The sequence below is a fragment of the Erinaceus europaeus genome, chromosome 6 (assembly GCF_950295315.1).
Source record: "Erinaceus europaeus chromosome 6, mEriEur2.1, whole genome shotgun sequence".
NCBI lineage: Eukaryota > Metazoa > Chordata > Mammalia > Eulipotyphla > Erinaceidae > Erinaceus > Erinaceus europaeus.
The window spans coordinates 64,160,143-64,304,321 of NC_080167.1; positions in this window are offsets into that span (position 1 = coordinate 64,160,143).

Below are 144,179 nucleotides of genomic sequence, written 5' to 3' on the forward strand. Positions count from 1 at the left end.
CCAGACTTTCCACCTTCTGCACTCCACTCTGATTCTGGGTCCATACTCCCAGAGGGATAAAGAATGGGGAACCTATCAAGGGAGGGGATTGGATATGGAGCTCTGGGGGTGGGCATTGTGTGGAAATGTACCCCTCTTACCCTATGGTCTTGTCAATATTTCCATTTTATAAATAAAAAATAAATAAATTAAAAAAGAATAGGAACACTATGACAGGAGGGGATGGGATAGAGAACTCTGGTGGTGGGCACTGTGTGGAAATGTACCCTTCTTATCCTATGGCCTTGTCAATATTTCCATTTTATAAATAAAAATTATATTAAAAAGTCTGGGGTCTTGTGGTGGCCCACCCTATTAAGTGCACATGTTACCATGCACAAGGACTCTGGTTCGAGCTCCGGCTCCCCACCTGCAGGGGAGTGGTGAAGCAAGTACTGCAGGTGTCTCTGTGTCTGTCTGTCTGTCTGTTTCTCTCTCTCACCAGGCCACTGCTCAGTTCTGACTTATGGTGTACAGAGGATTGCACCTGGGACTTTGGAAGCTTTGGCATGAGAATCTCTTTGCATAACCATTATACTATTTCCCTGCCCCTTCCCTATCTCTCCATCTCTTCCCCTCCCTCAGTTTCTTTCTGTCTTATCAAATAAAGGAAAAGAAAAAAAAAAGAGAAAAAATGGATTTGTCATTAGGCTCTGAGCCCCAGTGATAACCCTGGTGGCAATTAAAAAAAAAAAAGACCGGTGCTGGGAGGATGTGTGTGAGTGGAAGCCAGGTATGCTATGGGCAGGAGGCTGAGTCCCACAGCAGCCACAGGGGCGTGGGGAGCAGACACTGGGCTCTCAGCTCATTATGCCCAGAACTGGCCGCTGGCACACACCCCGCCCTGTGAGCAGGCTCTGGAGGGCCACACACCCAGCACCCACAGCAGCACAGCCTGTCCACAGAAGTTTCAGGCAGGTGCTTGTGGGCACAGGTGGAAAAAAAGGCAATAATGGCACAGATAGGAGACTCAGGACCTGCTGAGTGGGGTGCTGAGCCAGACAAGGGGGCCTGCAGAGAGGTCTGGCACAGAGGAGGCACTGGATGGCAGGGATGGGCAGGGCGTGCAGTGGTCTGTCCCGTGTGCCCCATGTGTATGGGACCCAGGGCCATCTGGGCAGAGACTGGGTTGGGAGCCGGCTGGCCTTTGCCACCAGGGACAGAGCTGCCCTGCCTGCTTGGCTCCTCCCGCCTCATGGAGCTTCTCTTCCTACCCTGTCCCACGCTGGCCGTGAGGTCCCCAGCCACCTCACAAACCGCCTGTGCTTGTCTGGGGCAAAGAACCAGGAAGAACTGAGAAGAGCCAGGAAGAAAGGCTGAAGAGCTTATTTTGTGAGGACACAGGACCAAGGAGATGTTGGCCACAGTGTAATATTTCAGAGGGTCTTTTCCAGATCCATTTCCAAATCCCCTTCATCCTTTTTTTTTTTTTTTTTTGCCTCCAGGGTTATTGCTGGGGCTCGGTGCCTGTACCAGGAATCCACTGCTCCTGGAGGCTATTTTTCCCATTTTTGTTGCCCTTGTTGTTGTGCTTGTTGTAGTTGTTATTGTTGCCATAGCTGTTGTTGTTGGATAGGACAGAGAGAACTGGAGAGAGGAGGGGAAGACAGAGAGGAGGAGAGAAAGACAGACACCTGCTGATCTGCTTCACTGCCTGTGAAGCGACTCCCCTGCAGGTGAGGAGCTGGGGGCTCGAACCAGGATCCTGACGCTGACCCCTGCGCCCTTCATCCTTTTTAATACAGATGGAAACTAAAACCTAGGTCAGCGAGGTGTTGCTACACAGGCTCTCTAAACGAGCTTTCTTTAATTAACAGGCAGCTTCATTAAGTCACAACTCACATATACTATATTTTCTTTTTTCATATCTTCTTTTTAAATTTTTAAATATTTATTTTCCCTTTTGTTGCCCTTTTTATTGTCGTTGTAGTTATTATTGATGTTGTTAGATAGGACAGAGAGAAATGGAGAGAGCAGGGGAAGACAGAGAGGGGGAGAGAAAGACAGACACCTGCAGACCTGCTTCACCACCTATGAAGCGACTCCCCTGCAGGTGGGGGGCCAGGATCCTTTCTTGGTCCTTGTACTTTACACCACCTGCACTTAACCCACTGTGCTACCGCCCGACTCCCCGTATACTATATTTTCTTAGCCATTCCATTGCTCTGTTATTACCTTTGAGTTCCTGTGTATCAAATAATTTGTCCTGCTTTATATCTTACTACCTTTCAGCCACCACACGGCAGATGTTACTGATTCCATCCTGTCTTCTCTGGGCAGACGACCACACCAATGTATCCTGGAACCCCCACCTCTCTAGAGCCCTGCCCAACTAGGGAAAGACAGAGGCAGGTTGGGAGTATGGCTCAGCCTGTCAACGCCCACGTCTAGTAGAGAAGCAGTTACAGAAGGCAGACCTCCCACCTTCTGCACCCCATAATGCTTCTGGGTCCACACTCCCAGAGGAATAAAGAAAAGGGAAGTTTCCAAGAGAGGGGATTGGACATGGGATTCTGGTGGTGGGAACTGTACAGAAATGTTATCTTACAATCTTAATAATTATTAGACCACTTCTTCTAGCGTTTGCCCTTCTTCCGTAGCCAGTCAACAGGTCAGGTTGAAAGCTGTCAGGAGCTGGCTTTGAAAGTGACTGGGATCCATGTGGATTCAGTCGGCTAGGAAGGATTGTCAGTTTCCCCAATGAATGGGTACTCACGGGATGCACCACGAGAAGATCGATCCAATTAGACCACTGATAAAAAAATAATAAAAGAATCAGGTACAGCTGCCCGCATGAAGTGTACCTGAAGGGGGAGCACTTCTCTGCAAGGCAGAAGACGCTCTCTCCCCGGGTCTGTCCTGCAGCATCTACCTCTCTACACCCAGTGGTCAGTCAGGGGCCAAAACACTGTTGATGCAGTTCGCACAGCTCCATGCCACAGCGCTGTAGGCCCACACGCTGGACATGGGATGGGGACATGAGACAGGGACACGGCGTCTTAGCTCCCTGTGGCCAGTGCGTGTGACCGGTCCCCATGAGCAGAGGCCTCCCTGTCTCATGCTTACACACGTGGCCTGCAGGGGACTCTGTGGATGTTTTCTACCTGATGGGGGCTCTGCTCAGACCCGGAGTTGAGGGGTGCATAGGGGAGGGGCTGAGCCCTTAAGTGCCTGTGCTCTCCCCCACCCGGCCCAGAAACCCCCACTCTTCCTGGGCTCCAGGAAAGGCCCGCCTGGATTTCAGCAGCAGAGGGTGGAGCCTGCTCACTTGAAACACAAATCTTATTTTTCATTTGTCTTAGAGGAGGCAGCTAAAGACGACTATGAGAACTTTGTTAACTCCTTTGAGAGTCGCAAAGACACCTTGTATTTCTGATGAAAGAAACGTTTTTGGGAGGTGAGAAACTGTCACTGCACTTCTGAAGAGGAACTCTGGGAAAGTAAGCCTTTGGAAAGGAGGGAAGGAGAGAGGGAAAGACAGAGATGGCTGTGTGCAGAAGGCTCTGCTGGCGGGGGCGGGGGGCAGTCAGGTGAGCACCAGCAGGTAGGCATGGGCAGGTGAGGGCTCAGGGGCAGCGGGAGGACATTGGCATTGTGGACAGCGGGGCCTGGAGCTGGGGCTGCGGCATGGGAAGTAGGGAGGGTCCTCAAAGGAGAGGGAAACCAGAAGCCCCTTGCCCTCTGCTGCGCTGTGCTCACCCAGGACCCTTCCCAGAGGAGCCTGGGTTGCTGTCCCAGAGGAGGGATGCCCCACCTGCCATGGGCAGTCAGACTCCAGGGTCCTGCACTGTGAAAGCCTCACAAAACTCGTGTCTCTGACTTAGGGGTGGCCTCCAGGCTTGAGAAGGAGCCAGAAACAGTGTGATTGACAGGGCAGAAGACCCAGGTCCCCGGAAGGTGAGCGGTTATGGGCCTGCTTCCATGGAAACGCAGAGAAGGAGACAGGTGAGGGCTTAAAGACAGCCTTCCTTGTATAATTGCTTTCCTCTCCTCTGTCCCACCAGCGTTCCCATGGCAACCACACCAGAAGGACCACGGCCACACAGTTCCTGCTTGTGGTGGATCTGTGAGTGTGAGATGTGTCTGTGAGTGTGAGCAGAGCTGAGTGTGAAGGAGGTGGGCGTCTGCCCCTGCTGCCCGGTGCTGGGGGTGGGGCTGGGGGACTGGAAGTGCTGTCACAGAGGCTCTGAACATGAGCCTGCTGCAGTGTCCTGTTGTGGATTCTGAGTGTGTGGTGTGTGAGTGGACCAGGGTGCAGCAGTGAGCAGGTGTGTGGTGTGTGAGTGTGTGAGCAAGCCCATCTCAGCAGGCTGTTTGCAAAGAGAGCCCGCTGCCCTGCCCATGAAGAGCTGTCACCTGTCTGAATCCCAGAGGTGTTCTGTGCCTGGAGACCCCCAGAAAGCCCACCTAGGTCCACCTCAGCCACGCTCACAGTGACACAAACAAGCCAAGCCAGCAGGACCAGCTGCCCAGGCCAGGGCCCTGGTGCCAGCACCCAGCCCAGGCCACCTCCTTCTTCACTGCTGCTCTTCTCAGGGGAGCTGCCCCGTGATGCCAGCCACCCTCGGGGAAGCCGTCCCATCAGCGGAGCTGAGCTGGCTGTGACGGCACAGCCTCCAGTGTCCCCAAAGCCTCGGGGCTGGAAGTCCTCCCTCTCCACCTCCAAATATGACACGGAAGTGACTTAAATGAAAACATCGCTTCTGATTCTGCGGGGTGTCAGGGGATTTTCCTTGGGCTGGATGGAAGAGTCGGCCTCTCGTTTAGTAACAACAAAGATACACATCAAAGGCACGGTGGGACCTGTCTCTCCCCATTTATTCTGCCTTCCTATTCCTACACCCTATATTTCTTGTTTAACAAATTGTTCTTGATGCCACGTCTCCACAATAAGCCCATAAGCACAGCTGAAACACAATTTCCCGCTTGCGCCAGTCAGAACACATTAATCCTCGGGGCTTCCCTGGGACAACGCTATCTCCCGCAAGCAGGCCCTCGCTCCCCACCACCTGCGCGGGGAACAAGTCCTGGGCACTGCCTGTGAGAGCCGCACCCGGTCAGGGCCGAGCCCTTGGGAGCAGGCCCCTTGCACACTCCTGTGTATGGCACACTCACTGCCGGCTGAGACGGAGCGAGACCCCTCCAGCAACCCCTGAGTGCCAGCACCCACCGCCATCCTCACTCTGCAGCTTCACGCAAGAGCACATTCTCCTGACGGTCACAAGGTTTCTGTGAACACACGTGCGATGAGAAGGGGATGCTGGTGCCAGCTCTGTGCACAGGACAGGGGTAGGGGTGCACACACAGTGCAGGCATGTGCCCAGTGCCTGCACACACACACACACACACACACACACACACACACACACGGGGAAGCATATCTGCATGCAGGGGAGCGCTCCGCTCGCCTGTACAGTTAAGTACACAGGTGCAAAACTGTGAGTAAATGTGTCTGCAGACATCCCTGGGCCGCGTTTGGCTCTTTCCAAAGCTGACACCTTACAGAGGGCCCCGGCAGGTCAGGAGGTGGGTGTGAAGCCACACAGGAGCAAGGCTGAAGAAATCTTCTGGGTGCGTGAGGGCTGCATGCTTCCCGCCCATCAGGAATGGCGAGGGACTTGTGTTTAGTCAGCTGCCCTCTGAAGTCCTTACTCTTCTCAATCCCTTCCTCTCTCCCTCCCTTCCTTATTGAATAGAAATAGAGAAATTAAGAAGAGAGGGGGAAGATACAGAGGGAAAGAGACAGAGATACTGCAGCCCTACTTCACTACTTATGAAGTTATTCTCCTGCAGGTGGGGACCTGGGCCTTGAATCCAGGTCCTTGCTCACTGTTAAGCTCACACTCAAGTGTGCCACCACCTGGCCCCTTCTCAACTTCTTTCTAGAAGGATTTGGGGGTTGGGTGGTAGTGCACCTAGTTAAGCACACATATTGCTAAGTGTAAGGACCAGGGTTCGAACCCCTGCTCTTCACCTGCAGGGGGGAATGCTTCAGGAGTGGTGAAACAGGTCTGCAGGTATCTTTCCTATCTCTAGCTCTCAATTTTTCTGTCTTATCTAATAAAAAATTAGAAAGACTAAACACATAAAAGGAAAAAGGAGAAAAAAATGGCTGCTAGGAGTGGTGGATTTATACTGTTGACACTGAGCCCCAGAAATAACCCTGGTTGGAAAAAAAAATTGCATTCATTTCAACAGAGATGTAAGTGACAGGTGACATTGTGAGTTAAGGCTGTGATATGCTGATGTGATGTCCTGCAGCAGGACTGTGAGGGCAGCACACTGCACAGACCCTGGGGGAATGTCTGCTCCCAGAGTCCCAGAATGTGACCTGTCTCTGCCGTGATGCTCACGCAGCTCACACAGATAAGCCATGTGGCACTCCTGTCAGTAGATTCTGAAGTGCTGCCTCAGGACTTCTTTTTCTTCTTCTTTTTTTCTTTCCTTTTTTTTTTTTTTTTTTGCCTCCATCACTGGGGCTTGGTGCCTGCACTATGAATCCACTACTCCTGGAGACTATTCCCCCCCTTTTTTTTTTTTCTGTTGCCATTGTTGTTTATCATTGTTATTTCTGTCGTTGTTGTTGGAAAAGACAGAGAGGAATGGAGAGAGGAGGGGAAGACAGGGGGGAGATAAAGATAGACACCTGCAGACCTGCTTCACCGCTTGTGGAGCGACTCCCCCACCTCCCACAGGTGGGGAGCAGGGGCTTGAACTGGGATCCTTGTGCCTGTCCTTGAGCTTTGTACCATGTGTGCTTAACCCGCTGCACTACCACCCGGCCCCCTTCTCCTTCTTCTTAAGATTGATTTATTTATGAGGAAGAAATCTAGATAGATAGATAGATAGATAGATAGATAGATAGAGGATGTATCAGGCCATCACTCTGGCACTTATTATGCCAGGGATTGAACTTGGACCTCATGCTTGAGAGTCCAACATTTGATCCACTGTGTTGTCTCCCAGGTCGCTGAACTTCTGAGCCTTGCAGCGTCAGGGACTGGCACTCTGTCAGATCGCACTCTGTCATTTCACAAACATCTCATAAAAACTGCAGCAAAGGTGGGTGCGAGGAATCACATCATTGCAAGACTGGCCAGCTTCTCATGGGGCGCGAGCGCTTCCACACTACGATCGTCATCTCTGGCATTATGCTATTCCACTGCAGAATACTGTGCCCCAGTATGGTTCCGTAGCCCCCATGTCCACTCGGTCGATTCCAAATTATATTCCTCCATGAGGATAATTTCTGGAACCATCCGTTCCACCCCGGTTCCATGGCTGCCAGTTCTTAGCAACATCCCCCCGCCAGATATTCGTCGGGATGCGGCATCATCTAAGTTCATTTCTCACGTCTACGCTCGACCGGACCTGCCAATATACGTGGATATCTTCGCCCACCCTGTCCAACGCTTGACGTCTCGTCACCCAATCTGGTCCCCTACGCCTACACTGAACTTCTCTGTTCCAGACTCTTGGAAACAGAGTTGGCAGTCAGCTGAGGTAAAGAACAAACACCTCATCACAGACCCCTGCAAGCGTCAACCCGGCTTTGACCTGGCACGTTATGATCGGGCCCTCCTCAATCGCTATCGAACAGGCCATGGCCGGTGCGCCGCTATGTTCCATCGCTGGGGAGCCAGAGACGACCCGAACTGCCCCTGTGGCTACAGACAGACTATGACCCACATAGTCAACGACTGCCACCTCTCCAGATTCAAAGGAGGTCTTGAAACTTTACATCAGGCTCAACCTGACGCTGTTGACTGGCTACGGAAGAAGGGCAAACGCTAGAAGAAGAAGACTGGGGCTGGGGATTTGGCTTAGAGAAAAGGAAGGAAGGGGGCTGGGTGGTGGTACACCTGGTTGAGTGCACATGCTACAATGTGCAAGGACCTGGGTTCAAGCCCTCAGTCCTCACCTGTAGGGAGAAAGCTTCATGAGTGGTGAAGCAGGGCTGCAGGTGTCTCTCTGTGTCTCTCCCTTTCTTTCCCCTAGTCCTTTCAATTTCTGGCTGTTTCTATCCAACAAATAAATAAAGATAATTTAAAAAATTTTGAAAAAGGAAGGATGCCTTGTTCTGCTCATGGGAGGGGGGGTGGTGGGTTTAGTTTGCCCTTCCCTTCCCTTCCCTTCCCTCCCTTCCCTTTCCCTTCCCTTTTTTCCTCTAGTCACTGGGGCTTGGTGCCTACAAATTCACTGCTTCTGGCAGCTTTCTTTCTTTCTTTCTTTCTTTCTTTCTTTCTTTCTTTCCATTTGATAGGATAGAGAGAGATAACTGTAGATCTGTTTTAGTGTTTGTGAAGCATTTCCCCTTCAGGTAGGGAGCAGGGGCTTGAACCTGGGTCCTTACATGTATCCTGGTCCATGTGTGCTTAACTGGGTGCTCTACCACCCAGTCCCTGTTCTTTCCTTTCTTCCTCCTTCCTTCCCTTCCTTCCCCCCCTTTTTTAAAAAAAGTCTTGACAAGTTTATTTTCACAATACAAACAAAAATCACTTTTTTTTTGTCCCTCTTACTCCAAAAAAATTATTCTCTCTTTCATAGGAAAGGGGACCAGGTCTTCCTTGCCAGGTTACCAGAGTCACAGCACCATGATCTCCGCCCGGGGGAAGTAAACTAAGTAATAAAAACTGAAAGAAGTTCTTCTCTCTCCTTATCTGTCTAGTTGACTAATTCCTGGCCAAGCGGGCACTACCATGGGACAGGCAGGAGGTCTCATCACTGGGGACCCGGGCATCATTGGCATGTGTCCTCCCAGAGGTGGCCTCATCCCAGGAGCAGGTCCCCGCAGGAGAAGGAGGGCCCATCACTGGCAGCGTGGGAAGGTCCCCATGTGGGGTGCAGAGCAAGGAGGACCCAGGAGACTTGGAGGTGAGATCACAGCCATGCAGGAGGAAGAGCAGAGACTGGAGTAGGAGTGATTTTATTTATTTGTTTACTTATTTAACCTCTATCTCTTTTGCCTCCAGGGCTATTGCTGGAGCTTGGTGCCTGCACTTCAAATCCACTGCTCCTGGTGGCTTTTTTTTTTTTCTTTTTCTTTTATTGGATAGGACAGAGAGAAATTGAAAGGGGAGGTGAAGATAGAGGGAGAGAAAGACAGACACCTGCAGGCATGATTCACTGCTTGTGAAGAGACTCCCCCCATGAGTGGGGACCCTGGGGCTTGAACCCGGGTCCTTGTGCATAGTGCTATGTGCACCTAACTGGGTGTGCTGGCATCCAGCCCCCCCCCACCCCTGCCCCAGGGGGAATTGTACCTGGCTGAAATGCAGAGGTTGTCTTGCCAGCCAGGCTCAGAGCCTGCCCTTCCATCCATCCCTCACAACAATCTTTCACATTTTCTTTGTGTTTTCTGCCACTGCAGTGTCTTCTTCACAGACAGAGAGTTCATGGGTGACGCAATGAAGTTTAGGCACGTTGCTCCGAGGGCCGTCTTCATCTCCTAGTCCTGACCGTGACTGATTCGGGTCAGAGTCAGGTACACGGACGGTGCTGGGGCTAAACCAACGGCAGAGGTCCCAGTCCGCTGCACCCACAAAACTGAGGTCCGAGTCACAGGGCTGGTGCGGTGGGCAGGGCTGGGTCCTGCCTCGATTTCTCATCTGTTCTCCAGTGTGGACCTCTCTACCCTGGCGATGAGCTGGAGGGCTGCACCGGGTCGAGGGTGGGAACGCCCAGCGGAGGGGACCCTCTGTCTGGTTTTCTTTTCTTTTCTTTTCTTTCTTTCTTTCTTTCTTTCTCTCTCTCTCTTTCTTTCTTTCTTTCTCTTTTTTAAAAATTATTTATTTATTTATTCATGAGAAAGATAGGAGAGAAAAAGAACCAGACATCACTCTGGTACATGTGCTGCCGGAGACTGAACTCAGGACCTCATGCTTGAGTGTCCAATGCTTTATCCACTGTGCCACCTCCCGGACCAGTCTATCTGGTTTTCTAAGCCTGTGGACTGAAACAGCCCTCCTGGGGGCCATCCATTGAGTGGTGGGCTACACATCTGTTTATGCTCTTTTCGGCTTGGCGGGGCACCGGCCATGCCTGCCCTTCTGTGTCACTTCTGACGAAACGTGGCCTTGCCGTGGCCAGGTAGGGGCCCCCAAAGAACTCTAAATCAAGTGACTGTTGAGTCCAAACATGGGTGCCCGGCCAATGCCACCTCAGCACAAACTGTCCCTTCCCCCGCTGACCGTGCACCTCTCCTGGGCTTTGAAGTTCCTATTACCCTGGTGGAGCTGTGACTGGGGCATTATCACTGGGGCTTGGTGCCAGCACTACCAATCCACTGCTCCCAGAGACCAGTCACCGCCCCCCCACCCTTATTTTATTAGGCAGGACAGAGAAATTGAGAGGGGAGGGGGTGATAGAGAGGGAGAGAGAAAGACCCCTGCAGACCTGCTTCACTGCTCGTGAAGCTTCCGCCCTGCAGGTGGGGAGTAGGGGCTCAAACCTGGGTTCTTGTGTATGGTACTATGCACATTTAACCGGGTGTGCGCTCCACCTCCCCCCCCCCCCTGCAAGACTTTTAATGAAACAATGACCTGTTATAGCAAGTGGCTGGACAATGTCTTGCCAGGAGAGCCACATGGCGAAGCCAGGTTGCAGGAAGTGTCACTGGCACCTCCCACATGTGACCAGACACCTCCTGGCTGCTTCCTGCTTCCAACCAGGGCCCCCCTCCCTCGATGCCTGTTTGGACAAGGACCAGAGGCAGCTGACAGTTTCTGACACACAGTGTAGAATCTCTGACATTGTGACACCCAGCAGAGACAGACACAGTTCCGTGCCATCCCGAGGTGGCTCCAGAGATGCACTTGGGGTTGACGGAGGGGCTCAGAGGGGCGCAGAAGGCGCCCTTGGAAAACACCAACAGCCTTTGTAGGTGAAGACACACTTGCCTTAGGAAAGTCCCTGAGAGGCCAGGAAGACAACAAATGACTTTCATGCCTAAGGTTCTGAGGTCCCAGGTTCAGTCCCCAACACCACCCTCAACCAGAGCTGCATCTCTCTTTCATTAAAAAAAAAAAAATTAAGCCTCCCCCACCCCATCCGCCTACCCCATGCCCTACCACAGCTAGAAGCAGTACAGTTCCATGACCTTGCTTAGGTCTGAAAAGAGTTGGGATCTTTCTAGTACATCACAGCGGTTCGTCACAATCAACACTGCCACCACTGATGCCACTGTTCCTGACAATCAGACCCAGACTCCACTTGTTCTGGGGAAGCCAAGGTCTTGCTCCTTTGTTTAAATTATTTATTTATTTATTTATTTTTAAAATTTTATTTATTTATTCATTCCCTTTTGTTGCCTTTGTTGTTTTATTGTTGTAGTTATTGTTGTTGTTATTGCTGTCATTGTTGGATAGGACAGAGAGAAATGGAGAGAGGAGGGGAAGACAGAGAGGGGAGAGAGAGAGAGACACCTGCAGACCTGCTTCACCACCTGTGAAGAGACTCCCCTGCAGGTGGGGAGCCGGGGGCTCGAACCGGGATCCTTACGCCGTGCTTTGTGCTTCGCGTCACGTGTGCTTAACCCGCTGCGCTGCCGCCAGACTTCCCCCTTTTTTTATTTTTAAAGATTTATTACTTTACAAGAAAGAGCAGGAGAGAGAGAGAGGAAGAGAGACACATGCAGCCCTGCTCTACCTGTCATGAAGCTTCCCTCTCGCAGGTGGGGATCTGGGGTTCCTGCCCAAGGGGACGTGGTGCCACTGTGTGACCCCCAAAACATAGACTTTGCTGACACTCTCCAGCTGGCCTCTGGGTCACTGTCTCTGCAGGGCTGCTCTGAGAGTGACACCTGTGGGCCCCGGGCCCTCTCGGAGCACATGCTGGCTGTGCTGTGCACAGGGCTTCTCTGGTTCCCAGTGTGTCTGCTGGTTCTCACAGGCTCCACTATATGAGCCTCAGGCTGCCTACATGGGGGCCACTGGGCCTGGGTCCCCCCAACAGAAGCCCTGCAGGGACACTCCCCCCAATGCTAGAATGACTCCTGGGTCTTCTTCTGGGGCCACCCTCCATGCCTCTGAAGGCAGAGCACAGGGAGAAGTCACCTCATCCCCATAAATATGATGCCTCCCTGCAGGGCCTTGATGGGGCTGGGAGTCCAGGTTTGCTGCTGACAGGAGCCTTGAGGGTAAAGGGTGTGAACATCGGGGAGGCAGGTGAGGAGGCACCCCTCTCCTTCTGGGGAGCTGCAGACTGCACCCCATCCTGCCTGTGGGGACAGGGAGGGGGTGTGAATCAGAGGGTAGTCCCCAGGACCCAAGGCAGCAGCCCTAGCAGCCCTGCTGTGTGTTACCAGGAGCAGGGAGCCGTGGTCCTGTGAGGAATAGGACAGGAGCTGGTTCCCCACGTCTCTGTGACCCTGTCGCAGGAAGGACACACAAGTTCTCACTCACGTTCACACACTCACACACATGCTTATGTACACTTCACATAAACTCGAACGCACTCACATACACACACCCTTGGTCTCTCTGTAAACCATATGCCATCCTCCTCCTCCTCATCTTTTTTTTTTTTTTCATCATTATAATTTTAACCAGAGCATTCATTGCTAAGCTCTGGCTTTTGGCGGTGCTGGGGATTTCATGCCTCAGAGATGTCTGTTGTTTGTATAATGATTCTGTCATCTCCCCAGACCTTAAAAAGATTTATTGTATTTATTGCATATGAGAGTTTTATTTTTATTTACTTATTAACTTTTAATTTTTTATTACCTTTATTTACTTATTGGATAGAGAAAGTCAGAAATTGAGAGGGAAAGGGGAGCTAGGAAGAGAGACAGTCCTGCTTCAGCACTCACAAAGCTCCCCCCAACCCCCGCAGGTGGGAACTGGGGGTCCTTGTGTGCTCAAACAGGAGCACCACCACCTGGCCCACAAACTCTCATGGGGCTGTGGCAGAGCATCACTCTGGCACATGTGGCTCTGGGATCAAACCAGGAGCCTCAGGCCTGCAAGTCTGCAAGGAGCTGAGCCACTTCCTGCGGTGTTCTGCTCAGCGAAGTACCCCGGTTGTGTCTGGGGAGCGACTCGGCGAGGTTCCCCCACACCCTGATGGCCCACATCACAGATCTGTCAGGGTGAGGGTAAGGGCCCGGGAGCTTGAACCCACCATCTCCCACCTGTGTCAGCTCAGGTCGCTGGGAAGTCACCTTTGTGCGCACACCATGTCCCGCTCAGAGCTCTGAGTGTGTGACACTCTGGAGGAAAGGCAGTGCTCAGCGCGGTGTCACACTCCTTTTCCTTCCTTCCTTCCTTCCTTCCTTCCTTCCTTCCTTCCTTCCTTCCTTCCTTCCTTCCTTCCTTCCTTGTTGTATGCTTTACATTGGGTTGTTCTAGCTCTCCCCCGCCAAGAAAATTGGATCAGTCCTGCTAATTTTGCGGGCCCGCTTGGCCCCACCCCAAAGAACCCCGAGAAGGTTCCAGAGTTCCAGAGTTGGAGAGTTGCAGAGTTAGAGAGTGTTTGGCGCCGTCGCGGGGGAAAGAGGCAACAGAGTTCTGTTTGGTGATTAGTTTGTCTTAGTTTATAAATTGTTGTTCCTGAATAAAGAAATACAGCTTCCCTGCCCAGCCGTATGTCTCTGGTCATCTCTGTTACCCGCCCGTGAAGCTAGCCCGGCCAGCTGGAGCCTCCGAATTTTAACAACTCTTCCTTCCTTCCTTCCTTCCTTCCTTCCTTCCTTCCTTCCTTCCTTCCTTCTTTCCTTCCTTCCTCCCTCTCTCTCCCTCTCTCTCTTTCTTTCCTTTTTTTGCCTCCAGGTTATTGTTGGGGCTCAGTGCCTGCACTCCTGGAGGACATTTTCTTCCCATTGCTGTTGCTGTTATTGTTGGATAGGACAGAGAGAAATGGAGAAAGGAGGGGAAGACAGAGAGGGGAGAGAAACACAGACACCTGCAGACCTGCTTCACTGTTTGCGAAACAACCCCCCCACACACACACAGGTGGGGAGCTGGGGTCTCAAACTGGGATTCTCATGCCGGTCCTTGTGCTTCCCACTATGTGCACTTAACCCAGCTACTGTGCTACTGCCCAGGCCCCTGGTGATGCCTCTTGCCACAGCCTGACACCCTACTGGTCCCTGGTGATTGTTTTCTGTGTGCACAGGCCCACGGGCCCAGAGCCTGCACTGACTGGCCTTTGGGTAAATGGCACATGTGTCTGATGACACATCATGGATGATCCTGTGGGCTCCCCAGATGCTGCGAGGCTGCTGCCACATCACAGGGACACAGAGCTGCTGGTGGTGAAATCCCAAAGGAGCCCTAAGGTCCGAGTGGACAGGCCATGAAGTGAGTCTCAGTTACAATACGGCCGTGTCAAGGAGGCAGCCGAGGGTGAGACCCCTGTCCGCCCAACGGTTGTCCACGTGGGCATACCCTTCTAGAAGATGCCACGGTGACAGCAGTGGCCCTGCCTATGTGCATACTATTGAGGTGGAGGGACACTGCTCGGCAGCTAAACTGACGTGCTTCTGCCCATGTCTGGGAGAGTGGATGGCGCTTGTGGGGGTGTGGCCTCAGCAAGCCACCAAGTGTCCCTGACAGTCCAGGTCTCCATGGAGAAGGCAGATCGGGGCTCACACCCACGACAGGGAGCCAGGACACTCACTCACAGGCCTCCCTCAACCCAGGATGGTCCTGACCAGGGGTCCAGGGGATAGGCTTTGGGGGCCTCCTGGCATGGGGTGCTCCCAAGCTGGGACCTCCATGCTGAGAAGAACATAGAACACTCCCCCCCACCCCCCACCCCCGCATGTTCAGATTCAGCTGAGACCTGCAAAGACCCACAGTGGTGGACAGGGGGGCCGGGGGTAGGGGCCGTGCCAGTTAGGAGAGCTGCAGGGCCAAGTCTCCATGATGGTCCAGCGGGGCTGGTCCCAGGGGGTAGCCGGGCGGCAGGCACTGGTGGGGCGAGGCCCAGGCTTTCGGGCTGAACCTTCCAGCTGCTAGGTGGGTCTGGCTGCTCCAGTCAACGGCCCTTTGGGGTGACTGTCAGAAAGGGAGGGGATCCTGCCACCTTGAGGCTTCCTGTTAATTTTCCTTTCTTATGCAATCATCAAGACCACCGCAACTGGTGAATTTCTTTCAGTGCCCACCCCAACCCCGTAACTAATTCCGAGGCAAGAGTTCACACAGGATATTGCAAATGGTCTCACCCTGGGGCAGGCTTAAGGACGGGTTGAGACTGTTTTCTTTGCCGTTAGAGTTACAACTTGGCTAAATGTCACTTAGTCAAGAGGCTGGATTCTGCAGGATTTGCAGACGGGGCTGACTATTTGTCTTTAATAAATTCATTGACTCGCAGAAGAGGGATTAGATGTTTTGTTTGAGAAAAGGCTGTGTGAGCAGACTGCCGAGGTGCCATAGGCTTCTCACAGGGCCTGCAGACTCACAGCACGGGTGAGTGGAGGCTGGGATCCTTTGGACCCAGTGAAACAGCTGCAAATTCAAACCCGAGTCCTGGGCAGGGTCTTGAGTGGGGGTGGCGTGCTGGCTTGGCTGCTTATCCTGGAGTCACGGCTGGGCCTGTATCTCCCGCCCTGCCCTCTTAGAGTCCCAGACTCAGGTGCTGCTTCCAGTTTCCTCTGCCACCCAGAGCCCTGCCTGTAGACTGGCCCTTGGCTTGTGATTTTGTGGTGCTTGCAAGGGGACAGGGATGGGACCCGGGACACCTTGAGCTCGCCTGATGCCACAATAATCATTGCTAACCCTGACCTGTATTACCCTCCTTACCTATCTCACCGAAGTCTGTGCTTTTTCAATTATCTTTACTTATTAGACAGAGACAGTCAGAAACACCTTGGAACACTGCTTCACTACTTGCGAAGCTTTCCCCCTATAGGTGAGGTCCCGGGGGTTTGAACCTGGCTCCTTGAGCACTGTAACATGTGTGCTCAACCAGGTCCGTCACTGCACTGGCTCCTCAAATCTGTGCTGCAATGTGAAGAGTGTCTTTTGCCATACAATCATTAACAATCAAATATTGTTTTAGAAGGAACTCCATTCCAAGGTCCCCCCATTTACTTGATTTGGTCTTTGCTTGGGGGTGGGGTGGTATGGGGGGGAGCACTCACATCCTGGTGACTCCTCAGACATGCAGCACTGCCTCCCTCCTCAGCCGCCCCTTACCCCAATGTGACGGCATTCAGCCTCCCCTGTCCCACTGTCACTCGGGACCAAGCCTCCCCGGACGGCTCCCAGGAGACATGATGCTTGGTGCGTGCGGCAGCTCTGTGGAGGAAAGCAAACCAGAGCCACAGATGGCGGTGGGGGCACAGGCCACCTGTCAGCATCTGGTTGCTTTCAGCAGACAAAAGGCTTCGTTGTGTGGAGTGAGAACGGGGGCCCCATGCCCCTCCTGCACAAGGAGCCCAGGGGCTGGGACAAGGGGCAGCACTTGCATTACAGGCAGGGAAGGGGAACCCCCATTTGCCCCCTTGCTGGGCAGCCTTGGGTGTGTATCTTCCCAGTCTTGGCGGCTCTCATAGCTTCATCTATAATCTTCAGCTTCAACTGTCTGCCCCACGCGGTGCTCCCACAGAGCGGAAGGGCTTTCTGGTGACGCACAGCCGTGGGCAGGGTACAGTTAGGCCTGGTGATCATAGTTAGGGGTGACCTGCTGTGTGAGCACCCCCACAATCACCGGGCAGGCTGGCTGCAGACTTCAGCCTGGTGGATGGGGGGCCAAGGATGGCTCTAGGAGACAGAGGCCCCGGGTGGGGGAGCTGGGGGTCCTCACACTCTGGACACTCTGGGAAAAGGGGCCGCCTCTGCCTTGTGTGAGGGCAAATCATACTCTAGAAGCAGAGCGGCCAGGGGATCCAGCTCCTGTGCCTGGAGGCAGTGAGGGGAGAGAAAGGTACTTACCCTGGTTCATGGCTCTAAAAGCAGCGTGTGTGTGTGTGTGTGTGTGTGTGTGTGTGTGTGTGTGTGTGTGTGTGTGTGGTGTAACTCAGGGAACCCAGTTCATGTCCCGGGAAGCAGTGGAGTGGGGGGGACTGGGAGCCAAGGCTCCAGGGACTAAAGCTCATGGCTCTGCCCCTCTTTTTAAAAAAGCATTATTTATTGGGGGCTGGACTGTGGCACACCTGGTTAATTGCACATAGTACTATGCAGAAGCAACTGTGCAAGGACCTGGGTTCAAACTCCACCCACCCCACCCCTGCTTCCTGCCTGGAGCAGGGGCACTTCACAGGCAGTGAAGCAGGCCTGTAGGTGTTTATCTCTCTCTATCCCTTGCTAGCCTCTCAATTTCTCTCTGTCCCATTGAATACAATGGAAAAAAAAAAAGGAAAAAGTGGCTGCCAGGAGCAGTGGATTCATAGTGCTGGCGTGAAGCCCCAGCAATAACCCTGGAGAGGAAAAAAATCTATTCATTTGTGTCATCGGGTAGAGAGAAATTGAGAGGGGAGGGGGACATAGAGAGGGAGAGAAAGAGAGACACCTGCAGACTTGCTTCACTGCTTGTGAAGCCCCCCCCCCCTTGTAGGTGGGGACTGGGGGTTTGAACCCGGGTCCTTACGCATGGTACCATGTGCAATCTGCCAGGTATGCCACCACTCAGTCTCACTCTGTTCCTCGTTGGGGCCCCTGCTGCTGTCCCATACTTGGGCCTGTTTCTCTCTCACGGTGACGGCGTGCCATGGGGTTCTTACACATGAGTGAGATGCCCGCATCCCCTTGGCAGCAGCCACCCTTCTCCCTGTCAGGACTACACCCCTAGCATCCAGCCATGCCTTTGTCCCCGCCCCCCGCACTGAGGAGCTCGGGGTTCTATGGAGGTAGGCGGTCTGAGTGACTGTCTGGGGGCTCCTCCCTCACGGCTCTGCAGAAGCCTCCCTGCTCAGCTTTTCCAGTGCAGACCCTGTGGCCCCGTGTCCAATGCCTCCCCCCATCCCCAAGATTTTTTCAGCAGAGACCCAGGACCACTGTGTACTCAGACTCACACTCAGGGAGAAACACAGCCATCCCAGATGGTCTGTCCCCTCAGGCCAGGGCTCACCAACAGTGCTGACCACTCTCCCTGGAGAAACAGCTGTCCCTCCTAAGTCCCTCCCGTCAGAGCCATAGCTGTGAAGCATGCAGCAGGGGGCTCACCATCTCAACAGCCCACCAGGACCCCAAAGGTGAGGCCAGTGGGAAGAAATGAGAGAGGAGTCAGCCTAGGGACTTCCAGTCCCACCCCCCAGCTTGGAACCCATTCGAGGCTCTGCCCTGGACATCACCAGCTCTGACAACGTCTGGCAGTCCTGTCCCCACTCTATATTCACACAGTGACATGGCCTGTGACCTCACCAGTGCGGATGCTTCCGGAGGACCACTCGTGATGTCGGTCACAGAGTGAGCTCAACACTGCCCTGTGGCTTTGTTCCCTCTCCACGAGGCCCGGCCCCTCTGCTTCCTGTTCTCATGACAGTGCCATAGGTGTTTGGAAGGCCTCTGCCAGGTTGCTGCCTCCCCACTCTTCCATTACACAGCCCTGTCCTGAGCCAGACAAGCATTTTCTGAGTGATCTATGTTGTCTCTACCAGGTTCCCCCCCCATCACCCACCTCCTCATCCGCCCATTGTCCATATGTCAATCAATCCACTCACCCTTCCACTCCCGCCCTGTAGGAATTGAAATAGAAAAGACTCCCATTGTGGCTTTGGTTGGGTTTACACAAATGGGGAGTTGATTACATGGTGGTTATTTAGGGATAACAAAATAGACAATGGGGTAGAGATATGCTAGGTCGGGACCAGGAGCCCATAAGTTAGTTAACAGAGCCTGGCTCCACGTGTTCAGGCCTGGCGGCTTCCTGGGGAGGAAAGCAGGCACGGAGAGCACGCAGGAAATGAGACCGCAGCTGAGTTTGCAGGAACAGAGGGGATTTCCAGAATACTCGTTCTTAAATAAGTTCCCATGCACCCAGAATCCCATGTGGGACGTCAGCCATATGCTAATTACTTCTGCGTCCCATTAAAGCTAGTTATGTCCGTCAGCTGTATGCTAATTACATTCGTGTTCCAACACTCCCCCATCCATGCATTCATCCACCCATCCTTCCACCCACCCTCCCTCCATCCACCTTCTCATCCATCTACCCATCATCTGCCCATCTATCCATCCACCTACCCATCCATTATCCATCCATCCATCATCCATCTGTCCATCCATCCATCCATCCACCTGCCCATCCATCTGTCCATCCACCTATCATCTATCCATCCACCCACCTATCCATCCATCCATCCATCCATCCATCAACCCATTCATCAGTCTATCTATCTATCTATCTATCTATCTATCTATCTATCTATCTATCCATCTAACCACCCATCCACCCATCCATCCATTGACTTTTATTAAGCATCTCATTATTTTACCCAGCATCTGTTGTATTCTAACATGTGCACTCAACCACCACCATGTACACCACCACCCAGCCCCTTGTTTGTATTCTGATGCCTAAGAAATGTGGACATAGAAGACAGACAACAATCGTATTACTGATATTTTTGATGTGTCACAACCATCAAACCGCTATGCTGAATTCCTCTCTCCAACAAGTGGCGGCCCCCTTCCAGTGTGAAAGGCCAGAGTTGTCGCCTACAGCTCAGGGTCGGTGCCTTCTGAGCACATGCGTCTGCCGGGCAGTTCCTAGGGAGGGTGGGTGCTTGTGCCTCAGAGCAGGAGCTGACCTGGGCTCGCTCAGACCCTGTGCTCAGGCTGCTTCAGAGTTCCTAGTGCAGTAGCCTCTCGGACCTTCAGTCTTACCAGTGAAGACTTTTCCAGGTCAGTCTCCTCCTCATCTCCTGCCCCCCCATGAATCTTCAACCATTTTTTTTTGCATCCGTTTTTTTTGCGGCCTTTCAGGTGTATTTTTCAAGCATACTGGCATCACCATTTTGAGCTTTTGCCAAGTTCCTCAGATAAAACTGGATTACGCACGGGCTGGAGGGAAGCTGAGTTCTGTGCTCAAAGTCTAAGCGCTTGGGAGCGCAGGGTCTAATGAAAAATTTAATATCGCCCACTTCTTTCCCATAGTCTTTTTGTTTGGTTTGCCTGGGAATCTATTTCTGTGAGTATTTGCTGTAGGCCAGTGCTTCAGTTCTCAGAGCCTTTGATTAAGAGAATAAGACGGCGGCTTCTGGGGGGGGGGCAGGGACGGGCAGACTGCGTGTGCATATCTGTGTGTACTCGTGTCCATGTGTGATGAGCACATGTGCTCTCCAGGTGAAAGGCAGGGAAAGTCAGTGCCTCTGTGTCAAAAAGAATAAAGGAATGTGTCCGGCCTCAGGACGTATAATCTTGCTAGAATGAAACACACACACACACACACACACACACACACACACACACACACACACACACACGTACGTGTCAAATCCATGTATAAGCCTCAAGATTTAAAGATAATTTATATCCGCAGACACATAATGCTTTCTTTCTTTACGTGTCCATTTTCACACCTAGCTGGCAATTCAAGTCAGCATCCTTCAGTTTCGGTAATAAAATAATAATAACTTCACAATAAGGACAGAATTTTATAAGTCCTGACTTTCGCATTGGGGAGCCACTCCAGGAAGCAGTGTCTGTGTTAAGAGCTGTGAGAAAGGCAGTTCGCAGACTGGAATGATGCCTTTCTCTCACAGAGGTGGAATTTCAGGTTCTACCTGTAATGGGTACCTGACAGGTACATTCATGCTCACACAATCCACCCCCCCCCCACATCTGGAGCAGCCACAGCTGCACTGCAGGCTGCAACTGGCAAACAGGTCCACAACCCTTCTCTGCAGAAGTCTGATAGTTTCATGGGGGGTGGGGGGGTTGCTTATTTTACTTATTACAAATCTTTTTTTAAACTACTTTTCTTTTTTTTTTATTGTTGTAGTTATTATTATCATCGTTGGAGGATAGGACAGAGAGAAATGGAGGGGGAAGGGGAAGACAGAGAGGAGGAGAGAAAGATACCTGCTACACCACTTGCGAAGCGACTCCCCTGCAGGTGGGGAGCTGGGGGCTTGAACCGGGATCCTCACGCCGCTGGTCCTTGTGCTTTGTGCCACGTGCTCTTAACCTGTTGTGCTACCACCCGGCTCCCTAATTACAAATCTTTGTGCTCTATCACCATTTCAAATTTTCTTTGATGATTCCCAAAACAGTTTTCCTCTGTTTTGCATCATTTATCTGAATAATGAAAGTCTACAAGGGGCTGTGTGCACAGCCCCACGTCCCCAGTAAGCTCTGGGCAGGCCCTGGAATCCTTCCACATTGGGAGTTACTTAATATCAGCCTAGGGATCACACACACACAGAGGCCACAAGCTGCTTATTCTAGGAAACTAGCCAGGCAGGGCGAGCTTTTATAGACTCTGTCTGCTTGATCGATTTAAAAACAAACTCAAGGGGCTGGGTGGTGGCTGCACACCTAGTTGAGCACACACATTAACATGCACAAGGACCGGGGTTCAAATCTCCGGTCCCCACCTGCAAGGGGGAAGCTTCATGAGCAGTGAAGCAAGTGCTGCAGGTGTCTCTCTGTTTCCCTTTCTCTCTCCCTCTCCCTTCTCAGTTTCTGTTTGTTCTATCAAATAAAGAAAAAGAAGGAAACAATGGTTACTGAGAATGATAGATTTGTTGTGCAGGCACCGAGCCCCAGGAGTAACCCTGGTGACAACACACACACACACACACACACACACACACACACACACACACGATGATGAAATTTCAATTATCACCCAACTGCTGGATAAGTTGCTACTATAAGCAAGCCTCACACAACCCCCAGAGCACAGTGCTGGGTGCTTTCTTTTCTTCTTCCTGAGGACAGGAGTGGGCCCACTGACACCTGGAGGTCACATGGAAACCTAGGGGCGCAGAGGGCAGGAAATGGCAGACCCACAGCTTGGGGCACCTGAAAAAACGTCAGGCCACTTTAAATTTTAAATCCACCACACAAAAGAATTGGCGAAAACTAAACCCAGATCGACAAGGTCATGTGCCAGGCTGGGAAGATGGATGAAGCTTATCAACGGCTACTGTGCTGGCCTGGGGAAGCAGGTGGGGAAGCAGATGGGGCGGGGGCAGGGTCTAAGCATGTCCCCTGCACACCTGCTGGTGGGGGCGGGGCCCTCAGGCGGGGCAGGGGTGGGGTCTGAGCATGTCCCCTGAACACACCTGCTGGGGAGGTGGGGTCCTCAGGTGGGGCAGGGATGGGGTCTGAGCATGTCCCCTGAGCACACCTGCTGGGGGGGCGGGGTCCTTAGGTGGGGCAGGGATGGGGTCTGAGCATGTCCCCTGAACACACCTGCTGGGGAGGTGGGGTCCTCAGGTGGGGCAGGGATGGGGTCTGAGCATGTCCCCTGAGTACACCTGCTGGGTTGGGGGAGGCAGGGTCTGCAGACTGAAGAAAGGTGCATAGCTGGGTGCAGGGTGGATGGCAGCAGTGGGAGACCAGGAGACTGAGTCATGGGTGGGCCTCATGGGCTCTGACACTCAGAGATCCATCATCGGGGTGCACAGGCTAAAGTCACTGAGTACACAAGGCTGGCACTGAGCTGTACCCCACAAGCTGCAAGCCCCCTGAGCAAGGGGGCAAGTGCCTGGCTGAGAGTCTGTGGGGAACACATGTAATCATGGGCTACAAGTGACCACACACACACACACACACACACACACACACACACACACACATCTCCCCAGAAGGCCTGTGAAGCCTGAGCAGTGATCCCTGAGTCCCAGCCACATGTCCAGGATGCCGTCTGCGAGCTCTCCCCTCAGACTGCACTGCCTGGTCAGCAAGTGGACAGTGTGTCTTCCCGAGAAGGCGTGGTTCCCTTCACACAGCTGTCCTCAAGCTGCCATCTGCCACCCCTCTGTCCCCAGGGCCCCAGGAGAGCTGGGCCCAGCCCCACACCCAGTCCACAGGCACTGGCTGACCTGCTCCCCATGCTGCCTGCAGCCCCCCAAGCATCTCAGCTGAGAAGTGATACCTCGCCAGTTCTATGGTGAACAGGAGGTCAGAGCATGTTTCAAGTCCGAGCTCTCTTCCGAAGGACTGTGCGGTTTCCATCGGAGCCTGGGTTCCCACATCTCTGAGAAGCTCTCCCAGCCTGTGTCCTCTGTGCTGCTTTCACAGCCAGCACACCTTATCCCAGGCTGCAGACTTACATCAAACACTTCCCTGCCTGCAATGCCCAGGGCAATGTCCTTGAGCCAGTCCCCAAAGAGCTGACCATGGGGGTGGGTGCACACTCCAATAAGCTTGGAGTTCTTCCAGGACAATGTCTGTCTCCACCCCCTGCCCTGGGCTTCTTTTGATTTGTAAAAGAAGCCACCCACAGTGCAGTCAGGAGCCTCTCCTTAGCCTCTCTGCCTGGAAGCTTGGGCCAGGCACCCTCACCTGCTCCTTGTGCCTCGAGAAGAGGCCTCTGGCTGCTCATACACTCCTCCTGCGCTGCTCAGCTGCTCAGGGCACCGTGCCCTCTCGTCCTAAAGCCCCGTGGCCCCGCTTCTCCAGAGAGAGAAGGATTTGGCTGACCCTTGATTGGATGTTGGGATGCCCAGGGGAGATGGTGGTTAAGCCCAAGGTCCTTCCAGAGGAAGGCAGAAGGAGCTGTCAGCCGGGCACAGAGAGCTCAGGAGGAGGGTGCTGAGGACAGAATGTGGTCCCCATGGGGGTGGGCCCTCTGCTTTGCTGTGTGCACCCCCCTGGTGTGTTAGCTCCCCTTTGAGGGGGGCAAGGTGAGGGACTGGGGTGCTGCAGATGTGGGTGTGGACATGGGGTGAGGGAAGGACTGGCTGGAGGCAGGAGTGTCCAGCACAGCTGAGGCTGACCATCAGATGCTGACCCTCTGACACCTTAGACAGCTGATCAACGAGTGCTGACCGCTTGGCTCCATAGAGAGCTGACCAAGCATGACTGCCTGGGGCCTCCCAGAGGCGTCTCTCCTGTGTTCTTAGGCTCCAGAACATCTCTTAAAAACTGCAGCAAAGGTGGGCTCGAGGAATAACATCATTGCAAGACTGGCCAGCTCCTCATGGGGCGCCCGCTTCCACACTACGATCATCATCTCTGGCATTATGCTATTCCACTGCAGAATACTGTGCCCCAGTATGGTTCCGTAGCCACTTGGTCCATGTCCACTTGGTCGATTCCAAATTATATTCCTCCATGAGGATAATTTCTGGAACCATCCGTTCCACCCCGGTTCCATGGCTGCCAGTTCTTAGCAACATCACCCCGCCAGATATTCATCGGGATGCAGCATCATCTAAGTTCATTTCCCACGTCTACGCTCGACCGGACCTGCCAATATACGTGGATATCTTCGCCCACCCTGTCCAACGCTTGACGTCTCGTCACCCAATCTGGTCCCCTACGCCTACACTGAACTTCTTTGTTCCAGACTCTTGGAAACAGAGTTGGCAGTCAGCTGAGGTAAAGAACAAACACCTCATCACAGACCCCTGCAAGCGTCAACCCGGCTTTGACCTGGCATGTTATGATTGGGCCCTCCTCAATCGCTATCGAACAGGCCATGGCCAGTGCGCTGCTATGTTCCATCGCTGGGGAGCCAGAGACGACCCGAACTGCCCCTGCGGCTCCAGACAGACTATGACCCACATAGTCAACGACTGCCACCTCTCCAGATTCAAAGGAGGTCTCGAAACTTGACATCAGGCTCAACCTGACGCTGTTGACTGGCTACGGAAGAAGGGCAAACGCTAGAAGAAGAAGAAGGCTCCAGAGTCATGCTCGCTGCCCGTGTCTTTTGGAGGAGTCCCGATGTTGGAGGAAGGTTCTGAAGCTGGTCTTCAGTCAGCCTCACTAGGCACTGTGAGGTCACTCCCAAACTGTCCCTTCACAATCTGCAGGGACATGAGGGCCTGGGCTCCAGCAGACCATGGCAGTGCCCCATGCATGGCAATCTCTCCCACGTCCAGGTGTCCTGTGGGCATCTGGCCATGGCTGTGCGCTTTCTGCTCTCACAGCTGCCGGACTCTGCCTGCAGGAGTGTGGTCTGGGGAAGGGTGGCAGGTGAGTCTGTGGGAAGGTGAGAGTCTGTGGGCAGGTGAGTCTCTGGGCAGGCAAGAGTGTGGGCAGGTGAGCCTCCATGGTGAAGTGAGAGTCTATGGGCAGGTAGGGTGTGGGCAGGTGATTTCATGGGATCTCAGAGTTCGGGGCCCTGGGAATCACTGTGACTCTGGTTCCAGAGACTGAGCCACGGGATTGAGTTTCTAGGTGGAGAAGTCTGTATGTGTGTACCTCCAGGTTCCTCTTTCTTGGGGTGAGGACCCCACGCCAGCTGACAGGTGCACCCTGACACTCCCATTTCACCTGAGGACTCAGGTCTGTCCCCGGGGATGGTGACCAGGCATAGAGTGCCCTGACAGAGGGGCAGTGAGGGACATAGCCGGAGGAAGGATGACGGGTGACCCCGTGACCCATGGTTGGAGCTGCGCCCCCACAGCCCTGAAGACAGAGTTGGTCCTGAAAACAGGACGCATCTTCCTACTCCTTCCTTCACTGCCTGCAGCTCTGTATGTCTGTGGGATGTGGGGATGCTCCCCAAAGGGACAGCTGGCCCCTCCTGACCCACATGGAGGTGAGGCCCCAGAGCGGGTGAGGCAGTGGCTGACACCACAGTGCCCCCAGCCCCCTGATCCGTCCTCTGCTTTATGCTGGCACTTTATGAAGTGCTTCTGCCAATGACTGCTTGGCGTCGCAAAGTAATTCTAGCCTGTCATAGTTGTCTTTGGGAATTGTAACAAATTACAGTGATTTATAACATCAAACCCCCTCTTCTTCCCTTCGACGGCTGTCGCTGAAGGCAGAGCTGGGCTGTGGTTTGTCCTGTGTGACGGTGATGGCAGCCTGTCTCTCTCATCTCCCACACGACTCCTCACACTGTCATGGGGGCTGCACGAGGTTCTGGAGCGACTCTTTCACCTCCTGAGGAGCTGGGACTGGCCCCCGGGCTGTGTCCCCAACATTGTCGTCACCAGCAGACCCACGTGTTGTCAGGGCACAGAGCTATGGCACCACTGTCCCCATCCCTGGGAAGCAAGTCCCTGACTGTCCGTCCACACTGGTACACGCTCAGTAACTTGTAGTGGGCTGTGTCCCAGCACTAGCCCCACCTGGTCATCCTGTAAACACTAGTTAACTCGTAGTAGGTTACATCCCAGCACCGGTCCCACCTGGTCACACTAGTAAGCACTCACTAGCTAGTACTGGGAGGTGTCCCAGCACTGACTCTACCAAGCTGCCTTTAATACTAGTGCCCACACCTGAACCTGATGCCCAAGTTGTAGGTGTCAGACCCATGTGCTGTGTGAGACATCTCCAGGCCACTGTCACCTCCACTGCTGGGAGGAAGGGGAGGAGGGAGGGGACGGCAGGGGCCGGTGTCTGGTGTCTCGCTGGAGCATGGGCGCTGCGGTTCCACTCTCTGTGAGGGTGGCCTGTCACTCTCCTTTCTGTCAATGTCGCCTCTGTTTACGGGGCTGGATCAAACACACTTTTCGTGATGAGTGGGGAGTGTCAAAATGAGCCACATCCAGAGTGGTGACAAAAGAAATCATTTCAATAAAATTACATAATGTAAAACAAGTCATGGAAACAGCCACATTAAACATGATTTGCATGCAGCACAGCACTGCGCGACTTTTGACACTCGGCACAGAGGTATTGGGTCTGAGGGAACGGCGGTGAGAAAGCAATTTGCAGGGTTTCAGTTCCTTTAGTTGGTTTGAAAGCAGTGATAATTTTTGGTAGCTGACAAGTGAACAAAAAGCAATAATTGAACAGTACCATTTCATCCAGAAGGCAGACTGGTAATTAGAGGTGTAGCAGACAGTTTGGATTTTATCTCCACGGCAGCAGCTCCGACTTCGACTTTTCAAAAAGCTGAGAACCAGACCGGGGCCCTTCTGCTTGGCAGGAACACAGCACAAGGCTGTGTGGAGCCCAGAAGCTCAGAAGCACAGAGTCAGGGACATCGGGGTGTGGCCCAGGGGCTCTGGGCAGACCCCAAGCAACCTGTGGCTGCCCTGGGACGTGTCCCCAATATCTGGGGACAGAAGCCCAGCAGGGCTGCAGCTGGGGCCCACGCCTGCAGCTCACATCTGCTCTGTGGTCAGGAGCTGGGTGCTGAACAGGGTTAGGATTTGGGTTCGGGCCCACCTGCACAGGTGTAGCACCCCTCCCCAGCAACATGAGCCAGGCACTCAGCTCCGAAAAACTGGTTCTTGGGGTCCTTGCTCCTATGCTCTCGTGCAGGGGCTCAGTGCTCCACAACATGAGAGAGAGAGACATGAGAGGACACCCTCCCAGCTGGGCCTCAGAAAACACAGAGCCCTTGCCAGAAATGCCTTTCTCAGCAGCACTGCAGACAAGCCAGCCTGCTGGTGCTTCCTCCTGGGAGCGCTGAGCGGGTATAGCTCAGACACTGCTCAGACACTGCCCTCATCCAGCCATCTCCACTGGGCCTGGGGTCTCGGTCCTGCCACCCTCCACAGATGCCACTGGAAGACCCAGGGGTGTCAGAAGGGAAGATGCTTTGCTCCCCACCAGCTGGAGGAGTGGCTGAGGGGACAGTTCCCTGCAGCCTGATGAGGCTGGTGGCCCACAAGACATGTCCCGTCTCATCCCTCTGTCCTATGAGAGAGCTGGAGGGACCCATGGCCAAAGGAGCACAAGCAGGCCCAGCTCACTCAGAGGGTCCTGGTGTCCTTCATGGAGAGGACTGTCCTTAGCCAGCATGCTAGGCCCTTTCTGGTGGCAGGGCGTGTGTGTGTGTGTGTGTGTGTGTGTGTGTGTGTGTGTGTGTGTGTGTGTAGGGAGTGAGGGGCAGGGCACTAAGCCCTGTGCAGTCTCATTTTTTCACAGCTGGCTCCCAGAGAGACCCTGCAGCATGGAAACACCCACTCCCCTTGCACCACCTCACACTGCCCACCCACCCCCGCTTAGCTCATCGAGGGCTGGGGGCTGAGGAGGCCAGGCTCAGGCCACCAAAGTGTTGGCAGGATACAGGAACACTGTCTCCATGGGCTTGGAATCACCGTGTTGCAGCTGGTCCTCGGGCCTTCCCCGACCAACAGACACAGGTGGCTGGCAGGGCAGGCTCGGTGTAAATGTGGGGCGCGAGCAAGACCTCTCCTTCTCCCTGTCTCTTCTCACCTTGCTCCCTCTCCCTGTCTCTTCTCTCCTTGCTCCCTCTCCCTGTCTTCCTGTTTCTCCCTCTCTCTCTGCCTTTATCCTTTTTTCTCTCCCCTTTGTCACACTCCTTTTCTATTTCTCCCTCTTCCTAGTACTTCCCCTCTGTTTTTGTTCAACCTCTCTGTCTCTCCCCTTTTTTTTCTCTGTCTCTCTCCCCAAAACAGATCTGAGAGGCCTGCTCCCCCTGCCACATACACACCCACTCCTCTTTCCGTGGGCCTGGCTCCAGGCTCTTTGCCTGCCTTCTGCCTCCTCTTGCCCCTCGTGGAGGTTACTCCCTGTGGCTTTGTTCTCCTGACTTTGCTGGAGTGAGGCTGGCGGTGACCGCAGCGCTGGCCCAGGCACAGCCCCTTTGCTGAGAAAGCCGATATTCTGAGGGTGTGCAGTAGCTACACCGATCCCGCTGGCTTGGAGCCCTGCCCGGCTCCACACAGAAAAACAGCGGAGACCTGCAGCTGATGAGTTTGTGGAGATCAGTGCCTCAGCCTGAGCAGGGCCGGCGGCATAGACGGGTCCTCACAGCGAGCCCTCTTGGGGTCCTTGTCACCAGCTGTACTGGCTGGTCCAATGACTTAGTGGATCTGGTTTCAGAGTCCTGAGCGTGGGCGGGGAGCTTTGGGGAACAGATGGCATTGCCTGACAGGTGAGATTCCATCTGTGCAACCCTCATACCTCACCTGTGTACCTCTATGCCTCACCTGGGGATCCACACTTCACCTGGGCACCCCACACCTCACCTGTGTACCCATATGCCTCACCTGGGCATCCACATTTCACCTGGGCACCCCACACCTCACCTGTGTACCCCTATGCCTCACCTGGGCATCCACACTTCACTTGGGCACCCCATACCTCACCTGTGTACCCCTATGCCTCATCTGGGCATCCACACTTCACCTGAGCACCCCACACCTCACCTGTGTACCCCTATGCCTCACCTGGGCATCCACACTTCACCTGGGCACCCCACACCTCACCTGTGTACCCATATGCCTCACCTGGGTACCCCATACTTCACCTGGGCACCCCATACCTCACCTGTGTACCCCTATGCCACACCTGGGTAACCCATACTTCACCTGGGTATCTCTATACTTCACCAGTGAGCCCCCATATCTCACCTGTGCACTCACCAGTGAACATTCCATATCCATCTGTGCACACACTCGTGCACCCCCACCCCCACCCCCACTCCCACAGACCCCCTCAAGTAGCACATGAAAGGGGTCCCCAGGGACACGGCAGGCCCACTCTGGAATGCTCCGGCATTCCACAGGACAGGAGGGGGACACAGCACCTTGTTGATTTTCCTTTGTTGTCAGAAGCACCCCCCCCTTCCCACCCCGTGAGCCCACCTCAGCCCACACAGACACCAAGGGGCAGGGGACCCTGAGCTGGCTGCTTTGTCTCTGCCATGGCCTCTCTCATAAGCTGCCATCTGGGAGCCAGAAGTTGCTCAGTTTCAGCTGCTGCTAACTGTTTCCCCAAGCTGCAAGGGAGCTACTCGGACACAGCGCAGACTCCCGGCCCTGTGGTTTCAGGCACTGGCTTCCCCTCTGCACCCGTGGGCCCTGGGCCAGACCCTGGTGGGGGGCAGTGAGGAGGGTCTCACTGGGGCGGGGCAAAGGGACAGGCCACTCACCGGCCTTTTGAGAAGCCACATGGCCCAGAACATTCTGGCCCCTCTGACTCCTCACGGCTGAGGCAGGGTAGTGGCCCAGGAATGAGGAAGGCATCAGTGCAGGGCTGGTGCTGGTGTACACTGGGGGTCCCCCATCCCAGCCAGAACTGGGTCCTCACTGCCATCGCCAGAAACACTTGACCATCTACCTGGAGCTCCACACAGGGCCCAGGAGAACCTCAGCCATGCCAACACCTGTGCCCTCTGTCCCTAAAAGGAAGCAACTGTCCACACAGGTGTCATCTCCACCTGTCCCCTCCTGGGACCTTGTCACCACCAAGAGCCATTTTCTGAGAAGTACTGCCTGGCTGCTTGGCCCAGGACTCTGTCCCCATATCCTTCCATGTCACCCATCAGGCTGACCTCTTTCTCTCCTGGACTGCCAGTAACTCCAGGGTCCCCGTCACCTGCTCCCCCACTGACCACAGGACAGTCCCCCTCTAGCCCTGCACCAGTAGCCAGTGACCTCAGCCATGTCATCTACCTGCCACTATCCTGAGACCTGTGTTTCCAGGAGTTTCCTGTGAGTCTGGCATCTGCCCATCTGTGGGCTTCTCCTCCTCTGGCTCTGGGACCCCTCATGGATCCCCTACTAGAATGCCTCCCTCTCCCCCTTCCTGTACCTGAGGGTCTCAGTATTCTCACTGGCAAAAATGCCCTCCTGGTCCCCTGGCTGGTCCTGGATGGCATCTCCTGTCCCCATGCCTCACTGGGCAGCTGACCCTCCATGGCTGGGAATGTACCCCAGCTCCCTCCTGAATGGGCATGGGTGTGGTGCAAGGCCCCTGGGCCCCTCTGCTCCAGGACCCACTGTCACACGTGAGCTGGCAAGTCTACCTGGGGAGAAGCCCAGGGCAGCAGGGAGGTGCCACCTCCTGGGCATGGAGTCACTCTGGCCTCCCTGTGTGTCTGCTGGCGGTGCTTTGACTCACCCCTGGCTTCTGTGACTGTACCGGGTAACTCCTGCCCTACATCAACCCCACAGTGGGGACTCAGGAGAGGGAAGGAAACCGAGCCTTGTCCCCTTGAGCTCTCTGCTAGCTGACTCTACTGTTTGCTGGTGCCCGCAGTGAGTAGGGCTGCTGGGACCCCGGCTCCATGCTGCTTTGGACAGACGGCTGACAGGCTCTGTGGCTGGCTGGCCTGGGCATGGAACAATGCTGGTGACTGGTATTTCTCCCCTAGGTAGAGAGCAGCCAAGTCCACCGAGACCAAGGTCTGGGTCACTGTACTGTGCCACGTCTGCTGGTCAGATTCTCCCCCACAGGCCAATGTGTGGACTGTCAGGGACAGCCCTGTCCACAGGGCCAGCGTGGTCTTTGCCTGGGACAGTGGCTGAGCATAGGATCTGCATGAGAGGCCACAGGTTCGGGCCCCAGTACAGCCGACAGAGCTGAGCAGTGCTCTGGCATTAAAACACACCTAAGAAGCCAGTGCTGCTTTGTTCAGAGTCCCACCTGCTCTTCGTCCAGCATCCATGTCACCCACAGACGGGCAACCCAAGAGTCCACACAGGATCCTGACATCTTGATCTTTGGAGTCATTCATTCATGAGTCCTCTTCTCCACAAGCACCATTGTATGAGGCCATCCCGCTAAACGGGAGATCCTAATTCAGGTAAGTTTTTATTTTACTATACTACTTAAAATTAATTAATTATTGGATAGCTCAGAGAGATATTGAGAGGGGAAGGGGTGATAGAGAGGGAGAGAGACAGAGAGACACCACCAGACCTGCCTCTCCACTTGTGAGGCTTTCCCCCTGCAGGTGGGGACCAGGGGCTTGAACCTGCATCCTTGTGCACTGTGATGTGTGTGCTTAATCACGTCTGGCCCCTCAAGTAAGTTTTTATGAAGACAAGCCATGACTGTGAGTGACTTAAAGCAGGGATAAAGTCACACCCAGAGATGCTGACACAGAGAACCCTCCTTCTGGAGAGAAGACACACTCTGAACAAGGGAGGGCCTGGCCCCCCGCAGACACGAGACCTGCAGCTCACTGTTGGGTGAGCGAACCTGACAGCGCCAGTCTGGGCCATGGAGTCGAAAGTCACAGCTTCTCCTAAACTGATGGGCTAGAGGGCGGGAACTTCTGGCCAGGCCTGTCCATGCCTCTCTGCACAGGCTCCAGCCTGGCCAGAGAGATGGACAGAGAGGGACAGAGCCAGGGAGACATTCACAGAGAGATAGTGATGGAGAGAGAGATAAGAGAAGAGAGACACAGCCAGTCCCTAACAACCAGGCACACCAGAAACAGGTGCGGTCTGTTTGTCCGTCTCTGACTTTACCCTTTAGCCCTGCTCCAGGGAGGCTGCCCAGGAAGCCAGTATTTTCACCTCAGCACCTGTCTCCTACTTAGCCAGAGTCGGCTCCATTTCCTGTATCTGCAAATCAGCTGAGGATTTAATTGCCTATAAATCTGATCATTTTCCCCTCGGCTCTCCACAGACACGCAATTTTTCTCCAATATCAATTCCCCCCACCCCCCTTAAAATGAGCAGTTGCTGGCTTTATAAGATGTCACACTCTGGACTTTCTCATAAATGACTTTCTGGAAGAATGACAGACTTGGGGGCCTTTGCTTAGTTCTACCTTGCCTTGGGATGTTGGCAATTACTATTTAAGTCACAAAGGGAGCTAAGGATCGTGCAGGGTGTCCCTCACCGCTCCCTCCCTGGGGTCCCACTGTGGGGACAAGGGTCTGTGCTGTGTGGGGCAGGGGGTTTGCAGCATCATGGGCTGCCCTGCCTCACGCAGGTGGCCCTCGCTTCCTGCAAGTTCCCCTGTGTCACTGCACTTGATGCAGCCTCCACGGGCTCTTTTGTCATCTGTACTGGACAGGGAAGCCGGCTGAGGGAGGGAAACCCCAAGACCACCTTTCTAGAGGGAGGGAGAACATTCATGGACAGGCCCTCAGGACGGTGCCCTTGGGTCTGACTCGTGGGACTGTCCCACCACCAGTGGCTAAAGGTCAGTGACTGCAGACAGTGGGGAAGACAGTGACATCAGATGCAGAGGATGGAGGGTGTCCATGTGCCAGTTGGGGGCGGGGGAGAGTGTGGAGTCTGCTACTGCCTGGGGCCTCACTGCCCCCCTCGGCTGGCTGTTAGCCGAGTCAGGGTCATTGGCTTCCCAGGCTGGGTGGATGACGGCAAGACTGTGAAAAGCAGTACTGCCCTGTCCCCAAAGGAACCTCATGCAAGGAGGGGGCTGTGTGAGCAGAGTTCTGCTGCTCTGTTTCTTAGAAATGGACACTTCTGGACAGGGAAACCTCATTACGGTTATTCAAAAGACTCCTGCCTGAGGCTCTGAGGTCCCAGGTTCAATCCCCAGCACCACCATAAACTAGAGCTGAACTGGGCCGTGGGCCCTATCTATCTATCTATCTATCTATCTATCTATCTATCTATCTATCTATCTATCTATGTATCATCTTCACCCTTGTACCTTTCTCATTAAAATAAAGATAGAAATAGGCTGGGGGTATGATTTGTCCTGCCAATGCTCAGGTCTAGCAGAGAAGCAATTACAGAAGCCAGACCTTCCACCTTCTGCACCCTAAAAAGAATTTTGGTCCATACTCCCAGAAGGGGAGAAATAATAGGAGAAGATGACCAGAGGGCTCTGAACTTCAATTCCATCAGGATCCAGAGAGAGGAAAGGAAGGACATTTGGAAGTAATAACAGTGTAAGTGTGACTTAGGAAGAGAAGGCAGGACCACACACACACACACACACACACACACACATACACACACACACACACACACACACACACAAATGGGCAAATATATATATGCATAGTTAAAAGAAATCATAGTCAACCCTTATCTGTGACCTTGGGAGAACTATTTCAGTTTCCAATAGAGGGAATGGGACACAGAACTCTGGTGGTGGGAACAGTGTGGAATTAAACCCATGTTATTTCATAGTTTTGTAAATCAATATTAAATCACTAATAAAAAAAGAGAATAAATTATTTTTTAAAAAACCCAAACTCTTCTGCTGCCTGGGAGCTTCTATGAGCGAGTCGGCTCAGGTCCCCACTATGGCCCATGGCTCAGAGCCACACGCAGGGCTCGGTGCCAACATGGCGTCCCATGGCACCACAGCCCTGTCACCTGGGCCACTGGGTTGCCCTTGACAGTACCTGCCAGCGGCCATAGCCCCACTCACAGGTGCTTCTCCCTCCCTGTGCTGTCACCACTGACCTTCACCTAGTCACTGTCACTGCCACCCTCACCCAGTCACTGTCACCCAATCACTATCACCCTCACCCAGTCTCTGTCACTGCTGTCCCTCACCCAGTCACTTCCTCTGGGGGATGCAGTACTCATCTGGGGGGCTCCTCAGGTGCTGGGGAGGGCGTCCCTTCCTGGCAGGGGCCCTGACACCTTTTGGGCCTTTCTCCTCAAGTGGAAGTGGAATGGGTTTTGCCCTCCACCCCGCCCCCGTGTGTCCCTGGCCCCCACTAGATAGATCTCTCCACTAGATCTGGGTGATTGTGACTGAAACACAGGGACCGTGCTTTAGATCTGGGTGATCGTGACAAACACCCCTGTGGCGCTAAGCAGGAGGAGCTGTGCTGCCGGCAGGTGTGAACCTGGTCTGCCGGGGGCCGAGGGTGCACAGGCTGCCTCACTGTGTGCTCACTAGCGTGCTCACACAGTATGCAGGTGGAGCACAGTGTCATGTGGTGTGTGTGTGTGTGGGGGGGCAGAGCTGCCTTGCTTGGGTTGTCACCCACACCCGTACTAGTACGTCTCTGCACTCTGGATGCATTCATCTCCCTAAAGAGAAACAGAGTCTGTGAAAGTGGACACGGCCCCGGGGAGACCCAGGTCTCCAGTTTCGAGCAGTTTGCTTTACCCTCCGTCTAAAGTGTTGCTGGCACTCGGGCTTCTCCTGTTCACACACCCGCTGTACCCAGCTCCCTCCACAGTGTTCTTGGCCTCAAGGAATGACAGTTTCTGCTGTGAGGACCCTGGTGCCAACCCCCCCAAAATGGGAGCTGAGTGTTACTTTGGCTAAATTTATGAGCTTTCCTCCTGGGAAGTATGGCAGCAGGCCGGATCCCCACACAGTCAAGGCTGGTACATGCAGGCATGTGAGCTCATGTGCTCCTGCGACAGTCTACTTGCAAGAGGAGCTGGGACCCTGTGTGTGCAGGTGCAGGGAAGGCACCGAGGTGTCTGTCCTGTCCTTTGTCAACAGCTGGGACAAGTGCTTTCATTCCTAAGCATCATGGGAACGGGAGCCAATCTTGGGAGTCCATCAGGACGACCAGACTCCAGGATGCTCAGGGACTCAGGAATGACAGGACTCTCCCAGAAGATGGGGCACCAGGGATGACAGGACTCCCCATGGGTGGGGTCAGGTCACCATCACCAGGGTCTGGGCTGGAGCCACGGCGAGGGGCCTGCTCACTCACACCCAGGATGGGCGGCCTGGAGAGGTGAAAATTCCTCATAGCTCTGGGGCTGTGTGTCCCATATCAGGGTCCCTGCAACTTGAGGGTCCTGGCAGGGGCCCCTTCCTGCAGCATCTTCTCACTACCTGCTGAGAGGCAAGGGCTCTCTCTGGTCACCTGTAAACTGCTCAGGTGTGCACAGGTGACTCAGGAGGGCAGAGGAAGGCCACCTGACTGTTAACTGAGGTGAAGAGCCCTTGACACTGTGGTGGCAGTGATCCTGGTGCTGTGGTGACAGGGCTCTGGGGGTTGTCCTTGGGGAGGGAGCAGCTTTGCTGGCCACAGGGATGGGGGCAGCTTTTGAGTCTGCTGGTGGGTGTGATGGGCTCTCTGCAGACATGGCATTCAAGAGCTCTCACTTCTAGGAGGTGACACTGGCTGTGACCATGTTTCCATAGTGTTTTTTTCCACCAGCCAGCCAGGCCCTGCCCACAGGGAGACACCAGACCCAAGTGTGGGGAATAGTGAGTCACCTTGAGCCCAGTTTGGTGGGGCTGGAATTACACCAGAGGCAAGAAAGCTTTCCTGGTTGTCCTTCAGCTTAATGCACTTGTCAGACTCCTGTCTCGGGACATCACTGCGGTCCAAGGACAGGGAAGGGGAGTGAGAGGGAGGGAGGGAGAAAGTGGGAGGGAAGGAGGGAGGGAGGGTCCGGGAAGGCCAGTGCAACTCAGAACAGGACTGAGATAGCTAGGGATGCCTGGAGAACACAGGGAGATGTCTTGTCTGCACAGCCAAGAGGAGTTGCCCCACTCTCGCCCAGCCTGGCACTACAGCTCAAGGGCTGGTCCTGGCAGCCCTGTCACCACAGCGCCAGGATCACTCTGCCACCCTCCACTCAGACAGAAGCAGAGATGCCTGGGGACTGGGGCTCAGAAAGGGATGGAGGGCACCAGCAGAGAGCAGAGCAGAAGGCGGCATAGGTGTGGGCATGGGCGTGGTGCCCTCCTCCCTGTCTTCTGGCCCCTCTGTGCCTGAGCGGGCAGACCTGTGTCCCGCCAGCGATCCTCAGGTCTTAGACTGAGGGTTGGTGGGTAACCAAGGGGCTGTCACAGGCTCTGCTTGTTTCTCCTGGCTGACAAATCTGATTACTATAGAGTACAAAGCTATTAAAAACGTGACCTTTCTGTTTTGTCGTATCTTGGCAAAAAGCCAGGTAATAACTTTGTTTGACTTGGTTAGTGTGATGGAGTGTTTATTCAGATGGAAATAAAATGACTTTTCTTCACTGTAAATTATACCTTGAAGTCGAAGTGTCCATCACGGTGCAAGATGCAGACACGTCCGCTCAGGCCTGAGCGCCGTTGTGGCCTGCGGGTTGGGGTGAGTGGGGGAAGAGCGGCCCCTGCCCAGCCCCCATCCAGGAGACACACACTTCCCACAGACGTCACCACCTGAGAGCAGGGGAGGCAGAGCTATTGATTCAGGACAAGTGAAAGTGGACCATGCTCTGCCACCAGCTGGTCCAAACGAGGCCTCACTGAGGCCTTCAACACTGAGTGAACAGTGTCCCCACTTTGAGCCACACTCTCCACAGAAACCTTTACTGTCATAGTCACAGGGGCTGCTGGGGCTCCTGGGGGGGGGAGCAGGTGTAGGTTTGCTGGGTCCCCTTTGGGTGTTCTAGCAGGAACAAAGTGTCTCTGTGGGGTGTCCTGGAAGACCGTGTGGAATGCCTTTTCCCCTGACTGGAATAGTGCAGGTGTGCTCCTTGTTGCTGCTGTACATCCCCACCCCACCCCCTACCGCTGAGACAGGCTGGGCACAGCCAACGCTGTCCCCCAGCTCTGTTCCCAGCATTGTCCCCAGCTCCATCACCTAACAGCTATCCAGACTGTCCCCAGCTCCTTTCCTTGTCCTCAGCGGTGGCACTCTCAGCTCTGAGAACCTGTCCACCTCCAGGAAGGCCACCTTATACCCCTCCTTGGAGACCCTGTCCCAGGGAGGGGTGTCCTCTTAGCCCTACCCTGCACCCAGCACTGAGCTCGGAGGCAGAGCCTGCCCTTCCCTGGGGTGGGGCTCAGGTCTGAGAACTGGGGCCCCACTGTCACCCCACAGAGGCTCCCCCACCCCACCCCACTACACCCACATTTCTGGGTAGTATGAGGGGGTGTGGGCTACAGGAAGTTCTCCAGAGAAGATCCCAGGTCCTTCAGCAGGAGCCAGAGCCGCTTCGTCTATACCACGGCCGAGATGAGGGAGCAGGTCTCAACGGGGAGACAAGGGCTCCTGCATGGGACAGGGACAAGCAGGTCCACTCTCCTGTGTCCCCTGGATCTGAAGATGGTCACTGGCAGCAGAGAATATATGCTTTGAAAAATATGCAATTATTACTTACTGGATAAAGACATAGGGAAGGAAGGGGGAGGTAGAGAAGAGAGGGAGGGAGAGTGAGTGAGCTGTGGCACCGCTTGTAAAGATCCCCCCCCTGCAAGTGGGGATGAGAGGCTTGAACCCAGGTCCTTACACATGGTAACATGTGTGCTCAATTGGGTGTACCACTGCCAGGCCCTTGAGCACATATTAGAAGAATCATTACAGGGCAGACACTCTGCCAGACCATAAAAATGCCACTAGGGGGAGTCAGGCAGTAGCGCAGCAGGTTAAGGCACGTGGTACAAAGCAAAAGGACTGGAGTAATGATCCCTGTTTGAGCCCCCCCCCCCCCCGCTCCCCACCTGCAGGGGGAGTCACTTCACAGGCAGTAAAGCAGGTGTGCAGGTGTCTGTCTTTCTCTCCCTTTCTCTGTTTTCCCCTCTTCTCTTCATTTCCATCTGTCCTATCCAACAATGATGACATCAATAACAACAACAACAATAACCACAACAATAAAACAACAAGGGCAGCAAAAAGGGAAAATGAATAAAAAAAGTAAATATTAAAAAAATGCCACTAGGTTTCTAGGACTGAAATCATGTAGAGTGTGTTTTTTGACTACAATACAATTAAATGAGAAATATTAAGAAATAAATCTAGGAAGTCCTTAGAGATTTAAAAGTTAATTCACTTCTAAATATGCCATGGACCAATGAAGAAATCACAAAAGGAAAAAGATGGGACATTCGGAACTCAATGAAAAGCAAAAGTATCATATAGCAACACATGTGGGGTGCAGTTAAGCCTGTACTTAAGGACAATTCTTAGCTTTAAAATGCCTTGATTAGGAAGCACAAGGGACTCAAATTAATCATGGAAACTGGCAACTAAGAAAAGCGGGAAATCAGAGCCAAATAAATTAAAGTAAAATTGAATACAAATGAGCACAATGAAAAAGAAAAGAAAAAAAAACTAGTATAGCCCCGGCTCCCCACCAGCAGGGGAGTCACTTCACAGGCAGTGAAGCAGGTCTGTAGGTGTCTGTCTTTCTCTTCCCCTCTCTGTCTCCTCTTCCTCTCTCCATTTCTCTCTGTCCTATCCAACAACGATGACATCAATAACAACAATGATAATTACAACAATAAAACAAGGGCAACAAAAGGGAATAAATATTTAAAAAAACAGGGCATTAAAAAAAACTAGTATAGCCACAGACCCTTTGGAATATAAAATATGCCTACTAGCTATCTACAAAACGGAGACCCCCTCCCAACTCTTCATCTGCACTATTCCAGCCTTTAGGTTCATGATTGGTCAACAGTTTGTTTGGCTTTGTATGTTAACTCTCTTTTCAGCCACCAGGTTCCAGATGCTACCATGATGCCAACTGGACTTTCCTGGGCAGACAACCCCACCAATGTGTCCTGGAGCTCTGATTCCCCAGAACCCTACCCCACTAGGGAAAGAGAGAGGCAGGTTGGGAGTACGGATTGACCTGCCAATGCCCATGTTCAGCGGGGAAGCAATTACAGAAGCCAGACCTTCCACCTTCTGCACACCAAAATGAATGACCTTGGGTCATGTTCCTGGAGGGTTAAAGAATAGGAAAGCTATCAGGGGAGGGATGGGATACAGAGTTCTGGTGGTGGGAATTGTGTAGAGTTGTACCCCTCTTATTCTACAGTTTTGTCAGTGTTTCCTTTTTATAAATAAAAAAAAACAGAAAAGGAAAAAGAAAGTGTGTATATCAACTGTTGGGGGGAGCTTTTTCTGTCTACCGCACTAGACCTGAGGGGAAAGCAAGCTCCCCCAGTGATAATGCTTCTTTGTACATACAAAGGGATTCAGCATGACAACAAGGATGAAAATTACAAGAGTACAGAGGCAAGAACACAGATTGAAACTTAATCCCAAACTGCATTCTGCCTGAAGCCTTCCTTACCTCTGAGCTTCTCACTAATGTGAGCACACATAATTTCCACACTAAGTCCCAAAAGGAAAAATGAAATTCCCAAGTTTTTCGGTAGATGGGTTAACATAAAAAGACTAAAGCCACAAAGTAGAGAATCTTGGAAGAAAGAGGAAAACCACCAACCTCCAGAAATTAAAAGGATCTTAAGGCAGAGGGACAGCTGTCTGTATGTCCCCAAATGAGACCGTTTAGAAGTGGGGGAGATTCCTGAACACACACGTATTTAAAAAAAAAAGGAAGAAAGACACTGAGTAAACTGGTCACACACAAACAACAAAATTCAATAATTAAAAGGATATCCACAAAGGAAATTCCAGGTCCAGACAGTATTGTGGGCCAACTTAAAAAAAAACACATTAAAAATTGTTATTTTGTAGAAAGAAGAATAAATTGAGAGAGAAGGGGAGATAGAGAAAGAGAGAAATACCTGCATCCCTCTTTTTCCCACTTGCTAAGTTTCTCCCACCTGTAGGTGGGAAGTGGGGCCTTAAACCTGGGTCCTTGTGCACTGAAATGTGTGTGTGCTTTACCAGGTGTGCCACCACCCAGCCCCACGGATCAACTTTTAAACACTGAAGGGAGCAGCAAGAGCAACCTTTCCCCCTTTTATAGAAGCAGAGGAGGGCAGATGGCCCCAGCTCCCACATAGGTCCCAGCATTGGACTGACAGCCAGCACAGAGACATGAGACCAGAGAAGATTGTAGTTTGTTTGGGGCTCTGGATGCTACTTACATTACATTACAAAATCCTCAGCTACTTACGACCATAGCCCCCACATCTGGCACTGTGCACTGAGCGTGTGCGTGCAAACCAAGCGGGGCTTCTGCAAGATGACAGCCAGTTACTGTGGCGAAGTGAGGGGCCACAACAGAGGGTCGTCAGAATAAACTCGGGAAACATAGCTAACATATTCCGATGACCATTTTTGACTGGATCTCTCAGCTTCATAACGAGCAGTGGGGACTCCCTCCCTTGGGACAAGGGCACATATGCACACCGTGCTCAGAGTCGGAGTCACAAGTGGTCACAACAACTGAGAGCTTTTCCAAGATCAGGAGCAAGGAACGGTCCCACTTTCCCTGGCTGCTTCAGTACAGCACTGCTGGCTCCAGCTAGTGTGACGGCAAACAAACAGATGAGGGAAAGCATCTGACACGAACAGCAAGAAAACTATTTGGGGAGTCGGGCGGTAGCGCAGCAGGTTAAGCGCACTTGGCGCCAAGCGCAAGGACCGACATAGGGATCCCAGTTCGAGCCCTTGGCTCCCCGTCTGCAGGGGAGTCGCTTCACAGGCAGTGAAGCAGGTCTGCAGGTGTCTATCTTTCTCTCCTCCTCTCTGTCTCCCCCCCCCATTTCTTTCTGTCCTATCCAACAACAATGACATCAATAACAACAATAATAACTACAGCAATAAAACAAGGGCAACAAAAGGAAATAAATAAAAAAATTAAAAAAAAAGAAAACTCTATTTGTAGGTGATACCCTCTTCTACTTAGAAAATCTGATGGACCCAAGAGAAAAGGGACTGTGAGTTATTTTAGCAGGGATATATAGGATGAACGATTAGTATAATCATAGCAAGGACTTTTTTATTTTTAAAATAGACTAGTAACAAACAATACAGACATAAGAAAATGATCCCATTCACAACAGTATCAAAAGATAATAAGGAGTAAATTTAGCAAAGAAGCTCAAGTCTTTACTGGAAGCCAAACATTACTGAGACAAATTAAAGAAAATCTATATGAATTCCATATTTGTGAACCCAAAGACTTGGCAAAGACTAGGAGATAACGACAGGCTTCCATGCTCCAGGTTCTAGGTCCCAGATTCAATCTCTAGCACCCACATAAGCCAGAGTTATAGCAAAAAGCCCGTAACCATCAAGAAACTCTCAGTGAGTGTCAAAATAGTGATTATTCCACACTGATCTAGGAAATCTGTGTCAAAGCCTGGGGACATCTCCCCACCTCCCCCACAAACACAAAATGACAAACACAAGCTGATCTTAAAGGGTATATGGAAATATGAAGTACCTAGTAGCCAGAACAACTTTGCAGAATAAGAATAAAGTTGGATAACTTGCATGGTTTCATTTTGAGAAACTTACTACCTAGGCACAGTAATTTAGACCAATTGAATAGAAGTCAGAGTTCAGACTTAAATACTTAACATTTATTATAAAGGTATTTTTTTCTTTAAAAAATATTCCTTCACTTATTAACAAGGGGAGAGGAGAACCAGAGCACCAGTCTGGGATTGAAGTGGGATCCTCATGTCCACAAGTCTGGGGCTCTAGCCATTGTACAACCTCCAGGGTTACTAGGAAACAAGTGGTTACAAAGATGCTGAGACAACTCAGTGAGTACAGGAGGCTTTTCAATAAATGTTTCTAGGACAGTTGTATGGTTACATGTAAAGAAAAGTACTCAGACCTCTACATGCGCACACACACACACACACACACACACACACACACACACACACACACATACTGTTCACTTGAAATGCTTAAGGGAGTCATTGCTCAAAGAGAATAGTTTCAGAGACAAACCTTTAGCAGAAAGTTTAGGAAAGAAATCCTCACTAGTTTAAACGTGGCAAAGAATTGAAAGTAATGCTTAGCCTCCTCTCCAAAGGGAGGCTGGGTCAGCCGACTCTGCCACTCTTGTAAGACTGGCTCTGAAATGAGTGTGGCCTAGAATGTTCCAGCTGTGACCATGGACTGAGAGCTCAGACTGACAAGGACTCAGAGGTTACCCGGGCTCCTGTGCTATCAACAGACATGGGCCCTGGGTCAGGTTGATGGGGGCAAACCTTTAATTATATTTACATATTTTCTTCAAGTTTGGGAGCTAATCTGCCCTAATTCAATGTTCTAGCCCTATTCTCAACATTGATTACAACTTCCCAGACAATGTATATATATATATATTTTAACCAGAGCACTGTTCAGCTCTGGCTTATGGTGGTGCGGGGGATTGAACCCGGGACTTTGGAACTTCAGGCATGAGAGCCTCTTTGCATAACCATTATGCTATCTACCCTACACCCCCCCCCCCCCAGACAATATTTTTTAGCCCACATCCATGTTAAAGCTCAAGCTCAGGCAAAAAACACTAAAGTCATGGGCCCTTAAGGACATACCCAAAATAGAATTCCTAGCTTCTTATCACCCTAAACCCCCTACTCTCACTGCTTTATTTCTATTTTCTGGTTCTTATTTATTAAGCATTTTGTCCTGCCTCATAATTTACTGCCTTTCAGACACCAAGTTGCAGATGCTGCTATGATTACATCCTGACTTCCCTGGGCAGATGACCTCACTAATGTGTCTGGAACCTCAGTTCTCCAGAGCCCTGACACACTAGGGGAAGATAGAAAGAGGCTGGGGGCATGGATCACCCTGTCAATGCCCATGTCCAGTGGAAAAGCAATTACAGAAGCCAGAATTTCCACTTTATGCACCCCATAAAGACCTTGGGTCCATACTCCCAGAGAGGGATAAATGTTAGGGGAAGACGACCAGATTGCTCAGAAACCAATTCCATCAGGACCTGGAAAGAGAAGAGGAATAAAGGAAAGACATTCAGAAGTAGTAACAGGTGGAGGTGGGTGTGCCTTAAAATGGAAGAGTGGGCAGGAACATGGAAAAAGACGGGTAAATATATATATAATAGTCAACTGGTTTCTGTGGCCTTAGGAGAACCACTGCAGTTTCCAATGGAGGGACACAGAAATCTGGTGGTGGGAACAGTGTGGAATTGTACCCATTCCCCCCCTTTTGTTGCCCTTGTTATTTAGTAATTTTGTATATCACTAATAAAAAAATTAAAAGAATATACTTTTCCCAGATTTGGGAGCTACTCTCTGCTCTGATCCAGCTTTGTAGTCCTATTTCCAACCCTGACACCATCTCCCCAGATAATACCTTTGGCCTACCTGAATGTTAGCTGTCAGGCTCAGGCAAAAATTAGTAAAGTGATGGGACCTTTGGAATATACTTAAAATAGACCTACTAAATTTTTCCAAAATGGAAACCCCAAATTTTCATCTGATATATTCTTGCCCTTAGGTTCCAGATTATTAAAAAATTTGTTCTTCTATATCTTTTTTTAAAATATATTTTTTAATTTGCTTCCAGGGTTATTGCTGGGGCTCAGTGCCTGCACCACGAATCCACTGCTCCTGGAGGCCATTTTTTTCCCTTTTGTTGCCTTTATTGTTTTTTAATGGTTATTGTGGTTATTATTATTGTTATTGATGTCGTTGTTGTTGGATAGGAAAGAGAGAAATGGAGAGAGGAGGGGGAGACAGAGAGGGGGAGAGAAAAACAGACACCTGCAGACCTGTTTCACTGCCTGTGAAGTGACTCCCCTACAGGTGGGGAGCCGGGGGCTAGAACCAGGATCCTTACGCTGGTCTATGTGCTTTGAGCCACGTGCACTTAACCCTCTGTGCTACTGCCCGACCCCCTTTTCTTTATATCTTTTTTTAAATATTTATTTTATTTATTTATTCCCTTTTGTTGCCCTTGTTGTTTTATTGTTGTAGTTATTATTGTTGTTGTCGTCGTTGTTGGATAGGACAGAGAGAAATGGAGACAGGAGGGGAAGACAGAGAGGGGGAGAGAAAGATAGACACCTGCAGACCTGCTTCACCGCCTGTGAAGCGACTCCCCTGCAGGTGGGGAGCCGGGGTTCAAACTGGGATCTTTATGCCGGTCCTTGTGCTTTGCGCCACCTGCGCTTAGCCCGCTGCGCTACAGCCCGACTCCCTTCTTTATATCTTTTTTTTTTTCCTTCTTTATATCTTAATGCTTTTTCAGACACCAAGTTGCAGATGTTACCATGACGCCAACCTGACTCCCCCTGGGCTGATGATCTCACTAATGCACCCTGGAACCCCATCTCTCCAGAGCCCTGCGCCACTGGGGAAAGATAGAAACAGGCTGGGGGGTATGGATCAACCTGCCAACGTCTATGTTCAACGGAGAAGCAAGTACAGAAAGAAGCCTGACTTTCACCTTCTGCACCCTATAATGATCCTGGGTCCATACTCCCAGAGAGATAAAGAATAGGAAAGCTTCCTGTGGGGGGGAGGGGATATAGAACTCTGGTGGTGGGAAATGGTGGAATTTTACGCCTTTTATCCTATGGTTTTGTCTATATTTTCTTTTTTATTTTATAAATTAAATTAAATTAAAAAAAAAAGAATTATTAGCTACAATACAGAAACACTTCCATAAAGGAAAAAGCTGGTGACTGGAGGACAGAACAATAAAAATGCGTATGATCTTCAACAGTCAGGCACCAAGGAGGAGATTCAGGAAACACTTGTTATGTTCATTAGTAGAAACAATGGGACCACGAGAGAAAGGCCACGCCCACTGGGAATAGGCCCTGCCCACTAAGAGCAGGTCACACCCATGAATAAGTGAAGCCAAAGGCAGGCCTGGAGGTGAGGGCTGCCAGGCATCTAAAATGTCCAGCGGTTTTGGGAACAGGCTATACGTACACTTGCTACGTGCCACCAGGGCCCAGCAAGCTGCGTGCATGCAGGCAGGAGAAGGACTCGAACACAGTCACACTAGTGTGGAGGAAGGTCTATGTCCCAGTGACCAGTGAAAACAATGGGGTCAGCACAGCAGCCAGGACTGACGGCACCCTGACCTTTTGATCACACTTGGGGTCCCTAATATGTGGAGTGCGAGAGGCAGAAGCTGACACACCTTGCTTATAGAGATTCTCATTGTCCAAGGGGACAGAGACTGACAGGACCCCACTAGGGGTGTGTGTGTGTGTGTGTGTGTGTGTATGAGAGAGAGAGAGACAGAGAGAGAGACAGAGAGAGAGAAGAGAGAGAGAGAGAAGAGAGAGAGAGAGAGAGAGAGAGAGAGAGAGAGAGAGAGAGAGGATGAGCTTCCTGTGGTGACAGGAACGTTCTGAAATCACCTCCACACATCACCCCATATCACGGAGCTCACACTCAGCATGGGCGCCAGGTCACTGGTGAGCAAGTCACAGCCTGGAGCCTTGGAACATACACAAGTGACAGGGATCCGGACCACCCTCAGCAAGGCTCTCAATAAGGCTTCTGGGACCCCCTTCCCACAGCCCACAGAGCCCGTGTTTCTGTCACCACAGAATCCTGTGCCTGTCACCAAGTCCCTCTCCCCCATGTGCAGAGCTGGTCCTGGGGTGGGGCTGGGGGTAATCCCTGGTCTTGCACCTCCCTGCTCTGTCAACACATCGAGACAACGCAACAGCTCCTTGAGTAGGTTGGAGCCCCCGCCTGGAACTGAGGACCAAGGACGTGCTTGGTGTCTGGGGTTGGGGGGCAGCTCCAGCTGTAGCCCATAATCACAGGCCCAGCGCATCTCCAGGAGGTCCTGACAACTCGCCACCACAGAAAAGCACCATGATTGACATGTTTTTTCAGGGACTGACACGTGTAACTCTTTATTAAAAAATTATTAAATAACTCCCTGGAATAAAAGGCGGCCGTGTAATTAATAGTTATGCTCCGAGTGACAGCGTAATTACTCAGCGCAGAGTGACTGACTCCCTTCTCAGTCCTCTGAGTCTCTGAAGGGAGAAGTGTTCTCTCGGAGAACACGTGAAAGCGAGAGCTCGGGACTGTGTCACAGCGGGTGATGCAGTGCTTCTCTAAGGTGAGAGACAGACGGACACCTCTCACCCAGGACACGCTGGGTAGTGTTTCCTGCTCCCCCTTCCCCTGACCTCTTTTTTTTTTTTTTTTTTAGTTTGGATATCACTAGTTTATTATAAAAGAGACATGGAAATTATTTACATGATGAAGGGTTTCAACTTCAGTGGAGTGAAGCAGCTTCATATGATGCCACTTTCCAAGAATATCGCCATCTTGAAATAAGAAATAATCCTTGTCATCTAGAAGCGCTTTGGTGCCTCCATATTCTGGCAGAAGAACTTTATCTCCAACTTTCACACTAACTGGTTGAATCTTTCCAGTCTTTCCTTTGGAGCCAGATCCGATGGCCATCACAGTCGCCTGCAACACCTCCCCCTGCGACTTCTCCGGAAGCATGATGCCTCCCTTGGTCACAGTTTCGGCCACGCTCTTCTCCACCAGGACCCGGTTGAAGAGGGGAAGGAACTTCCTGAACGCCTGGCCGGCCATGACTGCGACGCCACGGCGAGCTGCGCTCTCGAGCCCAAAGGAGAGAGCCGCAGCCCGGGCCAGACATGTGAAACTCTCTGACCTCTCTGACGGTGGGACTTGGATTGTTTCTGCTGCGCACATGTCTCTACAGAGGACTCAGCACAGGGACTGAGCTGAGGGCACAGCCCAGGAGGTTTCTGCACAGAGTTCTCCCCCTCCCACCCCCAAGTGTGCATGAAGCTCTGAGGCCAACCCACTCACGTCCCTGGGGGCCCCTGTGGAGAGGCCGTGTGCTAAGGACTGGCAGCCCCCACAACCCCAGGCAGCGGCTCTATCATCTCCTGGGTCTGCAGCCACTCCAGTAGCCTCATCACTCAGGCAGCTGCTTGGCCTTGCTGGGTCCCCAGAGAGGGCAGGCAGAGGCCTGGCGGCACTTGGGAAACTTAGGAAGAAGAGGAGCTCTCTCAGCCCACTTGCTGCTCCCCTCACATGCTGGGGGGTGGGAGCGGGGAGAGGTGTGAGGGAGCGAGCTAGCAGAGATCTCAGTGCTCCGTTAATCCTGGGTGGCGGGAAGTGGAGACGTCCCCACCGGCTGTGTTAATCATCAGCGACCCACTACTGCTCAGCCTGGGGAAGCTGGTAGTTGCTGTTGTGTGGCTCTAAGCAGTGTTTCCAAAACACACCAGGTGACACCCCCCCTCGCCCCCTGAGGTGGCACAGACAGGGACCCAACCTAGTCTGCAGAAGAAATGACACCCTGACATTTCAAAAGAGAATAGTTTGACTGTGCACTTCTCCCCAAGCAGCTGCAGGCAAGCAGGCCTTCAGCGCTCCACCGTGTGGAAGCCTTGGCCACACAGTCATTGGTCATCTGTGACTTGCATTGGATGCAGAATGCTTCTGCCTCCCAGGTAGCCCCTCTCCTGACTGACCAAGTATCCCTCTGGGACCCCCATGACATCTGCCCTTTCCTCTTCTCAGGATAGTGGGTGAGGGGTGGTCAGCCCTGTGCTCCTCCCCCAATCCAGGCAGAGAAAAGTTGTCCCTGGACAAAGGCTGCAGCTGTGTCTGCGGCTCCCCTGGGGTCAGCCAGCCACTGTCCTGTTCCAGGGCACCAAGTCAGAAGGTTCCAGAGCGTATGTCCAGAGAAACTATTGAAGAGTTGTCTGGAGTGGGGCTGGACGGGTTGGGGCAGATTGGTAGGTAAGAGTTTGGTGGGTGGAGGGGGGAGAGATGAGACAGGTGAAGATAGATATGTTTGATGTCTTTTTTAAAAAAAATAGTTATTTTATTTTAATGAGAGAAATACAGAGAGAGAGAAAGGAAGGAAGGAAGGAAGGAAAGAAGGGAAAAGAAAGATACCAGAGATAAAGATACTGAGAAAGATACTCAGCTCTGGTTTATGATGGTGCTGGGGACTGAACCTGGAACCTCAGAGCCTCAGGCATGAAAGTTTTCAGCAGAACCATCCTTCTGTCTCCCCAGCCCTTGATGCCTTTTTGATGACAATTTTGGGTAAAACTTGAGGCCCTGTGCCTGAGCCTACAGTACTTTTCTTCCTCTTCTGGCTACTACAACTAGGAAGTGCACTGGACTCACTTGTCTCCTTTCAGGGAGATGTGCAGCCTCATGAGATGCTTTCGAAAGTGTGAGAATCTGCTCAGATTCGTGTAGCTGCTATGGAAGTGTGCTGTGTCAGAGGAACGCTAAATAACAATTATTCTCTCACAATTATCACCTTCCTCTTCTGAAACTGCTGCCCCAGGTGTGGTGAAGGGGAGGTGATTATGCAGGGAAGATAGCCCACCAGTGCTCTGCAGGGGAAAGTGAGAGGCTGTCCAGAGTCAGACATCTCTTTGCTGCTAGCTGCTATCTAAGCTGCTGCCTGGTCCTCAGCGGAATTGACTGGGAGGCTAAGTGTGGAACTGCATGGAGCATGAAGAGTGGAGAGCTGCAGTCACTGAGACAGGGCCGCTGCCCCACGTACCTGTGGTCTCCACCTCAGACACGGCCACCATCCCACATAGAAGCTCTTCCTCTGGGCTCTCCGCTCCCCCAGGAGTCCTGACTACCTTTCCTCTGAGGTCTGAGGTCACCATCGCTCCAGCTAGAAAGATGTTTGGACGTGAGACTTCTTGTTGGTTGCAGCTACAGCATTTCTGCTAATCATTATCCTTACACATCTTTATAATTATTTCATTATTATTTTATTAGATAGAGGAGTAGAGGGTGAGGGAGATAGCATAAAGGTTATGCAAAGAACCCACAATGACCCTGGGTCCATGCTCCCAGAGGGATAGAGAATGGGAAAGCTATCGGGGGAGGGGGTGGGATATGGAGATTGGGCGGTGGGGATTGTAATAAAAAAAAAAAAAGGTTATGCAAAGAGACTCTCATGCCTGAGGCTCCAGAGTCCCAGGTTCAATCCCCCTGCACCACTATAAGCCAGAGATGAGCAGTATTCTGGCTATAAAAGGAAATAAATAGGTAAATAAATAAATAAATACATACATAAATAAGTTTGGGGGGAGATGATGTAATGGTTATGCAAAGAGACTCCTATGCCTGAGGTTCCAAGGTCCCGAAGTTCAATTCCCCCCACCATTATACAGAACTGAGCAGTGCTCTGGTAAAAAAAAGAAAAGGAAAAATATTATTAAAAAAAAGAGAAGGAGAGGAGAAGGAGGAGGAGGAGAAGAAGAGGTAGAATAGAGGCAGAGAGAGATAGAGAAAGAGAGAGGAGAGAGAGCAAGGCACCACAGCACTAAAGCTGCCTTCAGAAATGTGGCGGGGGCCAGGCTTGAACCCGAGTCATGTACATGGCAGTGTAGTGCACTACTCCACTGAGCCATTTTGCTGGCTCCCATAGGGCTCCCCTAATCACTCCAGGGCTCCATATGCAGCTCAGCCCATCCTTGGGTTTCTGGAGTATAGGCAGGGTGGGGGGATGGAGGCGTCTCATTGTCAAGGCGACTGCCTGCCTGCTGGGTCAGAGCAGCCTGGTGATAGAGGCCTCACTCCAAAAACCGGGCCAGCATGCTTCCACATACTGAGTCATCTGCATTTAAGCCCTGAACCTATAATCACAGAGCTCCCTGGATCTATAATCACAGAGCTCCCTGGATCTATAATCACAGAGCTCCCTGGATGTATAATCACAGAGCTCCCTGGATCTATAATCACAGAGCTCCCTGGATCTATAATCACAGAGTCCCTGGACCTCTAATCACAGAGTCCCTGGACCTATAATCACAGAGCCCCTGGACCTATATTCACAGAGCTCCCTGGATCTATAATCACAGAGCTCCCTGGATCTATAATCATAGTGTCCCTGGACCTATAATCACAGTGTCCCTGGATCTATAATCATAGAGCCCCCTGGATCTATAATCACAGAGCTCCCTGGATCTATCATCACAGAGCTCCCTGGATCTATAATCACAGAGCCCCCTGGACCTATAATCACAGTGTCCCTGGACCTATAATCACAGTGTCCCTGGACCTATAATCACAGAGCCCCCTGGACCTATAATCACAGAGCTCCCTGGATCTATCATCACAGACCAGACCCCCCCCCCCCCCGCCCCGATCTATAATCACAGAGCTCCCTGGATCTATAATCACAGAGTCCCACAGATCTGCAATCACACAGAGCTGCCTGAATCCTTGATCCCTTCCCAGGAGGCTGGTGCTCACATCCAGCCCTGCCATCCTGCTATAGCACACTCATCCAAGGGTGGAGAGGGCGTGTGGTGTGGCCGGGAAGGCAGCACAATGCTCCATGTGTTGGGGCAGAGGCCTCCCCCCAGCAGACAAAGCCTTGGAGGTTTGGGGGTCCTTAGGAGCTGGTGACATCGAGGCTGTTCCAGCATGGAGGACACTACACAACAGTGGAGCTCCTCTTCCGGCTCCCACCAGCTGCCACAGCCTCTACTGCGTCCCTGTGCAGCCACTGGCTCACACAGTGGATCGAGGTCACTCACCCCAGGACGGCACACAGAGATGCCCTCCTTCAGCCTACGGATGCCTCAGAATGCCACTAGCTTCTGAATTAACCATATGCCTTGATGGTTCCAGAAAAAGTGTCTGACCTCTCTCTCCACACTTCGAGTTTGGGACAAGAAGCTAATTCAGCATGCCTAAAGGACATGCATTTCAGAAACTTGATGTCAACCAGATCGCTCAGAACTGACACCGAAATGGCATTTAAGAGTGGTGATGAGTGTTGCTACCGCCATGCTGTGTACACCCCCCCACACATGTCCACGCCATCAGTGTTTTGCATGGGACCCTCTGAAATGCTACTCAGTGGTGGGAGGAAAGGTCTCCCGCCTTTGTGTGTCAGCTGAGAAGCACGTGTGCTAAAGCGACGTTTTCTCAGATGGCCAATGGCTGGCGGTGCATTTTGGCTGTGGAGGGCAGACAGTCTTTGTGAATGAGATCGTAGCAGACATCCCCACTGCCTCTCCTCATCTGGGGGAGAGCACAAGACCCTCACATTCATTCTAGCTGGAGTTAACGTACACTGTGAACCCAGAAATAGGTTGAACCTACGGGGGGGAAAATGACATTCTCTGCCTGCTGAGGGGTAAGAATCAACTTAAATTAAAAAAATATATTCAAAGAATCACAAGTGCATATTCAGAGGAAAGGGACCTGTGGTTAACATGGATGCCAGGGGTGGTGAGGGCTAACTCTAAACATGTTGGTCAGCACCTGTCTTAAAATAATTCTGTATACTTCTATGCTGAATATGGGCACCAGATCAAATAGATAGGGTTTATAGTTAATAGTAGTTATACGCTTTTCCCATATTTGGAAGCTACTCTCTTCTCTGATCCAGCTTTCTAGCCCCTTTTCCAGCCATGACATCATTTCCCCAGACAATAACTTAGGTCCACCTGCATATCAGATGTCAGGCTCAGGCAAAATCTAGTAGTCACAAGCCCTTTGAAATATACCTAAAATAGACCTACTAGCTATTTCCAAAATGGAGACCCCAAATCTTCATTTGCAATATTCCAGCCTTCAGGTTCACCGTTAGTCAACAATTTGTTTGTCTTTATATGTTAACTCTTTTTTCAGCCACCAGGTTCCAGATGCTACCATGATGCCAACCAGATTTCCCTGGGAAGACAACCCCACTAATGTGTCCTGCAGCCTGCCTCCCAAGAACTCTGCTCCACTAGGGAAAGAGAGAGACAGGCTGGGAGTATGGATCAACCTGCCAATGCCCATGTTCAGCGGGGAAGCAATTACAGAAGCCAGACCTTCCACCTTCTGCAGCCCATAATGACCCTGGGTCCATACTCCCAAAGGGTTAAAGAATAGGAAAGCTATCAGGGGAGGGGATGGGATACGGAGTTCTGGTGGTGGGAATTGTGTGGAATTGTGCCCCTCTTATCCTGTGGTCTTGTCAATGTTTCCATTTTATGAATAAAAATAAAAATGATAATTCTGTATAGTATTTCAGGGCAACTAATCTGCATCTGACATTGGTGAGGAATGGAATGGAATGCACTTTGGTCAAAGCAACACTACAAGATGGCCTTGCTCACACAGTGAGAGAGGAGAGAGAGAGAGAGAGAGAGAAAGAGAGAGAAAGACACTGCTCAGCTCTGGCTTGCAGTGGTGCCAGGGATTGAACGGGCAGCCTCTGTGGCCTCAGGCACTTCCTGCACTCTTACAGCAACTCTGCCTGGGCCTTGCCCACACCCTGCCCTGCATCCTGTGACCTGGGGTGACAGAGTTCATCTGGCCCAGGGTCAATGGGGCAGCCCAGCATCAGCTCTTGAACACGCAGGGTCCCTGGGATGCACGGCGTGATTTTGCAAAGGGCAGCGTCGGTCTGCATTTCTTTCTAGGACAGAGGAGCGACTGGGGGTTCTGGCGGAAAACCAGCCACAGTTAAAAGAGCAGCAGGAACTGCGTTTCATTAGCTCCTGGGAAGTTCTTGTCTCAGAGGGCACTTGCCTAATGTCCCTCTCATCTTTGTTTTCAAAGCGCTGCCAGGGAGAACTCTGGACTGAGTCCACCTGCGTCTCCTGCTAATTAATCAGCCCTCACACCCCAGCCAGCCAGCTAGGTGGCTTCTCTGAAGCCACTCATGCCCCACACTGCACGCAGCTCACCCCGGGGCATCTAGCATACATACCCTTACCTTTTGCAATATCAATGGCATTTTCAAAAGTAACTTGGACCTAAAGCTCCAACATCAGAATCAGAGTTTGCATGAGACCACAAACTCCTGAAGGAAACAGATTTTGCCTGCATTCTTTAAAAGCACTAGGAGCAACATGTGCCCCTGAGGAGGTTCTGGGAATCCAAGGACGTGGCCCTGAGGCCACTCGGAGCTCCATGTCCCCGTGGGAGATGCTTCTGGGTCAAAAGCTGAAGGTGGTCACCTATGTAGTTTGGCAAATCTAGCCATGGTTTTGTCTAATGTGATTAAGCATTTCCCAACTTTTATGTCTCAAATTATGTGTTACTGCTACCAGATCAGTTTATAAGAATAAACACTGGCCAGATGTGACTTATATGAAATACACAGAAATAAGAAGGAGACATCAGAGTTGCTTTATACCCATAATTGTGACTTCTCTTGGGGTTTTCCACATCTCAGATTAGCTCCTGGGAATCTCCCATCTCTCTCTCTCTTAACCTCTTTCTCTCCCTCTCCCTCCCCCCCCCCTCTCTCTCTCTCTCACACACACACACACACACACACACACACACACACACACACACACACACACATTTGACCCTTGTGTGGGGACCACAGGTCTCCTGTGAGGAGGAGCACAGCCCGAGCATCCTCCTCTAGCTTGGTCAGCACCGCCCTCAGGGCCCCTGATGGTTCATCCATCAACAGCACCAGCCAGGACTGGTCACCACTATGCACAGCCCAGAGCCTCAGGGGCTCTATCTCCCAGGGACCCCCTGGACACAGATCTCAGAACCTTCCTCCGTTTATAGATGAAGAAATGGAGGTACAGACCCTCCAGGAAGAGGTTGAAACCCTACACAGTACTGACCTTCTGCCAACTGTGCTTTCTCTCCTACCCCTGTGATCCTGTTGTCTGTCTGTCTGCCTGCCTATCTATCTATCTATCTATCTACCTACTTACCTACCTATCATTTTTCACCAGGGCTGTCCCTGGGACCCAGTATCTGCAAGAAGAACCCACCACTCTTGGTGGCCATTTTTAGCCTTCTTTTTTCTTTCTTTCTTTGATATGACAGAGAGGAAAGGGGAAGAGAGAAAGGGAGACATCTGCAGTACTTGTGTCACCTCTCCTGGAGCTTCTCCCTACAGGTGGGGAGTGGCTCCTCCACTCTAGGCCCTTGTGGTACCCCAGGCTAAGTGCACACGACACCAAGCACAAGAACCCGTGATACCATAATACCAGGCACAAGGGCTTAGTGTCAACTTTATACCCAAACCTGCAATGACACCTCACAGAGTGTGGACATGAGAGACTCAGGAGGGAGGCCTGGGGCAAAGGGGCAGTCAGAGCCAAGGACTCCTGCTGGGGGCAGCACTGGAAGCTCACATGGGGCTTCCTAAGGACAACCTGGCTCACTGCTCTCACCTCCAGAACCAGTCCGGCTCACCTGCCCTCACCTCCAGGACCAGTCCGGCTCACCTGCCCTCACCTCCAGAACCAGTCCGGCTCACCTGCCCTCACCTCCAGGACCAGCCCGGCTCACCTGCCCTCACTTCCTCCTCTTCTAACAGTTTTTGCTGAGCACAGGTGCTCTGCCAACTTAACTTGCCCCTTGAGATCTCAGCCTATAAGAAGGCCTGAGGCATCTAGGGAGACAGTGACAGCTGCCTGGGGTGGTGATGGTGGGGCATGGAGCTGCCCAGGGTGCAGGAGGCTTGGGACCCCCGGGGGACTCAAATGCTGGGCTGTGTCAGCAGTGGGCTAGGGTCCCCTTACATGGGAGATACCACCTTCATTATGTCCTTAGTGTGGGTGGAGGATAAAGGATGGAATTCCCCATATCAACCACAAAGAGCCGGGCATAAGTTTTAAATGCAGGAAGTCTTTCTCCAGGGCCTCTCTGCTTCCTCCCGGGCGGTGTGCCCGGCTGGCCGTCCTGATTTACTGTGGCCGAGCGGCACTCCATCAACGTCCCCTCGCCCGCCACCGCCTGTCCCCGGGCACCCCGCTTACAGAGGAAAATCATTCATTCGCTTGTATGTTACATGCAAAACAAACTATTTTTAGCCGCCGCCATCTATCACCTCGCCCGGCTCTCATGGCTGGGGACTCGGAGAAGGACAAGGGGGCGGGGTGCGTGCTGTCCCCGAAAAGCCAGCACTCAGCGCGGTGACACAGGTTATCATCGGCGGTGACAGAAATGCGCGGCTGCTCCGGCTGCTGTCACAGGCGCTTTGTCTTGTCCTGCCCAGCACAGCTCGGGGTGGACAGTCGGCGATAACGCCGCACAGGCAATTTTTCTTGTCTGCAGAGAGAGCTGCCGGCAGGCGGGCTGGGTGCGTGGAGGGCCGGGGGCCTCGGGAGTGACTTGGGGCAGGACTGACAGATTGTCTGGGCGGTGACCCCTCTCTCTCAGGTCCCAAGCGGGAAGTCTGGCTTTGCTTCCTGGCCTTTTGATGGTTACGTTTGTGATGGGAGAGTCGCTCTCCAGGAGGGAGGCTCTGTCATGCCGATTTCCACGGGAGCTTTAAAAATGCATGTGCTGTCTGTGTAGACGCTGGAGGAGAGAGTGAGTTCAGGATGCTGTCTGCTGCCCCTGCCTGAGCAGCACCTGGCCAACCCTGTAAAGGAGCCAGACATTGGGCTCCATATGCCCGGGGAGAACTGAACCCCCAAAGCCAGCAGCGGCTCCAGCTGGCTGTGAGGGTGCCGGCAGTGGTATGGACTCCTGCCCTCTGTCTTCAGGGGTCACTTGATGGGTATTAGGGGGGCATGAGGGGGAGAAGACACATGGGCAGGAAAGGCAGGCCCACTGCTGCTACTGGGGGCACAGACACAGTCAGTCACCTCAGAGCCTCCCACCTGCATTCCAGCAAGTGGGTAGCGTATCTTATGACTGAGCTCCCTGACCCAGTCTAGGGTGCTTGCAGCCAGACCTCAAACCTCCCTGGGATAGAGCGTGGGAGGACTGCCCGTGTGTCTTTGCTGTGCAGACAGGCACCCAGCCCAGGCCAGGCGGGCCAGGAACTCCCCATGGACCCCCACCCTGCCCTCCACATCAACCCTGAAACACCTTTCCCACCCCTTCCCCTCCACTTCCGTCAAAGCTCTTTCATTCACAGGTTCAGTAGATCACACCCACTTGCTGTGGGTGGGGAGGCCAGCTGCACCCCTGCAAGGGCTCATACCCGGGACCCCACCCCAATCTGTGAGGGGCTCACCCCCCACCCCTACATGGGCTCACCACCTGCTGGGCACCCCCATGCTCTCCCGTCAAGCTCTGGGAGGACACAGTGGAGTTGCCGAGCAGTCTGCGTGGGCCACCTGGCTTAACTCCTGTGCCCCTGGGGCGCAGGAGCAGACTAGCAGGGTCCTTGCCCGTCTCCTCTCTCTGCTCCCCAGCAGGACACAGCTCAGGGCAGGCTGTGGGCCTCTGGCATGTGGCACTGTGTCCCTGGTGTGTCTCTGCCTCCGTGCCTTCACCTCCCCTAGGTGAAGTGGCCTTGGACTCCACTGCACTAAGACCCCAGCCCCATACAATCTGCCCCCCTGTGCCCATGGTGAGCCTGGGTCCCACAGTGGCCACCCTGCCTGCAGGGGCTCCCATCTGCATGGAGGTGACTTCAGGGATGCGGGTAGCTGAGCCCCCTTGCTCTTGCTCTGCCGGAGGAACCCTCTTAGATGTACCCCTTGCCGCAGAGCAGGCTGTGTGTGGGCACCATGCAGGTGACAGATAGCTTCTCTGCTGGGCTCGGGGCCTTGCCAGTCTCTTCACAGACTCCAGATGGACCTCATTAAACTGCAAACCGGTGAGCAGGCTGATGGCTCCACTGGGGCCATGGGCCTGCTGCTAGCACCTGCAATCCTGGGGCCAGTCTGCATCCTGAGGGCCACCGATGACCCCAAGGGACACCTCCACCCTCAGCCTGCCCTCCCTGTGTCCCAAGCACCCCACCCCACCTGCAGAGGCACTGCCACCCTCAGCCTGCCCTGCGTGGGTGCCCCCACTGCCTTGTGCCCTCCTGTCCCTGCCCTGCCTGCCTTCTAGAAGCACCCCTGTAAGCAGAGGCTGTGGCCACAGCACACACAGAGGGATGGCTGCAGCGAGAGGTTCCCATAGAGGGAGGACTCCCACAGCAGAACCACTGGGTGCTGCACCAACCCCCGGGGGGTCAGAGTCACCCCCCTGGAGACGGCCAGGGCAGCAGGTGCAGTCACTCCCTCGATGGGGAGCGACACTTGCAGTCACAAAGGAGTGCAGGAAGTGGTGCCACCCTGCAGCACCTCAGAGGTGAGGGCTTGTATGGGGAACCTGACCCCCCAGCTTGGGGGCTCCCACCCCAGCGAACCCCCAGGGTGGGGGCCCAGGTATAAGAGGCCCATGCTGCACCTCCTTTGTGCTGCATTGCCTGTGGACCGAAACAGGCAGGATGGGATGAAAAGGGCTCAGGTGAAGATGGGGGACAGGCTGGGGTGGGGACGAGGGGAGTCACTGAGCCCCAGTCTCGGGGTGCACATAAAGTCTAGGGGTGAGGGAGGGCGGTAGTGCAGTGGGTAAAGCACAAGTAGCACAAAATGCAAGGGCGAGCGTAAGGATCCTGGTTCGAGCCCCCGGCTCCCCACCTGCTCCCCACCTGCAGGGGAGTCGCTTCATGGGCTGTGAAGCAGGTCTGCAGGTGTCTATCTTTCTTTCCCTCTCTGTCTTCCCCTTCTCTCTCCATTTCTCTCTGTCCTATCCAACAACAATGACAGCAACAACAACAATAGCAACAACAATGATAAACAACAAGGGCAAAAAAAGGGAAAAAAGTAGCTTCCAGGAGGAGTGGATTTGTAGTGCAGGCACCGAGCCCCAGCAATAACCCTGGAGGCAAAAAAAAAAAAAGCCTACGGGGGTGGTGGGTCCTGCTTGCCGGAGGCTTCAGCATCCGAGCTCACACAGAACACGCCCTGTGCCCCACCTGCCTCCTCCCTCTCCCAGGTCACCTCTCCCTCGGGCTGCTCTGCCCTGGCCTAGCATATGGGGCCCCCTTTTCCCTGCAGCCAGACCCTCCTGCCTCTCTGCCTGTGAGCACCAACTGGACTCGGCCTCCCTGGGGAGACGGGGGTGAGGAGGGGCAGATCTGGGAGGGACAGCCCAGGAGAGGGGAGTCTCACACCCATTGTAGCAAGAGTCTTCCCCTGCCTGCTCCCTGCATGGGTGTGACTTGGAGACCCCACCCTGTGTCCTCCCTGCTCTCCCAACACAGGAGGGGCTGTGGCCTGACCCCTGCTGTTCCGGGGTTGTGGGGCAGTGGTCTCTGTGCTCCAGCCAGCAGTGCCCCTAGAGACTTCCGCTGAGCAGAGGGTGTGGGGGTGGCATGGAGGGAGACAAAGGGGCTCTGAGGCCCCATTTTCATAAACTGTGAGCCAGAGGCTGGCAGGAAGGTGAGCCCAGAGCCCGGAGCCCGGTGTCACCCTGCAGTCTGCTATCTTGAGCTTGGTTCCTGAGGGCACAGGCTATTGCTGCCTTTATCCTGCTGGGCCCCAAATCAGTGTATCTGGCATCTCTCCCACATGTCTCTGCTATGTCACAGACGGTGCTGATGTGATGCTAGGAGGAGGGGGCAGCCACACTGGATGGAGGAGGGACACCTCTGCTAGTGGCCCCTGGGCCTTAACTGTGAGCCCATCTGGGCCTGACTGTGGCTTCTGGCTGTGCTGGGACTCCAGCTGCATGTGAGTTCGGAGCATCCACACTGACTGGCTGTCCAGGGCTCACATGTGCCCACCACATGGGTGTCAGTGGACATCCTGGGATGTGGCCAGAAGTGCCTTCATGTAGGTTACTGAGGCCTCGGCATGCTGTGTGACTCTCTGCAGGCCTCAGATGTAACTCTGTCACCACAAGTCCAGGGAGAGAGCCAGAGACAGAGGGAGAGACCAAGATAGGGGCCAAAGACTGCAAATGAGAACGAGGTTCTTCGAGGCAGAGCTGCTGGCAACCATCATAGGCGATGACATGGGGGGAGCATTTTCCCACCAGGCTGAGCCTGCGGGGGTGGGGAGAGGTGGCACCAGGGCTGCCCGGGCAGAGTGAAGCCAGACGTGCACAGCTCCCTGTTCTTCCTAAGCCCAGAGCGAGGATCTCAGGAATTCTGACAGAATCCCGGAGCCGCCGTCCAGTGCCCGTGGGGCCTCAGCTTCTTCAGATCTGGGTTTTGAAAAGCAGTGAAGGCAGAGGAGTGTCACTCTGCACAGTGTCTTGCTTCACACCCAAACTTGGACTTCAGGCCACCTGTACTTGCTGGCCTCAGATGGCTGAGGAGGGGGCCCTCTGCTGGCCATGGCTGCAGAGGGACAGTCCTCAGAAGTCCTGTGGGGACCCTGGGAGAATTTCAGAGAGTGTCCCTGATAGCTGGGCAGCCAGGTGACAAGGTGCTGGAGGGGAGGGAGATGGAAAGGCTGAAACCTTGGGGTAGTAGGGTTGCTCAGGGGAGGGTGGTGGAGGAGCTGAGACCCTGGGAGGTGGGTGGGTGGGTGCTAGGGGGAGGGGCTGAGTTCCTGGGACACCCAGATCATTTCTGCTTCTCTCCTTAGTGACGCTCTAGGCACATGGCCTGGGATGATACCCTGGATGGGTCTGCGGGGTCTCCAAGCCCTCTGTTCCAGGTGGCAGCTCCAGACCAGCCGGGAGCCCCCTGACCATCTCTGACACCACAGTGGGGGGTTTAGGAAGGTTCAGGGGACGCCCCTTGCATCTCATGATGCTGCTGATGCTCTCACCCTGCCACCCTGGGGAATCCCAGCTCTGTCAGAGGCATTACACGGCAGCAGAGTGGCTCTGCCTTGACTGATTTCCCCAACACGGCGGGTTCTGTTCAGCCGAACTCCCTCCAGTTGTGGTTAACACAAACACTGCACAGAGTAGGACATGTCAAATTAGCAGCTTTGCAATTCTCCTGTTAATTGTCAGCCTAATTAAAAAATTGCTAATTATAATGTTTATAACTTCAAATAACTGCTCAGCTATAAAGCACGGCCTGTCAGGTGTAAACAGGGGACCAGAGAAGAAATCGATCGGCATCTGTGAACCCACAAATGGTGGGGCCCCAACGTGCGAAGCGGACAGTCCCTGTGCTGGGAATCTGCCACAGGGAGATGAGAGAGAGAGAGAGAGAGAGAGTGTCAGAAGAAAGTGTCCAGGACTGGTGTTTGGGAGTGGGGTCTATTTCCCATAGCAGCCCCGGCTGCTCGGGCATGTGGCCTTAGGTCTGCCTCTCCACCAGGAGGGGAGGGAAAGAGAGCAGCCTGGCCTCATACTCACACAGGGTGGGGGGAGGGCACCCCAAGACCCTAATGACACGAATGAGGTTAGAGATGGGCCTGAGACTGGACAGCCTGCTCCTGACCCACTGGTACAGAGCCAGTGTAAAGGGCCTGAGGTCAAGAACAAGGGCATATCCCTCAGACATGGGGATGGCCGGCAGGAGGTATCCACACCCTGCAAACTGGGGTAACGGGGGCAGGACATGGTTTCCCGGGTCCTGTCCAGTGTAGCCTGAGGCCCAGTAGAGTGGCCAGGACGAGGGCTGCGAGCTGTAGTCTCAGATGATTGGCTCAGAACCCCCTTTCCTGGGGGAAGCTCCTCCCTGTGTTCCGGAGGAGTGACATTCACCCTCCTGTCTGTCCTTCCTGTCCCCAGACACACCTCTTCCACTCCAAGGACGACCCAAAGGTGCCGGAGAAGGCCCCCTCCACACGGCGTTCTCATCTGGCCCTGACCCTTGGCGGCTGCTGCGTTACCTGAGTGCCTGGCATGCGGAAGCCGCACACAGACACACACAGACATGGGGCGTCACGGACTCCAATTACTGTACCAGCATCTGAAAGTACCCGAGACTTCGAGAAGGCCAGTCTTGGCTGAAACCAGTTTACCAGATACTCTGCCAAGAAGAGATCATCTCACTGGAACCAACCAACCAACTGAAATGGACCAACCAACCAGAAAGGATCCACCAATTCAAGCCTATCAGCTAGTTGAGGCCCAGTAGAATCTGAGGTGATCCTTAGTGTAATATACTGAAACCACAGAGCATTTTGTTTTTTGGTTCTTGTAGAATGAAGATAAACATTAGCAAGTTAAGAAAAAAAAAACTGCTTTTTTTTTTTTCCATTTACAATAGACAGACACATTTGTGTGAGAAATTATTGGCATAGGTCGCCAGAAACAGAGTTTAATTTGAGACCATAGATTTGGTGATCTTGTCTCACTGGAAAGTCCAGGGTGATGAAGCAAGTATTAAATTAAATGCCATGTGCTAATTAATCAGGTACTGGATATGAGTCTGAGGCCAGTGTCTCCCACTCTGTTTTTTTTCCTTCAGGTAATCAGGACTGAAGATGTTTTATGAGGGTTATAAAACATGTGAACATTTCACTTAGCTATTTTTGAGAAGTGTACGGACATTCAAATCCAGCAAGTCTAAGTGGGACTCATATATCATACAGAGTAAGTAAAATTGCGCACCAAGTTACAAATGGGGCTCTCTGTAAACATCTTTGCTAATAAAAAACATTTCATTTTGTAGATAATACCGGAGATAGTCCCAGGGAAATAAATCACTCATTTATAAACAGCAATTGCTTAAAAGGAGCAAACTAAGCAATTTTCTGATCTCCACAGGAACCCGGAGGCCCTTGTTTTCGCAGCTGAATATTCAAAGGGTTATTTACCATAATTGGAAGGTGCTTGACAGTGTAAGTAGCCTTCACTTAGCAGGCTTCACAATGGTCCCGAAATTATTTGTTGCAAGCCCTTTAGATAAACATGCCAGAGGGCCGCCCAGTTGTCCTAAAAGCTGCTAATTAGAGGCATTTCTGGGCTCTATCTCGCCATCTCTGAGTGTGAAGACAGATCTGGTTTTCACTGTGGTAAAATCCTCTTCCTGAACCCCATAAACGCTGTCCTTGTGGTTCCACGAGCCTTCACAATAGCAGCCAGGAAGCCTGAAGACTGGCTGGACCTGAGGATGGCCGTGACCCCTCAAGGAGGTCTGGGAGCCATTCTAGGGGCTCCCTTGATGAAGGGACAGCACCTCTTCCTTGGTTCACTCCATCCCTGTGGCATGACTCCCTCTGTCTGGACCTGTTGGGACTCTGTGTGGGGACCGTCCTGAGCAAAGTCCTCTGGACTTCTCCTGGATTGTTGTTCCAGCAGGAGAACCCAGTCACGTGACCACAGCTCAAGCAGAAATCAGGGCTCGAGCACCTGTGTCACACCTCCACACTCTGGGTGGACACTCTGTGCTGGAGATACCCCCACCCCTTGTCCTCAGAGGCAGCTGCTGACATGTTGGTGACACGGGGAAAGGCTGCTACTCCATTCTTTCCTTATTAAATGTACAGCTCAAGACCTAAAATAGATTTCTTTGATTATTTCCACCCTAAGATCCTTATTCTCATCTGCTCTACTCCTACTTCTTGGTTCCTGTTCATCAATCATTTTGTCCTGCTTTGTATCTTTTTTTTTTTTTTTTTTTTACCCTTTGCCTCCAGGGTTATTGCTGGGGCTCAGTGCTTGCACTACAAATCCACTGCTCCTGGATTTGTTGCCTTTGTTGTTTATAGTCATTATTGTTGTTGTCACTGCTGTCATTGTTGTTGGATAGGACAGAGAGAAATCGAAAGAGGAAGGGAAGATAGAGAGGGGGAGAGAAATATAGATACCTGCAGACCTGCTTCACCACTTGTGAAGCAAACCTCCTGCAGGTGGGGAGCTGGGGGCTTGAACTGGGGTCTTTACACCAATCCTTGCACTTCACGCCATGTGTGCTTAACCTGCTGTGCTACAACCCGGTCTCCATGTCCTGCTTTATATCTTAATGATTTTCAGCCACCAAGTTGCAGATGCTACCATGACACCCATCTGACTTCCCTGGTCAGATGACCTCACCAATGTTTCCTGGAACCTCACTTCCCCAGAGCCTTACTCCACTAGGGAAAGACAGAAACAGGCTGGGGGTATGGATCTACCTGTAAACGCCCATATCCAGTGGAGAAGCAATTACAGAAGGCAGACATCCTACTTTCTGCACCCCATAAACAATTTTGGTCCATACTCCCAAAGGAGGAGAAATGATAGGGGAAGATTACCAGAGGACTTTGAATTCCAATTTCATCAGGACCCGGAGAGAGAGGAGGAAAAAAGGAAGGACATTCAAAAGTCGTAATAGGTGGAGGTGTGACTTGGAAGGGAAGGAGGGATCATGGAGAATAAAAGGGCAAATATATACAAATATAGACAGATACTTGTAGAAAGAGTAGTCAACCCATATCTTCAAAATCATATCTTCCAATCTTGGGAGAACTGCTGTAGCTTCCAGTGGAGGGGATGAGGACCCAGAACTCTGGTGGTGGGAATGATGTGGAATTATATCCCTGTTACCTTATAATTTTGTAAATCAATATAAAATCACTATTAAAATTAAACTACATAAACTCATATGTACAGTTCAGTTTAATATATTCATAGAATTGTGAGTCATCATTACAGTTTTATTACTCCCTGAAGAAACTCTATATCTATTAGTGAGTATTCACTCCCAGTTCTTCTCTGCCCCCGCCTCAGGAAAATGCTAATCTACTTTCTGTGACTATGAATTTGCCTATTCCAGGCATTTTGTATAAGGCACCACGTAATATCTGGTGCTTTGTAACTGATTCCTTCCACTTAGTGTGTATCGGCAAGGTTATTCCATATCCCGTGGCTGCAAGATATTTCCCTGGATGGACGCTACCTGCTTTATTTACACATCCATCAGTTGCTGATCTGGGTTGTTTCTACCTTGTGGCTACTATGAATGAAGTTGCTGTGAGCATTCATGTGTAAGATCTGATGCGGACCAGGTGTCTTCCTTCTTGGGCATATAAATAAGAGTGGAGCTTTTGGGTCACGAGGTAACGCTATCTAAAGAACTTCCAGTTTTAGTTTTCTTCCCAAAGTGGTATATGCCACTTTTCATTCTTTTTAAATATTATTTTTTATTAGTGATGAAAAATTATAAGATAACGGGTATAAAAATCTGCACCGTTCCCACCACCAGAGTTCAGTGTCCTCATTCCCTCCACTGGAAACTGCAATAGTTCTCCCAAGGTCACAGATGATGGCTGTTACTTGTCTTTCTGCCTGCCTGCCTGCCTGCCTGCCTGTCTGTCTGTCTGTCTGTCTGTCTGTCTGTCTGTCTGTCTGTCTGTCTGTCTATCTATCTATCTATCTATCTATCTATCTATCTATCTATCTATCTATCTATTTTGCCTATTCATTCTATAGTCCCACCTTCTATTCCTTTCTTAGTCACACCTACAGCTATTACTATTTCAGAATGTCCTTCCTTATCTTCTCTTCTCTTTCTGGGTCCTGATGGAACTGGGGTTCCCAGCCCTCTATGAATATGGACCAAAACTCTTTTTGGGGTGCAGAAGGTGAGAGTTCTGGTTTCTGTAATTGCTTCTCTGTTGGACATGGCAGGTCAATCCATACTCCTAAGGGCTGTCACTCTTGGGGTCTGAGCTCTCATGGGCTCCACAGGCAACAGGAAGGTACAGGGATGAGCCACTTGCCTTCTCCGTGGGTGGTTTGCTCATGCTGGTCTGGCCACTGGTGACTGTGGAGGTCAGCTGGCAGTGACCCCAGAAGACAATTTTTTTTAATGTGACTTTTCTTTTTTTCTTTTAAATATTTTTATTGATTAGTTTGAATAGAGACAGAGAGATATTGAGAGGGAAGGAAGGGGGATACAGAAAGGGAGAGAGACACCTGTGGCACTGCTTCACTGCTTGTGAAGCTTTCTCCCTATAGGTGGAGATCAGGGGCTTGAACTGGGGTCCTTGTGCACTGTAATGAGTGGCTCAACCAGCTGCACCACTTCCTGCCTCCAGAAGGCAAATTCTTGTTGCCATGCTCTGCAGTCCAGATTACGAGGGGAAGGCAAGCCCTCTAAGGTGTTAAGGCTGTCCACATACCAGCTCCCTGCGGGGCTGCTTTCTGGGGTTCACTGTCTCTCCTGCAAGACAAAGTGTTCTGTGGAAGATGTTTCTTTTGAGATGTACAGAGAAAGAGAAAGAGGGAGGGAGAGGGAGGGAGGAAGAGGGAGAGGGAGAGAGGGAGGGGTGGGGGAGGGGGGGAGGAAGAGGGAGAGAGGGAGGGAGGGAGAGAGAAGAGAGAGAGAGAGAGAGAGAGAGAGAGAGAGAGAGAGAGAGAGAGAGAGACTATAGCACTGAAGCTTCCTTCAATGCAGTGGGGTCCAGACTCAAACCCAGGTCACACCCATGGCATGGTGGTGTGCTATCCAGGTGAGCTATTCTGTTGACCAAGAAGATGCTGTCTCAAGCCTCTGTGCAGGGGCTGCTGGCATGTGGCAGCCCTGGCAGCTTGGAATGCAAGATCTGAGCTTCTCCCTGGAGGGAGACTTCATGACAGCCCGAGGCCTCGGACAACACATTCCAGGGGCACATATGGCTGGGGTCCATGGGTGCTCTCTCAAAGGACTTGGTGGCATTCCACCGTCCGAGATGGCATTTGTCAAAGAGGAGGTGGGGCCCAATATGAGGCTGCCTGGAGTCAGAGCCAGAGTTTATGCAACCTTACAGCAAGTGGTGACGTTTATGACTTGATAAACTGCACAGGAGGCGTTTGACCAAGACCTCTAGTGACTTGTGCCAAGCCCTCTGCCGAGCATGAAGAGCTCAAGGCAGGCTGGCTGGCTCCGATTTCTGTCTCATCCATACACCCCCAACACACACACACACACACACACACACACACACACACACACACACACACACACACACACACACAAAACAGCACCATTCTGTTCAAGAACCACCATCCCTTTCACCTAAGAGGCCAGTGACTCCCTCAGACCAGCACTGTGATACCAACCCGAGGAAGGCAAGCCATCAAGGTTCTGGAATGCTCTTGTTCTCCCTGTAAGGAGGGCAGAGACACAGGGCTCTGGGTGGAGGAGGGAGGGAGTGATGGGACTGGTTCTGAAGGTTTCTTTTCCTGCTGCAGCAGGGCATGAGGGGCTGTCCCCAGGACCATGACAGCAGGGCCAGCACACTCAGAAGTGTAGGGAGGAGGTCCCCCAGTGAACCAGATGCCACTGGGGGTGGGGTGACTAGAGCCAGGGAAACCTGCTCTGTCCCAAGGGACAGGAGGAAGCCCAGATCTCCACTTACCGGCAGAGCCCCCTCTGTTGTCTGTCCTACATTATGGAGCTGGCTCCTGACTCAGGTGGTTGAGGCCTTCCCAGTGCTTCCAGGACATGCCCTGGGACCCCCAGATCGTGCTTCTGTCCAGAAGGACTAACCACCTGCCCTGGGCTTACAGGACACTCCCCAGCCCCCCCCCCCGGACTGTTTGGCCTTGGGGGGTTTTCTGTACAAGCTCATGAAGCTTTATGGCGAGATGCTTGAAAGTGTACTTGGCAGTACCTTCAGAGATGACAGCTCATTTGTTTTAATGGTGCATCTCAGAATACAGGGCACCACATTTCTTGCTAAATGACCTGTGGTCTCCTTCTCTTCTTCACTTCAATAGCTTAGGAGTTTGTTGGGAGCAAAGCAGAAGGAGGCAGAGAGCTCTGGGGGATTATCGAAGACGTTCCCCAGGTCCTGCCTTCTCTACCATTCTGTGTTCCGTATTTTAAATGGTTACTGTTATTTAATTTAGATGACAAGCAGGCAACTGAAATGAAGTAGTGGTCACAGGAGAGCCACAGGGGAAGTCAGATGGGTTCTGTGAGCCCCAGAAGCCGGTGGGGGGGCAGGCTTGTGTGAGGCACATTCCCTTGAGAACAGAGTTGTGCGGACAGGGCGGCGGCCCTGGCTCTACCCCAGTTTCTGTGATGCTACGGGCTGGGGCCACACCTGGGAGAAGCACAGGCATCCAGGGCTTGTGGGTAGAGGCCATGGGCCGAGTTCTGTACACACCCACTTGCGGACCAGCATGTGGACACTGAGCTCTGTGGACCAGCACAAGGGCCATCGTAGCCATGAACTTCAAGCCATGCCCCACAGCCCCCAGGATGTCTCTTCTATCTGTTAAATGCATCACACCTAAGAGAGCTAAGAAGGGGATGTCTACACACAGTGGGTTCCTTGTCACCACCTGTCCTTTTACTATTTTCAATTAATTAATTAATTAATTAATGCCGCCAGGCTTCTCTCTGGGGCTTGGTTCCTATATGATAGACATACCTACTCTCAGTGGCCACCGCTCCCATTTATTTGATAGGACAGAGAGGAATTGCAAGAGGAGGAGGAGATTGAGAAGAAGAGAGACACAGAGACACCTGCAGGGCCATGACAGCAGGGCCAGCACCCTCGAAAGTGTAGGGAGAGGGGGTTTGAACCAGGGTCCCCTCCTGCAGGTGGGGGCTGGGGGCTTGAACCAGGGTCCTTGCACATTATAACATGTGCGCTCAGCCACGTGGACCACCACCCAGTCCCAACTGATAGAAAATTGAGGGGACCACATGGACACGTGTTGGGGTAGCTGAGAGATCTGTCCCTGAGGGCAGGAACTGGCTCTGTGCTATCGCTAACACAGCAGGCTGCTGGCTACCAAGAAACATAGCAGGCTACTCCACAGCATGAGAAGGTTGTCAGCTAAGAGGGCATTTTGGAAGTCTGAGGGGAGAGGAAGTCAGAAAGCATGGACTAGGAATGTAAGGGAGAGATATAGAGAAGATAACTCTTAAAATTTTTATTTGGTTAGACAGAGAGGGGGAGGGGGAGATCCAGAGGGAGAGAGACAGAAAGACACCTGCTGGAGTTGCTTCACCACGTGTGAAGCTTCCCCGCTGCAAGCTGGAGGGGGGGGGTGGCTCAAATTCTGGTTCCTGTGCATGGCTGCCTGTGTGCTTGGCCAGGGGTGCCCTCCTTGAGGTATCCTGAAGAGCAGCAGCCACAGGCCCGTCATTCCCCACCCCTGAGGACCTTCCACACCCTGCTCAGGCCCTGGGATGAACCCTCACTGGTCACTCCCAGGCGGGTACTCTCCCTCCACTTGGCAGAGACTGGCCGTGGCTGCAGGCAGGAGCAGCAGGTGACGGGCACACAAGAGCCCAGCGAGGGACACTGCAGCGCCACACCCACATTCAGGGACAGCACCCCTACCGTACTGGGCACTGGGCCACCTGGCTGCAGCAAGAGGCAGGACCTGAGTTCCCTTCCCATCCAGCCTTCCTCTGCCCCTGCAAATGCGGAGCCATGCAGAGCTGGGTGGGCAGCCTTGCTGCACCCCTCAGCCCCCCCCCCCACCTGGGAGATCCAGGTTCTACAGGTAAGGAGCTCAGGACTTTCCACCTGCTGTAGCTACTGGAACAGCTTCTCAGAGGCCAAACAGGGAGGCCTGTCATTCTCCTCCAGGAAAGCTCCAGGTACCTACAGACCCCGTTCTCCACAAGGCTATTCCCCATGCTGCTGGACCACCCTTTGTGTTCCAGAACTGTCCACCCATTCCTGCCCATCAGAGCCAGGGAGCCTGTGGGGGTGGGCGGTGGGGGGTGGCCCTCTGCGTCCTGCCCAGCTCCCGCAGGCCTGCCGCTCTGTTCCGCCTCCTGATCTGGGCCAGGTCAGACAGCATGTCCTGAGGTGCGTTCCTGGGGAGGTAGCTTTCATCAGCAAATGTGGGACACTGCAGCTTCATCTCCCCACGGGCCTGGGGAGTGGGGACACTAGGTTCTCCCCCCCCCCACCCCACAAGGCCCTTGGAGGAGGGTGGCCATGGTCTGGGGGGCGGTGGCCCAGCTGGTGCTGTCCCGCAGTATTATTGATGGCAGGCTGTCGTGGAGGTGTCCTGGTTTCTTTGATAGATGACCCGCATGCTGTTTCCAGAAGGCCCTGCGGCCGCCACTTGGCAGAGGATGTGGGCTCCCTGCCCCTCTGCCGTCAGACCCACCTTCTCCAGCAGACCTGGTGGGGCCTGTGCACATGTGGGAGGGGGTGGTGGAGGGGGTGCTGCGGCCTCAGTCTCGGGCCCTTGTCAGGTTTGGAGGGTGTCCTGATTGGGGGCTGACTTCTTCCAGGAGATAGAGACCCCAAACTGTTCCCCAGGGTGCAGGCTCACCTGTATTCAATCCAGGTGCTTTCCTGTCATATCCTCACTGCAGCCACTGAGGGAAGACTGCACTGGTCCTGAGCTCACTCTTCCCACATGTGGGGCCCCGGAACCAGAGAGCCCGTCACAGGTTCTGTGGTGTGTCCGTGTGCTGTTCGTGAGGACAGGTCTCAGCCAGGCAATGCTACCACTTAGTAGCCTCAAAACTTAGTAGGGGCTTTGCTGCACGGACAACTGAGCCACCCACCTGCTTGGCATTGGTTCTGTGGGGATCTTCTCTCTCACTTGCAACTGTTAGAAGTCAGGGCTCTCCCTAAAATGCCAGCGCACAGGACAGGGACCCCAGTGCTTGGCCCACTTACAGAACACAGGGACCCCAAGGCCTGACCTGTTCTCACAGGACAGGGACCCCAATACCTGGCCCACTTCAGGGCCCCCCACTTGCCTCTCCCATCATTTTTGATGGCTCATCACCTCTGCCTTCTGACCTGCATGTAATCCATATTGCAGACACACTAGTTGGTGTTCTGGTCATTTCTGGGGCACACGTCTCTGTGCCCTGCTTTCCTTTGGGCCTGCTTGGGCAGCCCTGCCCTCCCTCCACCTTGCGCACCATCCCTGTCCCCTCCTGCTCACTGCGGACCCTAGGGAAGGAAGCACTCACAGCGTGGCCACTGTGTGCTGACTTTAGGATCACACGCACATGTACATCCAAGGGCCCTTCTAGGCAAGGACCTCACAGGTGGGTCCCACCGTCCCTGAGGTGCTCTCTGCCAGCAGGACCAGCACTCCTAAGATCTCATGATGGCCCGGTGTCTGCTTATGGCCCAGGAGCCCGGACTTCACAGAGCTGGGAGGAGTGCATGCCTTCCCTGGCTGGAGGAGGATCTGTTCTGACTCCCAGAGCCTGTGGCTCCCTCCTGTTCAGGGAGGGCTGTCTGTGTCCCGTATGGGGACACACTTGGGGTTATGTCCAGCTCTGCAGTTCCCACAGTGGCCGCACAGCCCAGGCAGCACACACTCAGGGTGAGCCCTGCACACAGGCATGCTGTGAACGGGAGAGGCAGGGAGGGAGAGAAACTGGGGCGTGGAGGCACCAGCTGGGTCTCAGGAGCAGAGAAATGAGGTGAGACAAACACCACCGACACCAGGTGATGGATAGGCAGCCCAGGACTCCCCAGGGAGAGGCGGTGGCTGAATGGCTCTATTTTCAGGGATCCTGTAAGAGGCCGGGTCAGTGAGAGGAACAGTGATGCTCCAGTGCCCTGGGGCTTGTGCTGGTGTTTCTGTGTCATGATGCAATATTCACCCCCCCCCACAGGGGCCCCATCTAGGCTCCATAGACCACACCTACATGGATTATTCAACCTGAGACACACACTTGCAAATAGCACAGATGACACAAGGGCCCCACCTGTAGAATCCTAGGGTCTTTACTCGGAGTCATGCTGCCCTGAAGCCCGTGTGACTTTTGCAAAAAAAGACAAACACCCCCCCCCAAAAAAAAAAAAAACAACAACTTGCTATTGCCCTGGGGTCTCAGAGAAGACAGTGGATAAATAAAGCCTCTTCCTCAGCTGCTAAGTGCCTTAGGAAATTCATTTAAGTTCTTCCAGATCCTGTAAGAAAGTGTTTTCTGGGAGTCGGGTGGTAGCGCAGTGGGTTAAGCGCACGTGGTGCAGAGTGCAAATACCAGCGTAAGGATAGCCCCCGGCTCCACACCTGCAGGGGAGTCACTTCACAGGTGGTGAAGCAGGTCTGCTCTCTCCCTCTCTGTCTTCCCTTCCTCTCTCCATTTCTCTCTGTCCTATCCAACAACAATGACGACAACAACAATAATAACTACAACAATAAAACAACAAGGGCAACAAAAGAGAATAAACAAATAAATAAAAAATAAAATAAAAATAAAGTGTTTTCTAGACCTCAGAGTTTTGAGCTGAGACGGAGCTGGCACTGACACCTGCAGACGCGGCGCTTGATGCTGTAGCTCTCAGGGCGGAAACCCTGAGCAGAACACAGGGACAGCCACTGTGGGACACCTTCTTCAGCATATTTTTTCCTTTGGAAGTCACTGAAATGAGCTTGAGAGCAGCAGAACGTGGCCTCCCTCATGACCCTCATAAAGATTTTATATATTGACCCAGGGGAACAACAGATCTTTCACTCTTTAACCGCCTGGCCTATTTTATACATCTAAGCAGCTGTTTGATTTTCTTTTGTTTCTGACATGTTGGCATAGGTTAGGGTTTGGGAAATGACTAAGTGGGTTTCTCAAGCGGGCTAGGGGGCTCCTTCTGTGAGGCAACCAGCTCTGAGATGGGTGAGGCCAGGGAGAGGAGTGAGGAGAAAGGACCAAAGGGCAGGTGGCCATGATGGATTCTGAAGGACAGAGAACAGAGTCCACGGCGGGTGTCTGATCTGGGAGAGGCTTGAGGTTCCTCTCTCGGACAAGCGTCAGTAAACACTCATTTCCTTACTGAGCTGAACTCAACAAAGAGCACAGGGAGCTTGAGAAGAGACTGCTTTCTATTTTAACCAGGGTCTCCGGGCAGTGCCGTAGCCCTGTACGTCAGCGTTGCTTCAGCAAGCGCATCAGGGCCCTCCCAGACCACTGCGGCAGAATAGGGGCTTTCTGCCAGGCCACAGCCTCCCTGGACACTCACTGGGTCAGGTGGGGCTCAGTAAGGGTGAGGGCCATGCTCCCACCCTGGGGACCAGGACTAGTCACCTCAGATCCACTGTAGCAGGCTTCTGCTGGGGACCAAGGTACCCCAAAGATTCTTTCCCTAAGAACTAGGATACTTCAAACCAACTGGGTCAGGCTCCCATCCAAAGGACCAGGACAGGACACTCCCAAGCCCATTGGACCAGACTTCTATACTAGGTACCAGGAGTGAACACCTCCAAACCCACCGGCCTAGGGGACCAGGACACCCCTAAGCCCATTGGGCTGCCCTCCTGTCTGGTGAAGTAGGTCCAGTCACCCCAAACCTGACCTCTGTTCAGCCCTTGGGGGTCCCTTCTCCTGCTGCTATGTAGCAGAGCCTCTGTTGCAGTGCTTCTTCATACATGCAGTGACTGGACCTTCCTGCCTCTGCGAAACAAAAGCAGGGTCCACAGGGGCCAGAGAGGAGGCGGCTAATTGGAGGCCCCGTGGCTGGCCGCTCTGGTCAGCCACTCTGGTCAGCCGTGCTCCCACAGCCATGCCGGGAGTTAAGTGAAATGAATGGCTGGGTCATAAACCGGGTGGAATGAATCAATTGAGGCGAACAAAGGGGGACTGTGAGCGGGAAGCAGGCTCCTAACGGGTGTGTGTGTGGGGGGTTGGCGGCCAGGGAAGCAGAGCTGCCTTATGGGCAGCAAATGTGCCTGACACCAGAGACCAAAGGTCTGATGGTAGGCAGGCAACAAGAAACAAATCCCCCCACCCCCTCCTCACCCAGAACTATCACGTGGCCGGGGGTAGGGTGGGGGAGAAGCTCTCATACAGCTTCTTGTCTGTCTGTCCGTCTGGGCAGGTCCAGCTCATACTGCAGCCTGTGTGTTGGTGTTGCTGTGTCTGTCTGTCTGGAAAGGCCCAGTTCCTAGCAGTCCTCAGCCACAGCCCATCCACTGGCCTGTCTGGGTAGACCTGACCCCTGGCCATGGCCCATTTGTCTGTATGTCTATCTGTTGGCCATGGCCTGACTCCTTGCACAGCCGTCGTCTGTCTGTCTTCAGGTGGTGACAGAGCAGCTTGGTCAGATGGACTCTGGGGACCAGTCACACACTGGGCCCCGTGACAACAGTCCCACATCAGCTGCAGGAACTCAGACCACAGTGACCGACACACACCTCCTCAGCACCAGTGGGTGATGATCCAAAGCTACAGACGCACTCAACTTCCCACGGGCAGGTTGCAGTGGATCCACTTGATCACAGCTGAAAATGAGAGATGGCTTTCCACACCTACTTGTATCTTAGCGCCCAAGTCACTCCTGGAATTCCCTAGAGCCCCTACCCCACGCCCTGCCCTTGGGGCCCTGGGAGTGCTCGGTGGGGTCACACTCTCCAGAGTCTCATCACAGTGCTGGAATCACAAAACGGGGTTCTGTGCGCACACCCTAGCAGGCCGGGGGACTTTCAGAAGAATGATTTCGCACTGCTTCCTCCGACTGGGGAGCGTTCTGAGGTGTTGTTGCCGAGAAGCAGGAGGTGTGGGAGAGCTTGTTGTAGGTTCCCACCGCTGTGAAGAGTAAAAATTAATAAGCCAGGGCCCATCCTGAGGCGACCGGAGTGTGGATGTAAACACAAGGAAGAAGTGCAGGAGGTCAGCTGGAGGGGAGAGACGCAAAGGAACTGGGCAGCCCAGGAGGAGAAAAAAAAGACCGAGACGGCCCCTCCTGCAGCCCTGACCTGGCTCCATTTATAGTGAAAAGTTCATAGCAAAAAATAAAATGTGGGCTTAGGAGACAGCATAATGGCTGTGCAAATGACTTTCATGCCTAAAGGGCCAGAGATCCTGGGTTTAATCTCCAGCACCACCAGAAGCCAGAGCTGAGTGGGGCTCTGGTTCAGGAAGAGAAGAGAAAATGTGCATCTGCACACACTCCTTGTTCTCCTTGGTGCATGTACAAGACAGCGGAGTTATCAGTGTGAGGCACCCAGCTGATTATCAGAACAACATGCTGAAACTATTATTATTATCTTTTCAGATAGAAGACAAGAGACTGGGAGAAACACACACACACACACACACACACAGAAAGAGAGAGAGAGAGAGAGAGAAAAGCAAAGAGACACAACACAGCAGTGTACCATCGCTCATGAAAATTCTCTGTGGGTGCTCCCATGTGGTAGCTGGGGGCTCGAACCTGGCTCCTGGAGCCTGGTAAAGTGTGTGCTCCGCGCAGAGAGCTACCTCCGGGCCCCTGAATGGAGTTACTTAGGATTCTCTTTGTATAAGAACCTTTCTGTGAAGAAAGTATCTCGGTGTAAGTGTGTGTGTCTGTGTGTGTGTGTGTGTGTGGGGGAGGGTCAGGATGGAGCCCAGGCACTGCCCTGGGAAAGGGATCTGGGGCAGGAGAGCCAAGTGGTCAGACACAAATGATGGACAGGCCCCTGCCACCCAGGCAGGACGTGTCAACGTTGCTAGTGTGTGGAGTGCAGAGCTCCTGGGGGAGGGTGTTTGCTTGCCACTTGTGGTGTCTAGACAGACAGCGACGTGGAGACCAGATGGCATCTGCGCATACATGACGCTTCTCCTCACACCCACGGGTGTTTGAGTGAAACAGTGGTGCCTCACAAAGCCCACCCCTCGGCTGTACTGTCTGCCTGCTCACGTAGTTCACGAGTTGAAGAGGGGACACTAAGCCCTCAAACAGTAGCTGGAGAAGGTTCCAGTGAACAAGCCCCTGCTCTGTGCAGTTAGGGACGCCCAGACTGATCCCACAGTCCCCTGGCAGGACGGGCAGAGCTGAAGAGCACAAGATGGCCTGAGGCCTGGTTCTGACACCTTGTGTGGTGGAGACAGGCTGCTTTGGCTGTTAGCCGTTCAGAGTTCTGCTCCGGGGCAGGGCTCAAGTTGTCTGGGACAGCGGATCGAGGCTGATTCACAGCGAGAGGTGGGGGCCCAGGCCTTCCATGATTCGACTACATTCACAGACCTGCAGTGAAAAGACCTCCTTTTTAAAAATTTTTCTTTCTTTTCTTGTCAGCAAGATTAGTCCTGGGGCTTGGTGCCTACATGATGACTCCACCACTCCTGGTGGTCATTTCTTTTTTCTTTTTTTTTCATAGAGACAGAGATAAATAGGGAGAGTGGGAGATAGAAAAAGACACTTGCAGCACTGCTCCACTGCCCATCAAACACCCCTGGCAAGTGGGGCTTGGGGGCTTGAAGCCTCAACTGGGTGTTCCCTTTTTTTGTCGCCACCAGGATTACTGCTGGCACTAGGAATCCACTGCTCCTGGAGGCCATTTTTTCATTTCCTTTTTTTTTTATTTGATAAGACAGAGAGAAACTGAGAGGAGAAGACATATATATATATCTTGAGAGAGAGAGAGAGAGAGAGAGAGAGAGAGACATGCAGCCCTGCTTCACCCTTATGAAGGACCCCCTGTAGGCAGGGAGCGGGGGCTTGAACCTGGGTCCTCATGTATGGTAATGTATGCGCTCAACAGGGTGTGCCACTGTCTTTTTTTATTTCATATGCAGGGATGGTTCCTTGGGCCTCCAACATACAGTATATCAGAGGGACCTCCTAGGCTTTATTTTTAATTTTTTTATTCTTACGAGAGAGAAGGACAGTTGTCACAGCACTGCCATCCTATTCATGAAGCTCTCTAGGTACCACCCACGATGCTCCCATGTGGTGTTGGGGCTAGAACCCGGGGCTTCACATTGTGTGTTCTTCCTGCTGAGCCTCTTCTGGGGCCTATGAGGTGCAAAGCTTCCTTGGAGCTTGTGGGAAGTGTGACAGAGAGCAGGCAGGGCAGGAACCGACAGCCAGGCTCTGCTGTCTGGCACTGGCCTTTCCTGGGACTCCAGGTCTGTGATGTTTGGCTACTTGACTCAGGCTCCCACCTGAATTCCACTACACACAGGAAGGTGTGTCTGTGCTCCTCCCTACTCCTCAAAGAGTGGGAGCTGTGTTCTGTCAAGGATTCTGTAAGAACTTTCCAGGGGAGAGCTGGGCCTGGTCTCAGTGCCCAGCCGTCTGTGCTTGGCAGGAAGCAGGGTCAGACTCCCTCAGTCCCAAGAAAGCCATTGGCTCGGGGAAAAAAGCCTCATTTTCAGGGTGACTGGCTGGATGGCTGCAGCAAATTTTCTCGTTTCCAAGGTCCCCAGGGTCCTCAGAATGGGTGGGCTGCCCAGGGCAGGGATTGGCGAGGTGGGGCCCACTGAGTCTTTCGGTCTTGGGCACCAATCCTGGGACCCCTATGAGCTGGCCAGTCCCCACCCACTTGTGTGTGTGTGTGTGTGTGGGGGGGTCACCTGGCAGATGTGTCCTCATGGCCAGCACAGCGAGATGCTGGGAAGCAGTGCCTGGGCAAGCCATGTCCCAGGCGCCCTGGGCTGCCCCTCTCTCTCTCCTTGGTGCCACCCAGAGCGAAGGCCACTCTAGCAGAAGGTGTTAGGCCAAGCAGTCGTCCAGATACCTGTCCGAAGCAGGTGTGTCTGTCCTGTTCTCCATCAGTGATTCAGTAGAGGCCTCAGTCTGGGTCATTCTGGTGATAGAGGTCAGGCCTCTCAGAGGCTCTCAGAGGCTCCCGGCCAAGCTGCATCCCTGGGGACGTGTGTCAGGGGCCAACCAGGTGTCACCTCCAGTTCGTCTGGAGAGCAAGCTGCAGGTTGATTTTCTTGCCACCCCTTGTCCCCTCCAGCTGGGGCGAGGCTTTCTGGCCAAGATGGGCTGCCCGGTGGGCCTGTCCCGGCGTCCCCGTCCCGGCGTCCCCTGCCGCCTGTGCCGAGTTCTTTGCTGTCCGGTGCTCAGCCAGTCCTTAGCTTTCATTAGCGGTGCTCGAGTGGCTGCGCGACGCCCCATTTTCTCAGATGAAAGGCCAGCCTCCCGGCTCCATGGAGCAGCCGTCTCCTCTCAGGCCCCTGACACCACGCTTTTCATCTCCTCAGCTCTGCCTCTGCCTGGGGCCCAATTACTCAGACGCGCCCGACCCCAGAGCACCCCTGCTCTAAGCGGGCACATTCTGGGCACTGAGTGTGAGAGCAATCAGGGGTTTCGGGGGGGCAAGGGGTGGGAAGGGCAGCAGGAGGTTGGAAGGATGGCAGCAGAGGTCTCTCTCCACCAGGCCTGCTCCTCCCTGGGGGCCTGGGGGCCTGGGGCAGGCGTCCTTGGCACCACTGTGTGTGCACAATGAACTCCTGTGCTGTGGGGTCCATGTGGTGTCCTAGCAGTGGCTCAGCTCCTGTGGGTCTTCTGAGGGGTGTGGCTGCACTGAAGAGGGTCCCCAGGGGTGGGCTGAGTGGCTCCTCCCACACCCAAGGTCCGAGACTGGAGGAGCATTAAGCAGAGAGCACTAAGCAGAGCACTAAGCCAAGGCAGCATGGTCGGAAGACTAAGCAGAGACAGCACTGACCAAAGGGTTACACTGAGACAGCACTGGCTGGAGGACTAAGCAGACAGCACTGACCAGAGTACTGAGGAGAGAGCACTGGCTGGAGGACTAAGCAGACAGCACTGACCAAAGGATTAAACAGAGACAGCACTGGCTGGAGGACTAAGCAGACAGCACAGGCTGGAGGACTAAGCAGACAGCACTGGCCAGAGGACCAAGCAGTGACAGCACTGACCAGAGCTCTAAGTTGTCAGCACTGGCTGGTGGACTAAGTACCTCACACTCTATCCTCTTCCCTCCACACCCACACACACAGGAGGATGGGGCACCATTCCTGTTCCTTCAGCAGGTACCAGCCAGAGTCACCTTCTTCCTGTTGATCATGGCTTCTAGAGAGCTGCTCCCCTCAGACCCTGTTGGTTGACTTCAAGGCTCACATTTCCAGGCAACCTCACAGCCCGGCACCGGACATTACAGGCCTGCTCCCACAGGACCCCGGCAACACCCCATGACACCCCCACAGCTCTGTCTCACGGACAAGCGGAGGGGATGGAGACACGGCTGTGCACCATAGGCTCCTGGCCGCACATTCCCACCTTCTGGAATCTTCTTTCCGCAAGGTCGCTTTCCCTGATGGTGCCCCATCTTGGTGTGGGTGGCAATTTACTGCAGCCCTGCTGTCCTCGCTACATCTTGCTCTATTTTCTCACGTTCCTGCCTTTCACTCAGCCTCACAGACAGTTTTCTTCAGTCTTCAGAATATCCTGATTTGGGACAGGAATATGAGTACTTTATTAGAGCAGCATCTGACCCTGTCCAGGGCTTGGCCTGCTAAGCTGAGACCCCAGAGGCCCCTGCTGTGTCACCACGAAAGCAGGACAGCCACCAAGTACACAGAAGCAGCAGTGCAGTTGCTTTGACCCACTTTAGTTTTCCAAAAAGGACATTTCATCTTCTCCTTTGGTCAGAAACTCAATGGACAACTGGCTCAGAAGACGGTGCTGTTAGATCTTAGAGTAAAGCTCTGCTTTCTCCTGCTCTGTCTCTCCCATGGTGGAGACCAGGCCTGGTTCTCACCTGGGGGTGGGGTGGGGAACAGGAACTTTGAAAACTGAGCGACCTGAATTCCTCCCCAATGTGTACATGTTGAAGGTCCTCACAATTCTGCCGTTAGAGCCTGGAATGAGGTGTCTCTGGGAGAAAGGGCCTGGGGGCTTCCAGGGGCATGGCGGTGGGGGGGGGGGTGACGACTTTGTCTTTCCAGAGTAGATATTCAAATTGAACTCCACACCACCCAAAGCTTCTTAGAAAGCAGAAACTACATATACTTGGGGCAAACCTTCCCTTTAAAAAAAATAATTAACTAGTGATTTAATAATGACTAACAAGATTATAAGATAACAGGGGTACAATTCCATACAGTCCCCACTACCAGAGTTCCATGTCCCATCCCCTCCATCAGAAGCTTCCCTATTCTTTATCCCTCTGGGAGTATGAAATAAAATTCTGGGTGCAGAAAGTGGGAGTTCTTGCTTCTGTAACTACTTTTCTGCTGAACACGGGCACTGGCCCGGTTTGTTTCTCTCTTTCCCTAGTCGGGTAGAGCTCTAGAAAGGTGAGGTTCTAGGACACATTGGTGAGGTTGTCTGGGGCAGAACCTTTATATTAGTGGTAAAAGGCAGAACTGAGAGGAAATGAAGAGAAAGGAACTGGGTCTCCCAACCAGAGAGTGCAGAGCCATTAAGCAGAGGCCTTGGCTTGAGAAGAATGACACACACCACCCTTCCAGCTCCAGAGGATATGAGCAGTGTGGGCTCCACTCCTGGCCTCCAGGATGGGGCTTTAGAGCCTTTCAGAGGGTTCTCGAACACACACTCCTGAGGGACAGCTCCAGCACCTCCAAGGCTCTTGATGTCTCTTTGTCTTGTCTTATCCTGTTGTGTGTGTTAGGAACACTTGCCATGACATCCACCATCTTCACAGCGAGCTCACATGAACACACACTCCTGAGGGACAGCTCCAGCACCTCCAAGGCTCTTGATGTCTCTTTGTCTTGTCTTATCCTGTTGTGTGTGTTAGGAACACTTGCCATGACATCCACCATCTTCACAGCGAGCTCACATGCATAAAATCAGGTTGCTAAGTGCAGTCTGGATGCTGTTCAGAGTTCTGGACAGAAGATATAATGCTATCACCCGACAAATCTTGCCTCCGCCTCCCCACAGTCCCTGTTTACCTGGTGATCCTGTCTCTATGAGTGTGATAATTTTTTTATTCCTGGAATAAGTGACTGGTGGATTTCACTTGGTTTCCTCCAGGCTCATTTGTATTGTCAGAAACGGCAGGGCTTCCTCACTCATAAGGCTGGACAGTGATCCAGCCCGTTCTGTTTCCATGGCTTCCATGTTGTGGTGGCTGTGTGAGATGCTGTCATGCACCTGAGAATGCAGCTGTATCTAGTATCCTGACTTCATTTCTCTATCTGCCAATGACGAGACTCCATAGCTAGAAAATTACAAGATGACTGAAGTCACAGGATGCAAAGCCAGCACCTCAAGTCAGCTGTATTTCTATGCAGCAATATAAGATCATTAGAGAAGGAGTTAAAAAAAAGAATCCCATCCACAATATTAAAAAAAGAAACATTTAACACTGGAACCTATAAAACTTTGATGAAAGAAATACACTGAGATACAAATAAGTAGAAAAATGTACCATGTTCATGGACTGAAGAGTTATACCATGTTCATGGACTAGAAGAGTTACAGTCACTAAAATGCCCATACTGCCCCCCAAATAATACAGATCAGAAACTATTTCCATCAAGGTCTCCATAGAATTTTTTTATAGAAATAGAAAAATGTCAAAATTCATGTAAAACTATAAAAGACCTCTATGGAGCCAAATCAAATCTGAGGAAAAAGGACAAAACTTGAAGCACCATACTTTCAGATTTCAAAAATAAATTGTATAGCTATAGTTATTAAAGCAGTATGGAACTGGCATGGAGACACACATAGGCCAGTGCAACAGAACAGAGAACCCATAGGTAAACCCATGCACATGTAGCTATGGAGGTCTTTGATAGGGTGTCAACAAAACATAAAGGGGAAGACAGTCTTCTCAACACATGGAGAGTTAAGATATTCACAAGGAAAAGAATGAAGCTTATACCAAAACCACAGGGAAAAAAACGGTAAGACCCCCCCAAACAAATAAACAAACAAACAAACAAACAAGAAATGGAACTACACCAAACTCTTATGTACACAAAGGAAATCTTCATGAAAATGGAAAGGCCTCCTATAGCTTAGGAAAAGAGATTTGCAATCCATACATTGTACAAGTGACTGATTCCTAAATTATACAAGGGACACCTCTCACTCAAATAGCCTGACGTAGATAGAGGACTTGGAAGGCAAACAGATTCCCTCCAAAAGGTAAGAAAATGTAGAAAGTGCAACACTACAATGTCACCACATGGCTTGCGGAGTGACTCATCAAAAGTCATAAAAGATAATATGTGCTGGCGAGGAGGAGGTGGTCTCCAGGGAGCCTGTGAGTTGGTGGTGGGGCTGTAAGATGGTGCAGCCATCATGGAAAACGGAGTGGAGATTTCCCCCACAAAGTGTACCTGAAGGGAGGTTCCCCAGTATTTCAAGGAGGTGTTAGCTTTGAGGGCTACCTGGCATCATAAGAAAAGTTTACAGTCAAGTCAAGTCCTCCTTATAAAACTCCCTAGTTGTTGCTGTCCTGGGGATTCAGTAAGAGGATTACAGGAACATGTGTGGTTCAGAGTAACTCATGGGCAAACACGTTCTTTCTCCTTTCTTGTACAATCAATCACCTCTAGGTCCTGCATTGGGCATGTGGCATAGGATAAGATAAAACACAAGCAGAGAGGGCTAGGGAAGGAGCAGCGGGTGAAGCAGACTATTTTATGCCTGGAGGGGTGAAGCAGAGCTGTCCCAGGACCTGTGAACATGCTCACTTCCACCTGTCCAGCCCTGGTCTCTGACTGTCTGGCTATTGTGGGCGCTATAGTGCATTGGCTCAGCGGACGCCTACTGGCAAACTTGTCTCACTCATTGTGGATTGCCCAGCAGGTAAAGGTTCAGACTTTCCACAAATGACTACGATATGTACATCGAATGTAGCTGATTAATACCAAAAGATTGCTTTGACAATTTGCAAAGGGTTCCCTGCCCAGATGGAAGAAGGATGCTATTCAGTCATGTAAAATTGTAAACGTGTCTTCTCTGTGTCCTGCATGGCATGTCTTCCTCAAGACTAGGAAGAGGTCATCTGTTTCCTGGCAAGACCCCAGCTTCCAGGGTGATCAGCTCTCTGCTGGTGAGGAGTCCTACTGATTTGAATTCCACTAGGTGAGCAGGAAGGTGTCTGCCAGCTGTGTGCTCCTGACTGACACACTGAAGCTGTTCTCCATCTTTTTGCTTTTTCATACTCCCTTTACTTTGGCCAGAACTGTGATCTAAAGGAGCCACGTTTTGCTTCATTAGGTAGAATGACCCTCTGCACCTAGCTGGGGACATGCCCCCTCATCCCCTCGTCCCTGAGGGAGGAGTGGTTGGTTGGTTTTGACACAGAGGGGGGCAGGGAGGGTATCTGGGTGCTGTACACTCTTGATTTCTATCAGCGAGAGGGGACCACAGTGTCCCACTCTTAGCCTTCTCTCACCTCCACCAGACGATTACTTCAGCAGCTCAGCTGTGTTATGGAGACATTTCAGCATGAAATTTGTTTTTCCTCACTGAACTTTAAGCAGAATTTCGAGTGCCAAATCTCCAAAGCTGAGTGGGGCTATTAAGAGATAATTACTAATTATGCTAATTTGAGGAGTCGCTGCCATTTCCTCCCAGGTCATCTTCCCTGCGCACCCAGGAGGGTGGCCCCTCCCCAGTGTTGGTGGAGGATGCAGTGTCCTGACTCTCCACCACAGCTGGGACAGTGCCGGCCAGGAGGCCCTGGACAGTGTCCTTCTGTCTTTCAGGATGGACTGGCTGAGCTCTGTCCTGCAGCCTCAGGCCAACCGCATGTGTAGTCCTGTAAATACACTGGTTTCCACTGTCCTCTCCTCCCTCACCAGCTAAACTGGCTAGGCCCAGACCAATCGTGGCCCACTGGCTAAGTGAACCTGGGCCTCTTTCTCTCTCCTGACTCTCTGCTCAAAGGAAAGATGAGTGTCTGTGTCAGCACAAGGAGCTGTCCCTGGGGGAAGCAGAGGGCCTGCGGACACTTGAGCCTTCATGGGTAGAGGAGAGCTGTGTCTGACTGCTGAATTCTGGGGGATGCAGGGGCTCTGTGGCTACTTGAAGGAGACACAGTGGCCTGTGCTCAGTACTTCCTGCTCCTGGTGACCTTGGCCACTTGTCTGACCTCTGCTTGCTGCCACCTCCAGCCTTGCCCTGATGACCTTCGAGGAACACTGTGTGTATGGGGGTGTGAATCCTTGCTCCCTGCACAGTCTGTCCATGTGTTCTGACCACATGAAGAAGAGCAAGAGTGAGGCTGCCCACCTGTTCTTGAATGTTCCCACTGGTGGCCAGAGGCTGTGGGCTGTGTACATCAAGCCAGTGTCCAGGAGGACAAGTCCCTGCTCTGTGTCCCTTGCTCCCCCTCGGAAGTCAGTCCATAGTCTCAGTGGGTGCTCAGTCTGTGGCCGCGGGTAGACTTGGAGCCCTGGACCCTCTGGAGGGCTCCAGGCCCCAGAACAAATCCCCAGTATGCCTTCTGGCTGTGGGCAGATCTGGGGTCCCTGCTTCCTGCTCTTCTCTGGGGGGAGCTGGCCCTTGCAGTTGTCAACATGACAACTCAAAAACCAAATCTATTTCTCACACCAGCAGGGAACAAAAGAACAGCCCTGAACCCACCAGGAGCCACTCTGGAGTAGGGATATTTCTCCAAAGGAGACACAGAGAGGACACGTCCTGGGAAATAGGATCAGACTGCCTATGGACCCCTGATGGCATGAGCTTCCTGTGTGTGACACCATAGGATCCCAGCATGGAGTCTCCGCACTGGACAAGTCAGGGCTGGGGGGCAGGTGGGCACGGGAGAGGGCTAGGACTAGATGGCCCTCCTCAGCACTAAAGCTCTAGCTCTTGTCACAGATGTCAGCATGTTCCCTGACCATCTCTACGGCCTCTGGATGGGGGCTGTGAGCCTACTGTGACCTCATGGTGGCAGCAGGGTTGCACAGCTTCAGCTGAAGACATACAGTTCTGACGTGTCCAGAACATTCCACACATGGCCTCTTGGAACCAAAGACAAATCTGGGCTGTGAGTTCCTACCACCAAAAGACCCTAGGGAGGAACTCAGACCTGGGTAAATTTTATGGGTGTTTTATCACTCACTGCTATGCCAAAGGTTAGATTTTAATCCAAGATTTTCGAAGTGCCCATTAATTTACTTAAAATGTTCTTTTTTTCCCTAGTATGTGATCTTTTTTAGTTTTGTTCTTTTAAGTATTTTACATATGGGAGTCGGGTGGTAGCACAACGGGTTAAGCACACGTGGCACAAAGCACAAGGACTGGCCTAAGGATCCCGGTTCGAGCCCCCGGCTCCCCACCTGCAGGGGAGTCGCTTCACAGGCGGTGAAGCAGGTCTGCAGGTGTCTATCTTTCCCTCCCCCTCTCTGTCTTCCCCTTCTCTCTCCATTTCTCTCATTTCTCTCTGACCTATCCAACAATGACAGCATCAATAATAACTACAACAATAAGACAACAAGGGCAACAAAAGGGAATAAATAAATATTAAAAAACAAATATTAAATTTTTAAAAATATTTTATTTTCCCTTTTGTTACCCTTGTTTTTTATTATTGTTGTAATTGATGTTGTTGTTGGATAGGACAGACAGAAATAGAGAGAGGATTTTTACTTTTAATTGCTCAAAATATACTTGTTTAAAAACCTCTGCATTTTGTCTACCTATGACAAAATGAGTTTTGGGCTCAGGTCCCGATTGCGTGGCTCAGACGGGCACTGGGCTGTGTGTAGACAGAGCTCTCTGCCCTGTGAGCATCAGTGAGTGAGGAGGGCTCCTCCCCCATCGGGTTATGGTTGCGTGTGACCTGTTCTCCTGTCCCTGTGGCCTCCTCTCTCTCCATGCCCTATGGCACCAGCCACACAGCTCCCAGTGCAGCCCGGGTGCGTGAGGCCTGAGAAAAGGCTGTTGGAGAAATGGGGGAGCCTGTCTGCAACTGGTGGGGCAGCTGCTGCCCCAAAACCAGCCTCCACTGGCAGAGCAAGGCTGGTTCCTGCCCCACTTCTGGCACCTCCTACTTGGGTGACTTGAAAGGTGACCTCAGAGATCTGGGATATGCGGTGACTCCCAAGCATCCTGATGCAAAACCTGGCTTCTCTACGGTGGAGGGGGACTGGGCAGAGGAATAGCAGGCTGAAAGCAGTCCAGCACTCCCATGTGCCCTGATCTGAGTCTGTAGAGAAAAGGGCTCGCTCACTCTGCCTTGCGAGCATCTGGAATGAAAGTCACCAGTTTCCGGCACAAGAGCAACATCTAGGTGTCCTGTGGATGGACAGGGGCTGGTGAGGCCGAGAAGGTGAGGAGGTGCTCTGGAAGGTTCCAGGACTAGGCATAGGTCTAGCACCCCATGCCCTCCTCACTGCTGGCCTCTGGCATGCTTGGGTGTGCGTGCTCATGTGGGGCTAGCTCTCGGGATGTCTCTGAGGTTTTCTCCCGGCAGCCCAGGTGGCCTCATTTCCCAGGGATGTGGGGCAGAAATAGTGTTGGGGCAGAAATAGTGTTGGCACAGAGGAGTCCTGGGAGGGGCCAGGCTGCCAGGGGTGACTGGGAACTTCTGGATTCATGGGGCCCTGACCTGTGAACCATGTCCGCAGCCCAGGGTCCTCAGTCTCCCCCACTCTGCATGTAAACTCCACCAATAATGAGACTCCCTGTCACAGACTACATCAGACAGAAATAAAGCAAATGTCTCACACCCACAGTGACACGGCGGCCAGTGGGAGAAGGGAAAGAGGAGAGGGGAGTGTCACGGGGCTCGGTCTTCAGTGGAATTACGGTGACATTTCCCTCCATTCCTCCACTACGGGGCAGGTGGCTTGTGTCCTGCTGAGTTGGGAGGCTTCTGAGGGTGTGTGTTGGGGGGCCTGGCAGGTGAGCACCTTTGCGGAAAACCAGAGGCCTTGCAGCTCACTTGTAGTCAGCGTGGGGGGCTCAGCCCAGACAAAGACGGAAGAGGCCTGGCACAGAGCAAGAGCCACGCCGATGCCACCTGCTGGCCTCCCAGGGTAGAGGGTGTATGTGTCTGGAAAGTGCTCATAAGGCCCGTGGTGTCAGGCTGCTTGCCCTGCCGTGGCTCTGCAGTTGACGCCATCCACCTATCCGATACCCCGTGGCCTTGATGTCCGCCCGCTACCTGCCACTGATTGCACGTCTGGAGGGAAATGGCCATGGGGGTGGGGAGCAAACCTGAGCGCAGCCCACTTCCTCCAGGCAGCCCGGCAACCTGGCTGCCTGACCTCTGCCTGTGCACAGTGATTCCGGGAAACAGAGTGCAAAGGAGAGATGGGGGCGGACATTGGTGTAAGGGGGTGGGGCACACCACTCCTCTAATCCGGGTTCCTTCTGAGCTCTCGCACATGGGCCACCTCTGCAGAGAGGAACCCGGATTAGAGGAAGACAGGAGCCTGTCACTGGGTCAGGGTGTTTCTGCCTGTGGGGAGTGAGGGGAGGGACCATGCTGCACTGGCTGACCTGGCGCTGCTGTCTTCACACTGAGTGTGAGCTCTCTCTCTCTCTCTCTCTCTCTATCACTTGCTTGCTTTAAGCCACTCTGGCCAGGACTGACTTCTCTTGTAAGCCACCAGGCAGGGCTTGTCAGGTGCTCTGACAGAGATATGTCTCTGTAGAGGTCGCAGCGGCTGGGAGACCCTGGAGCCCGTGTGCAGGCCCTGGTTCTCCACAGCGCTGGGTTTGTGCTGGCTTAGACCCGCCTCACCCCCAATGCTCAGTCTAGAGTCCCCTCACCTCACTTTCGAAGTGATGGGGGGGTGAGGGTGGTCGTGAGGATCCTACCAGGCCTCAAGGGGCCTTCCTGCTTCTTTTCTGATGAATCTGACTCACCAGCCTACTGAAAGTAAAAGGGCACCCAGAGCAGGTGATTTGCTTATGGGAAACAAAACAAGTAGCCTAAGGGTAAGAGAGAAAATGAGACAGTTCAGTGGGCAGAGCACATTCCCTCACTGTGCTGGAGGCTCTGGGTTCAAGTCCTGGCACCCTAACTGCGGAGTCAGTGCAGCACAGCAATATGGGTTCAACTCTCAAAACAGGCCCTGGGGGTCCCGCTCTCTGGGTCTCAGAGTAGGGTGCAGGATGGGAGGGGGCCCAGTGTCCCAGGGGTGGTAGCCTGTGCTATGGTTTTGCTTGAGAAGTGACATTTGCAGTCAACACCGGACGGGCTCAGATGTCCCGTTTGGCTGCTCCGTACCCAAACTTGCATCCATAATCCACTTTTAATCCATTTGCTCAGTGAATTTAAAACGGAATCCATATGTTTACCCATGGCTTTAGTTTGACTTTGACTTTGAAGGCCGGCCTAGAAACTGAGCGGGCTGAGTCCCGGGAGTTGGAACACTGAGGTCACTGCTCATGCATGAAAGTGGACAGAGAACATCCTGTTACGCAAGCACACAGACACGTGGTGACAGACGGCTCTCAGTACGGGCCCTGACACGCAGTGGCCAGAGAGGGGCCCCCAGATCCGGTGAACTGAGAACCAAGATTTCACTAACATGCTGCTGGCTTTGTGGGCACTCAGGTGAGCACCCGCTTTTGGTCCCAGAGCCCCCAGCTCTCTGCTCAGCTGTCTGTGTGGGAACTGTATGTGCACTCACTCTCAGGAAATGTCTCCTAGTGAGAGAAAATCGTGTCCTGCCTGTCACAGGCCGTGTCCCACACCTTCCTGTTGCTCACTGCTGGGAACTCAGGGAGCGCTGCAATTGGAGAAGAGGCTCTACAGGTGTGGTGGCCCCAACGTGGGTGATGGTGGGCTGGTGGGCCTGTTCCCCCTGACTGTCCCAGCGAGAGATCAGGATGCGGGTGGCACAGAGGGGTGACCTGTGAGGACAGCAGATCCAGGAGATGGCCTGGGCTCAGGAGGAGCTGCTGTCTCAGCCCATCTGTGAGAGCAGTAAGGGAAGCCCCAGTGTGGATGACACCACCAGGCCTTTGAAGATGGGCCGAACAAACACATACAAGAGCCCCCTGAGGTCACTGCTGGTTACTTGGGTGTGACTCAGCTGGTTTCTCTCTCTCTCTCTCTCTCTCTCTCTCACACACACACACACACACACACACAGATGGACACACACACAGATGGACACACACACAGATGGACACACACACAGATGGACACACACACAGAGATGACACACACAGAGAGATGGACACACACACAGATGGACACACACACAGATGGACACACACACACACAGATGGATGTGTGTGCAGTCACACTCGTGACACAGACGAGGACTCATGCCAGAGCCCTTCTTCAGGAGGCCGAGGGGAGCTCCGAGGCTGGGTGCTCACGTGCACCCTGGTGCTGACTGCTAAGTGGTCCCGAGTGCCTGTCCTTGTGCTGGAGTCCCAGCGGGACGGCCTCACCCTGCACCAGGCATGGACTGTGCTCAGTGCCCCTGCTCTGCTGTGAGACCAGGCACCGGTACCTGGTGTCCATGGCTGTTCCTCCATCCAGGCCCAGATGGTCCCTGTGGAGCCAGAGCAGAGACACACTCACTGCCTCAGACGACGGTGCCCTGGGTAGGAGAGGAACCTTGGAACCATGGAGAGAAGTGTTCAGCCTGGCCACCCTGGGAGAGGATGCAGGAAAGAGCTGCTCACAGAACAGTGAGAGTGCTCACGGGGACAAAAGTGCAGGGTGTGACACAGGTGTGACCAGTGACAGGAAGGCCACATCTGTTTTTCCTCCCTGTGACCTGAGGCCAATAGTCACCACAGCTCACCCAAGGCCAGGAGGCCACCCAGCTGCACTGCTGACTGGGAGTTTTTTTTTTTTTTTTTTGGAGGGGGGTCTTTCTCTCTTCCCTGCCTCCCTAATGGCCCTGCTGAGCCATCCCCTGTTCACCTAGTTGGGGAGAGGTGGGGTGTGCCCCTCGCTTTGGCAGGGGTCCTGGAGGATCCTGATTCCCGGCTCTCGGGGAGTACAGTTCAGAACCCTGTCCGGCCTTGCCCTGTGTTCACTAAGCTGTTGGAGAAATGTCTGCTGAGTGAATGGTCTTCAAATTGCAGGGCACAGACCCACAGGCAGAGCAGAGGAGCCCTCTTGCCATGCCAATGTCTACTCTGGTCACCAGGACTCTAGCCATCACCACCACTCGTCCGCGGGAATAAGAGGGAGCCACACCACTGGTTTTGGGACCACAGAGACACCCATCACATCCCCTGCCTGAACCCCATGGACAGTCCTGCCCTCTCTGCGCTCAGCAGGTAAAGACACTGCAGATGCCCTACCTCCCAGTCTCCCATGAGACACATGGCCACTGCACGGCCCTCCCTGTACTACTCTGTCCTGGCTGTTTCTTCCAGCAATTCTTATATCAAAAACAAAAATCCATTCTTTCCCCAGTGGATTTTAATTGAGTAGCTATTATGATTAGATTTTGTGGAGGGAATAGCAACATTTGAACCTAGAGGATTTTAAATTGTAATGATTTAATTCTCATGTGGGCTTTCCATTCTGAAAGAGAAAAGAAACAGATGCATGTTGGGAGGACATATGATAATATTTTGCATGTAACTGAAAGGCTATCATTAAACCCAGCAGGTGCTGGGGTTGTGGTGGTTTACGTCCGTCTGGGGTTTCAGTTTTATGTCTGTGTGTCTGTGTCTGCATATTCATTCTAAAGGCAGAGAGGGGGACTATCATGTTAACTTTATGTGTGTGTGTGTGTGTGTGTGTGTGTGTTTTCTCTGGAGGTCAATGATTGCACGGGGATGAATGTCACACACAGCCCTTGCCTGAACATGTCAAACACATCAGAGCCCACACTGCAGAGCAGAGCTGGGTAGCCTGCCCCTTACTTTAAATCAAACACCCTGTCTGTTTGGGATAACACAGAGAACAAGGAAGATGAACTCAGCATAGGAAGAAAGATATTTGAAAGCTAGGGCAACCCCCGCCCCCCAAAAAAACACCTCCATTAAAATACCTCCCTACCACTGGTCTGGGTTCCTCCTTACTCTAGGACAGGAGAGGTCGTTTGTTTATCTGTGGCAAAGACAAAAAGATGTTTCACTTGTTCATGTGAATGGTGCACAGAGGGGAATTTAGCAACGTGACGCTTACTTTCCCTTTGCAACTACCAGGGGATGGATCCTCCGTGCCACCAGGTGTGACCGTGCATGGAGGGGCTGTCCCTGCAGCCAGTCCTGGAGCTGGACCCTCAGGGTCGCCCCAGAAGTGGGTTGGTGTGTTCCCACAGAGCTCTACACCCTCTGCTTCTCAGTACTTAATACTTCTGCACATGCTCCTTGGGTGGAGTCTGAGCCTGGCGTCCGTCGCCCCTCGATGAGCACACAGAGCCTGCTCTGGGCCACCCGGCAGGCAGGGCCACCCAGCAGGGTCACTGCACGGCTATCTGCAACCCCCATGCCTGTCACAGCAGCAGGAGAAAGCCCAGGCCCTCAGGTGACTTCCCTGAAAAGATGGAAGCCCCAGCTCTGAGACGGGTCCCCTCTCCTTGACTTCTAGGGTGCGGAGGAAGATGAGCTTCCTGGGTGGCAGTGGGGGGCTGTGCCCAGGCCCGGAGTCCTCACCCTGCTGACTCTGCTACTTCCCCACCCCCCAGGGGCGCTTCCTCAGCCGCTGCCTGTTGAGAGTTTTCCTGGACAGTGAACAGCTATCTTTGTTTTGTTTTTTTAAATGTATTTCTTCTCTAGGAAGAAAATGTGTATGTGGGTGGGGTGGCTTAGCTGGTTTAGCACACTTTACTCACAGACCTGGGTTCAAGCCCCTGTCCCCTACCTGCAGGGGGGAGGCTTCACAAGTGGTGAAGCAGGTCTGGAGGCCGGTCTCTCTCTCTCCCCTTCCTTTTCAATTTCTCTCTGTCTTATCAAATTAAGAAATAATAATAAAATGAAATCAGTCAGATTGTTACAAAAAGGGAATGTGCTGGTGGCCTTGTCTGCATTTTAGATGTGTGTCCTCTGACCTGATGTTCTAAGTGCTGGGGCCTGGACAGACCCCACCGAGCTCATGTCTCAGGTGTGCTCCTTCCGAGTGCTAGAGCATGGCGGGTGGCGGAGGAGCAGGCAGAGACATCCTCCTCAGGGCTCCTTACCTCTGTCCCTGCAAGTCCCCAGGGATGAAGCCTGCCCGAAGTGTCTGCCCCACAGTCCTGGGCCTCAACCCACCTATGCCTGCCACACATTCTTTCAGAACGGGCAGTCCCGGGGTCACCCAGCAAACACTAGTGCAGCATCTGGGAGGAAGAGGCCTGGTGTGTGTGTGGGGTAGGGGTGTGACCCAGCAGGCCTGGTGTGTGTGTGGGGTAGGGGTGTGACCCAGCAGGCCTGGTGTGTGTGGGGTAGGGGTGTGACCCAGCAGGCCTGGTGTGTGTGGGGTAGGGGTGTGACCCAGCAGGCCTGGTGTGTGTGGGGTAGGGGTGTGACCCAGCAGGCCTGGTGTGTGTGTGGGGTAGGGGTGTGACCCAGCAGGCCTGGTGTGTGTGGGGTAGGGGTGTGACCCAGCAGGCCTGGTGTGTGTGGTGTAGGGGTGTGACCCAGCAGACCTGATGGAGCAGAGCTCAGTTGAAGTTGCTGCTGCCACCATCACCCTTTAGCACAAGTAAGCTTTGGTGGGGGGGGGGGGGGTCGGTTCTCACTTTGAGGAAGAAGCTGTGTGTCTGCCAGGCTCTGCTGCCTAGGTGGACCTCCAGTTCCATGGGTGTGGACCTGAACCCCAGAGTCTGGGTCCCTGTGGGTTCATTCCAAGCTGGGGAGACATGTGCAAGAAGTGATGTCAGACACGACAGAAGGGGGAGGGAGTCCCCTCCCCACCATCAGCTCCAGGAACAGGGAGTGGAGATGCCACTCCACATGAAGGGAGCAGCACAGATGAACCAAAGCTCTGAAGTTCTCCAAGGCAGGGCTTTCGCCACGGGGGTCACTTTCTGCTGTGTGCAGACCCCCTACAACCAGGTGATGTCACTTGGGCAAGGCCCACTTCTTTGGGATCTGGGACCAGTTCTGGGAGACACCAGGCCTGTTTATTATCGACATGGTGAGACAGCAGCAGAAGCAGGAGGAAGCCTCATCCCTTTTGCAAATGCCTTCTCAGCTGACAGCTTTACAAAGCACTCACAGGGACAGGGACAGACCAGACCAGGCTTTAGCTAAGTGAGCAGGCACCCGCTGGAAAAACGGCGCTCTCCCCTCCTTTGTCTACACTGCAGGCTGCTCTCCTAAACTGTGTGATGTTGGCTGGACGCGGTGGCAGACTTCAGCCCCGGTGAATATTCATGCTGGACCGGGGAAACCAACCCGGCCCCACAGTTCTGATGCCCCCCCCTCCCCCATTCTCTAAGCAGCTCAGTGGAAACACCTCTGTCCTCAGATCTGTGTGACACTGCTTCCAAATGCCATCGCTGCGAATCCAGGAGCAATGGTCGTCAAGTCTAAATTTATATTATCTGAGCATTTAGCTCTTTCCCATCTTAAATATAAATGCTGTTTTTTTCCCTTCTTGTTCCCCCTTAAATATAAATACTTCATTTATTGGGCACTTTCTTAATCAAGCATAAAATGCCCTCTTTAATATAAATGCAAAATTTATATTGCCTATTTGCTATTTCTTGAGTTTAAAAGCACTTGGTGAGCATGGTGAGGATGATTTGAAGAAGATGAAGGTGAGTGAGTGAGTGAGTGAGTGAGTGAGTGAGCTCAAGCTGTATGACACACAGGACATTCACCAGCCAACTGTTTTTTTACTGGAAGCCAGATACTAATCATATTCATCCCCCGTCAATACAGTAATGAAATGGAACTGCTGTGCTGTCCTTCCTGCTCAATAGCCATAGCTAGAATAAAGATGACTGACTACTCACAGAGGACAGACAGCATCCAGACACACAGATGGACTCCCCTCTTCCAAACACTTAGTGCTCTTCAGAAAAAGTCTCCCCTCCTAGCCAGTGACCATGCTTACTTATTTTGGGGGGAAGCTTGTAGCTCTTCCACAAGGTGCAGCATCTGTTTCTGGGATGTTTGTTTTATGATGTTCTTCCTGGAAGGGATGCCCTTTCCCCCATTCCCCCAGTGCTGCAGGTGGAGACCTAGGCTCCTCACAGGCCCCATCTGCAATGCTGCTGCCTAAACACGCAGCCAAGAAGCCAGACCCGTAGCCTTGAGCCCATTCCCCCTGAAGGAAACAGGAAAGTAAATATGAAAATCAGTTGTGCAGTTCAGCCACCAGAGAGGGATGCTTTGCAAACAGGGTACAGTCACATACAAGCTAGTCTAGAATGCAGGGCTCCAAAACCTCCTGCACCCCTTTGATGGCCTTGGCGGCCTCACAGGGCACCCCTAGACTTCCTGGGGCTCAGGAATTAGAGGACACACTCCCCCTCCCATGCGCTCTCCTATTATTTGATAACGGTTCTCTCCAGTGAATCAGTGTGTCAGCAGCGAGGAACCAACTAGTCTTTCTGCGTAATAAGACTTAAACAGCCTGGAGTCCTGTGCTCCCGTGGAGGGCAAGCATTCAGTGGAGCAGGTGGGGTTGGATTGGATTCTCCAGCTGTACAGACCCTGTGGGAAGCAGGCTGGACCGTGGGTCTGCTGTCCTGCCAGTACTTGCCACGCACGAGGAAGGTGCCCGCACCCTGCGCCTGCCCGCGGGAGAGCAGGGCGCCCAGCAGCCCGGGTGCTCCCCAGCTCTGCGTAATTCACTCACTCTTTGTCCGAGTCTGAGATGGTGACGATGCTTTCCACGTGGAAACATACTGCTTCTAGACATTCTGTTGGCTGGTGATTAAAAAACCCTCGTCACCAACACACTTTCTGTTTAGAAAATTACATCGTCTTACATGAAGAAGACCAGAGTACTGGAATTATTTTTGGTTCCCGGAGTTGCTCAGAGCTGTGCATGGTAGCCACAACACAGACTGCACCCTGAAGCATTCTAGAAGGATAGGGCAGACATGACAGGGCTCAGCCGTGCAGCTGGGCTCACAGACAGCAGCATGTAACACCCATGCACACCCCATGACAAACACGTGTGTGTGTCCACATCGTACCCGCATGCACGGCTTTACACTGAAAGCCGTCAGGGGCAGAGGCTGGATCTCCCTGTTTCAGGAACACAGGAAAACACAAGCCCCTCACTCTGTGTCTCCTTCCAGGAGCCTCCTCTGAGACGGCACTCGGCAGTAGCCGAGTTGCCGCTGTTTAGACATGGAGACACGCGTCTCCTATCTTTATTCTAAACCCAGGTTCACTCATCACATCTAATGCCCTCGAAGCAATCTCAAATTACTGCTATTACACGGGTCACTAGAAGCCAGAGGTAGCGACACACATTTTAAAAAGAGAAAAGGAGAGAGCCCTCCACACGGACGTGGCGGGGAAGGCGTAGCCAATTTGATTTGATCTCTGGACTCAGCCTGTCCTGCTCCGTCTGTCGGAGGGCTTGGGGGGTGGGGAGGGGGCAGCCCCCAGGCCAGGGGGGCCCCTGCGGCACTGGGGGTGAACACAGGCTCTCCTCTACCCCCTCCTCACGCTGCCTCTGCTCTCTAAGGCTTGTTTCCTGGGTGCCTGGCCCTGCCATCTATCTGTTGCAGGCACTCACAGCCTCTGCCAACTTTCAGTTTGCATTTCCCACTGTGAGTGAGTCGCCTCCTGCACCTCCCCTGGTGTCCCGGCTCCCTTCCCTCCATGGCTCAGCTTGAGGGAGGTGCTTTGCCCACTGTCCCTTCTCCTCAGAGAGAGGTGTCAGGAGTGCTCTCCTGCCCTCACAGGGGATGTGGCACTGCCTCTCTGAGGTTCTCTAAACTTCCTCCCCTCTCCTCAGCACCCCGCCGGCTCTTGGAACCAGCCCTCCATCCGGACTGCCTCCCAGTTAACTGCCTAAGGGGTTTGTGAGGGCAGAGCCATTTCCCGGAAGCTCCAGTCACCTGGCACACAAGCATGGTGAGTCACATAGTGAAGACACTTCATTGACTACCTGCCTGTCATGCTACAGCACAAACAGCTTCTTGCAAGGAGACCACACTCACCAGAGCAACAGAAACAGACGGGCAGGAGGAAGGGTGAGATATTTTAATAATCACAAGCACACCTACGAGACTCCTCGTACCATTGCCTCTAAGGGATCCTGATGGTTCAGAGAACACGGGGGTCAGGGTTTTAATGGTTCATTTTGATTTTTTGGTTGTTTGGATGAGGGCTGCCTCCTTCTCTACCAGGTTGAGCTGGTACAAGTTAAGAAGAAGAAAAAAACCTTAGGTCTGTATTATTTTGGGTAAACAAAGGCCCTTGTGACCATGCTTCCCCTGCAGGGTCCTTTCTAGTCCAGGCAGACGCTCTGCTGGCACCATCACCACACGGGCCGCGGGTTACGTCGTAGCACAGTAGCAGGAGTCAGCACGCAGCCACCGGGCTGGGAGCTGTAGCCCTGGTGGCCCGAGTCCATGTCACAGGCCACAGAGCCCATTCCTGTTCCCCTGGAGAAACCTCCCTGTTTCTCACTTGTTAACCCAGGGGCTCAGCACCAGATGGCTCCCTGCCCTGCTTACTGTTATCTTTGGCTGCCTGATCTTTCTTTCTTTCTTTCTTTCTTTCTTTCTTTCTTTCTTTCTTTCCTTCTTTCTTTCTTTCTCTCTCTCTTTCTTCCTTTCTTTCCTTATTTCTTTCTTTCTTTCATTCATTCTTTCTGTCTTCTGTTCAAAAGTCAAATTTTGACATCCCTCATAGGCACGGAAAATGCAGATAATTGGCAGATCATTTCTAAGAGAAAGTTTCAACTAAAAACAAACCAAAAAACCAAAAAAAAAAAAAACCCATAAAAACCAAAACAACCTTATGCAGAAAGGCACTGCAGGGTCCCAGGGTCTGAGGGCAGGAGAGGAGCCAGGGTAGGAGAGAAAGGCGGGTCCGACAGGCAACACCTGTGAGCTACATGCATCCTGCTGCCAAGTTCTTCCCTTCTGTCAGGTTTTAAAGATACTTGTGATTTCCTATGCAGCACAGTGATGAAAGCCCCCTAGGAGAAGGGGCTGCTTCACTCCCAGGGCTGAGGATCATATTTGATGGGAACAAGAGCATCTTAACCACACAGCCTGTAGCTACGGAGTTGCTCCTTCGGAGTCTGCCGGTGACTCTGACAATGGAAGGGAAATGAGCGCGGGGCCAGAGCAGCGCTGGAGGGGTCTCTGAAGGCTGCCAGCAAGCCCTCCCCAGCACCGGAGCTCAGGGCTAGGGCGTCTCTCCTCCAGGATGGAAGGCTGGATGCCCGGGGCGGAGTGTGCACGTCTGGCTGAGCTCTTCCGTGGCAATGGGACAGAGCCCTGGCTGTATGCTTGCGGCCTGGGGGGCACCCAGCGCAGCCCAACTCTAATTCCGTGACACCTGGCACACATGCACATGTTTGTGACATCCGGTGCTGAGATACCAGTGGGGGAAGGTGGGATGTTGTCCTAATGACTGCTGTTGATATTCATGAACACATCACTGTTCCCTCCAGGGGAGGAAAACAAGCCTTGGTAGGGACAGGGAGTGAGACAGAAACTGTTTGCTGGGTGATTTCTCCTCACTGGAGCACTGAGATCCCCATCATCTTCGGTGGGATCAAGCGGCTGGCCTGGACCTTGCCCACCATCCCCTCTGGCATGTGGAGAGCAAGGCCGCCCCTAGCCCCTCAGCTATCGGCTCAGAACATGGAACTCACATTATTGGACACAGGGACCTGCTGCTCAGTCTCGGGGTGCTGTCAACCCAACTGTGTTTACAGAAAATGAAGCCTTCCCTCAGATTTCCTGGTTTCCTTCTCCAGATGGAAGGCTTCCTAAACCAGGGCTGAGGGGCGAGCTGCCCCAGCTCACTTTGTTGTGGGAGGTTGTTCTGCACTCTCTCTAGCTTTCAGCAGAAGAGAGCAGGGAGCATGAACTCTTGGACTACACACACATAAATGCCCCCCCCCCCCGTTTTTTTTCTCCTGGAAGCCTTCTGCTCAGCACTGCTTTCTGTGATTTCTCCCGGCAGGAACGCCACTCACTGGAAGTCCTATTTCTGGAAGACATTAACAGACCCGCTTCGGGAGGATGCCGGCCCACAGCAGAGCGAGCTAGGCACATCTCAGTGGCTGGGGCGTGAGAGCCGGAGCTAGGACCCTCTCAGAGGTGCCCAGCCTAGCTCAGCCCTGCGGCTCACAGCGGTGGGACTCTGGCATTCATGCCTTCGCTGTCTGTCTATCTGCTACTTGGAGGACATGGGGACCGTCAGGGGTGGCAGCAACTTGTGTTGGGTCACTAGCTCCAAGGATTAGATTCCAGGGGTCTGCCCATCTCAGACACTGACCATGCACCCTGCTTTAGAAAAGGAGAAAAGACCTCTGGCACCCTGTTCGTGGCTTTCCAAAGGCTAAATAGTAGCACAGTTCAAACAGCAGGAGAACCTGAACTTCCTTACAGACTCCTCTGGGGTGGGGAGTCTCCACATTCAGGGCTCCCAGGGCATGGCCCTGGGGAAGGGCAGGTGCGATTTTGGAGGGGTCTGTCGGAGCAAGCCTCTCCCAGGCTGTGGTCACCGGCACAGACAGCCGGGGTGGTGTGCTGGTGGGGTCTGCTGGCCAGAAGAACAAGAAATCAGGTTCCCTCTCCTCTGCGTGAATTCTAGGTTCCCCAGGACCTGCCTTGGGGGTGGGGTTCCAGGCGGGTCTGTTTACAAAGCGCTCAGCAGGAACTCTCAGCCCGATTCGCCGGAGGCCCGGGCCAGGGTTCTTGCCAGGGGTGGACAGGATGGCTGAGGCAGCGAGCACCCCCCCACCCCCCACTGCTGGCTCTGGCTGACTGTGCCCAGGCAGCTGAGCGAGCGAGAGAGCGGGAAGGCATCCCCCCCCCTCCCGTGCCCAGCAGGAGGAAGCATATTCTCCCCGCCTCTCCCACCAGCCTGCAGGGTAAGCGCTGGGTCCCAGTCCCCTCCACTCCTGGACACTTGTCCCTGCTGTTTATCGAGGGAGCAGAACTCGGGGGGTAGTGGGGGTGCCAGAGTGGCTTTGGGCAGAAGGAGCGGAGCCCCAAGACCGAGCGAGCAGGAGAGAGCTGGTCCCTACCTTTCCTCTTGGATCGCCGCCGCCGCCGCCTCTTAGACTTGCATCGGAGTTGGGCACTGAGCCCCCCGGGCCCTCGGCTGGTGCCCAGGATGGATGCCATGGAGGGGGCTTGCTGGCCGGAGTGGAGGGTCCTCGGCACAGTCTCCTTCCCGCTCTGGCCCTGCCGCCTGGCTCTGCACTCCGCTACCCAAGCACGCGGGCTACCGCCCGGGACCAAGCGTCCCTCCTGGGCGCTGGGGCCTGAGCTCCGGCACTTGTTTCCGGGGCCGAGGCTCCCCGGCAGGCAGGCAGGTCCACCTGCTTCCAGTGGTGCACCCTCGTCCTCCTCCTCTTCTCCCTCCTTCTCCCGAGCCTCTCCGGCTCGGGCTCCAGGCGCCTAATGCAGGGCTTGGACTTTGCGCCTCTGCTAGTTGTTGGCACCAGCCACTTTGAAGCCAATCACGCAGGGAGCTTGTCTATTTGCTGCTGCAAAGTCTAATTAGACCCAATCGCAGCTGTCTCCTGGCTCTGACATCAGCGCCACCAGCCCGCTCATCCCTGCAGCCTGCAAACTCAGCTCCCATTTGTGGTGAGCGCTGCCCAGGAGCAGGGCAGGGAGGCGACTGCGCCCAAGGCGCCCGGTGCACCAGGCGGCGGGGCTGCTCCTGGGAGGAGCCTGAGCGGGCCAGGGCAGGATCACCCTGACACCCTGATCCTGAGAGGTTCCCAGTTTCAGGACCATGGACAGTACGCTAAGCTTCAGCTCTCCAGCAGGATGTGGTGCCCTTCCCTCCAGACCCACAGTTGCTAACTAGTTAATGCCTTCAATGTCGGGGAAAACAGCTCGCCAAGAAACACCGAGCCTGCATTTCCTCGAGAGGGACCGAGATCTGCAAATCCCCAGGAGGCAACGCTTGAGGGTATTCATTCCCCCCCCCCCAGAGGCTGCGTGTTTGTCTGTTTGCTACCCCCCTCCCTCCCCTCTGCATCTCTCTTTGCAAAAGAAAAATATGTCACGAAGACAGAGGTGCTCAGATGTGAGCGCCTTATTTTTAAAGAGAAGAATTTCTAGGGGTTGCTTTATTTAGGGAAAAATGAAACGGAAGGCAGAGAAGGCTTTTATCTGACAGCCCCCCCCCCAGCCCTACACACACACCAAATGTGACATTTGGATGAAAGAGGGTAACATTTATAAGCAGGAGAACTGAAAATTGAAATAGCTTTCTGCAGTCTTTTTCAGGGTTATCCTATTGTCCAAGACTTCCCGCCAGGAGCCCATAACATGTATCATGAGACATGAGAAGTAAAACAATACAGCTATCACCCTGCATCCAGCATTTACATCGCACGAGCTATTAATTAGGTGGTGATGGCTGGGCACATTCACTCGCAAGCACTAACACGGTTAAGAGGGAGTGGCATGAATCTTTCCCTGCTCCTTACTAACTACTACACATGCATCCTTCCAAGTGCCTTAGGAGACTAGAAAGGCCCGGATCATTTTCTGTGCATAAGAATAAAGGATCCCTGCAAAACATCTTGGAGCAGTTCAGGTGTCAGGATGTGCTCATTTTCTCCCCGGGAGCCAGGCAGAGGGCTTCTGACTGCAGACTGAGCTCCACGGTTCTGGGGCAGGGTGGGGTTGGGGGGAGAACCTCTCTGTCCCCATCTGTGTGCTGGGCCACTGAAAGCAGCTGGCACATTAGGGTGTCTTACACTTGGGAACTGGGGTGAGCACTGGGGGCTCCTACTGACCTCTCTGAATGAGCATCACTTGGATCCTGGCAAGCTCTGGAGAGATGAGCGCACATCATGGGTCGGCCTTGGGGAGAAGGGAGCCTGAGGCTCACTCCAGACCCTGAGTGCAGGCACTCAGAGCACCTCCCCTCGCCCCCACCCCACATACCTGTACTCGTCCATGCTGTTGGCTAAGGCCACGGGGCCGACACCAGGGCCAGCTGTCTCAGGCCAGTGACACAGCAGAGGTGCCACCACACTCACTCCTCACAGGCAGGGGAAGCCCTTCTGAGAATTCTCTTTCCGATTGTGGGGAGGCGGGTGTGGGGATACACTGGGACACAGGAGGCAGCCCTCAGTCTACAGTGGGAAAGAGCCACAGACCCAGGAGCGTCCTAACACAGGGCTTAGACCCTGACCTTCAAGTTGGCCAGGGTCAGAACTGTGACCAACCTTCCCCTTTCCTGAAGAGCCTGTCACTTTGGGGAAGTAATGTCTGTGAATGTTATGTTAGCAAAGGGGTGCGCCGTTTCCTGTATTTCATTTGCTTTGCACAGGTAACACATAACCAAGGAGGAAGATTTGGTGACACAAAATCCCTTGTTGTGGCCTCTGTGGGCCCACACTCAGTCCAGCTCTGTGGCTGGTTTCCTTCATTACAGTCTCCCCCAGGGCCAGAGGACTGGGAGAGGAGACTGGGGTGCATGGGGTGGCCCCCAGGAAATGAGGTACAGGGTGGTTTCACACTGTGGAGTTTTCCCAGGAGCTCTGAGAACAGTACTGATAGAGGAGGAAGCTGAGAAGTAGGAGACCTGAGGGCTCACAGGGGTCAGGGCTACTGCCAGCCTTGGCCATGGTGCTCTCAGAAATGACCCTCCCTTTCCCTGTGAGTGGAAGCCTTCTCAAGAGATTCGCACGATATACTCAGCTGTGACATCAGGCTTCTGTGAGCTTCCACTGTGCCCACAATTCCATGCATGTACGCACTGCACAATCACTCAGACCAAGCTCTCCAGACCAAGAGCTTTGTGTCCACACCGACAGGACTGCAGAAATGCACAGGGACCTGGAGGTGGAGATGAGGACACCTGCACACACATGAGCGAGGGTCAGAGCCAGGGAATGCTCCATGCTCGTGTGCACACCTGTGGGCTGTGCAGGTAGGAAGGCCTGTGCACATATGAGGGGGGATGGCTGGGAAGGACTCCAGGGAGAGGCTTCCCAGAGGTTCCTGTGTTTTTCTCCAGCCCCACCCTCTCCTCTAGGGTTATTGCTAGGACTCGGTGCCAGCACTACGAATCCACTGCTCCTGATGACCATTTTTTTTTCTCCCTGTGGATAAGACAGAGAACTTGAGAGGAGAGGGGAGATAGAGAGGGAGAAAGATAGACACCTGCAGACCTGCTTCAACACTTGTGAAGCAACCCCCTGCAGGTGGGGAGCTGGGGCTTGAACCAGGATCCTTGCGCAGGTCCTTGCACTTTGTAGTATGTGCTTAACATGATTGTGCCACCGCCCGACCCTCGTGTTTCGTGTTTCTCTCTCTCCATCTCTCTCCTGTGCCCTCAAACCCGCCAGCTGCATGGGTGACCTTCTCTTTGTTGTCTCAGGGGTCACATGCCTCAGGGAGTCTGGGTGTTTGCACCCAGCTGTGTGACCCGACAGGCAGAGCCCAGATGGGTCAGAACATTCCAGGGTACTCAGCAGGACATGGGTAAGGAGCTCCCAGACTCAGCCTTGACAGCCCGCTTGACTGCCTACTTCTGCTCAAGAGAAGCCCATGTGTGGCAGGGCTGGGAGGCGTGAGGGCGCATCCTCCACCCCAAGGTCGGCCCACCGGTGGGTCAGCCTCTTCCTCCCACGTAGGGCTGCTTTCCCTCCCTAACCCAGATGTCTGCTCGCCACTCAGGTGACTTCACTGTGCTGCTAACACAGCTCCTTAGAGACAGGGATCAGATGGCAGACTGGGAACCTGCACTTTAATGGGTGCGATGGCGGAACAAAGGATCCCAGAGACATTCCTGTGCTGACTCCAGGCATCATCACAGGGCGACGCACATGAGGGCTTCATACTTTCATCTTCTTAAATTCAAATGACTCACATCAAAGAGCGGACGTGAGGCCTCTAAGTGCTGGAAGTACATCTGTCAGGGGAGCCTCTGCTGGGCTGAGAGCTCTCGTCCATACAGCAGAAGAGAGCTCTGAATGTGAGCGTGATCTCAGCAGTGCTCCAGGGGAGTGGGACTCAGCTCTGCTCTTCCAGGTCTGCCGGCATGCAGTGGGAGAGAACCACACACAGTTGTCCTGACGTCTCCCCAGCCAACACGGTATGGACACCCCATGTGATGTGGACTGCTGGTATACCTCAGTCAGTCCCTCGAACGTTCCACCACGTGGGGCACTGTGCCAAGTTACCTGAGCTTGGCATCACACGCCTCCCACCACATGTGATGTACAGCACACACGCAGGTGACACATCTGTGTGGTGGACGTGTGCGTGACATCCAGACATGGCTTCAGTTCCTAGTGGAAGGACTTCAGCACTCGGCTCCTTCTCTGCCGGCCCGGGTGACAGGCTGTGACCTGCTGCAGTGCCTCTTCCAGCCAGAGCTCGCCCGAGTGCTGTGTGGATGTTTACAGAAATGGGACTTGGACAGCACTGGGAGAGGGAAAACCTGCCCTCGATTTGCTCCCACAGGATGAGATCTATGTCCACCTGCCTGTGGCTTTGCAGGGGACACCGGCCCAGTTGAGCTGGTGAGGGCACACTGGCCCCGGGCTCAGACTGGACAAGGACAGATGGGGGTGGATGACGGCCCCTGGACAGGCTTGCAGCTTGTGTGGCCCAGAGGGGATGTCCAACACGATGAGCCTCATAGAGGCCTGTAGGGGTCCCTGGCTGTGGCCTATGGGTGACTACTCACAGCTGGCAGCCTTTCCCTTCAGAGCTGTCTTCCTGTGGTGAAGGACAACCCCCTCCCCACCACCTGAGGGTGTCTGATGCCCATGTGGCCTCTGGCGGTATTCCACCTCGAGTGACTGTGCTGGAGAAGGGAAAGAGTGCCCCGAGATGACCTGAGAGAGGTTTAGCTATGCATGTTTACATCCGAAATGCCCTTGCCTGCTATTTTCTGAAATGTAAAACTTTAAAAAATATATATATTAAAGATTTTATTTATTTATGAGAAAGGTAGGAGGAGAGAGAGAGAAAGAACTAGACATGACTCTGGTACATGTGCTGCTGGGGACCGAACTCAGGACCTCATGCTTGAGAGTCCAATGTTTTATCCACTGTGCCACCTCCCAGACCACTGAAACCTTAATATTTTGTTGAACCATCAGAGAGAATGACCAACATTTAGAGCATCAGTAAAGCACACCCCATCCTGGACTGTCAGGTCTTAAGCCAGCCTAGTTCAGAGGGCATTGTGTCTCAAGGTACGTCTTCCCTTGGAGCTGGTGGTCTCTCGGGAGGGTTCGGTCTTGCCCTGCCTAGCTGAGCGCACAGGAGGGGGGCAGTGTGGGGTGCGGCTCTGTTCCTTGGGTGGGCTGGATCAATGGGGCTAATTCCTTCTTGGACACTTGAAGCCGAAACGTTTAACCTCAATTCTGGGCCTCCCCAGCCTTAGACACCCCCATGAAGAGTGGCAAGGGTACTGTCCTGCCTGGTGGCCAAATGACTAAGCGGGGACCTTGTAATCACTGTGGAAGGGGTTTAAGAAACCTTGTACCCAATCTCTTCCGTTTGGCCCAGGCAAGGAGAGGGTGAGCTAGGGAACTTCTAGGAGGCTTTCTGTCAGGTTCTGATGTGGGAAGCAGATCGAGCAAAGACACAGATGGTTTTCAGATCCCCCCCCCGGCCCCCGAAGCTGTTCACCCTGCCTCTGGGGTCATGACACCCCCCCCCCCCACTAGTTCCTCCTGTGTGTGAGGGGCTCACTGAGAGCAGACCCTGTGTCAGCTAGTCTGAGGATCCCAGGAGGGTGCAGCGGGTCCTCCCAGACACAGTGAGAGATGGGGCAGGGCTGGAGGACCTCTGTGCAGATGGCACACGGTCGCTGTCGCCCAGAGCCTGCTGTGTTGCTGTTTACAGGCCCAAAGTCCAGGCCTACTACGCTGGCCTCTCATGAATCAGTGAATGTCTCTGCTCTTAGCACAACCAACACCGACACGGTAGGTGTGGAGAGAGGGAAGCCAAAGACACCCGCTAGCAAGGCCTGAGTCTCAACTCAGGGAGCCCTCAGCCACGTGTAGCTGCGACTTTGTGGTGGTCCCACTCTGCTGGGGCTCCCTAACGTCTCTGAGCTTGATGCTGCTTTTTCTGGGCTCCTGGTCCTCCTGATGCCTTCTGGGTTCTTCTTCATCCTGGGCTCAGCCTCACTGTCCTCTGCTCCCTGCTGGGGGGCTGCCAGGGGGTCTTCTGCAGCCGCAGGACTGCTGGCTGTCCCCTGCATGGCACCCAGGAAAGCGCTGAGCAGCAGGCTTTGTGAGAGGCGTCCAGCAGCAGCAGACATTTCTGTCAGCTTCAGGCAAAGACTTTAGTGAGAGGTCGCCTGTCTTGGGTGGGCCTCCCCATGGCTGCACACACACACACAGTCTGGTCTGTCCTTATGCCACCCCTCTCCTCCTGTGGGCAGCACTGCCATAGCAAAGCTCATCTGGGGGCTCTGGGTCCCATCCTGGGCACCGGCTGACTGTCCCCACAGTGACCACAGGTGCTGGTCTGCAGGAAGACCTGGAGTGACCTCAGACCCACAGGGGCCACCATGAGAAGAGAAGGTGGTGGTGGGAGCGCAGCCGAGGCTGGTGACAAAAGGCCAAGCAGGTGGCTGGGGACACGGTGCAGCTGGGATGGTGCCACTTACTGGACGAGGGAGGGGGTGAGCTGCGGCGGGTCAGGCTGCCTGCCCATCCCACTCTCATCCCCACACTCGTCCTAGGAAGTCACTGGTGACAGCGGAGCTTAGAGGGCAGGAGGGGGACCTGGTGGATCTCAGTGCAGTGCAGCATTGCTATCACACATCGCCCCCTGCCCCCCACCCAGAGGACAGGGCCCTCAAGTAGGAGTCAGAACTTGACTGCAGTGGGCCTGGGAATGCCAGGAGGGAAGCTCACAGGGCCACAGCGTCTGTGCAGGGGACAGTGGGATGGGGCTGGGCCTGTGCCAACAGGGTGTGCTTCCAAACAGAAGCCTGAAAAGCTGATCTGGAGAAGTCACCCTCATGCCTCTGACCCACATGCAGATGACACTTCAGTCACTTCTGTAACTCTGGGTTTTCATGAGATCTACCATCTGTGACTATATTTCTACTTCCCAAAGTGATGCTTGCTCACTGTGATGTAGATGACCACTTAGCACTTCTGTAACTCAGCTTAGAATGTGGTGACCGCATTGACTGTTTCTCTGAAAACTGCTTGACAATCACATCGGTGCGTTTGCGTTTCTTAGCTGGCCTGGTAATCCACGTATCTATCTCTTCAAACATGATGGCTCCTCACTGAGGCCCCCTGAGACATGCTGGCCAGGAGGTCCTCGTGGCAGGCCACAGACGGTGCAGCTGGCCTTCCCAGTGTAGACAGTGGGAGCGCACCCTCAGCTGTGGGGGTGTCATGTCGGAGCTCTGAATCTCATTCTTCTGTCCTTGGCCCCATACTCTGTCCATAGCGTCTGCTATCTATCTTGCTTTTCAGATGCTGACCATTCTCCCCCATCCTGCGTCCACTGCATTCCTGCAAACTCTGACTTGCTTGCATAATCTCAATGAGAAGAAACATGGCTTTTTTCCCAGTGTTCACAGACACACAAGGATGTTCATCAGAACGACATAGATCATTGCTGGAAGTTATTTTCTGTGGTAGACAATACATTCAAGTTCACCTTTGTAAGGGTCAGTCAACCCTGTCCTGTGCCCTATTACAATGCTACAGCCTCAGGGCTGGGTGGTGGCTCACCTGGTTGAGTGCACATTCTACAACTCACAAGGACCTGGGTTCAAGCCCCCACTCCCACCTGTGGGGGGGGGAAGCTTCACAAATGGTGAGGCAGGTCTTCACGTGTCTCTGTTTCCTTTTGTCTCTATCTCCCTCTCCCCAGTCGATGTCTGGCTGTCTCTATCAAATAAATAAAGATATTGAAAAAAAATTTTTTTTTAAAAAAAGGATCATTAAAAACACTGCAGCCCTCTCCATCGCCTCTGTAACTTACGTTACAAAGTTACCCAGTGTTCACTAAGGGCTCTCAGCGCTCTGCTCTCCAACAATCCTAAGGTGCTGAGGAGGGGAGGGGGGAAATGCACCCCCGGAGCCTGTTCCAGAAGATGGGTGACCCAGAGGCGTTTTATGGCCCCACTAGACCACAATGCCCAGGTGAAGGGACCAGGGTAATGAAGGTGGTGTCAGGGCAGGACCACATGTGCTCACAAGCCCAGCATCAGAACCGCCCTATCCTGCACACAAGCACAAAGGGAAGGCGGATTTAAGATTCGACACACATTCCGTTTCCACCTCCCCTCTAGAGAACTGACCTTCTTCCTCCCTGCATCTTACGGCCATCACAGAGACCGAGAGGTAAAGGAGATGGCAGAGACTCGCACAGACTCTAGGGCCCCGAGGACACAGATCACAAGTCTCTGATCTGGACACAGCTTCCCTTCAGTTACAGACACACAACCTGAGACCTGACCCTTCAGTCAGTGAACTTAGAAAATTTCCTCATCATCTAACCCTACACTGAAATGGAGAGAGAGGAAAGAGAGAAAAGGCACAATAGACTATCCCAGAATGGTGGAGCAGTGCGAAAGTCATGATAAAGACAGCAGAGAAGAAACTGGGTGGAGGTGGGAAGTGCAGAAGCAAGGAGATAGAGAGGGAACTGTGGTGATGATGGCAGGCCTTCCTTCCCAAAAGTAATGGTGGACACTGACCACCGCTCCACTCATTGGGAGCTCAGAGAACAAACACCACACAGAGCAAATACTACAGAAAAGCTGGGCCAAGTGCTGGTTCATGTGGTAGGGAGCACACATTACTGGGTGAAGCTTTCAGTGGTGGGCCACAGCTGCAGGTGTCTCTCCTTCTCTCTCTCTCCTTTATCAGAGAGAAGAAAGAGCACTGGGAATGGTGGAGTCATGCAGGCACTGAAACCTGTAAGTGACCCTGTGGCAGCGAGAAAGAGAGAGAGAGAGAGAGAGAGAAGCCAATACAAAGAGAAAGTACCCCTCCCAACACCCCAACCCCACACACGCACTAGAGTTACCCCTGGGACTCCATGTCTGTAGGATTCCACTACTTCCGATGCCCATTTTTAAAACAATTTCTTTTTGATAGAGGGAAAGAGACAAAGTGAGATAAAGAGGAAGAAAGACAGAGACAGAGAGACAGCAGGAGAGACACCGACCCCACCCACTGCACTGCAAACCTGGAGGAACTCTGCTCAGTGCCGTCGAGGGAGAGTGGGGCAGTTACAGGGGAGACAGCTTGGTGGTTTCTCCTTATACTGAGTGTGTTGTTATGGTATAGCCCAACAATCATGCGGCTGGTGCTTGCGCAAAGGGGCACAAACTGAACATGCATGTTCATGTGAGTCACACACACACGCACACGCACACACATATACACACACACACACACACACACACACACGCTTAGAGGATGCTACTCAGAGATGCCAACACAAGGAAGCAGCCCAGGCATCTATTCTTCAACAGACAGATAAGGAGCCCAGATCAATCTATAAATGGAACAGTATACCACAAAACAAAGAGAATGCTGAGCCGTGACAAAGCATGAGAACTTAACTGAAAATTGTCAGGGGCTGGAGGGAGAGAGGGCTTAGGGCATCGAGGCTGTTCTGTATGTTGTGTTATCAGAAGAGACACACATACCTTTGCTCAAACCCACAGAATGTACAATACCAAGAATGAATATTAAAAAAAAACTATGGGCCTCAGTTAATAATGATTATTAATTACTTGATAATACTGACTCATCAATTATAACCAACATGGCCCGTTAATGCAAAATGTTAATAACAGGAGAAAAGGGGAGGGTGGAGGACTGTATGGAACTCTTAGTACTAAAATATAACACTATTTACAAAAACAGCAAATGTTATAGGTTAAAGTAAAATTCTGAATCCGGATCCATCCAGTGTCCAGGTGAGTCCAGTCTAGTCTGTTTTAGAGATGCTAGAGAGAATGAAGATAAAATATGTGAACAGATCACACAGGATTAGAAATGAAGAAAGAGTTCTAGAAAGGGGTCTTTTTCAATACCTGCCAATGGTATTTGATAAGGGACATAATCCTCTAAGCTCTCTACAGAGCGTCATTCTGCTCGAGATGAGACTATTATTTCAGGATCCTTGGAAGTTGAGTCTTTATGAAAAGGAAAGTATTACAAATGGGGTGGGTATTTGTGACCATGGACGAATAGTAATTATCCTGCCTGCTGGCAGTGGTACTCACACCCAGGAGAAATATCTCTGAGACCCCCCTGAACTAGGAGCACTGAGTCCAGTCTGTGGACCAATCACAGTTCAAGTTCCTCTGAAGGGGATCCTGACTATGTGAGCTTCACTTAGCTACAGTGATTAAAACTAGAAACTTGGGAGCCTGGTGGTAGCACAGCAGGCTGAGCGCATGTGGTGCAAAGCGCAAGGACCGGCAGAAGGATCCTGGTTTAAGACCCTGGCTCCCCACCTGCAGGGCAGTCGCTTTACAAGTGGTGAAGCAGGTCTGCAGGTGTCTATCTTTCTCTCCTGCCAGGCTAGGGTTGCGGGCGAGAGACCAGGAACTCGTGGCGGTGTGGTAATACAATTCTTTATTCAGGCGGACGCCCCAGAGTCGGGTATGAGCACAGCAGGTTAAGCCACATGGCTCCAAACCACAATGGCCGCCTCTTGCTCTGCATGCCAGCCCTTCTCCAGGTTGGGACACAGGAAGAAAGAGAGAGCAAAACCTGGGACAGAAGTGGATTTTATGGGATAAAACTGGAAGTGGCAAGTTGGGAATGGAGATGGCTAGGAAAGGGGGTGGAGAAAAGAAAAAGGCATGCTGGGAACTTCCTCAGCTACGGTTGCTATGGTTTTAGCTGGCGGGAATTAGCAATACCCTGAGGGGATAACGTGGTGGGGAGGAGCCCTCTAGTCATTTATAAGACAAAGCAGAAGATTGGTATGTAGATAAAGGGACAGGCCATACTAGCATAGGGTGGTTTGTGGGCCTTGCCAAGCTCAACCACATCTGCACAATTTCCCAACACTCTCCTCCTCCCTGTCTTCCCCTGCTCTCTCTGTTTCTCTCTGTCCTATCCAACAACGAAGACATCAATAACTACAATAAAATAACAAGGGCAACAAAAGGGAAAATAAATAAATAAATAAATAAATAAATAAAATATGTAAGTCATTTATCTAAAAAAAACAAACTAAAAACTTGAGAAAATGTCTAGGAAACACATTGGGACCAGAGACTTCTTAAAGTTCAGTGTATTGGGCTGGTGAAATAGACGGCTCTCTTGGGTTGTGCGCCTGCTCTGCCATGCACACGAGGAAACTTTAAACTCGGCTCTGGTGCTACTGTCTGCCCCCCCCCACCCCTCAACCTGTCTTTCTGTCTCTCTCTATCTTCAAAAAGCTGATCAGAAGGCTGAAGCCCTGATGGTGACACATAATAGTAATAAAAGCTGGGTCCATGTTCACAATAGTGATTCCTAAACTGGGTTACCTAGTAAGGTGTTCAATAAACAAAACTGAGGTCACCATGTAAACTGGGAATCAGAATCTTTGAGGGTGGGGGGGGTCTAGGCACTGTACGCTATCTGCAATCATAGGCAGATAAATGTTTGTCTAAAACTAAGGCTCCCACACCATCTATCCTGTCTACTGTCCAGCTGGGGAAGTGACACTATGTCGCACTACCTGTCTGTGGAAGTGACAGCCTATTTGCTTTTTACCTGGGGATGTGAGAGTCTGCCTACCATCTACGTGGGGAAGTGAGACCCTGCCCCACCACCTACCTGGGGGAAGTGAGACCCTGTCTACCATTTACCTGGAGAACTGAGAGCCTACTCAACATCAATCTGCAGAAGTGAGAACATGTCCCACCATCTACCTGGAGAAATGAGAGTCTGCTATCTACAAGCAGAGCAAGGATCACCGCTGTACATGCCAGCTTTCTCCTGCGCAAGCACTGGAAGACATTCATTTTCAGACCAGAGAGGAAAGTGCTCTGAGAATTGCAGCAGACTGAGCTGGGGAAATGGACTCGCATCTTTCTAGTTTCGGGGATTCCCAAACCCTGAGCAGCGCTAATCTCTTGCCTCTAGGTAGAATTTGGATTAGCAGGACAACTGGCTAGGAGAAACATGTGGTTTGTTCAGCACTTCGAGACGCCACCTCCCGACTCATGTCCTCATCAGGAGTCCCGTTTGCATGTGAGAACCAGCAGAGTGACCCCACCCCAAGTCCTCTCACACAGCAGTATGTGTGACACACAGTTAAGCGGGTCCTCTCCTGCGGAACCATTCATTCATTCAACAGACATAATTTTAACCACCCAATGTGCTAGATATCCTTGGATCATTGGGTGCAGGATGGAAATGATGTAAATACGATGTCAGGTCATGCCGTCAAAGGCTAATGATGATTGTGGTAGAAGGTGCCCAGTGAGAGAGGCTCGAGGGAGCAGGGGTCCAGAGAATGCCGTGAGAGTGTGGGAGACCTCGTGGTCCCTGCTCAGCACACCAGGGCCAGAATTACTGTGTGTGTGTAGCTCATATTCAGGCCATGGATCTCCAAGAGGAAAGCCCTGTGTGTGTGTGTGTGTGTGTGTGTGTGTGTGTGTGTGTGTGTATTTGAACTGTTTATTAGGACGATTCCAGAGTACAGATGGCGTCCTCACACGTACCTGTAGGAGAGTGCCCGGCCGCTGAGCAGGTCACTGGAACCTGCCTTCCTGGCTGTGCTTTCAAATCATCAGTGCCGTCTCCCTGGAAAGGTTCAGGAAGTGACAGCACCGTCCCTGACAGCATGTCCCAGAGGAGCAGCAGGGAAACAGCTTTCTAAAAATGACAGTGAAGGAAAACCAGGCCATATCCCAGCAAAGCCACGCTCCCACTAACATCACTACAGTGTCAGTGTCTAAAGTTTGTGAAAATCTTCCATGCTTGGCTCCAACTCTAGCTGGGCGTGAATGATAAGCATCTTTTTGTATTTTAATCTTTGTTTCTCTGGAGAGCATTGGACTGGTAATTTGCAGAGGTAAAGGACAGTAATAAACAAAACAAAAAGAAATAGAAAGTGAGAAACCTTGACATGCCTAAAGTAAGTACTTAGCATGTCCAGAGCAAAACCATTTGCTTTAAGTTTGAATATTTCATTAATATTAAATATGGAGAGATCTGAAAAAATTTTTTTTGCACACTGCTTTTCAACAAACAACTTTTAAAGACAGAACATTTGAAAGTAAAAGCATAGCACAAACCACTTAGGAATAGAACACACTTGGTATTAATTGATTTTTAAAAAAATACCTCATTCCCTACTGGATGTGTAGGTCCTGGAAAATTCTATTTTGAGTTTTGGGGAAAGTATCTAGCAAAAATCATGTGAAGTGAGAGAAGCCAGAAAGAGAAGGGTGGGTGAGCATGGGATGATCTCACTCATGGATAAAAATAGAGAAATAAGGGAATTGGGTGGTAGCACAGAAGGTTAAGTGCAGGTGGCACAAAGCACAAGGGCCAAGTAAGGATCCCGGTTCGAGCCTCCAGCTCCCCACCTGCAGGGGAGTCGCTTCACAGGTGGTGAAGCAGGTCTGCAGGTGTCTGTCTTTCTCTCCCTCTCTGTCTTCCCCTCCTCTCTCCATTTCTCTCTGTCCTATCTAGCAACGATGACATAAACAACAACAATAACTACAACAACAATAAAATCAAGGGCAACAAAAGGGAAAATAAATAAGTAAAAAAAGAAATAGAAAAATAAGAACAGAAAGGAAAACACAAAGCAGAACTTAGACTGGGTTTGGTGTACTGCACCAAAGTAAAGGACTCCAGGGGCAGTGGTGAGTGTGTGTGTGTGTGTGAGTGTGTGTGTGTGTGTGTGTGTGTGTGTGTATGTGTGTGTGTGAGTGTGTGAGTGTGTGTGTGTATGTGTGTGTGTGTGTGTCTGTGTGTGTGTGTATGGAGGGCTTTCAGTTCCTGGTGCATGACGGTGGAGGAGGACGTAGGCTGGGGCTGAGAGTTCTCTAGAAATTTTACACATGAGGGAGTCGGGCGGTAGTGCAATGGGTTAAGTGCACATGGCACAAAGTGCAGGGACTGGCATAGGGATCCTGGTTTGAGCCGCCTGCTCCCTACCTGTGGAGGGGGGGTCACTTCACAAGTGGTGAAGCAGGTCTGCAGGTGTCTATCTTTCTCTCCTCCTCTCTGTCTACCTCTCCTCTCTATTTCTGTCTTATGCAGCAACAATGACAGCAATGATAAACAACAAGGGCAACAAGGGGGAAAAATGGCCTCCTGGAGCAGTGGAGTTGTAATGCAGGCACTGAGCCCCAGAGATAACACAGGAGGCAAAAAAAGAAAGAGATTTTACACATGAACCAACAACTGTATTTACTGTGAACCATGAATCCCCCAGTAATGATGGCAATGCATGGTACTAGGTGTCTGGCACTAGGTGTCAGTCTGGGTTCCACCTGGCACAGTCACCAGAGCTGCAGTGGACAGTGTGGAGCTTCAGAGGGTGCTGCCCTGTGGAAAAGGGCAGGCTCAGGCCCATGTCCCACCTCCCCTGCCTGCCTGGTAGGTGAGAAGCTGACCATGGTGCCCGTGTCTCACAGACCTCAGGAGCCTGGCAGCAGGCATGCTTCTTCACAAGGAAGACTTTATTTATCTGATTTTGAGCAGGTGGGTTGTGCTGCGGTGGCTCCTAGCTCTGCTCTGCCAGCTCAGCTTAGGGTGTAAAGATGCCTTTGTTTTCCCACTCACTGTCGCTGGGCCAACATCAGCACTCCCTAATGCTTCCTCCACTGAGCACGAGAAAAGAGATGCTTCTGCAAGTGCGAGGCAGAGGCCACTCGGCCAATGCTGACCTCTGCCAAGTGCGACACATGGAGCAGGAAGCCAGGACCATTCTGTGGCCCACACTTGGCAGAGCCAAGGGACGGGAACAGTGGGCCCCTTCTGCTGCAGGGGAGCAGTCATTCAGCCTTTGTTGTGCAGCCTGGGAGAGAGTTGCCATCAGAGGACTCACGAGTGTATAAAGGCCGTGAGCAACAGCACAGGGCAGCTGGATAGCTGAGTGGGTGTGCGTGAGTACAAGGAGGCTGGGTGGGTGTGCAGAGAGGGTGTTTGTCAGTGCAGAGGCTGGGAGCGGGTGGAGCGTGGAGGGAAGTGTAAACTAACAAACGGGGTGGGGCACCAGGGTGCCAGGGGGTGGGACTGGCCCTCGGTGCTCCTCTGATCTGTTCTTTCTGGACAGAGGGAGCTGAGTCCCTCATCGGACGCCCTTAGCAGGCAATGGGGAGGCTGATGGCCAGTGACTTGGGGTCTCCCAGCCCCCTCCCTCTGGCCTAGCTCTCTCCAAATGCTGGGCTGAACCATGGGAATGCCAGAACTAGAGGCTTCCAGCTCAAATGCCAGCGTTCTAAGAGGAGGTGACAACGCAGTGAACAAACACAGCCAGAAACAGCAGGCAGAGGGCAGACTGTGGGGACTGGGGTGTGCGGGCTGGACTGAAACTCACGGCGGCTTGTGAGCAGGTGTCCACCCTCTCTCTGCTGGGGGCATATTTTCCCTCCTGCCACTGGGCTGTCTGGAGGAAGGGCTTCTTTCCTGGCTGGTCACAAAGCCACGTACAGTGCAACTGCAGCATTGCTGACTTGACTTCCCAGTTTCAATTTCAACTGCACAGTGTCCACTGCCTGTCACTGTGTTCTGACACAAGATGCTTCCCAGGATTACATGATGCATAAAATTTGCTTTATCCTTGCTCCTCCTAACTCCTCCCATGAGCACGTGCACGTGCGTGCACGCACGCACGCACGCACGCACGCACGCACGCACGCACACACACACACACACACACTCTCTCTCACAGGCACACACCTGCGGCCAGCACACAGGAGGCTCCCAGGGCGGCATCTGCCTGAGGAGCCACAGGGGGTCGCTGGAGAGCAGCCCAGGCCCGTGGAGGGAGGGCTGAACTCTGCCTCTGCCCAGAAGCTCCTGGAAGCTGCCAGCATGCTCCCACTCTGTCTTAGCACAATATCATGAAGAGGTGCTTGAGAACAAGATAAGCATGGAAGCTGGAGAGGGAGTCCACTTCCACAGAAGTCACAAAGGGAAGGGGACACCGGAGAACAGCCCTGTGTGAGTCTTCTCGGTGGAAGTGGCACTCTGGGGGTGGCTGGGTGCCCAGAGTTGAGTTCCCACAAAAGTACCCTGGAAAAATGCCTGAGAACTTGCCCTGAGAATGAAAGAAGTGGGAGTTTCGTTAACTGCAGGGGCTGTTTGGGGGGTGCTATTAAAAGAAAGTGTCCATACGGACCAGTGGAAGTGCCACAGGGACATCTGGAGATGTGCTGGAGAGTGGTGACACAGATGGCCCGGGAGATGGCCAAGCCCTCTGTGATAGGGCCTCGTCTCCCTGTGGGGACCAGCAACCCAGCCACAGGAAGTGCACTGCCCACAGAGCTGGTCACAGGAAGTGCACTGCCCACAGAGCTGGTCACAGGAAGTGCACTGCCCACAGAGCTGGTCACAGGAAGTGCACTGCCCACAGAGCAGGCCACAGGAAGTGCACTGCCCACAGAGCTGGTCACAGGAAGTGCACTGCCCACAGAGCTGGTCACAGGAAGTGCACTGCCCGCAGAGCTGGTCTCAGGAAGTGCACTGCCCACAGAGCAGGCCACAGGAAGTGCACTGCCCACAGAGCTGGTCACAGGAAGTGCACTGCCCACAGAGCTGGTCACAGGAAGTGCACTGCCCACAGAGCTGGTCACAGGAAGTACACCGGCCACAGAACTGGTCACAGGAAATGCACCGACCACAGAGCTGGCCACAGGAAGTGCATTGCCCACAGAGCTGGTCACAGGAAGTGCATTGACCACAGAGCTGGCCACAGGAAGTGCACTGCCCATGGAGCTGGTCCCCTCACTGCCCTCCAGAGGGACCTGTGACAGAGATTCAGCCTGTGTGTCCTGCCGCTTGGGCACTTGAGCTTCAGGGTCGGGCCAGCACTGCCTGGTCACCCATCAGCTGTGAGGACCCTCCATGTCTGGGGTCTGACTCCCCTCTTCCTCTTCCACTTTTCCTGGGACTGTGGGCAGGGTGCCCTCTGCCCAGAATTCAGAGATAGTAAGTACAGAAAAGGCAGCATGACCCCTAGCCCTCTGGTCCTAAGACCTGGACCACGAGGGTTCACATGCCCCTGCTCTCTGGTCCATAACAAGCCTACCAAGTATGGGGTTCCACAGGCTCCGTGGTGCTTGTATTCCTGCACACTAAGACAGGAAAATGTCATGGGATGTCACCACACACAGCCTGCTGTGGTCGGAGTGCAGAGCCAGTCTCGCACTCATTGCTGGATATGCTGGCTACCAGAAGCATCCAGAGAAATATGAAAACTGTGTCCAACAAGTGGCTTCAAGCCTCCCTGGCATCTAAGCAGGGGGTCGTACTACGACATCTCAACAGGTGCCAGGTAGGTTCAACGCCACCAGCCCAGCAGTATGGAGAGGACACTTACATCTGCAGGGAAGCTGTGGGCAGCGCTTATAGACGAGCGAGCACATGTCCTCTCTAGAAGATGTGGGGCCTCTGCTGCTCAGCATCCACGGCGGCAATGGGCCAGTTTGTGAAAAGTGGACACGTCACAAGAGACTCCTGGTGTCCTCGCTGGGGAGTCTGCCAGCCAGGTCAGCATCTCAGATGCAGCTCTAATGGGAAAGTTAAAAGAACGGCCTTGTGACGAACGCTGAGCCTTCCTTTCTGGGGTGAAGGCAGGTGTTAAGAGAGCTGTCGGGCTCACAGGTGGGTTGTTTGCAGACACCTGTCTGGATGCAGAAGGGCCTGTCCGTCCAGCCTGTGGTGGTCAGCACTCCACCATCCATGTGTAAGTAGAGCCTGGAGCCATGAGGCCCTGATCCTCCCTGAACTCTCTCACCACAGGAGCAGCTACTGTTCCTGTCTTTTTTTTTTTTTAAGTGATTTTATATTGATTTATAGAATTATGAGATAACAGGTATAATTCCACACCGTTCCCAATACCTGAACTCTGTGTCCCCCTTGCCTTCATCGAAGACCTCAGTGGTTCTCCCAAGGTCACAGATATGGATTGACTATGATTTCCTTAACTATCTATATTTATATATATTTGCCCTTTTTTCCCCCTGTGGTCCTGCCTTCTCCTCCTTTCTAAGTCACACCTACATTGTTATTACTTCCAAATGTCCTTCCTTTTCCCCCCTTTTCTCTTTCTCTGGGTCCTGATGGAGTTGGAGTTCAGAGTCCTCTGGTCATCTCCCCCTAACATTTCTTCCCCTCTGGGAAATAATAGTATATGTCTTTCAAGTGTTTATCACATGGATGTGATTATGTAATTTTTGTATGGGGGGAAGTGGATCTCTTTCTCCAAGAGGCCTTCTTACTGAGCTTTGTATTAAAAAAAAAAATGACAGGGGGACTTCTGGAGGCATGGCTATGGAGTAGGAGCCATTTCAGACCAATCTGCTGGGAAACTAAAAAACAATGAAAAAATCACCTGAAAATTCAACAAAATACAACCAGGATTTCTTCAGAAACTCACTAAACCACAGACACCAAGTTGCAGATGCTACTGTGATTCCATCCTGACTTCCCTGGGCAGATGACCTCACCATTGTGCCCCAGGACCTCACTTCTCCAGAGCCCTACCCCACAAGGGAAAGATAGAAACAGGTTGGGGGTATGGATCCACCTGCCAACATCCATGTCCAGCAGAGAAACAATTACAGAAGCCAGAAGTCCCACCTTCTGCACCCCAAAAAGAATTTTGCAGCAGATTGATAAACACTTGAAAGACATATACTATTATTTCTTAAAAACTGGTGAAAGTTTGAATGGATGGAAATGACACAGAACACTTTTTAGAGTAGATTAATCTGTGAAGGGGTGACTCAGTGGTACATAAAATCCCCTTGCTGTGTGTCTGTGGAGGGCTTGTGAGGACAGGTGCTGACCCCACGTCAGGGAGAAGTGGTCCCAGAAGAGGTAGGAGCAGAGAGGGGGAGGGGAGGGCACACAGTCACTCCAAACCAACATCCTTACAGACACATCTTTGAATAACGGAGCTCCCACCTGCTCGTGTCTGTGCTGAGAACTGTTAGGTGCATCACAGAACCTTGGGATGGAGAGGCTTTCAGGGACAGGGATGATCTCAGCTCCCTCATCTCCTGGCCTCTGGCCGTCACTGGGGCATCTGCCCGGGATGTTGAGGCAGGGAAAGTCCACCAAGGAAGGGGCTGCCAGGTGGGGTGAGGCTTGCTCTGCCTACCAGAGTGTCACGTCCTGGTGAGACTAGGATTCTGGAAACCACCCTCATCACCCCATCTTATTTCTGTGAACTGTTCTCTTGGTGGCACCTGCCACCACCCTGAACTATGAAGTCATGTCCTTGGAGGCAATCAGGACACAAAACCATAATGTGGTGTCCTCAGGAGGCCATCAGGACACTGGACTGAGATGTGGTGCCCCCAAGGGGTCCTCAGGTCACTGGCATAGCACCAGTTCCAGGTGCCCAGCACGAGTCTGCAGCCAGGTTGCACGGGGCAGCTCTCCTTTGGATCCAAGACTCCAATGCAATGGCTCATCACCAGGCTTTGTGCTTTGCACTTCTGCTGGCTGAGGGTGCCTCAAGACCAGTGCTGATGTGCTGTGCAGGGCTGTTCAGGGCAGGGGGCAGGAGGGTGAGAGAGAAAGGCTTCCCTGCCCACAGTGCTGAAGGAGGTGACTCCAAACAGAGGCACGAGACAAGGTGTGGGGTGATGAGCTGAAGACAGTGTGCAGGGCTCATGGACACCTAACCCTGTCAAGGGAGCCACGGGAGCCTAGGTCCATGTCTAGTCCACAGAGGACACTGAGCCCTGTCCTCCCTGGGGACCATGGGGCCATCTTGAGCCAAGGTCTTTGTCCTACAGGGGCCGCAGAATTCTGCTTCACAGATCAGGAGATGCCACCCTTCCTTCCTTTTTTAATGTCTTTAGTATGTATTTATTTATTTAATATTAGAAATTTAATATTGATTTACAAAACTGTAACACTATAGGGGTATAATTTCATACAGTTTCCACCACCAGAGTTCTGTGTCCCATCCCCTCCACTGGAAACTGCTGTAGTTCTCCCAAGGTGACTGATATGGGCTGACTCTATAACTATAGAAATGTATTTTACCGGTTTTTTAAAAAAATTTTTTTCTTTCTAATGGTCTTGCCTTCTCTTCCTAAGTCACTCCTATACCTATTACTACTTTCACGTGTTTCTTTTTTTCCTTTTTTCTTGTCTTTTTTTTTTTTTCGGTGTTTTTTTTTCTCTGGTGTTTTCCAGATTTACTTTCCTTTCAGTGATGGTATAAAAACAAAATTTCTGGTGATAAGTGCTTTAGGTCTTGGTGGAATAGGTGGTTTACTTGCTGTATCATTTATTCCTCTGGGAATGTGGACCAAAATTCTTCTTGGGGAGCAAAAGATGGGAATTCTGGCTTCTGTAATTGTTTCTCCGCTGGACATGGACCTTGGCAGGTTGATCCACACTCCCAGGCTGTTTCCATCTTTCCTTAGTGGGGTAGAGGAAATGCTACACTTTCAACTCCACCATTCTCCGTGTGGCTCTTCTGTTCTGCTATCCATGGGGAATCATGGGACCAGGCCCAGATAAGCTCTGCATTCACAGCGTGGGAATGATGGCCACAGGGCCTGTAGACACCCCCACACCCCCAACTAGGAAGGTGCAGCAGTATGAGAACTGTTTACAGGGCACTTCTCAAATGATATTCCCAGGGAGGTCAGGAACCTCCCTCCACCCCATGGGGCCCCTTCATCCAAGTTTCCTCTTGGTGGGGCCTGCCCCGAGGTCTGACCCTCTACTGCAAGGCAGCCAGCAGTGGGCATTGCCAAGGCTGCCTCGGGTGTTAGGCGGTGCGCCCAGAAACCCTCACAAGCCAGCTGCACCTGCTTCACCCCCGGAGGTCAGATGAGGAGGTGAGGCCACTCTAGGAAAGGCAGCTGTCCAAGCTCAAGACAGACAAGGAGGGCCCAGGCTGCCACGGGGGTGTGCGCTCCGGTAGCGGCACTGACCTCCCCAACCATGGGTTGGAGCTGGTCTATACAGAGATCTCATCATGTCTGTCTCTCCGAGAGACTGTGTACACCCTGCCTGCCTTCTGCTCCTCTGATGTTGCCTTCAGAAGCTTGATCGCTGCACTGCCAAGGCCGTGCTGTTGTTGATGGCTCTGTTCTTTCAGTGGTTTGCTTTTTGTTTGGTGTAAATGTTTGCGCAGTTCCAGTGAGCCGGTGCAGGTGTGTCATGGAACCCGGGACCTGCCAGTTCTGTGCACAAAAGCTGAATCCCACTGGCAGCCCTCCAAGCCTCCCTGCCACACACACTCTGCCAGGACTGTGGGGTCCTGCCATCAGAGGGCTGGCTTACAGATTGCCTGTGTGCATGCCCCCTCTGCTGACTCCATCAGCCTGAGTGCTGCTCCTTGTACTGCAGTGGGGCAGGAGTGTGCAGGTGGAGAGACGTGGCTGAGAGATGCTCTGGCCCACGTCCTCTGTGGAAGCGTCAAGAACCATCCAGTGTGAGCAGGGAGGGAGATGCATGTGCAGAAGGTAGGGGGCTTGCTCTCCCCAGCTTCTGGAAGCAGCCAAGTTCTGTGCTGTGCCCACACAGCCTCCCTCCTCACACATGGCAGACGGGTTCTGTGCTCTCAGAACGCAGCGAATGTTTACGTGGTGGACTGACGGTTGTTCCTTGGCCAGATGTGTCGAAGTCCTCTGGTGTGTGGAACCCACAGCACACAGAAGTGCTCTCTGGGCACTGGCCGCCACCCCACCCCACCTGCTGGGAGCTTCCTGTGTAGGTAGATGCCACCATCTCTCAGCCTTTGCAGCCAACATGGCCCCTGATTCTGTGCAAGGAGACAGATTCTCTCAGGGGGATTCTCAAGGGGGCTTCTTCCCATGAAGGGAACTGGCAACATTGCCAGCACTGCTGCGGCACACCTGCCCTGTGTCACTGGCAGCTTAGGATATCAGGAAAGGGGACAGAAAACTGACAACAGAGGGGCAGGAGAAGGGGAGGGGGGGGGCAGGCCCAGGTCTTCTAGTGCTTGGCTCTAGGCTTTTATTAGGAAGTATAACTTTTTACTTCTTTTGGTTCCTATTACTCCTTCCTCCTTCCCTGCCTTCCTTCCTCTCTTTATTTTCTTTCTTTCTTTCTCTCTCTCTCTTTGTTTCTTTCTTCAATGCTGCCCAACAAAATCTATTGCTTCTGGCAGTCATTTTTTTTTCTTTCTATTTTATTAGATAGAATGGAAAGAACTAGAGAGGCTAGAGAGACCTGGAGATCTGTTTCACGGCTCCTGAAGCTTCCCCCCTGCAGCTGGGGAGCACGGGCTTGAACCCGCGTCCTTGTTCAACTCTTTTGGTTTCTTAAGATATGTATCCATTGTTCATTTGCACAGTGTATGTAGGTATATAATCTGCTGAATAGACTTTGTTCCTGGAAGCTGAGTTAAGATCCAGTGGAGTCCTTGTGGGGAATGCCGCTATTTCTCAGAGGTGACACAGTCCATGAAGAGACCCGGTAGTTCCTTCCAGAGAGCTGGTGTGATGGGTGAGATGTGAGACACTCCTTGTCCCGGCATGGCCTGCAGTCTGGCTGTTTGGCACCCGCTGTCAGTCAGCAAGGGGGCTCTCCCCTGAACTCCAGAGGGAGCAAGGCTAGCTTGTAACCCTCCTCCAGTGATAGTCTCACTCCTGCAGAAGCACTCGGTGGTGCCAGGCACAGGTGTGAGTGCAGGATGCACAGGTCCTTGAGAGTCACCTGGCACAGCTGTGAGCACAGGAAGCAGAGGTCGTTGAGCACAGAAAATGGAGTTTTTGAGGCTCACTGGGGAAGCTGCCTAGCACACCCCCACTGAAGATCAATTCAGCTGAAGCAGTAAGAAACAAGAACTAAGTGGACACAGCCAATGGAGGCTTGCACAGGGCAAGCAACTCCAGCAGCGATCAGAGTTGTCCAGTGGGGAGAGAACCAAGCTCCCTAACGAGTTGCATGTAGCACCTCCAAGCTCAAGGGAGTCACCATTTGCAAGCTTTAGGAATTGTCTCAGTTCTTATTTATTTATTTTTATTTATTTATTTATTTATTTATTATTTAAGAAAGGATTAATTAACAAAACCATAAGGTAGGAGGGGTACAGCTCCACACAATTCCCACCACCCAATCTCCATAACCCACCCCCTCCCCTGATAGCTTTCCCATTCTCTATCCCTCTGGGAGCATGGACCCAGGGTCATTGAGGGTTGCAGAAGGTAGAAGGTCTGGCTTCAGTAATTGCTTCCCCGCTGAACATGGTCCATACTCCCAGTCTGCCTCTCTCTTTCCCTAGTAGGGTGTGTCTCTGGGGAAGCTGAGCTCTAGGACCCATTGGTGGGGTCTTCAATCCAGGGAAGCCTGGCCAGCATCCTGGTGGCATCTGGAACCTGGTGATTGAAAAGAGAGTTAACATACGAGGCCAAACAAATTGTTGAGCAATCATGGACCCAAAGCTTGGAATAGTGGAGAGGAAGTGTTAGGGAGGTACTCACTGCAAACTCTAGTGTACTTCTGCTTTCAGGTATATATTTTGCAGTAGTTTATGGATACGTGTGAACATAAACTCTCTCTCACAGAAACTGGTGTATATCTAGGTTATGGGACTTTGTTAGAAAGTGAACCACCTGAGATGAAATTAGAGTGTACTATAAAAGGAAAGGTCTCACCCGAGTAATGAAGCTGAAGGGTTGTCATTCCACACGTGAAATCTCTGGACACAGTCTGAGGTGAAGCATGTTGAGGTGGCAATTGTTGCGTTGGTTAGGTTGTGATCGGCGGATGCAATATTATTTGGTATGGATTGGGAGAGGCATACGGGAAAGTGGGCCCTATCCAAGGGTTCCAGGACTGGGGGAAGTAGGGGCTCTATAGTGGAGATGTGAGGTTCCCGCTGTCTTAGGGTTCAAAAAGACAATCGATAGTTAATGTTATCATAACATTATTTGGTAATTGGGTTAACTTTGAAAAGTCCTTTTGTTATGGTTTGCTGTACAGTATCCAGTATCTTGTATATAGCTGTGCTATTGGATGCTTCTAATCTACTTGGTCTAGGCTTTTGAGAGAGTCCGCATATCAAATACACAGCCTATATATTAAAAAGATTCAGTTTGTGTTTTGAAAAACTTTGAGACATACAATTGATTTTCCCCCTCTCATATTAATTAACTACTGATTTATATGTCTACATTTTGCTAGGAGTGTACATAAACACCATTCCCACCACCAAAAGACTGTGACCCATCCCTTCCACCCACTCCCACCCCCCACTGTCCCAGGAAGCTGCATGTCTACCCCTCACCACAGGGTTTTTACTTTGGTGCCCTACTTACAATTTGATCAGGTCCTGCTTTTAGTTTCTCTTTCAGATCTTCTTACTCAACTTCTGTTGATGAGTGGGATCATCCCATACTCATCTTTATCTTTCTGACTTAGAGGAAAACATTGGTAAAACACTTTCCCACCTACACCTCAAGGACATCTTTGATGAATCAAACCCAATTGCAAGGAAGACTAAAGCAGAAACAAACCAATGGGACTACATCAAATTGAAAAGCTTCTGCACATCCAAAGAAACTATTAAACAAACAGAGAGACCCCTCACAGAATGGGAGAAGATCTTCACATGCCATACATCAGACAAGAAACTAATCACTAAAATACATAAAGAACTCAGCAAACTCAGCACCAAAAAAGCAAATGACCCCATCCAAAAATGGGCAGAGTAGATATGAACAAAACATTCACTACAGAGGAGATCCAAAAGGCTAACAAACATATGAAAAACTGCTCTAGGTCACTGATTGTCAGAGAAATGCAAATTAAGACAACACTAAGATACCACCTCACTCCTGTAAGAATGGCATACATCAAAAAGGACAGCAGCAACAAATGCTGGAGAGGATGTGGGGACAGAGGAACCCTTTTACATTGCTGGTGGGAATGTAAATTGGTACAGCCTCTGTGGAGAGCAGTCTGGAAAACTCTCAAAAGGCTAGACATGGACCTTCCATATGATCCAGTAATTCCTCTCCTGGGGTTATACCCCAAGGACTCCATAACAACCAACCAAAAAGAGGTGTGTACTCCTATGTTCATAGCAGCACAATTCATAATAGCTAAAACCTGGAAGCAACCCAGGTGCCCAACAACAGATGAGTGGCTGAGAAAGCTGTGGTATACATACACAATGGAATACTATGCAGCTATCAAGAACAATGAACCCACCTTCTCTGACCCATCTTGGACAGAGCTAGAAGGAATTATGTTAAGTGAACTAAGTCAGAAAGATTGTCTCAGTTCTGTGCGGCTCCACTTCCTAGGCCACTGGGAGGGCTGTGCTGACTGACAGGGTGCATCCTGCAGCCAGAGCTGAAGTTGCCGGAGCTGCTTTGTTCAGATTCACTGCTGAGTCTGGCTCTGTGGTCTCTGAGACACACAGCTAGCAGCCAGTGAATAAACAAATTTGATGGTGAACGGAGCCACTGACCCACGGGCCCTAGAAGAAGTTAAATGCTATGATAATCATAGTATCTTTTTCCAACCATTTTGCCATGAACAGGAATCTTATTGGCAAGGTTTATCCTCCAAACAACATTTAAAACTCATCTTATTTTCTAACGCCACGTCTCCCTGCCTCTGATTACATAAATTACCCCGTGTGTAAGGTTTCTGAGCTGAGGTGGCCAGAATCACCACTCTATTGTCATTACTCAGTTTTGTTATTCAAGAGCTAGTAATTGCATAAAATACTGCTCTGAATGCCAACGGCCACTGTGAGCATATAAATTTAAAAGTATTATCAATTTCTTGCAGTTAAAAATGCAGGTTTATGACTTTTTTTTTTTTTTTTTTTTTTACTGTTTAGCTCTGTCTGAGCATATGAGAGAAAGGGAGAGAGAATTTTAATAGAGGGCAGGAACATTATTCAATCTTCTTTCTTTATCAAGTGAGTTTTCAACAAAATACATTTAAAATGCTCACCTCTCCACTTTCTTCCTGGCATCTTTGGTTTGCTGCTAAACTGGATTGGGAAGATGCTATTAATGAAGATGGTTTAATGCCTGTGCATTATTATAATGGGCTTCTTTGTTCTCAGCCTCTCCTCGTGTCATAGACTAAGTCATTAATCAGTGGGTGCTGAAAAATAATTGTCTAGTCCCTAACAATCGCCTATTGTTGGAACATTTGCAATTTCCAGATAAAGATGTGCGGGGCTGAGTGAGGAAGGCAGGCACTCACCCTCCACGCAGGGAGTGGCTCTGGGCCCCCTGCAGCTGACCTGGGGGTGTGCCTCTCAGCCAGCCAGCCTCCGCCTCCTGCTGGCACTGGGCTCCAGAAGTTGACTTCATTCATGTCAGAAACAATACATGTGTGAGTCTTGATTGAGCTGCAGGCACGTTACAGGATTCTGGACATTTCAGATGGAAGGGAGGCAAGTGGACAGACAGGCTTTCTGCCCCTGGTCCCCCACGCCCCTGCCAGAACCACTGTCAGCTAGATGTTTCTCCCGGAGTGATGACCACTCAGCAAGAAGTGTGAGATGGCTCCATGGTACCCTAGCAGCTTGCTATTAGAGAAAGTTCTCATTGAGAATGCTGGAATTCGAACTGTCAATAAATACATTCTGTGCCATCTTGTACGGTAAAAGATCACCAACACTTAAGCCTGTAAAAACTGAGCCTGAGAGGAAAATGGATTCTGGATGAGGTGGGGTGGCGGGGAGTGTGAGCCCCTTTATGTAAATAACCACGTTCTGAATATTCATGGCCAGTGTGTCTCCCTCCTGCACATGCGGCTCTCTTGCATACAGCCTTCCTCTGGCTTACTTCCCGTACAGCACTAACTTGCGGCAGCCTCCAGTCAGTTGTTAGTGAGTGGCTTTTATTTGAGAGTGCTGGGACAGATTCTATCTCACAGCTGGGGAAGGGACGGAGAGTCTTCAGTCCTCTGCTCCGTGGGACGGGCAACACCCAGTCGTCCTCTTCTTGTCCCTAACAAACACTAGGAAATGGGTAGCCCTCGCCTCTCTCTGACATGCCACCAGAGTGTATACATTCGAAGGTACGTTACACGGCTGGCGCCACACCTGACATGTTGGGGGGAGTAGACCACCCCCATTCTCTCTCTTTTTAAATACTTTTATTGATTGATTATTGGATAGAGACAGAGAGAAATTGAGAGGGGAGGAGGAGATAGAGAGGGAAAGAGACAGAGACACCTGCAGCACTGCTTTACCACCTGCAGGTGGGGAGCAGGGGCTTGTGCACTTAAATGTGTGCTCTTAACCAGGTGCGCCACTGCCTGGTCCCCAGCCACCTCCATTCTCTAACAGCTGCCCCTGGGATCCAGATAGACACTGGGAGGTGGGACACTGTTAGAGGAAGCAGCTTAGAGATATGTGTGCACTGCTGGTGGGTGGAAGCCCAGAATCCCACAGCACAGTCTTCTACTTCTGGTGATGAGACCCTACAGCAGGGAGTGGGGCTGTCCCCACGTCAGCCCTGTCACCAAGAACAAGCTCAGGCTGCTTTTCTCCTCACTGGCCATGTTGGTAGGACGTCCTCTCGCCATCAGACCCGCTGAAAGGGGTGGGCATGGAGGACAGGCCACACACTGTCTGTGCCCAGGCATAACCATTCCTCAGTGTGGCTCCACTCCCCAGCCTGGCACCGGACTCTACTGCACCTGCTCCCTGCAGGCCAGCTGTGGCCCCGGCATAATTCCTGAATTGAGCAGGAAACAGAGATATGGCGGAGGGCTCCGGGGCAGCTTCAGACAGGGGGCGGGTTCCTGGCCAACAATGGGGCCTAGCCCAGGGAGTCCCAGAGTGTTCCTGAGACCACTGACTAGGATCCATGAACCATGAACCCACCCTCCTCCCAACAGGTGTGCAAATGCAAACTTCCTTTAGTCTTGCTTCTCTCCCCAGTTTGCTGGTTCCAGGGCTGTGGGGGGAAAAGGCTCTTTTCTCCTTTCTCATGAGTATCTGTCTCAATGTCTGGTCCAGGCCAGGCTCACCAGCAAAGTGCATGAGAGCCAGGGGTTGCCTTTAGTGTGGCAGAGACACTGACCCTATTTTCAGCCTGCCTGCCAGCAGCCCTGGGACTCCCACACCCACGTCCCAGGGGTCCCCGTCCTATAGTTTGGCACAAAACTAGGAACTCAGTGCCCGTCAGACCCCAGGGCTGGCAGAGGAGCTGGCATCACAGATAGCACTACCTGGGTGCTGCCGGCATCTGACTGTATGGCTCTGGCTCCGTTTTTCCTGACGACTGGCAAGTCTCAGCGGCGGCCTGTGCAGGGCCCCTGCAGGCACAAAGCTCGGTGAGGCCTCCCCTGGGCTCAGGTACTCTCTGGGAGAACCCGGGCCCCAGAATGCCAGTTCCCTTGTGACAGACTGTCCTCCTGGCAGCCCCATCAGCAGAATGGTGGTCCAGGGATAAGAAGTCTTTCTGTCCCATCTTTCTGTCCCCAAGGCCAGAGGAGAGGCTGCCAGTCCAGCTTGGGATGGGGTGCCCACACAGCTCTTGAGTGTCTGAGAAGAGCTCAGAACACAATGATGAGTCCGTGAAGTACTGGGATATACCCCCAAATCCTCTCTGTGACAGCTCCCCTTTCCTGTTCAACCGCACGGTCCTCTGGGGCCATGGTCTGGGGTCATGGCCTGATGGACTGACCCTGGTGGGTGGGCATCTCACTCAGGTTGGCCTGTTGGGGCACTCAGCGGGGATGATACAGTGAGGCCTGCAGCACAGTTGCTGTCTTGGTGTCCCTTACATGGCAGTGATGGCCGGTGACACGCCTGCTGCCCTCTCCACACCTGAGCTTCTGAGCAAGCGTCCCTGCTCCGGAAGTCTCCCAGCAGGGCTGGCACCTGGTTCCCTGCATCTGCTGTTGCCAGAGTGACATCTCCCTGGCTGAGTTATATGTGTCCCTGGCGGACACGACCCTGTCTCTGTTCCTGATGGTCTGAGGGTGTCACGTCTGTGAAAGGTGTGCCTGGAATGGGCCCCCGACCTCTTGGACACAGATTTGGCCACCGTGGCACTGATGTGCAGGCTCAACCCTCAGGCTCTTGGTCTTTTAGACATTTTTTTTGTTGTTGTTGTTGCCTGAGCTTTACTGCATAGGGATGGCTTTGTCAGAAAGAGAGAGGGAGAGACACCACACAGCACTGAAGTTTCCCCCCGGTGAGGTGTGGGCAGGTGAAGCAGGCACCCTCCAAGGGGGCTGTTTTGCTGACTTGTCTCCAGGGTGAGTGAAAGTTTGAGTTTGAGAACTGCAGACACAAGGCAGAACACTGGCATGTTAAAAGAATGATGCCCACCAAGAGACTGACTCACTTAGTGATAAACATCTAGGCCAATACCAGGTCACCTCATCACCTGGGACCTTAGTCAGCTAGTCCTTGGATTCCCATACAGACACTATGTGCCTAGACTTCTAATAGGTCTCTCTGTCCACTATCACTGGTCACTTCCACCAGGAGTCTCCCCATTAGTGCTTCTCGGGGTCTCTCCAGGACCTGATCATCAGTATAAACTAGCAATGGTAAGAAAGGAAGGGAAGCTGAGTCACCCTAGTCCACCACTTGAGGAGGACAGGTCCTGAGATGAGTGCTGTCTAGAATGTTCCCAACTGTGACCACTGACTGTGAGTTCAGACTGACTGGGAACCTGGAGGTCCCTCAGGCTCCTGTGCTAGATATGAATATACATGGGTCCTGGGCCAGACTGATGTGGTAAACAGTTAATATCATATTTATATATCTTTTCAAGTTTGGGAGCCAATTTCTGCTCTAACCTAGCTTTCAAGTTCTAGTCTGTGCTCTGACACCAACCTCCCTGATAATATTCTAGCCTACCTTTATGTTAGCTCTCAAGTTCAAGCAAAGATTACTAAAGTCCTGGGCTTCTAGGAACATACCTGAATAGATATCCTAACCTCTTTCCGTCCTAAGGTCCCTAGTCTCAGTGGCTCTCTTCCTACTCTTTTGTCCCTGTATGTTAACATTTTGTCCTGTTTTATATCTCACTGTCTTTCAGCCATCAAGTTGCGGATGCTACTATGATTCCATCCTGACTTCCCTGGGAAGATGACCTCGCCAATGTGTCCTGGACCCTCACCTTTCCATAGCCCTGCCCCACTAGGGGCAGACAAAGACAGGCTGGGGGTATGGCTCAATGGGCAAAGGTTCATATCCAGCAGAGAAGCAATTACAGAGGCCAGAACTCCTTCCTTCTGCATGCACGTCAAAAAGAAGTTTTGTCCATACTCCCATAGAGGGAAATACTAGGAGAAGATGACCAGAGGGTTCTGAGCCTCAGTTCTATTGAGACCTGGAACTTCTGTGATAAGGAACCTTAGCACCGCCACTGAGAGGGAAGAAATTCTGGAGAACACCTGAGGAAGTTAGGTGCTATTTCTCTTATCTGAGAGGGAAGAAAAGGAAGGACAACTATTGGAGTGATTACTGTGGTGGTGGGATTGGTGTGGAATTATAGCCCTATTATCTTATGACCTTATAAATCACTAAAAATCACCAAAAGAAAGAAAGGAAAGTAAGAAGAATGATGCCCTCACTTCTCTGTCATAGGTGAGTCTGCTGGATGTCGGGGCTGTGGAGGTACAGCACTGAAGTAGGAGTCCTTCTCCCTGTGAGAGGGAAACACGTTCCACAGGCAATTCCTGGAATATAAACAGGCAATGCTCAGTCCCCCCACCCCACCAGAACTTACAAGTTTGTTCCTCAAACAACCCCAAATAAACTGGTGGTGTTTTGACTCTAAAAGTGATGACAGCTCAGTTGGACACACTTGAGCTGCAGAGGTTTCAAGTCCAGTCAGCTCTTGGGTAAGAGTTGGACCAGCACCGTGTCCACTTATTTAGATGTAATTATAATTTCCTGTGTTATATTAACGGCAGAGTGCGGTGATGATAGGAGCTCATTAGCATATTCATAACTCTGCCCTCTGACCCCTGCTAACCCATGGGCGCCATGGGAACAGCCTTTTGTTTGAGTGCGGCTGAGTCTCCACAGCCGACAACACCACTGACCCTGTGTCAGCAACATTATCTACTCGGTAATTTGCACCAATAACCTCATTGTATTTCATTTAGCAGAGCGCTTATCAGGGAGAGACAGGGAGCAAGCAATCCGTGGCTCTTTGTAAAATAAATGGAAGTAATAATAGTGAAAAGATAGGCCCTCAAGGCAGTCGAGGGAGGCCTGCAGACAGGTCGGGGGGAACCTGGGCCTTGGCTCTTTATGGGAGGGTTGTAAGGATCACCCCCATCTTTGTCTTCCTTCAAGGGCTGAGGACACCCCAATTCTGGCTCGAGGTTGTGAAGGAAAGGAAAGAAGGTAGGTCCTATCCAGGAGGAGTGACCCATCCCCGAGTCCCACCAGGTTCTCCTGTGTCCATCCCCCTGGGGTCCTCTCTTGTGCCTGACACTGGGAAGGCCACTCCCATGGTCCAGAGGTCCTGCCCCTGGCAGCCCACCAGAGTCAGTTCCCTGTGCACAGAATCCAGAAGTGCTTCTAGGTGCAGTGTGTGTGATTTGGAGCCTGCCTCTGCTGGTGATGGCAGCCTGGATGGCTCCTCACTCAGCTTCCTGTCTGTAAGCTGGGAAGGAGGACAGGCTCTTCACTGTGAGGATGTGTGTGCATGTGGGGAGACACACGGGCACGAGAACACACATGGACACATGTGGATATGAGGATATGCACATGGATACAAGGACATGTGTGGGCATGTGGACACCCTGGACTTGAGGATGCACGTGGACAGCTGGACGTATGTGGATGTGAGGACACACACATGAATGTGAGGACATTCTCCTGGGATCTGGATGAGTGCATGCTCTGAGAGCATGGCAGGCAGTCCTCTCAGTCAATAGAACTGGAAGCTGATTGTTTGTGTGACTGGAGTGTGAGAAACGCCACACGTAGGCCAGCAGACCAGGTTCCTATGCTCACCCGTCTCTGCCTGTGGTGATGACTTTCCTGCTGAGAAACAGATGCTCAGTGGCCAGGATGTTGTGCATGCGTGCGTGCGTGCGTGTGTGAATACGGATTGACACGAGCACAGGGAGGTGATTCCTCTGTCCCTACTTGCCGTTCCTGTAAGAACCTGAGGGCGGTGGACTTGCAATGTGGGCTGTTGCTCCGTCTCTGGCCCTCTTGAGAGGCTGGGTGCCGTGAACTTACGTGTGGCTGCTGGTCCAACCCCAGTTATGTTAGCACCCCTGTCATCACAGAGTGAACCTATGTTGGGGAGTATCTGGATTTAGGGTGTGGGTCCTCACAGTACTCAGAATTGGTGCTGCCTGTATTTGCAACTGAAAGAGACCAGTCACATGCAGACCAGTGGGTGCCTGTGCTGGGAGGGCTGAGTGATCCTCTGAGTGATTCCTGTGAGATACTCTCGTCCTCACTCCAAGATGAGCAATGAGCGATTCCTGAGTGACCCTCACGCTCGGTCTGTGGAGAGTTCTGATTGATTTTTGAGAGATTCCCCCACACTCTGTCCATGGAGGGATGAGAGATGCCCCACCTAGTGCCCATTGAGATCGGTCCCCCAGGTTCTGCCTGTGCTGCCATCAGATGCAGAGCGTCTGTCTTCGTTGCATGTCTGTGGAGGGGCTAGAACTGGAGTTGCCCTTCTGGCCATGGGTCCAGGGCTCTGACCTCCCCCAGAGAAGACAAACGGGTTGGTCAGAATTGCAGCTGGGACACAGCAGCCTTCCCAGCACATCACAAACACATATAACAAAAGTTAATTACACACAACCAGCCAAGTAAAAAAAATCTCCAACTGTAATTCGCAGTAGAATCTTGGTGGTTTCCATGGCAATGGGAGGTTGAGAGTTTTCAAATAGAGCAATCTTGCACAAGAAATGTATTCAGTGATTTTTCTGACATCTCCTAAGTGGTTAATCAGGCAGGATCCATGGGAGCTGAACATGGAGAAGAGAGCAAAGGCCTCTGGGTCCAGTCTGGTGCGCAGGGTCCCCTGGCCCGAGTCAGCTCTGGCCACAGCAGGGGCTGCAGGCCTGAGATTCGGGGTCTGTGAGAAGGGTCTGACTCACAGCCTCTCACAGGGCGGGGTCTGAATGGTAAGAGCAGGGGCAGGCCCCTCAGGTGATTGCAAACAGCACACACAGTGAGGAATGAATGCCGGTGGACCCAGGGCCAACGCTCTGGACTTGGCCCCTGGTGATGCCAGGTGTCGGGCCACAAAGTCCACCACACAGCTTGCTTCGCTTTGAGTTGAGTAGTGACCAGAACAAAAGGCCAAGAAATGGAAAGAAGAGATACTCATTTGCCTCAACTAGCCATCGTCCTCTCAGGCCGACTGTCCAGAGAGTGTGGGGTGGTCCTCAGAAGTGAGAGGGAGTTGAACGGCCTTCTGTGGAAGGAACAGGCTTGCCCAGGATGGGGGCTTCTGACTGCACAGGAGTGTGGAATCTCTGTATTATTTCACCTGAATCCTGTGGTGAACTGCAGTGGATGAATCACCTTCTCTTTGGCTCCAGATAGCCTGTTTGGTGAAACAGTCCTTGAAACAGCAGACAGACTTGAAAAGCACCACTCCCTGCGGTGCTGCAGGCTCAAGTATGCTGATGCATCTGGGCAGAGGTCACAGAACATAATGCTGAGGTGGGACCTTGGGCCAGGTGGTTCAGAGAGGAGGGTCTGGGGGGAGCAACAGGGAGGGCAGCCTGGGGTGGGAGGGGGCCCAAGTGTCAGTCACAGCCAGGGCTGAAGCGTGGGTTCTCCAGATGACCTTTGCCCCGGAAGCTACATTTCCAGCCCCTGGGCTACCCAGCTGTGTCTCTCAGTTTGAGATGATTGGGGGTGGGGTAGGACCTGTACACTGGCTTTTCTCACAAGCTCTGTGGACACAGATCTCCTGTGTAGATACCACACCGCCCTGGTGGGCTACGTCCTGAAGCTGTGGTTTCCATGTTCAAATTATAAGCTCATTTTCAGTGGAGGTGAGACTTGCCTTCCCCCTTACTGGTACTGATATGATGTGTATCCTCAGTGAGAAGAGTCAGGAACTTTGACGTTCACGGCCTTCCTGAGAACAGACACCTATATTCCCAGAGGAATGCTCGCTGGGTGCCAAATGTTAGTGGGAAGTGAACTCTGCTGACACACTGTGCTGTAAGCCGACACATTTGTACTAGGAACTGGAAGTGGCCCGAGCTTTATCCCAAGTTCTGGAGATGTTCCATATGCACTCCACAGGTGCTTAATTTCCCCCAGTATTTTCTATGCCAGGCGTGGGGAGCAGTAATTTACTATTATCATAGGAAAAAAAATTGATGTCTTCTTCTTTTTTTTTTTCTGTATTGTGGAATAATTTAAGTGACACAAGGACTTTCTGACATTTAAAAAGTTAGTGGAATTTCTTTGCAAATCTATTTAGACCTGATGCTGTTTCTGTTTCTCCACCAGGGTTATCGCTGGGGCTCAGCATCTGCATGGCAAATCCACTGCTTTTGATGGCCAGTTGCCCCTTTTTCTTTCTTTCTTTCTTTCTTTCTTTCTTTCTTTCTTTCTTTCTTTCTTTCTTTCGTGGCCCCTTTTTCTTTCTTTCTTTCTTTCTTTTTTTCTTTCTTTCTTTCTTTCTTCCTTCCTTCCTTCCTTCCCTTCTTTCTTTCTTTCTTTCTTTCTTTCTTTCTTTTTATTATGATAAAGACAGAGAGCAGTAGGGTATGCAAAGGGGAGAGTGAAAGAGACATCTGCAGCATTGCTTCACTGCTCATGAAGTCCCCCACCTGCAGGTAGGGACTAGGGCTTGAACCTGAGCCCTCAGGCCTAGTAATTTGTGGGCCTTACTGGCCACTCTGTATACACACACACACACACACACACACACACACACACACACACTTTTTTTTTTCTTTGCAGGGGATGCTCTATTTTTTGGTTTATGGTCTACTGGATATTTTCTAATGGGATCACTCTTGTAGATTTAATTTTTTCAGAAAAGGTTATCTTTTTTACTTATTTTAATTTTTTTTTTTTTTAGCTAGATGGATAGACCACAGCACTGAAGCTTCCTTCTCGGTGGTGGAAATCAGGCTTGAACTTGAATTGACTGCATGGCAAAGCAGCACACTACCCAGGGGAGTTATTTCACCAGTCCAGAATACATTATCGTGGCTTCTTCTTCTTCCAGCCTTCCCCCCCCCCCAACTTATCTTTTAAATCTAGGTTTTCAAGTATGTTTGGAAAGTGCAGACTTTTAAAAGTGCACAAAACACTTTTTAACAATATTCTATTTTCATGATCCTTTCTTTATAAATCTTTTTGTGCTTGATAGTATGTTCCCTTTTCTTTACTGAATCAGCTATTGCTTCTTTTTTTTGCCTCCAGGGTTATTGCTGGGGCTCGGTACCTGCACCATGAATCCACTGCTCCTGGAGGCCATTTTTCCCCCTTTTGTTGCCCTTGTTGTTGTAGCCTTGTTGTGGTTATTATTGTTGTTGTTGATGTCATCGTTGTTGGATAGGACAGAGAGAAATGGAGAGAGGAGGGGAAGACAGAGAGGGGGAGAGAAAGATAGACACCTGCAGACCTGCTTCACCACCTGTGAAGCGACTCCCCTGCAAGTGGGGAGCTGGGAGCTCGAACCAGGATCCTTCTGCCAGTCCTTGTGCTTTGCGCCATGTGTGCTTAACCCGCTGCGCTACCACCCGACCCCCAGCTATTGCTTTTAAAAGAAAAAAATCATCTTTTTATCTTGATCATTATCTTGTTATTCATTAGATAATCTAATGAATTTTTCATTTTCTCAACCATAAGTCTTCCTTAATCTTAGTTAAGTCCTTCTTTTTTACTTTTTATTTTCTCTCCTCCCCTTTTTTGTTGGTCAGTGTGGTGCCTTGCTGGTGAATCCATTCATTCTCCGTTTGCCATCCTTCCTACACAGCGATTGTAAACGGCAGACTTTTCTCTGCTGGGCTCAGATATGGAATGGTCTGTGAGCTCTGATACGGAGTGATTTCACACTGGCATTTCGTTCTGAATTTTCTCCTTCCTCAGTGGAAGCCCTTGTGTTTTTGGTCTTCTAGAAACTTTCATTTTCAACGATTAATTAATTAATTAATTTATTTTAATGTAATGGTCAGAGAGTATTGTTATTTTAAAATTATTTTTGATTTTTTGGAACACATTGACTCTCTGAAGTCTGTTATTCCAAGTTCTGAAGATGTTCCATATGCATTTAGAGGCTCTTAAAACACGACGAATTGCTCAGGTTAGGTATAGCTCCTGACTTACAGACGTAAGCTCTGCATTGGAGTTTTGTCCTTTATATCTGCTCTTATTATCTACTTGCTTGGGTCTGTAACACAATAAATGTGCAAAGTCTTTCATTACTACAATTTTTCTGCATGTAACTGGGTCCTGCATCATGAATGCCACTGTGACTTGCATTATGAGCATTCTTGCTGCTGTGCAGGGGTAGATGCATGGAGGGGTTGGAGCAGCCTGAAAAGCTGGGCCCTCCTGCCTGCTGAGCACTGAGCACTGTGCCAGCTCCTGCCAACTGCTGAGGGGGACACCTGCCTCACCTTCATTTGCATGTACCTGGCACAGCAGTACTCATTCCTTTTTATATCTCATCTGGAATATCCTACCACTTTTGTGCTTCCCGAGTAAGCATAGCATATTGTTAAAACTAGAAATAGGGGCCAGGCAGTGGCGCACCTGGTTAAGCACACATAGCATTATGCAAAGACCTGCACCAGGGCCCAGGTTCGAGCCCTCACTCCCCACTTGCTGTGGGAATGCTTTATAAATAGTGAAGCCAGCCTATAGGTGTGTATCTTTCTCTCTCCCTCTCTGTCTCTTCCTCCCCTCTCAATTTCTCTCTGTCCTACCCAATAAAATAGGGAAAAAACCCACTGGAAATAAAAGAGACAAATGTGACTATGGTTTAATAAACATGAAGGGAGGAGAAGAAAATATTCTGAACAAATTAGCACCAATGAATAAGGGGAAGCAGATAAAAGGGATACAGTCGTTGAAAAATGAAGTTAACCAAAACTGAATCAAGATGAAACAGCAAATATAAACAGTCCTGTGTTAATCACAGAAACTTACTTAATTATTAAAACATTTCTACAAAGAAAAACTTCAGGCCTAATTTCACTGTGAATTCTTGCAAACATCTACGATGGGAATAACACAAATATTATATCATATATTAACATTTCAAAAATTAGATCACTTCAGCTAGACCGGTAGGTGGACCTGGAGAAATAACACTGCTCATGAATATCAACCTGAAGACCACAATCACTCATGAAATTTCAGAGATGGTCACTGCTAAGCAGTCAAATCAACCACATTAAAGAACACTGAAGAGCATGGGCAAAACTATGAGAAAAAGCCATTTCAGTAGAGGCAGAAAAGAAATAATTTGACAAAGTTTTCAGAGTACTTAATCTGATGAAGTTTCTCTAAGAGCAGCTAAGCCTTAGGCTCACGGGAGGTGATGGAGAGCTGAGTGGGTTCCCTCGGGACTGAGGCGGGTGTGTAACAGCATGAGAAGTCCTCCACGGCCTCTCACTAAATCATCGCAAGCACACACCGGGGAGGTGTGTTTGGACAGAAGCATTAGACTGAATCTCAGAGGGCTTCAGTGTAGACAGAGAATCCTGAGTAACCCACAGCCAACACACACACACACACACACACACACACACACACACACACACACACACACACACACACACACACCTTCAAGTTCAAAAAATTCTGGCTTAGAGAAAAACCCAGTTTATTTCTGCATAGGGGTAGTGAAAGACTGAAAGAGAAACTTAAGAAGAATGTTGGATTTACAAGGCCAGAAAGAAAGTCTAGTTGGCAATAGACTTAATGTCACAACAGGAAAGAGAAGTAGGTATCACAGGGCAGCTAAGGGGGTATGTGTCAGGCCTTCTTAGAAGGGGGGAATATAGATAAATGTGGCAGTGAAACACTCAGCATGGGTCACACGAAGCGACAAAGCAAGGTACAGCTGAAGAAATGAGTGGACTTGGCAGAAACTGCAAGCTGGAGAGATGGTGAGTGTGAGGCTCAGCCAGACCGTCTAGCCTAAGCCCCGGGTGTCCAGGGTCCAGGAGGAAGAAGGAGTCTGAGCACTGCCCTGCAAGAGTGGTGGACGCTGCAAGATGACGTGGTGATGCTGAGAACGTGTGGGAGGCAGGATGGATGGCAAATGTAGCCACAGAGGTCTGGCATGTTAATATGCTGAAAGAAAATAGACCCAACTAGATTTGTGTCCCCAGCAACACATCCTTCGTGAAGAAGGGTGGATACAGCCATCCTCAGATAAGGAGGCCTGGGCCTTTCCGCCAGACGGTCTGCACCAAGGGGGGCATTAGTAAGGCAGCTTCACAAGGAGAAAATTGTAGGAGCAGAGAGGCTGAGGTGCAGGAAGAAATGCTGAGCTGAGGAGCCTTGGCCTCAGCCTACACTATATTTCTGATACAGTGGTGTCTCCTTAGCAGGGGAACACAACTAAAACATGGCAGCAGAACCATAGGCCAGCTGGGCAGGTGACCCCAGCTAACATGCTCCTATGTCCATTTCCCCAGGGGGCTGTATTCACAGGCATGTACACAAGCTAGCACATCATTGAAAGAAATTTGATTATTTTTTTCTAAATTAATTATCTTTATTTTATATATTGGATAGAAATAGCCAAAAGTTGAAAGGGAAGGAGTGATAGAGAGAGAGAGAAGGATCACGGTTTGAGCCCCCAGCTCCCCACCTGCAGGGGGCTTGCCTCATAAGTGGTGAAGGTCTGCTCTCTCTCTCTCTCTCTCTCTCTCTCTCTCTCTCTCTCCCTATTTTCCTCTTCCTCTCTCAATTTCTCTCTGTTACATATCATAAAAGTGAAAAATGGCCACCAGGAGTCAGGAGCAGTGTGCTGACACTGAGGCTCAGTGGTAACCCTGGAGGCAGAACAAAAGGGGGGAGGGAGACCTGCAGCCGTGCTTTACCACTTGCAAAGCTCTCCCCCTGCAGGTGGGGACTGGGGGCTCAAACCTAGGTCCTTGCACATTGTAACATGTGTACTCAACCAGGTGCACCACCACCTGGCCCTTGATCTATTTATTTTTTAAAGTGTTTTACTTATTTATTATTGGATAGAGACAGACAGAAATGGAGGGAATGGGGAGACAGAGAGACAGAGAGATACCTGTAGCCCTGCTTCACCATTTGTGAAGATTTCCCCCTGCAGGTGAGGACCAGGGGCTTGAACCTGGATCCTTGAGCACTGTAATGTGTGTGCTTAACCAGGTGTGTCAACCCCTGGCCCCTTAATTTTTTTTTTTTTTTTTTTAATGAGAGAGTAGAGACACAGGGACAGACAAGAGCACTGCTCAGCTCTGGCATGTGGTGATGCCAGGGAATGAACCTGGGACCTCTGGGGCTGCAGGCTGGAAGTCTGGTGTGCTACCTCTATGCAATTCCCCTGCTCTGCCATTACAATTTCAATGGCAAGAAAGGACGTTCTGAGCTCCCCCCCCCATGTCAGTATAGGGCTTGTTTCCCAGTTGCTGTTCCAGCCTCTGAGGGTCAGGAGTAATGGAGACTCACAATTGTAAATTGGTGAGTTTTACGTGATTTCCTCCACTTTTCAATAGTCTTTCTGTTGGTAAAACTCAGACCTGAGGTTCTGTGTCAACTGGCAAACTACTGGACTGGTACCAACCACTCTCGAGTATGGGCTTTTAGCCCCAGGATTCCCTCCCTCAGCCTCATGTGGTTTTGCACTCGCCTGTGGCTCGGTGGTTCCCGAAGTGATCCTGGTCTTATCTTGTTGTGTTCTCAGGTGATCCTCTTTGCTCTTCCTAGTTGACCCGGGAGAGCAAAACGCAACTGTTGCCACTCCAGAGCCACTTCCACAAGTGATTCCAGCCACCCGTTCTGAGTGCTAGCCGACATCTTTCCGCAGTGAGGGTGGGCTTCATCCAAGCAGTTAGTTTAAGGTTTGCTGAGAAGAATAAGCCTGAATGTCCCATGAGAAAAACAGAATTCTGGGGGGGGGGGGAGATGATGGTGGTCTGGGCAGTGGTGTACCTGGTTAAGTGCACATGTTCCCATGTGCAGTGACCCAGGTTCAAGTCCCTGCTCCCCATCTGTTTTTCTTCTAGTGTTTGCCCTTCTTCCGTAGCCAGTCAACAGCATCAGGTTGAGCCTGATGTAAAGTTTCAAGACCTCCTTTGAATCTGGAGAGGTGGCAGTCGTTGACTATGTGGGTCATAGTCTGTCTATAGCCGCAGGGGCAGTTCGGGTCATCTCTGGCTCCCCAGCGATGGAACATAGCGGCGCACCGGCCATGGCCTGTTCGATAGCGATTGAGGAGGGCCCAGTCATAACATGCTAGGTCAAAGCTGGGTTGACACTTGCAGGGGTCTGTGATGAGGTGTTTGTTCTTGACCTCAGCTGACTGCCAATTCTGTTTCCAAGAGTCTGGAACAGAGAAGTTCAGTGTAGGCGTAGGGGACCAGATTGGGTGACGAGATGTCAAGCGTTGGACAGGGTGGGCGAAGATATCCGCGTATATTGGCAGGTCCGGTCGAGCGCAGACGTGGGAAATGAACTTAGATGATGCCACATCCCGACGGGGCGATGTTGCTAAGAACTGGCAGCCATGGAACCGGGGTGGAACGGATGGTTCTAGAAATTATCCTCATGGAGGAATATAATTTGGAATCGACCAAGTGGACATGGGGGCTACGGAACCATACTGGGGCACAGTATTCTGCAGTGGAATAGCATAATGCCAGAGATGATGTAAGGGGAAGCTTCATGAGTGGTGAAGCAAGTATTTCAGGTGTCTTCTCTCTATCCTCCTCTTTCTCCTTGTCTGTCCCCAGTTTATCTATGTCCTATCAAACAAAGAAAAGAAGGGGGGATGGCTGGCAAAAGCAGTGGATCTGTTGTGCAGGCACCACGCCCCAGCAATAACTCTGGTGAGAAGAGAGAGAGAGAGAGAGAGAGAGAAGGAGAGAGAGAGAGAGAGAGAGAGAGAGAGAGAGGGAGAGGGAGAGGAGAGGAGAGGAGAGGAGAGAAGAGAAGAGGATGGGAGAGAAGAGAAGAAAAGAGAAGGGAAGGGAAGGGAAAGGAAAGTGGAGCTGGGTGGTGGTGTACTTGGTTAAATGCACATATCACCAAGTACAAGGATGCAGGTTCAAACCCCTGTTCTCCACCTGCATGGGGGATGCTTTACAAGTGATGAAGCAAGTCTGCAGATGTCCCTCTGTCTCTCTCCCACTCTATTCACCCCCCCCCCATTCAATTTATCACAGTCCTGTCAAATAAAGTAGAAAGAAAAAAAGAAAGAAAGGAAGAAAGAAATAAAGGAGAAAAGGAAAAAAAAAGGCTGCTGGCAGTGGTAGATTCGTAGTGCTGGCATGGAGACCTAGCGATAACCCGGATGGCAAAATAAAACAAGCCAAAATTCCTCTTGTTTGACAGCCTGTAGACTGGGATGTGGGGATGTAGGTTCTCTCAGGTTTTACAGCAGCTTCTGGCCTTCACACTCCAGTGGGACACTCGTCTGCACAGGTGGATGAGTTGACCCCATAACTAAGTAAGCTACTTCCTTCTAGTAAGTCTCCTTAGAGAGGGGGTGACAACAAATGCCAGAGCCTGTATAGTCAGCACTCAGTGGGAGATGCCTGGAGATAGACATTTACCTGATGCCTCCGTTCCTAGGAGAACCTGAAACAATCCAACCATCTTGTGATGAAGGAGTGACTGGGCCAGAGTCACAGGAGGGTGAAGGAGAGTTGAAGGGCCCTGTGGGGCTCCCCAGTTACATGGCAGACATGTGCACTCGCTGTGTGCGTCGGGTAGGGAGGTGGTGGTTGGACACGTGACTCTCATTTGAGAACACAGAGAAAGTCCTTCAGAGTTGCTTCTCCAAGTCCAGAGCCGAATGGCCATTCCAGTATAAATTAATGTGGTATACCAGAGGTAATGCGTTCAGATTCTTTCATGTGATAAGTTGTCACCATCTGTTTCAAGTTTTCATTTCCTTAATATTTCATCTGTGCTTATAAATTAATTTATATCCTGAGAAAGGACAAATCTCGCTCCGTGGTCACTGGGCTTGGGGAGATAACAGAAGAGTGTGAACTCCTCGCCTTCTCTCAGCACAGTGCTTAGAACGAAGAAACAACTTTTCCCAATCTAAGAATAATGAAAATTAAAATGACCCTTTCGTGTTACATTTTACCAGTATCTACAGTTCTGTGATTTTACTATAGTTACAGAATGGATGTTAAAAAAAAATCAAGAAAGTGCTAGCCATGAAATATATGTAATAACGGCAAGAAATTTCAAATTAATGAGAGTATAAGAGAAGCTTTATCTTCATGTATTTATAAATTTATGCTTCCTGATAATTATATGATAGAGGCTAGATATTTTTAGTACAGCAGTTTTCTGTCTTTTTTTCTTTTTCTTTTTTTTCTCTTTTTCCTTCTTTTTCTTTTTGCTATCTGATAAGTCAAGCATAGAAAGTACCTGGCTACTTTTTAAATCAGAATAGGAAGCCTTTCAAACATTCGGAAACAGCCCATGTCCATCTGAAACCCCCAGTGTATGAACAGTAAAGGCCGTGCTGATGGGTCTGGCCTTGAGACCTTGGACAAAGGAGTTTCCTTCCTGAATCTCCTCGGCTCTCCATGACATGACCGTTGGGTCTCTCCTGCCTGGGAAGTGACCAGATTTCTCTGGGTCCAGGATCAGAGGCACTTGCCCAGTGTTGGTGCAAATGTGTGTGTGCATACTCCATGCTTGCACTGCACACGGGACTTCTCAGCCTCCACAGTCTCCCGAGCCGCTTGCATGACAAGTCTCCTCTGGAGGACCTGATGTGCACAGCTGGCCCTGCATGTGGTTCTGGCACCAGCCACTAAAGCACAGAGACTGGACGTGGGCACACAGTGTCTTTTAGCTCTGTCCCTATGGAGTGATGCCGAGGACATCCTGCCTGAGAGTGAAGAATGGTGATGCCCTGGGCTCCCCAGTTCACATGCAGATAAGAATGCTTGGGGCTGGCTAGTACAGGAGATGGGCTGTGGGGGTTAAGCCCCTTCTCTTGAACCCTACTTCTGCCCATAGCTGGTGCTGTAGCTCTTTGAACTAGGGTGATGTTTGTGCTGGGCCCTCCCCATGCTGCCCAGCTGTGGCCACTACTGGAATATCCTCAGGGATGGACAGACATAGTGTTGTTTCCCCAAAGGGGTGTCTTCCAGCTTTGAGCTGTTCTTGATACAAAGATGTGCCACAGGAAGTGTCAGCATTGCTGCAGGTTGACATGAGAGCAGGTCCTCAGAAGTGGCAGCTCTGCGATTTCTGAGGGACATGGAAGTAAGGGAATGAGCAACGATGCCATTGTCCAGGAAACAGACATGGCCCTGAGGAGGGAGGGGTGGGGGAGAAAACATTTTACCTGGCTAGGCCAGAGCTCCCTTCATGACAAGCTCTTTTCACAACCAATCCTTTCCCTCGGAATGAATTCAGTTCCTGTTAGAGAGGCAGTACCCATCCCGGAAGCCAGTTCCAGTCACGGCTTTTCCTAATTACATCGTGAGTTGGGATCCTACAGTGCCAGCACTGGAGAGGTGTGGGCTTTGGAGCAACTCTAACCAAAGTGAAAAGCAGAGATGAGTGCTGACTAGTTATGAGGAACATGGGGTCCCACTCTTCCATCATACCATGAAGCACTCAGCAACAATAGATCCATTGGAATTCTGCTTTGCTGCAGATGAAAACAGTTTTATGAGCCTTGCTGTGAAGAGAGGATTTCTGTTTTGAGAGAGAGAGAGAGAGAAGTTGGCAATGCATATCTTGGTTTGACTATAGAAAAGTTAGAGGGTGACCCCACGGGTGGCAAAGTGGATAAAGATTAGACTCCCAAGCACGAGGCCACATGTACCAGAGTGATATCTGGCTCTTCCATTTCTCTTTATACATATCTTCTTCATGAATAAATACTTTTTTTAAAAAAAAAGAAAAATTAGAGGAGACCCATGTCAGTAGGTTTGTCTTTGCTTTCTGTGCACATTGTTGAATTCAATCTGTGATGATCACTCCCTGATTGCCATTAGATTAATTGACAAATGGCTACTTTCCTTGCTTGAAGGAGCAGAGCACTGCAAGATGCTTTTTGAAATGAGATTAGTAAAAGAATATAGTCCATTTACAGTTATTGTCAAAACAAAAATTCTTTGTTAACCCAGTCACAATGTATTAACTTTTCTCCCTGTTATATGTTGTTTGTATTTCTCATTGCTTATTGATACTGGCTGATGAGAAATCATTGCTTCTCTTATCATATTACTGTTAATGCCAATGACTTCTAATCTCTGCAAATACATTTAGGCTTTTATGTTTTTATTAAAACCAACAGTACAGACTAATTTCTATGACTTCCACTGGTATGAATATTCTTGCATCCTTTCCTGGTTTCACTCACAACATAGGGATATAAAACAATTATTATTGCAATGGTCTTCATTTTTATTATTTATTTATTTATTTATTTATTTTTTAATAAAAAGGAAACATTGACAAAACTCTAGGATAAGAAGGGTACAACTTCACACAATTCCCACCACCAGAACTCCGTATCCCACACCCTCCCCTGATAGTTTTCCTATTCTTTAACCCTCTGGGAGTATGGACACAAGGTCATTGTGGGATGCAGAAGGTGGAAGGTCTGGCTTCTGTAATTGCTTCCCCGCTGAACATGGGCATTGACAGGTTGATCCATACTCCCAGCCTGTTTCTCTCTTTCCCTAGTGGGGCAGGGCTCTGGGGAAGCGGAGCTCCAGGACACATTGGTGGGGTTGTCTGTCCAGGGAAGTCTGGTTGGCATCATGTTAGCATCTGGAACCTGGTGGTTGACAAGAGAGTTAACATACAAAGCCAAACAAACTGTTGACCAATCATGAACCTAAGGGCTGGAATAGTGCAGATGAAGAGTTGGGGAGGGGGGGTGTCCTCCATTTTGTAGATAGCTAGTAGGCATATTTTAATTAAATTCCAAAGGGCCTGTGGCTATACTAGTTTTCTTTTTTTTTTTTTTCCTTTTTCTTTTTGCCCGAGTCTGAAATCTGATATGCTGATGGATCCAAGTTGTTGTCTGCGAAGATGATGTCATGGCTGGAAAAAGGACCAGAAAGCTGGATCAGGGAAGAAAGTAGCTCCCTAATAAGGGAAAGGAGTATAAATATTGTTGACTGTAAACCCCAAGGGAAAGGAGTATAAATATTGTTGACTGTAAACCCCATCGATTTGATTTGGTCTGGGGCCCATGTTCAGCTTAGGAGCCTATGTGACCTCTGCATCCCTGTAGATCTGAGCTCACATTCTGTGGTCATGAGTAAGAACATTCCAAGCTGCGCCAATATGGACCCATTTTCCTCAGGTGTAGCACAAAGCATGCTGTCCAGTCTCCCTTTGAAGTATGGAACATTCTCTACCATTGTTGATCCAAGTTGAGGGCAAGGTCCTATGGGGGCCCACAAAGGGGTCTATTGTGTTGTTCCTGATTGAGATGAATGGCCTTCATTTTAACTGTATTTTTTGTTGTTGTTTGTCTTTGCATCAGCTAATCTTCAGTTTCAAAAGAATTTAAAAATGATTACATGAAACTGTATAAAACCAACGATTTGTTTGACCTAAGCCTGAATTGCTAGTTAATGTTCTTTACTACTCCTTCCAGTCTACCTTTTCTTCTTTTTGATGTTTCATATTTTGAAGTTGTGCTTATTTGTTTTACTGACACATGGCTTGAGCCTATAGTGGTGTTATGTTTTCAGAGTCACGTTGGCCTGTGCCTGTCCTCAGCTGCAGATACCTCTTAGTCACGTGAGTCTGGTTTTGAGCTACGGATGCACCTCTGGCTCAGGTGTCTCCCTGGTGAGTGTCTGTGGTGCCCAGTAAGTGCCACATCCCTGGCCTCTGCCGGCACTAGGGTCACTTGTGGTCTTCTGGGGCTGGCTGGTAAATGCATCCTGCCTTTTCCAAAGGTGACCAGTGATCATATGTGCAGAGAGCACGCAAATGCACAATAACACCTTCTCAATTACACATTATTCTGTCTCTCTGAGCTTCTGCAGTACAGTCTTCTGCAAACCTTTGGCAACCTCATAGCCCATCCTGAATTTTAATCACTTTAGGACTCCAACAACACCGTATAAATTTGTGTGAGATACGCCTTATAGCTCAGAAGTTGTTCCAGGGCATCAAGTTCAGGAACTCTGTGCAGAATAGAGTATCAATAACTACTTATTGATCAATTGACAGTGAATGGTAATTTGAGGAACCTTTGGGGGAGACGAGGGTTGTATTCTGGGCAGTTTTCCTGCACCAGGTATGGGCTTACTTTTTTTTTTTTTCTCTCAGCATCCTTACATAATGAAGTAAGATCCTGCTAAAAATACAAGTTCTAGAGATTTTTTTTCCCCACTTGGGTTGGAGCTGAATTGCTTTGCACATTCTTTGGAGAAGAGACTGAAATCCTGTTAGTTAGCATTGTG